General features: G+C 40.6%; 2 protein-coding genes and 1 long non-coding RNA gene across 3 annotated transcripts; 1 reads left to right on the top strand and 2 right to left on the bottom strand.

Annotated features, from left to right (window-relative positions):
• The first annotated feature begins 5,724 nt into the window (after positions 1-5,724).
• On the top strand, positions 5,725-7,507 carry nr0b1 (nuclear receptor subfamily 0, group B, member 1). Its single transcript, XM_032529257.1, has 2 exons — positions 5,725-6,539; positions 6,916-7,507. Exons 1-2 carry the CDS (start codon positions 5,900-5,902, stop codon positions 7,155-7,157), a joined length of 882 nt encoding a protein of 293 aa, XP_032385148.1. The 5' UTR covers positions 5,725-5,899; the 3' UTR covers positions 7,158-7,507.
• A 5,373-nt stretch (positions 7,508-12,880) lies between these two features.
• On the bottom strand, positions 12,881-103,156 carry il1rapl1a (interleukin 1 receptor accessory protein-like 1a). The gene is made up of 11 exons (XM_032530302.1): positions 103,087-103,156; positions 97,922-98,207; positions 91,019-91,205; positions 89,422-89,575; positions 59,576-59,650; positions 26,889-27,021; positions 22,498-22,643; positions 20,160-20,306; positions 18,146-18,316; positions 15,684-15,728; positions 12,881-15,085 (listed from the first exon to the last, which is right to left on the bottom strand). The coding sequence occupies exons 1-11, from the start codon at positions 103,154-103,156 to the stop codon at positions 14,364-14,366; spliced, it is 2,136 nt and encodes a 711-aa protein (XP_032386193.1). The 3' UTR covers positions 12,881-14,363.
• Positions 66,956-87,424, bottom strand: LOC116697817 (uncharacterized). The gene is made up of 3 exons (XR_004334050.1): positions 87,414-87,424; positions 84,327-84,332; positions 66,956-67,037 (listed from the first exon to the last, which is right to left on the bottom strand). It is a non-coding gene; the product is annotated as an uncharacterized LOC116697817 (long non-coding RNA).
• Positions 103,157-133,959: the final 30,803 nt, after the last annotated feature.

Raw genomic sequence — 133,959 nt, 5'->3', positions numbered from 1 at the left:
GGAATTGTTATTTGAGCTAGTGTAGCTTCTTTATTTAAAACACATAACTTTGTTGTAGTGTTTGCATTACGTTTTTGCAAAAGATTGGAACACAAATAATCTTTTTAATTTTTAAGACTGGGATTTCTAATACGACCAGATTTTAATAACCCCACTGTATTATAAATCCAGTTACTATGGTGATAAAATTAATGCATTACACTGGAATGCATACACCATACTTAAACCACTAAAACTAGTAAAAATAGTCATTTTTCTAAAACCTCCATCTGGTGGGCTTAAAAACACAAATGAATAGCATCACCATGCACAATAACAAAACAATGCCATGCAATATGACACAATGCAACATATTTTATTATTATTTTAACGTGTTAAAATACAACCCAGCAGTTTGCTGCAAGAGTAAAATCATTTGTGGCTGGCCTAAAAGCTATGCATATTTGCTGCTTTTGTTTGTTGTAAGCAGGGTGACCTTGTGTTTATATACCAACCTTGAACACTGTTACAAAAGGAGAGGCAAACAGACTATGAACCGTCGTATCACAAGTGTGTGTTACGTGTGTGTGCCGTTTACCCACACTCAGTGAGAGGTTTGTAGCGGAGGTAAACAATGAGCCAAGCTCTGTTTGTTCAAAGAGGTTCTGTGTATATCTGAGTTGTTCTTATTAATTGATAGGGTTACTAAACACAACTAAATACATAACTGTAAATTGGATGCCAAAGACCATTTCTGATCAGAGACAAGGGTTTTGGTTCCCACACGCCCCACCATGTACAACCCCATAGCATCACTGAAGATTAGGGCTGCACGATATCAGGAAAATATGTCATAACGTTGCTGAACATAGCAATAACAATATTACTTGCGATAAATGAACGGTTACTAAAGTGTACTCAGTTCTGCATTTCTGTTGCGTTCAGTATTCTGCTTTAGCACACCAATTTGTTGATTTTAAAACAAATGAAAGGAAATCATTTCCAACCTATTTTCAAAAGCCAACACTCAAAAAAAAAAGAACAGTTCCATTTTAAAGTGCAGTTTTCTGTTGATAATTTCTTTCAATTGACACATCAAATATCTGACTTGACTTTTGCAATATGTTGCAGCCTTTTGCGATATGTATACTGCGACAGATAACGCAATGACAATAAAAAAACGTTGTGCAGCCCTGCTGAAGATCCATAACGACCATGTGAAGACCACCAAGCTAGCTCTGTTTAACTCTGTCGCCTCAAAGCATGAATACAACTAATTTGCAAAAACAAATATGTTTTGAAGGAAATGTGATGCCAACTGGATTACATTTTCTATTAAAAATAGGAATGTCTGAACGCATTTTTTTAGGTGTGGTCTTTTCTCTGGGATTTGGTGTCAATATGAAAAGATATGATGTGATGTTAAAGTCACGTATGATTTACAAGACAAGTGAACACTACACTGGTGTTGCAGCAGTTGAAAGCTTATATGAAGAAAATAAGGACCACCATTCCAAACACTCTTCTCATTCTCCCTATCCTCTAAAAGCTATGATGACTCAATATTTCCAGTTGAAATATGAATGGGTGGTGGACTGACTGGGCAGCCTCGGTGTGATTCATAAGTGATAAGAGTATTCCAGATTATTTGTCTGTTTCTCTTCATCTTTGTTGTGCTTGTCAGCATTTAGTATTTCACATTTATTTGTTTGTGCTGTTTTTATAATTGCATTATTATCATATGTATTGTCTGATTTACCATATAAATCAAGACACTGTACATTTTACCTTGCATTCATCACATCTAAAGCAAACTTGTCTTCTTTGTTTCTCTCTAACACCACACACACACACCACACACACACCACACACACACACACACACACACACACACACACACACACACACACACACACACACACACACACACACACACCACACACACACACACACACACACACACACACACACACACACACACACACACACACACACACGTAGGTGACATGATCCTTGGAAAGTGCAGTATTCAATTTGTAACTATTATGGAGACAAGGACACAGCCCTTTATGTGAGCCGCCACAGAGAGAAAATGGAGGCAGTCACTATAGCAACCGCCAAAAGAGCGCCCAACAAATCAACAAACAATGCAGTACAAGACTTTTTCAGGGGAGCCATTTAATCCAAAGCCTTGAATCATACAAAGTTGTCCTCTTAAGTTTCTGAGACCTGTCTTGGAGTTTCTAAGCCCCAAGTGTAAAAAAACCTTGTGTTTTTCTCCACATTTGTGTTTCAAGGCCGGTTCTACCGAACGTGCCAAGGAGCTGTCTTCTTGGGTCACGGCAAACTCAGAATTTCATTTGTGTGATCAGCCTTCAGGAAATGCTTACTGATGCAAAAGCACGTAACATAACAGTGCTCACTTATTGAGAACATGTTTGTGTATTTTCTTGAGCAATCTGCACATGTTGAGAAAGAGTTTCAAAGTATTTGCTGTAGAAGTAATTATAAAGAGTTGCAAAAGAAGTTCCTTTAATTAGTCAATCCAGCTGAGAGGTTTTAAAAAACCCTAGTGGATGGTCAGACTATTATCGTGACAATTGTCTCTTTAAAAGGGGAATTGGTAATTAAGCAACGTTTTTACGAATCCTACATATGAACATCGTCACAATGAAAACCCTAAGGAATTTACTTTCCATGGTTCTTTACCGTCTCTCCTTTCCACCGCGATCCCTGAGTGTCCTCTGCTCTCACTTTCCCATGCCCTATGTCTGAGCAGATAGCTTCTTTGGTCCTGACCTTGCTCTAAATTTCAGCACTAGATACAAAGCTGCAGCATGGCTGATGCCGTCTGACTGCGACTGTCGGGGTGTCACAGCACAGCAGAAGTCCAGACCACAGATAGACAAATGTATATGGCTACTGTACTTTATTTGGTAATACAGCTTCTACAAAGTTAAATGTTTTTGCAGATCAGTCCAGTATACAATACATGTTTTTGATGTTAAAGGTGGGCCTACTTTTCATATTGTCACAAACAAATTGTCATCCACTACAGCACTTACTATTAGAATTCAAAACCTTGGTAATCTTGACAACACAGATTTGAACGCACATGAAGTCGTAACTTAATCCATAAAATTCACCAAATCTCTTGTAAAGTTATTGTCGCCGATGCTTTTTCAGCTGTAATTGCTTCTTTACACGTGACCTGTCTGAACTGACCACGGCCCTGTGACTCGTTTAGCCCGCAACGCTCTCGGGCTCATGGGAAATGGTGTTGTTTAAAAGGCCTGTTAAAGAAAACAAAAAAATATTCAATAATTTATGTTAGGCTAGTTTTATAAAAAAATACCAGATTGTTTCAAAGTAAGAAATTGTTTACGCTGTAAACGGACACACCAGTTGCCCTTCTGTTTCTGACTAAGTAGCTGCTCAGTGAGTATGTAGCCGTTTGCTGTAGTATTAAACTGGAATTGATGTTGCCACGGTAACCATAGGTGATGCCAAATCAACCAGGAATAATAACAACCATAAATAGCTTTCAGTTTGAAAAAAAATCCTCTTTGTAACTTTGATTTGAACGTTGGTGCATGAAAACAAGTTTATGACTGTAATTATAATATACCCAGTATGTTCTGTATCAAGGGAATATTCAAAGCCAAGAGTCCAATCTTAAAATGTAAATATTCGTAAAGTCATCATTTTAAAACACTTTCCCCCAAAATGGTATTTGTTATCTTTGGACACTTTTGGATCTGCACTTAATTCAAAATAAAGTTCAGTTGGTCTGAAAAATATGTGCTGCACATTTGAGTTGAGGGGTGGTGTGGTTAAATATAAAAAAAAAAATGTTTAGAACATATTTTTCTTGTTCTGTCTGAAGGAGGATGGCGAAGCTACTTAGGTACATCTTACACAAATTTGATAAATAAATGAAGGAAGAAAAAAGTGGACCTGAGAGCACGACAAAGAGCGACAAAGCACTGTAGCTGCATTTTCAAATCTGTGCTTTTGCAACACAACATAAATGTAATCTCTCCTTGAGACAGAACGATTTTTCTAACCTGCGCTGGCTGGGCCTTGAGCTGAAGAGACAGGCTGGGTGAAGGCTGTTTATCCCACTGTGTCCTTGATATAAACATGTGAAAAATCTCTGTTTTCTCTCTCAGCTAAATCAATAAAGGCATTCGGCCTCTGAGCAATGTTCTTGCACTACTTCAAAAGTTTTTCATCCTGCCTCCATTCATGAGCGTGTCCTTCGACGCAAAAGAACAAGGGACGCTGAGGCCCTACTGACTGATTTCCTGAATGTGGCCATGCACTCAATGTCATTCTTGCTCTCCAGTCCACACCAAGACAACCTTCTTGAAGACCCTTGTCCTTTGTGTGCCACTGAGTGGTTCTCACCTTTGTTGGACCAGCGCCTCCTATCCATTATCCAGGTCCCTTACCGCTCTCCCATCTAATAAGATATATAGGCTTATTGCCCTGAATATTAGGCCCTATTATTGTTATGATAACTATTATTGTTGTTAGACCCATTATTATTGTTACTATTGTTATAAAAATTATCAAAAAACCATTTCATTGAATGAAAAATGTTTGACAGCTATGCTCATAGACTCCTTAATGATAAATGATGACCAATAACGCTGCAGTACGGAGTTTATATAACTTGATAGTCTGAGGTCCCGTTACCATAAAGGCAGCATGCAAGCACAAAGGCACCCCCACTCAGAACTTTTCCATTATTCCCACAGAGTTCCCACTTCTTTGCTTATTATTTTTCTGGTCAAACTCCTCTGTAATCACCTCTGAGTGGAGCCCACCCCCCCCTCTCTATCAGGTAGCAGCCAACCCTAACCTACAACCCTCCTAGGAGCAATTAAGATAAACCTCTAATTCATCTGCTTTATCCAAACCTGTCTTTCTCAGTCTCTTATTCACTTGACCTCCACTACTCCCTTCCTACAAACCACCTCCACCCCACCCCTCCTCCCCCCATCCTCCTTCAGTGACAAGGCAAGGAGAGCATTGAGTCATGACATCATAATTCACCAGCTCCTGTTTTCACGGTTAAATCAATATCAGTGTGTCCGAGTCAAGGCTGGAGGCTGGCCTTCACAGCTCAGTTCTTCCTACTTCTTTCTCATAGAAAATCATATAAATTGTCCCTAAAATAATTAAGCCTTCAGATCCGTCGGCCTATATTTTTTACCGGCTGCTGCCTGATAAACAGCACTGCCAGAGAGTCAAGGTAATGCTGAGAATAGAACTGGGCTTGGATTCCTTATCTGTCTCTCTGTGCCTTTTCCCTCCTTTTCTCACAGTTAATAACACAATCTGTTTAATTTACCAGGCCTACTGACTACTGCTTTGTATTTGCAACCTTTTATGTTCTGTGACACATTGTGCCATCAGTCTCCTTTTGTGATTTTATCATTGACCTTTTCTTAACCTTTTATATATGAGAAAAAAAAAAAGAGATGAAAAGTGCTTTTGATTATTGTCTGGTGGTTTCTTGCAAAAATATCATTTTTATATCGCTCGGTCTCGAATATGCATAGCCCTGAAAAGCAAGTGTATGTTTGTGTGTGTGTGTGTGTGAGAGAGAGAGAGAGAGAGAGAGAGAGAAGAGAGAGAGAGAGAGAAGAGAGAGAGAGAGGAGAGAGAGGAAGAGAGAGAGAGAAGAGAGGAGAGAGAGAGAGAGGAGAGAGAGAGAGAGGAGAGGAGTTGCCTGAGTCTGGGAGGCGGAGAATGCAGACTGACTGAACGAGCGCGGGGACAGACAGGAGCTAATATAAACGAGCTGCCCTTCCCTCGAGGCTATCAGAGGCTAAGAAAACAGCGCTACCTCTGCCACTGACCTCCGGCGCTTCAAAAGAGACAAGGGGACTCTGGCCCATGTAGAGCGGCCATGGCCACGCTGGAGGGCTGCCGCTGTCGGGGTGTAACTGGTCGAAACAACAACAGCATCCTCTATAGCATTTTGAAGAGTGACAGCCTTGCGACCGCCGAGGAGCAGCAACACCAACACCAACATCCCCAACAACAAACATTGCAACACTTGCTCCACAAGACCTCGTCCACCGGCGCCCCAGCCTCGCTGCAGGAGCTCCGGCAGCAGGCTTGTTCCTGCGGCTCGACGCGGCGCCGAGGCATCCTCCGCTCTCCGCAGGTGACGTGCAAAGCCGCTTCGGCGGTTCTGGTGAAGACGCTGCGGTTCGTGAAAAACGTCCCCTGTTTTAGTGAGCTTCCGGAGGACGACCAGCTGATGTTGATCCGGAGCGGCTGGGCGCAACTGCTCGTGCTGGGACTCGCGCAAGACCGGGTGGACTTTGAGACCACGGAGACCGTGGAGCCCAGCATGCTGCAGCGCATCCTCACGGGTTTACCGGACAGGCAGAGCGAAGTGTTGGCCGGCCAGAGCCGGGCGCTAGCCGGGGTCTCTGTCGTGGATATCGAAGCTATCAAAGCCTTCCTGAAGAAGTGCTGGAGTGTAGATATCAGTACAAAGGAGTATGCGTATCTGAAAGGAGCTGTGCTGTTCAACCCAGGTGCGCATCAAAGTTATTTAACTCAGACTGTCAGAGCTCCTCTCATGCTGGGTTTATTATAGCCTACGCTTAAAGATAGTCTTTTAGTTGGTCTATTTTTTTTTTATATAGCCTAGGCCTATTCGTTTAATTGTAAATAAAATATACTATTGAAAAGAAGCATTTATCTTAGTGGATATACACCCAGGTTTTCTAACAGCAATGTGTATAATTGAAATTAATTATTGGAGGTGCCATTTCTTAAATAATCAAGGCAAGCCATTTTGAGAAATGTGGGTAACACGTGTTACTCTATACTTAACTTTGCTTTCCACTCATCTCACTCGCATCTTCTTTTACATGTCATACTTTCCCACTCCTATCATTCTTTCCCCAGATGTGGAGGGTTTGCGATGTCTCCACTACATCCAGTCTCTGCGTCGGGAGGCGCACCAGGCCCTGAACGAGCACGTCAGGCTGATCCATCGGGAGGAAACGACGCGGTTCGCCAAACTGCTCATAGCTCTGTCCATGCTGAGGGCCATCAGCCCGCCGGTGGTCGCGCAACTCTTCTTCAGACCCGTTATAGGGACCGTTAGCATTGAGGAGGTACTTATGGAGATGTTCTACGGGAAGTAGGTCACAGTCCACAGTGGACTGGGGTGAATTCAGCACATTCCGCTGCCAGATGGACTGAATGGCTCCAAAGCTCTTACTGGGTAGGAGGTCAGGGCAGATGAAGAGAGGATAGTAGGGATGGAATGTACAACTACTGTTCAAGGACTGTGAATTGACCAACACAGTCAAAGAGTGTGTGTGTGTGTGTGTGTGTGTGTGTGTGTGTGTGTGTGTGTGTGTGTGTGTGTTGTGTGTGTGTGTGTGTGTGTGTGTGTGTGGTGCGCGCGCATGAGAGAAATGTTGAAGCAAGAGATGTTAGGAAAAATACAAAGCAGCTGCTGGAATTAATAACTTTTTGTTTTTATACAAACTATTTTTCTATAATAAAAAAAAATACTCTGAACTTTTTTTCTGTCCTTGTGTGATATCAGTTATGTCATCACTGAAACACTTTTCACTGGGGCAAGTGTGAAATCAGTCCTGTATAGTTCAATTACTCACACCGGCTGTATACTGTCAGCAGGTGAGGTGGAGAGTTTAATAGTGGCACTGTGACTTCAAAATACTGGTGAAATGCCATGTTAGACCACCAGAGCGCAACAGCATACCACACGGAGCATATGCAGATGCATTAACCTCCCATCCACCAACACACAGAGGTAAATGTGCCTCGGGTAATGTTTTAACTCTCTCTCCAACTCTGGCCATTGCAATGTCACATTTTTCTGGATGCAGACAAATGCCCCCGGCAGAGAGTACAGATGCAGGATGGAAGACTGATTTGCCAGAAAAAAAAGCATCTGGAGACTGCACACAAATGTAAAGACAGCTATATGGCTATTGGCATCACATTCTATAAACTTCAAAGTAATGAAACACTGTACAAAATTGAGGCAACGATTTCATGTATTGGCCCATTCAAAATAACCCCAAAATAATCTGGCCTGAAGGTTACCATTTTACATTTAGACGTGGCCTGCTATGCTAATTTATATTATTATACCCTAACCCAAATAAAAGGAAAGGAAGTGAAAATGAGTAAGAAAGAGATGGACAAAGATAGCTACATCTTGTATAAATTAGATAGCCACAAGACCATCGAATGACCTCCTGTTCCTGAGTAGACTTTAAAACAGGGAGCATTGCCGTCAGTAGATGTGCAACAAACTGACTGGGGGTGTGTGTAGAGGTGAGGGGCGGTAGAGAGTGAAGGGCGGTAGGTATAATAATCAAAAGTCACAAAGCAGAAGTTTCAGCAAGCAACAACCTTATGGAACGCACTGTGATGCAGAGTGAAACGGACTAATGAGATCAAAAGCGTCACCAGCCGCATTCATGTGTCTGATGGAGGTGTTCTATAGATTTTATTGCGTGAAGCTTGTCAGGGATCTTCTATTAACATGTGTTACGAACTCAAAAGGCAGCCTCATCTGCTAGAGCATCGGCTGTTTGTTAGTTACAAAAAATATGTATATAGACAAATTTTCCATTTCTAGGGTTCAAACCGCGAAGCGGTATAGGAATGAGTTAGAAACATGAAACTTGGGGGAATAACTGGACAGGGTGTGCATGTGCTTCTATAGAAATATGGACCCAATCGGCCACGGGTGGCGCTGGAATTAAGGCTTCAAAATGCAAATTCTGAAAAGCCTCAAGGATCATTAAGGTCCGCCTAGAAAATCTTCCTATCATTTTGAATATTTGGCTCTGATTGCCAACAAATTTTCAGTGAATGACCAATTGTTCAGGTTTATTACAAGTTGTATAAAACATGTCCATATCTCAACTACAAAATGTCCTCATAAGTACCTGAACCTCACTCTGAAAAGTTTCATTCAAATTGAACACCAGCGGGTGCCAGAAATACAAACAAACTGCAGGTGATTTAGCGCAAATCCTGCTATTAATGACTAAATGTTTGTCCAATCAACACAAAACCTCCAGGAAATGTCTACATAATGACTTCACACATACAATGCAAGTCACGTTCAAATTGACCACTAGGGGGTGATTTAAATGCACAATAACTGGACATGGAATGACACAAATCTAGGTTTGACCTTGGAATCGCAGTTTGTGGCTTTATTAGGGTCCGAGCAATTCAGCACAGAACAACCTGTCCACATGCATTCAAGATTAAATGACACTGGAAGGAAGAAGTCCAAGACAATAACTAGGCACGCATGATTGCTTTTAGCTTAGAACTGATATCACAATTCTCTGCCACGATTTATTTCTCACAAAGTGTAATGTTTATTGCGCACATTAACCATGACAAAAAACAACAACAAATTGGCAGTACCAAACAAATTTTTTTTGGTACATTGCGCATCACCACAAGCCTGTAAAAATAGAGGATTCAATGAAGAGAAGGGAGAGTACTGCAGCGCTTGGGAGCATTTTAAAACGTTTAAATCACAGAAGAAAGTAGTGTTTGTGATGCAGTTGGCTCATAAAATGAAATGAGAATCAAAGAAATTCATTTTTTTTTTTCTTCTTTTTTTAACTAAAAATTCTCAAGATTGCGATTTTATAATTAATCGTGCGGACCTAATAATAACCCGAGAACACGAGATACCACCTGGATGTTCATGTAAGACCACCACTTATAACTCTCATACACACCTCCCGGTGGTCTGATACGGCTTTGCAGGAAAAGACAACACTGACACAGAAGCACAAACAAACACACGCCACCCTGGCACATACAACTGTGGACTTTGCTCTGAAGATCTGCTTATTTACAGAAATGGAAAGGGTACTATAGACTATTTGATTCAAGTAAAAGTAGGCTACTTTTACTTTAAAGTCTTACTTAAGTACTTAGATAGTACGTTAAGTCAGTTAAAACGTACTTTTGAGTTCACTGGCAATAAAAAAAAATGAACATGATGATAAGGATACATGATAAAAATTTTAAATACCACAATTAGACTATAAAATAAAGTGCAGTAAGACGTCAACGTACACATGTCCACACATGCACAAACCTCCAAAACAATGATTAGGCTATAAATTATCAATTAGACAACTGCCTTCCTCAGTGTACTCTTACAGAATTAATAAGCCTTATATTAAAATAGGTCAAAACTCAGACAATAACAAAGAAACACACACACCCACCCAGACACACCCCCACCCACACACCCACACAAAAAGGTAGCTTCAGATTAAACTCACACACACTTTGTTGTACACAAGTTGTACTTACCTGTCTGAGCAGCATTCTGCGTGTCTTGGGCACCAAATCCACAATCTGCTCCAGGTTCGACTTCTCTGCTGTTTATTCTCAGTGATAGCAAGTCCACTCAGCTTCACTGTCCCAACATTTATTTTTTTGGCTGAAAAAGTCTCTGCAACCGCAGCTGAAGTTAAAAGTCCCTCATCCACACTACTACGTTTTCTAAAAGGAAAAACACACGTCTGTCCTCATTAGCGTACAGGTACAGATCTCCGTCCATACTACGAGACTGAAGAAAGGTTTTCACACTTTATTAACGTAGGCCTACACTGGGATTGCGCATGGTGTAAGGATATAATGTCGCACAGGAATTTTCGCTTGCTCCAAAATAACTTGCATGTAGGCAGTGGTAGCATACTAAAATTCAGATTTTAACTGCACAACCGCCGATAGCATCGACTACTAGGTCGAAACGCTTGGATTTGACTAATTAGGCGGCAGCTAGGCCTCGCCTTGGAACGTTACAACTCCACTACTCGTTTGTCTGCAAAACCTCACCTCGGGGACTTTTCGCAAGTCGGTTTATACGTTGCCATTGCAACGGTATCCGCTCTGACCATAAGTTGGTTTGAATGCGAAGGACCTTTCCATCCGTTTTATTTCGATTGATAAGACCCAATCAGAAAGTGAGTATGTCATCATCGCTTCCAAAGGCGCAACCCCTGAGTAAGCTACTGAAGAGGAGTAAGGCCACGTGTTAAAAAAAAAATGCATTGAGTTCTGAGATTTAAGTCAGAATTCTGACGCACTTGTCCCAAATCCTCTTCTGTACCCGAGTTTTCAAACTGAAACTGGATTTTAATGGCTCTGAAACGCCAGAGCAGCGTGTGGACGCCAGAGACACCGCCAGCTTTTTCTCTGCTGCAGCTGCTGATTTGCTCCTTTCTCATATCCTAAGTAGTACAACCACTGAGATAAAAAATACTTATGTAAAGTTAAAATGACTGATTTCTAAAAATACCTTGTGCAAGTACAACTACCCAAATAAACACTTTGTCAGATGTCATTTGTTTTTCCATCCCTGCTTTCTTCTGTCTATCTCTTCTATGTTCCCTCTTGTTGGGGCCGATTTTCTCTCCAATTAAGTCTTTGATAGCTCTGGGTTGTAAAAAGTCGATTAATCCTGTGTCTGCTAATAAAAACTCCAGCTGTCTGGCAGGAGGCTGCCAACACGCAACACCAGCTCTACTTGTGGTGGACAACATGTTGTGTGTGCTTGCATGTGCGCATGCCTCATACTGTTGGCATCTTCATTAGGCCTAAGGGAATTCCAGTGGTTGTGGTTCAATTGTGTTTTTATTGATACAGTTACACCTGCTTTTTTTATTTGTGTTCATAGTCCGTAACCATCTGAGCTTTACAGCTGCTTTTCTGCACCCTGACACCAACAACAAAATCCATAGCCTGTATTTTATGGTGAAAAACTCTTCACTCTTCACTTCAGTCTTTCACTCACTTTCTCCCTTCCACTCCTTTTAACTTTATCTCTGTCTTTTTTTCGTTGCCCCAGTTTCTTCTTTTCTCTGTTCTCTTTTGGGATTGACAGATAATCAGTAAATCTGATTACTGTTTGTATGTTTACCAGTGTTCAATCACAAACACCCCCTGCAGGAAGTACGAAACCCCAGAAGATGGCACTATTTGGCAGCACTGCACCACCATTGTGTTTAGGTTGCCAAGAAAAAGACAAGCATCATATAAGACTCCTTGGCTTTAAGCCAACATATTTCTTTTATCAGTACTCCTTTAAAAGCTTCATCTTTGGCATTTCTGCCTCATTTGACAGGAGAGATGGACAGTAAACATGACGAGAGAGCAAGGTTGAATACCATGCAACAAAAGTTCCAGCCAGTGTCAAACCAGGCAAAGTCCCACTCTCCCTATACAATTCCAACACTCATAAAAAATCATATAGTGAGTGTTATGACAATCAGGCTTCAGAGAACCCCATATCAGCCAATTTCAAACTGTGAGATCTTCATCATGACCTCTGTCATTGCATGCTGTCTAATTGTTGACCTTTCTTCTTTGCAGTCTGCATTAGCATTCTTCTGTAAATAATAGTTTGTTAATTTTATATTATGTAATGTGAAAATCACTGGAAGACAGGACCACAAACATACAACTGGACACTAGCTCTTTCTTTTTTGGTACAGTAAATCTCTCATGATTCAGTGTTTGCAAAGCACGTTTCACAACTCCCCTGTAGAGGTTTGTTCATGGGTTTTGAAGTAAACTTAAAAGGACAGATTCATTTTTTTTCTCCAAATCTGTCTTAAAACAATAGTCAGGTGCTCATATAAACATCAAAGCCCTATTTGCTTGTTGTAATCATTCCTCTGTTCATATTTGTCATTATAGTATCCTTCCTAATGACTATTAATGTGGATTTTTAGGAGTGTAATCAGTACATAAGGCAGTCCTGACTTACTGTCAACGAATGGTCAAAGTTAGACAAAAAAGGAAAACATCAAAAGGAAATCAATGTTTTTAATGTGCAGTGAGAAAGTAACGGCAACTGATAATGATTGTGTTTCTATAAAGATAGACATTTCTTTCCAAGTGAAAATCGTGTTTATATATTTATATAAATATCTATATTATATATAGAATACATATCTATTTGCTATGCATACTCAAAAAATCACACCTTCAAATATATTTAAAAAGTCTTTCAAAACACAAATGTTTTCTTTCCTTAAACATGAACTATCCAAATGAACCAAAGTAATTATCAGGATGGGAATAATAATATGTTTTATAAACCAAAACATTGAAAATGCTTAATTTTGAATCAAGAACAGTAGAGGACATATTTTTTTCATGTGGAATTCAGAAGCCACCGTAACCTCTTAACAAACCAGGAACCACATTGCAAGTGTACAAAACCAGCATAACACTTATACACAAATCCCCTTTCTATGGTAGATGAAATGCAAATAAGTAAGACTTCTCAAGCAAACTCTTTTCTGTTATAAAAATAGAATTCTTTTTAAAATAATCTACAGATTTCCTTTTAAGGTGAGGCATTTCACTATCACTCTAAAACAGCAAGGCTGTTTGTTTCAATAGAAAATATGAAGCTTAAGAGAGAGACCTGCCAGTCCATCGGTCTATCTGATTGGAGAGGACTAGCACTGCCCCCCAATTGCTCCTCCTTTTCAGTCCCACAGAAAGGTATATTTTTTGCCAGTTCGTCCTTCTTTTTGCATATTCTATGATTTTTTAAGAGAGAGTTTCCGTTTAAACTAGATACACCTTTTACAGGTAAACAAAAAGAAGTTTCAGCTCCTTGAAGCTCCTGAAATGTCCAGGCAATTTTAAAAGTGTTAAAAAATGTTCTCTTAAACTACACAAAGATTTAATAACAAACAAAACAAAACACAAGAGTGCAGGTACGTGACATACTGGCTTTCCAAACAAGCACATTAAAATAAGAATAAAAACAATCATACTAAAAAGTGAAAATAAAAAATATACAACTCTGTATAACAAGTTAAAGCAAAGTCCTGTAGTAGAGAAGGCAACAAACATGATTGAATAAAACAAACAAAAGAACAAAACAGGAAAACACTGATGCTACAAATAAATTGAAATATATGTACAAGACCCTGTTTTCCTTTTGTTTGTATGTATGCACATTTGTGTGTGAGTGTAAGTGTGGGCGCGATTGCCACAGAGTGTTGGTTCTGTAATGTGTACTTCTTGCAAGTCTGTATCGCACTAGTAGATGAAACAGTGTTTTTATTATATCTCCTGCAGTTCCACATAGAAAACATCCTCTGCTGTCCACTTGAAAAAACTGTGTCCAAAATCCTGCTGTATCTCCATCACTTGGTGCCAGTTAACAACAGTTGGAATGAAATAGATCTAAAACACTTTTTGCTGTACTCACAACCATGGACTGTATTCCTAAGAGCCACCAGTCTGAGCCCAGCCATGTCGGGCTCTGATCTTCCTGCAGCCGATGCTGAGCCTGTTCATCATTACCAGATGACGCTGGAGATGCTGGTTTCTCTTGGTAGCAGAGGGAGCATGGCATTGTTAGCGTGTGCTTCCTCCAGGCTGTGCTCTCGGCTCTTCCCAGGAGGCCTCTGTCCGTTCAGCAGTGTCAGTGGGATGTTGCAGTAGGTGTGCTGGTTCCCCAGAGAGGAGAGAGGTGGCAGGGTCCCTCCTGGGGGTAAGTCATACTCGTAGCTGCGGTAGTAGTGTTTCTGCCTCATGGTGGTGTGGTAGGTGTTGTGGAAAGAGGAGCGGAGCTCGGGGTGGGCGGTTGCCATGGCGGTGGAGGTGGCTGCTGCCATGGAGATGGCAGAAACGGTCTGCAGCTCTCCGAAGGGGCCCTGCTCGCTGACGTCCAGCGCCGGCTCGTGGGTGAGCATGGGCTCTGTGCGCCTGAATGGCATCTCGTACTGCAGCTGCTTCCAGAACTTGGAGTTGAGCTTGTTGCTTTTGGGGCCGCGCCACTTGATGACAGTAAGGGTTTTAATGGTATGCTTGAGGGCCTCCACCTCCTGGTAGTTCATGATGCCGCGCAACTCGGCACACTCAATCAGGATGACTTTGATCTCACCAGTTACCAGCATGTTGCGCAGCCGTGTCTCCAGCTCAAAGATGCTCCAGCCTCGCCGCACCACATAGTTGGGTGTCATGACTATAATGAGGCGCTTGCTCTGGTCCACACAACGTGCCACGTCCTCTATGTAGGCTGTAGGAAACAAGAGGTACAAAAGGAAAGAACACACATGCATGAAAGCAGAAAAATAGTTGAGTAATGCACGTTCAGTATGTTTTGATCCAAATATATGATTTAATATGGACAAGGGCACAACACTTAACAATGATGGATGAACATACAGCATCAGACACATAACTCAAGACAGTGACAAGTGGTTGTTTTCCAGTCCACTTCCAGTATTTTGTCCAAAAACATTTACTTTAGTCTGCAATTTTTAGTGTGAAGTGAAAGACATATGGACTGTATGTTTGTAAATAACATATATAAAAATTGTGGTCTTTATTCAGTTGAACTCGCGCCTTTTGTTCTGGTGCAGTGTAAAAATGTAAATTAATTATTATATGCACTGTTAACAATACTTTGAAGGGCAGACCCACAGACAACTAAATGGCTCTAGATGGGGGCAATGATTGATAAAGCAGCACAGTCTACAGGCTGAGTTACTGCTGCTGAACTGGGCCTCATGTTTCAGATCACAACAGTGCCACTCTAAGCGTCTCTTTGAAACTTCCTAGGAGCAGGTAAATGACAGCAGCTGATACAAGAGGAAAAGACTGAGGGCGAGTACCTCCAAAGAGTCGTGTTTCATCCTGGTAATGCTCATTGGTGAGACCTAAACATAAACATTTTAACATTTAGGTCACAGGCAGAACACAGTACAGACACAGAAACATGCTCAACATAGTTGTAAAAGTGGCCGCATCTTCCCTCACTCATCTTTCTTTTTCACATATGATTATTCACACATCATGTTTCCCTGATTGGACATTCATCTACAATGAGTTTGCTTGGCACTGATGCTGGCGGCAATTTTCTTTTGATTAAAGGAAAGAGGCGGCAGGGCTCAGAGCCTTCACACATTTTCCACTGATGTTTAATTCTGTCTGGACCAACTAGGACGTGTTTGCGTTTTATCTGTTCCACATGAAACCTACATTACAAACACACAGAAATACTACTAACTAGAGCACACTGTGTACCACTGGCACGGACGAACTACTAAGCAGTTAGTACGCATGAGAATTTGTTCAGACAGAATCTTTGGAAATGTATTAATGCATGGGTGAAAACCAGGGAGAATGCTAAATTTGTTCAATATAGCCGCTCCTGGTATACACTAAACCGTATTTCCATGTCTGTACATAATATTAGAATAGCCATTGTGAAATAATATGGTCTTCTTTTAGACAATAAAAAACAATGGGTTCTTGGCGATTGTATTTGACTAAATGTTGCGTTTTCCTTCTTCTATTGTTAGGAAATTTGGAATAATCATCCTCTCATGTGTGAGTGTGATTGTACTCTGCTTGAATCTGCTCAAAAAGCACACAACATTGAAACAAGAGACAGTGACAGTGAAAAACAAAACTGAAGACAAACTACACACAACAAACACATGTTTAAAATGAGTGAAGTTAACTAGTTAACTTGGGCGCAGGAGCAGGGCCATGCTTCAACCACACCACTAATCACCTGTCAAGCCTACTTACTGCATAACTGGTTAACCCGTCCTGTCCCGTTTCTCACCGTGCTTCACCGTGCTTCGGCTTATTCAAATCTAAAAAGTTAGACTAATGCTATCTTTGATTACACCAAAGAATCAACTCAGCATGGATCTCAAACTGCAGAGCAATCTGTCAGATTCAGGCAATGATGTGTTTGAAAGCAATTCTCCTCCAGCCATTTTATTCCTGTCACTTCCTGTATCTGCCACAACCTTCAGTCCACTCTCCAGCTCTACCCCATTATTATAGATGCCATCTTTGGGGACACTGATGGTCTGAGGGAGTCCATACTCTATTGTTCCCATAACACAGTAGTTGTGGAAAGATCTCATTATCCAACCATCATGCAGTTCATGTGAAGATTTACATTAATATCTGCCAAACACCATTTAATTCTCAATGCAGCTCCCACAAAAGCTCCTCTAATTTATTGTCCTGCTTCTCGTTACAGAAATGCAGACTCTTGTCCCCAGAATTCAACATTCAGCCCATACCAGTCCCACTGTTTTCAGGCTCACTATTCAACTAGCTCCACACTTTCAACTACCTCCAAAACATTTTGAATATGCTGAAAGAAGCCATCCTTAACAGCATTGCCCCATGTACTCTCTTTGACCGACTTGAATTGTTTCCAGGCATATCATACCATATACCAGCTGCCCTTTCCCTCTCTTGACTTCATGGCTATCTGTAATTTTATCACCCACGCTTATTCCATTCTCATTCCCACGTTTACATGCAAATCAAAAGCTTGCGAAAACAAGAACCCTCTCTCACCTCCAACCTTCTCAGCCTCTGCTTTCATTCTCTACGTCCAGGCTACTTATCCACCATGGTCGACTCCATGTTCTTGCTTGCATTTTTTGGCTTCCTGCAATGCTCCAATTCTACCTATAATCCTTTCTCTCAACTCTATCCGACTCGCCATTCATACTCTGGAGAAGTAAAACCAACCAGCTCGGAGCTTCATTTCCCATCGACATTTTCTGTCTGGACTCCTATCTCAGCCCATCCAAGGCACCGACCCAAAACATCAGTTTCAGATGGGCAACCAAAGCCTTCCCTCAAGGCCCATTGTTTCTCACCAAAACAGGGACAATGGCCACTAGATTCTGTTTTCACATGCATTTTCACAGAGTCCTCCCCATTTCTGGCATATTTAAAGATACTATTCCAGCCATTCTTTGGGCAGTGACACAGCTTCCACAGCAGCCCGACTGGGCATCTCAGCTTAAACCAATAACGTTCTCAGTTGCTCATCATTTCAGGCATATTGCTTCAACATTCGCATTTATCCTCTTCCTCTCATCCATCCTCAACATCCAAAACTTCCTCATTTTATTAAACTTTTATACTAACATTCTTTTGGTATGGTCCTTGCTAGTAAATGAGAAAGTGTAAACAATGTTTCACACACTGCAGCAACTACAGGGTACAAGCAACTAAAAATGCCCTCACGTTCCAATACAATACAATACATGAACATGTGTGCAAGCATGTATACATAGACAGTCCCTGTGCTTACTTCCTGTTGGAATGAGGTCTCGATCTGGGATGAAGAGTTTGTAGCCGTAATGTTTCTCCAGGACATCAGGAAGGATCTCTAGGGCAAAGCGTTCCTCCTCCCTGGTCTCCTGACTCCACTGGTCAGGATCCACTTTGGTGTAGGACAGGTATGCATCATAATCTTTGTTTTCTGAAACACAGTGATAAACAGCAGGGAGCGGTACATGAAAAAGGTGCACTAAATGCATGGATATCCAGCTCAAAAGACACAATGTCCTAAGAGTCCTCATGGCACAATACAAATTGCACATACACCTACACTAGATGGGCAAAAATATGTAGACACCTAAACATTACACCCATATTTGATAAAGCCAAATTGATGCAGAAGTCAGTATTTATAATAATGTAGAATAAGAATGACTTTTGAAAATGGTCATTGTTTTCACTGATATGCTGCATTACTGTTAATATAATGTAGTTAGAGTCTGACTTTACACCATTTTATGTAAAACTTACATTCACACAAGACAGCCTGATTATAGTGTTTGTTCTGCATCAACCACAAAGTTCATTTTTATTCAAAACACCAAAACATTCAGCCCCAAGAGTATGAGGAAAGTTGGTCACTGATGTTGGGTGATAAGGCTTGGCTCGTAGTGGATATTTCAGTTCACCATTTCTTTCTGAATCTCTCTTTGCTCATGTTGAAACAGGAAAAATAATTATCTAAACCATGCTTAAGCATCCTTAATTGGAACAAAGTAGTCTGGATAAAAAACAACAACAGCCACACATCATACGTAAACAAAAGCATTTGGACAAGGGTGTCAATAACCTTTGGCAATATAGTGTACATGAGAAATAAATTGGGGTAGGTACAAAAATACCCAAATCAAGACCTAGGCAATACCTTGTTCCCCAACTTGAAATTTCCCAGAAGACAGAGGGAAGAACTGAAAAGGCAGAAAATAGATGACAGGAAAAAAGCACTACTGGTGACATGTTCAGTGAGTCCTAGTCATTATGCACTGTAGAAACAGGATTGTGGGCCAGTCAAATAGGGAAGAGGGGCTTTTTCACAAACTCTTTGAGGAGCGTACTTAGCTTTGAATCTCACTGGAAAGACCAGGGCTGCACTTGATAGGATCCAAATATCAAACAACGCTTTCAAATTAGCAAACAAACCTCAAATTAACCACCTAGCAAACTTGGAAAATCAAAAACAGCTAGTATCCGTGGGTCCCTGACGGTATGACTGGAAGTTTTGAGTCAACAAAATATTGTGTGATAGATAATTCATGCCTCTGTAGAAACAATCCAATGATTCAAAAATGAGTTCAGTCTTTCCAGAATTTTTGATAAGAAAGCAGAAAGAGTCAAAATACAAAGCAAAAAGGGAATATACTGGGACACAAACAGAAGAATTGTTAACTTAAGCAAAAGTTAACTGTAGAGAAAAGTTTGACTTGAATTTCAGGCAGTTTGAGACCTCCCTATAGGCCTCCCTTTATGTCGCTCAGGGAAGGAGCTTTGAGCCTGCCCGGCCCTCATGTCCTGCTATGTGGCCTTCGACAGCAGAGGGTGGGCATCACTCCACGACATATTGAGACTGATCTCTTTTTAAATGGGCAACAAATTGAAAAACTGTCTCCTCTCTTCCCTATGCACTGCAGCCATTGCAGCAATGCACACACCCAATAACGTGCACCTCTACACCAAAAGTTGAGAGACAGAGAGAGAGAGAGAGAGAGATAGGAAATGGGCTGCTGTCAATGAGATAGGAGAGGACGTTTGAATCTACCAGGGAGTCTGTTATTGATAGAGGGTCAGAACAACCGCATGCACTTGGGTATACAAACAGAACATTTTCACATTCATAAAAACAAACCAATACAGGCACATACACAGTCATCTATGCTCGCTTGACATTTTATTTTGGATGAGAAAGGCCTTGTGAAAAAAAGTGAGAACAAGTTGGAGTTCTTCAGACAGCAACAGAGAGTGTTTGTGATGGTTTGTGCTGTCTTTACCTCCATCCACGTCCTCACTGCCAAATTGCCTCCTATAGAAAAGCATCAGCTCGATCTTGTAGCATTTGTAGAGAGAGATGAGGAAGATGAGTAGCAGCAAGATTGCCCCCAGCCCTCCTGCCAGCTCTACCGTGTACATGAGCTCTGCTGAGGATGACACACAGACCAGAAAATATATTTATTATAAATATATATTATTATTATATCTTATGAATACACAAAAACAGCTATTGACTTATTTCTCCAGCAGGTTATCTTTCTTCATCTTCATGTTCCTGGTAAAGTTAAAACATGACGCACTTAATTGGACACATTTACATTTGCTGGATACTGGACAATTATAAGCATTTTCAGAGAGAAGCAGCATCAATCTTCAGGGGGAAGAGACACAAGGCTCATAATAACTTTGGGAAAACTGAGAGGGCACAGTGCAGGGAGACACAGAAAATAAAGAGAGTGATGAGAAATTGGGCTCATTTGTTTGGAGGAGCATAGCAATGACACAGCTCTGCACTGTGGCTGTCGTATAAAGCTGGATGGAGGCATTTTCAATGAGGCTTTAGTCTACTCATCTCTCCTCTCCATCATACATCTTCTCTCACTCTCGCTTCTCCTACCCCCTCTTTTCTTTCCCTTTGTCTCTCCATTCATTTTTCTTCTCTATTATCTCCTCTACATCTCCCCAGAGATCTAGCTTAGGGATGGATGAGTTATGTTGTGTATGAAAGCAGCATTTACCTGGTTGGCTTAGCCAGAACAGGTTTCACCTTATACCTCTTCCACTGTGGACTGGAGCACTGAATGGCTGCCATAGCAAACACATTGCCCCACACATATGTACACTGCAAATACCTTTACATTTTATTTATTTCAGTGGCATGAGATATTTCTACTTTAAATGCAAGCTTTTTTTCAGTAATTGTCTTTCCCACAAGTAAGTGATAGTTAACTAGTTAACTAAATTAGCCAAATAACAAATAACAAATAGGTTTAATTTAGGGCTTAATATTAGACTAAATAATACTGTAAAAAAAAACAAAGTGTAATAATGACCCAATGTGGTTTTATGTGGGGTTATGTGCCGGAATATTTCTTGACGACCGGTCGCAATGAGAACTGGAGTCTTAGCTTGGACCCGAGATTAAAAAAAGTTACTGTTTCAGTCTTTATGCTAAGCTAGGCTAACCATCTGCTGTTGGTGGCTTGATTTTTACAGTACAGACATGAGAGTGGTATTGATCTTCTTACCTAACTCTTGGCAAGAAAGCAAATAAGGGTCTTTCTCCAAATGAAAAAGTAGTCCTTTAACTTGTAAAGAAAGATTTTCTGTATAAGTAGGCACATTACCTTTAATTTTTTTGAACATAACTAATACTCAGAAAGACAGTAGTGGTAAAAACTTTGGAACTGTCTCTTTTAACTTCTCTCCTTCTTCTAAGGGAATAAAAGACAGCCAGAACAGATACATTAACATATGTGCTGCAGGGTTTATAAGTGATGCATTCTGGGAGGGAAAACATTAACTAAACATCAGAAAAATGTGTCAGACAGAGAGAGAGAGAGAGAGAGAGAGAGAGAGAGAGAGAGAGAGAGAGAGAGAGAAAGAAAGAAAGAAAGAAAGAGTTAAATGAAGCTGTCTTGAGTCTAAAAAGACCACTCAAAAGGAATTGGACCATCTACAAAAGACAGTCACAGAGACAGAGATTAAAGCAGGGAGACAGATAAAGACTTGCAATTGTATGCTGAACTCATTGGCCTGTTGGGAAAAGCTAAGGACCAATTTGCTGTTTAAACAGCCATCAAATTACCTCTTCTTACAGGGTGACAACCAGTGCATGAAAAGAGTTTCAGACAAGTCATGCTACAGAGCCAAAACAGTTACACAGCTGCTGGAGCACATTTAGAGAAGAATGGCACAACCACATGGAGCTCAAGCACAGATTGTTAACACACGCGTGAATGGAAGAAGAAATAAAAAAATGGAACAGAAAGGGTGAACAAAAGGATGTTGTTTTAAAAGAGTGAGTCTAAGTGATCACAATACACTGAATTTTATTTTGAAGTCCTAGTTTAGATCCTAGATACCAAATATGTCTGACCGACATTTGGGAAAATGTTTATAAAATGACATGTACAAAACATCTAGAATATTTCCATTGATATAGCTTTAATGATAGTTGGAATAAGATGATACAGAATATGTATGATTGTATCAGAAAGTGTGGAATAAGATGCATTTTCCAACCTTAAAACCACTTACAGGGAAATACAAAAACTGCATGTTAAGGGGTTTTAACAATCCTCACGGTTTCAGGGAGAAACTTCAAAAAGCCCTTACCCTGCCTAAAGAGCTGGATGGTAGCATGGCGACGGCCGTTACCATTTTCCACATAACAGGAATAATTTCCCAGGTCCTCCTCCTCCAAGGAGTCAATAGTCAGGGAAATGGCCACTTCCTGCTCCCCAAGATGCTCCTTGACAATCCTGCAAGACAAACAAACAAAAACATACTCAGCGATGCTTCTCTGCAGCACTAGTTTGGGAAATAGTATTTGAGACGTGGCTTTTCCTGGTTGAAGCAAGTACCTCTGATCCCTGCTAATGTACAAGAACATGTGATAAGTGCAAATGAATGTGATGGCAAGCAGCATTTATGTGATAGGGCTTTAAGAGTTGTGGTCCAGAGTACAGCACACACAGAACACATTACGTTACAATTCCCAATGGTTTAGCCATAAAATGCCTGTGAGCAGCTTGTTTCACTGTATCTCGATGACGTCCCTCTTGTATTACTGTAAGTACTTCAAGGTATGTTCATTTCTTTTCTCTGCACTCAAAACATCTGAGAAATGAGAAAATCAATAAGGGTTCTTCCTCGGAGTGTGCGGGGGGTGAAATCAAATAATGGCGATCAGAAGAAAATCTTTTTATAGCGGCTGCCATGGTAACGGAGAGAAGGAGAGAAAGTAATATTCCATAAAGTAAATGAGTGTCCCCCGCTGGGCTGGTTGAGCCTGATGAAGGAGAGAATAGGGAGATAATGCTCCCTCATACCTCAGACACACTACTTAGCCCACTTTGCAGCACCCTCAGCAAAAATTACACTTTGGAGGAAACGAGTGCAAATGAGAAAGAGATCTGTTTGGGTGTGTGTGTGTGTGTGGTGGATGTGTGTTTGTAAGTATGTATCATCTACTGTATGTGTTAACGGCTGTATTGAGAAGCAAGGAGTGGGATGAGGAAAGTGTGTGTGTATGTGTGTGTGTGCGTGAGAGAGAGAGCGAGCGTGAGAGAGAGAGAGAGAGAGAGTGTGTGTACTTGAGTGTGTAAGGGGATAATGACTCTCAAGCTTCTCTCTTCTCTCTCGCCTACTAGCCAATAAACTGCACATAAGGACAGCTTGTTGGGGAGATTTGGCATCAGTAATTGAAAGTGTATCATGGGCTTTGCGTAAAGAGGCTGAGGAAGTGCTGATGATATTTGTAGTTTGAGCTGAGTTTTTTTGTGCAATTGGGTTGGGGGGTTTTGGGCACGGGAGAATATAGGCACGGGAATAATTCATGTCTCTCCAGGGAGTGGCGGCTACTTTGAAGCCTCCAGTTTCACATGATCACACTATATGAGGCAACACAGCTCAAAACCATACAGCCTGATGGATAATGACCACTGCTGTTCAAGCCAAGCCTAAAACGGAGATAATAAGCAAATTAAGTTACAGTAGGTGGACAAGAAGGTCCAGGTGAAGCACAGAAATACGGATGGCAGCCATATGAGCTGGGCTAAAGAGTGAATTTGAACTATACCAGACTTTGTAGAGCTGCGTCTACTCCAAGATGCTCCTACATTGTTGTCAGATTTGCAGAATTCCATGTAAATCTTTTAAAAATACTTTTCTTTTGGGTATTTATGTTTATCAATACAGAGTTAGCCGAATGAGTAAATCGTAAACACATTTCTAAACTATTGCTGCTCTAGGCACTTTTTCTTTCCTATATTCTCTGCCTCCCTCATGTTTGCAATTTATTCATTCCTTTTACACATTCAAATCAATGTACACCTGCAAAAACACCAATTGAATTGGGTCAATAACACATTGATCCCCTTTTTTAATATGCTGAGCCAGATTTGTTAAGCTAATTTATTAATCTCTGCTATGCTAATGTCCAGTCATCCGTGCTATGATAACAACAATTGCCCTGTCCCGGTTTCGCAAATGAGAATTTACGGGGTTGGGTTACCTTAGAAATGAACTGATAGTCCAAATCAATAGGCTCAGAATTAGGTAAAAAAGGGCCTGCAGAAGCTCTGAGCCCAAAGGTTTGAGTGCTCGTCTCTTAGCTCAAGTTTGGCTGCTGATGCATTGGTAATAACGTGTGGGTGCCAGCCTGGAGAAGAGAGGTAACCCTTAGAAACATGCCCACTGTATCATCTAAAAGGGAGACAGCTGGGCTGCAGGGTAAAAAGAGATTTGCTCATATCTAGTTTCTCCTATCCTTTCTCTCCATTGCTCCCCGTCTTTGCCTGATCCATATGTCTGTCTGACTGCGTGGAAGTAAAACCAAGGCACCGGCTGGATGTGAAAAAGCTTAAGGTGGCAGCATCAGCAACAGAGAGGGGATGATAAAATACATTATTGATCCACTGCATAAAATATCGTTATTAATTATTGAAAAGATAACCCCTCAGCCATAGAGTGGGAGCATCCTGGTGTCAGGGAGTAACGGACAAAGAAAGAGACTCACAGAAGAGCAGCGTTAGTGGTTAAAATCAGATTTGTTTCTGCGACATATTCATGTCAGTGCACAAGCAAACCCACACATATTTCCTCTTTACTTTCTTCCAATGTGGCTTCTACAATATTTCTTACTCTTCCCACTTCTTCCCTATCTGCTCCCTCTCTTTTTCTACCTCTCCTTCTCTTCCCTTCTAACCCCTCCTCCTCAGCTTCCCATGGCCCATCTGCATCCCGCCATAGGTGGGTGCAGAGAGGGAGATAGCGATAGTGGCGGCGGTGTGAAAAATGGTGGTTGTTAACCATCTGACAGGGCTGTCTCCCCAGAGCTGCAGCCTCTCCAAACAGCCCTAATGGGAAACATGCACATGGACCAGGGAACAGACTTGTTTAAATGTGTAACACCACTAGGAGGGAGAAACATGGAAATGGGCTTGTGTTTATGTCTCAGAGCCCTGAAATTTTACAATGTTACACTGAAAGGAGACGGAAAGAAAGGGCAAGTTAGAATTTGATTTTGAAAGACGTGTTCAACATTTAGCACATTCATCCTTGGTGCAAAATGTTGGAAAACACAACATGTATGGGGACAGAAAGCAGGACATGGACTTGCTTTTGGAAAACTGTGGTTTCACAATGTAGTGGTGGAGTACAAAACAACATTTCTGCATCCTGTTCTCCAGCTGATGAACAGAAATTTAAAGGAAAAATGCTTGTTATGGGAAGAAATGGTTAGATAGAGAAAAAACTAATTGTTTTGTATGTAAGGACTTAAATGGCAACAGAGACATACTTTCTAATACTGTTGATAAAATTGCCATGAATTCTTTCCAGATTTATCGATAACACTCCATACTTTTAACTCACTCTGTTACGTAACTTACACAACAGTTACATAACAAATATACAAAGTACATGCTTTTCCTAAAACCTAACAAAGTACTTTTGTTGCCTGAAGGGGTTCTGCACTGCAGGGGCTGGCACGGGCACACTGGTCCCCCGTGTTGCTGGACATTACGTTTTCATCAGCCATCACAGATAACGGAGAATAAAACTTACTGTACTTTACATAACAACTGTAACAGCTACCGGCTAATTTCAGTATGAAAACATTTTGCAGAGACTTGAAACTTGCTTGCATTAGAAAATCCATCAAAACTAAATTCAGCACCTGTACTTATTTTCGTATATTTGACAGATTGTGTAATGTAGCTGCACACAAGGACTGGTTTGAAAACCCTCTTGGTTGTAACACTCAAGACACTCTAACATCCCTGAGTTGAATCAGCTGCAGAACAACAAAGATGGTAATGCAAGAAACAAGAAAACCTCACAGTTTGCTTTCCTCACTGTTCAGGTTTGCAGTTTTTTTATCTTGTGGCTTGACTTTTCGACAGCATGGCTGGTAAATGCAATGAGGCATGGGACAAATAATCAAGATGAAACTGTGGTATAATACAATAGCCTGGCACCAATATTGTAGTAGGTTGAGTTGATACAGTATATACCCATAATGAAGCAACAATGTTCATAATTCTGAGCTTATACTGTTTGCCTAATGTCTCAAAAATATGTGAAGACAAAACCCTTCATAATGCAGTTAATGAATAGTATTAATCCCGTAGTGATTTTTGGGCGTGTGTTTTCCATCTTCACTCATGCAGATATTGTGATACATAATAGATGATTATCTTGCTATGTATGTTTCCACCTGCTTGCTATTTCCACAGGACAGTAACATAATTTAAACAAAGGAAAAGTGACAGAATAAATGAATGAATGAATGAATGAACTGATTTAAAACAAGCTTTAAGTCTATGCATGATGTTCATACCAAAGAAAAATAAATGTAAGGCAGCAAGTGAATCAAATTAAAATGGCTTGTTTAGAGTATGCAATTTGGAGTTAATGGGCTAAAACATGCAAAGCTATTGGTAGCATCCTTTAATATTTTACAGTGCATTTAGTTACATCTGCTATTCATTCGTGTCTCTTACTTGATGTCACTTTCCTGGATTCTCTCTTCGTCCAAGTCCTCTATGAACTTCTCCCCCTTCATCCAGTAGATGAGTGGGCTGACGTCACCACTGTAGCCGAAGAATGCCCGGCAAGTCAGATTCAAAGCACTTCCTGCAAAGACAGGAGATGACATGTGGTCATGCTTGATTGTCCAGATGACTTGTTAAAGGCTTTCGTTTTAATGGGCATGGCCCAACAAATATCGTACCATATCATATCATATCTGTGCCTTCAAAGTCAGTGAAATCAACAGAAAACGTTTTTTTTTTTGCTGGTGACATGTGCATTCACAAGTCTTTGTAATGTGTGCATCATACACACATTTACACACTCGAGCCTGCACTCACATACGCACACGCAAATATCCTACAAAATTCTATTTAAAAGTGGTTGTATGAGAGAAGATGTAAGCTAGACAATCAACAAACCTCGAGTGATGTACAGCTGTGATTAAAACAGACAGTCTTTCATTTAACACAGAAAAAAATCTCAGGACATGTTTTGGTTTTCTTATTCCAAAAGCACACACATTCAGTGTACTGATCTGCAAGTAAACAGTGGGGCACATGAGGGCACTCAAGAGCTTCATACAACCCCCCTTGAGACTATGTGTCCAAGAAAGGGAAGTAGAAGGGGGCTAGCATTACATTGTTTTATTGAGATATTATTATTTTTATTTATTTATATATATATTATAGCTGCTGCTGGGTATGAAGGAAGGTCAGGAGTCAACAACTGCAGTTTGCTGAGAGTTGATGTATGAAAGAAGTTGTGATTGTTACAGAGGAGCCAACAGGGTCTTATTTCCGTGAATTGATGGATTATTTCTCTGGTTCAACAGAGAGTGCAAGTATCTAGCCGGAAGAAAAAGGTGATACTTCATGCACCAATTACAGAAAAGTTTCCCTTGGTATTATTGTGCTATTTCAGAAAGATGGAGATTGAAAATAATTGATGAGCTAGTGGTAAAAAGGGAAAAATGCACATGTTACATGTACCACTAGTGTGAGCTGATTAAAGTTGGCTTAAAGAGGCTTCTTTTCCCCCCACTCAGTGTCCATCAACTATGCATGTTTAGGCTTATCTCCTAACACATCTTTATTTTGCATTCCTCTGAAGTGGCATTCAGAAAAAGCCTGGGGTGCAGCAACCCCACACTGCTGCCTCTCAGGAAATCACACATCAACATGTAAAGAACACACAGATGAGGGAGGCTTATCATGCAGCACATACCATATACTACGGTGGACGATACTCTCCTTTTGGAAGAAGCCAATGCTGGCTCCAATGCTGGCTCCAAGGCATGTGATTTGAAAAGCAATGGAAGAAAGGCATGGCAGGGATGGGGGTAAAGGAGACGCTTTTCCCTGTTTCACAGCAGGAGGTATGAGCAGGAAAGCAATGTAAACTGTACTGGTATGAGGTTTGTAACAGTCTAGAGCAGGGAATAGGAGGCAAGCATTAGTGTTACTATATGTGTGTAACCAGAGCCTAAAAAATAACTATATTTGAGTCAAATCTTCTCTGATACAGTCAAATCAAAATACTTGAGTTCTATTACAATGCATTACATTTTACGTTTTTGAGGATGATCTGTTCCACTGCCTGACCTGTTCCACTGCCTGAGCTGTGACGAGTGGAACATGTTTTCAGGGAAGAACTAGCAACTTTCTTTTTGAAACACACTCTTTTTGTGTTTGAACTAAGGGCATGTATACTCTGTCCTTTCTCCTGTTCACAATCCAGGTACAGCTTCAAAAGATTTCAGTAGGTCACTCTCAGCACAAGGCAAATTTTAAGGGGTGCAGGGACGGAGGATGGGACAACACCTAGGAACGATCCAATGGTGTTGTCTGTGTGGAGCAGGAGCTGACATTTCCGTAGTTCAACAGTCACTCTCAGCTTGGTATTTGTGCACAGCAAGCCTCTACAAAGGCTACATGCTGTACGTGCAAAATAGGAACCTCCTGCGTGTGATTGCACACATACATGTAGACATACACAGGTGCAGCAATACTTAACTGTATGGTCATACTTGATTATTTGTGTAGCAAACATGCAAAGTAACCACACCATTCAAAGTACATATTATACAACTATTAGCATTTCTATTTCCTTTGTTTTATAAACCTCTCACATGCTGTTAGTTTATCCCACAGATCAATTGCAAACTAGGAATGTCATGCAGCCGGCAGCCTCTGCCTGGAGAGGAAGTCTCCACTGAGCTCCCTAGGAATCACAGGAAATTGTTGAAGGCCTCATGCTGTTTTATTCTAATCCTTGTGCAGCACTACCCAAAACTCCTTCACAGACACTTTTGTTACTTCTGTTACCACTACAAACACCAGTGGGCAACACTACACCTACAACATCACCATCATTTTCATGGATGCAATACGATGGATGGGGTGTTGCAAAATGGTGAGCATTTACTTTTTCATTTCAAGTGTCTCATTCTTTTGCCCTGCCTGCTCGCCCCTTAGACTTTTAAACTAAACTAAGCTAAAAATAGCTTATCTAGGCTGTAAACAAGATTTAAAAGAAGTTATATTATGTATAAAGTATATATTATTAGCTGTCTTGAAGCTTTCTATTGTATCACACAATCCTCATCAGAAGATGGAGTTCGCCCAGTTGTAGATTTGTAGATGTTCAAATATCCATTTCTCTGAGCAATTTTGAGGACTTTCTTTGTTGGCTTGAACATTGAGATTGAAAGTTTAATCTTGAAATGAATGAAAAAAGAATGAAGAGGAACAAATTTCAATCTCACCTCTTGAGCGTATACAAGAAGTTCTTTAAAGAGGAAGATAGGAGCAGTGCTAATGGACCTTGTGTTGAGATAGAATCTGCTGTTCCCAAGGACAACATGTTTTACTTCTTATAACATATACTGTAGTTCCATTGTCCATTTACAAAACAAAGATCATGTGAGGCATTCAAGCAGCAAGGCTGACTATTTACGGCATTATTGTGCTGTGTCCTCCACCTACAGTAAATGTACCTTCACCTCGCTCTTGAGGAATTTCTTTACTGCCAGAAAATGTCAGTGTACAGTTCAAATGAAACCATTTGACATAACGCGTATGTACACACAGCATGTGATTTACTAGTTTGGTGCCCTAAATCAAAAAAGAAACATACACGTTTAAAAAATGGGTAATTAAAGCGCTTACCGGTGCATTTTAAAGAAGAGTACAGTAAGTTTTAGATAAAAGCCTCACAGAGGGCAGGGAAGCCAACAAAAGTTAAATTATGACTGCCATTGACTGCTATTTTATGCTGCCAGCAGTATTGGTCTACATTTCTATGCAATAGGTACTTCCTTGGCCTTTGGTGATTACTGTGCTTCAATTACAAAAACTCAAAAATTCAAGTCTATCAATGCAATTGTTTTGAAATTCCACATACAGTAAATGTGCCATTACAAGACTTGACAAGATTTGGTGTGAAAAATATCAACCCCGCTGACTGACTGTGTACCTTGTGCTTGTGAGTGTTTGTTATGAGTCGTTTTTTCTTTATATGTGCATGTCTTTGTGTGTTGTTTCTGCCCTCACGCATGCGTGGGTATGGAACACATCCACGTAATCAGAGTGATTGACATCCTCCCCCCTTCTGATAATTGGTCACAGCACTGATGGAAATGAGATTTAAGATCCACTTTCTCTTTTATTTCTGTCTCTTTTACCGACTTCCACACAGACTGATTATGAGCACAAGCTACATGATGAATACTTAGAAGGACTGGAAGACAATATAATTTAAAAGGATACCTCTTGAACCTAATTATAGCTGGATGTGCAGTGAAGGTTAAGTGGTACAGAGTAAGTCCCATCCTTATTGTAATCTAGACTCTGAACCCCTGTCTTTCTCTCACTGGTCTTTCTAAAAAGCTGATATTGGAGTTTCCATATTCCAAAACAATTAGGTATGTAATCGTACTGTAAAACTGTACTTGCTAGTAAACCTCAGGATTTCAACAAATGATTATTTTGTAAGCATTTAGTAACAATAACTTCATGAGTCACACAAGTGCGGTCAAAGCTAAGTCTAGGTCACATCGTATATCTCGTTTGTTTGGGGCGTAGTGACTTCCTGGAGTCTTGTCATCACTGTGAGTTTGCCAGAAATTAAATAATTAGCATAACCTCCGGTAAAACCATTTCCGCTGTTCCACGCGTTAAACAAATTATTTTATAATGTGTTACTATGTGAGCAATACAGGTGCAGATTTTGTTGCCTTTGGACAGAGCCAGGCTATTAAATTTTTATGCTAAGCTAAGCTACCCGGCTGCTGGCTGTAGCTTCTTATTTTGTGTATAAGAATGTGAGCAGTATCGATCTTCTAACCTAACTCTTGTGAGATACTTTTATTCACTTTTTGCCTTTAAAGGGCAACTAACTGCAGGTGCAAATATATGAGTGCTTTAAATACTCACCTTGTTGCAGTGATGTCAGTCTACTGCACAATGTGTCAGTACACTGACATTGCAGTCAGGTGTGGTCAAAAAAGTTTTTTAAATAATTATCTGTTCAGATTTTACAAGCAAGCACAGCTTTTAATACCATTTATACACCAATGCATTCATTTGACGCTTACGGGTAAAGTGACTTATTGTTGAATGAATGTGCTTATAGAATGCTCTTACAATAAGTGCATTAATGCCAAATATTGATAAAAACAGAAACCACATCATGCCTTTCAAAGGAACCATAGAAATAAGCCCTCTATTAGAAAATACATGAATACAAAATACATACATTGGCTTTCTTTATTATGTTGCCAGATAAATGATTAAATGAGAGAGACTGCGTGAGAGATCTAGAATGGTGATCACATTTAAAGAGACTATAAAATGACTTGTGCTACAGAAGGTCATGAATTTGATTTGCATCAGCCCTTGGTGCGTGTTTAGCTGATTTCACAGTATTTGGGATAATTAGGCTTCACAGAGCTGGCACTCAGATTCAGACAGAGGAATACTTTCCAAGCCAGAGGAGAGGAAAACAAACCTTGCACAGAAAACGCTCTGCAGATGCTGTCCAAATTCAGCACAGATGCACAGCGCACACAGTGAGATTGACAGCTACGTAGACAGAAGGGCAAATGAATGAACAGACAGGCAGAAAAAAAGAAAATATAAAACAATGCACACACAAACTTGATTATAAATGAGCAAACACAGATGCACGTCAATGTCATTTCTGTCTTTTCTGTCTCATCTCCTTCTCCTAGAATCGACTGAATAGGCCCGTTGTCTTTCACATGTCACTGCTTGGAGCAGAGTTGGATTTTGTGTTTCTTTGTGTGACAACCACCACCATATTTTATTTGTCGAATAAGCAACAATCCGGACTGCTTGTTGAATAAGTCATAGTCAGATTGTGTTTGATGTTTCATAACACACTCATCTTCATCACAACCCAATGTTCTCTTAGTGCTCTATTTTCAAGGCAGGGCAAAGTCTGGCACAATAAGCGATGCCACATGTTGGTGTTTTCTTCACTCTGAAGTGCACTTTGCACATTTGTTTGATTTTCTTGCCCTGTGCAGGTGGGAGGAAAGGCACAGTGAGTTTGAAGTGCCACGTAAACCAAGCAAGTTGAGGTGTTGGTATTTTGTAAAACAAAAGAAAGAAAGGTGTCTATTCAGCTTTCACTCATTTTGGAAATTTTCATCACGCATATTATATGCGCCTCCTAATTCCATATAAGCTAATAAGCCTATATAGTATAATTTGAAAGTGTGGCACCAACACACAGTGCCATTAAGTAAAATGATAAGCTGGAGTTGCTGTGACAAAATCATGCACAAGGGGGATCCTGCTAAATAACCACATCATCCCAGCTAAACTTAATACTTTTTACCAACCACAAAATGTAGGAGAGTCTGGGGGTACACAGAATATAAAAAGTTTGCCCAGTAGACAGTGAAAACATTTGACTGGAAAAACCCAGCTAATCTGCTCCCTATTTGTTTTAACTACTGCATCACGATCACTTTGTGCTGGTTATTGCAATTGAGACAAAATAAATAAAGCTCAAGTTATAAATTTCAGACATTCTTGACATTACAATGGCCTCATTCTTTCGTTGAGGCTTGGTTGGGAAACCAAGACGGTGCAACGATTAGCAATTTATGACATTTTGCTGGCAGTAACGAACTGATGTAATTCAAAATAAAACCCCATATTCCTTAAATGTCAACATTAAATGACAAGTTAAAGCAGCCATGTTTTTAGCTTTGAGTTTATCAAATTAAATTTTAAATAAGTCTAGAAACTCATGAAGTAGACAACATTAAAAATAAATATTATTGCCATCGCAAAAGATCCTGATCCTACAGCCATGCTTTTGACAGAGACTGTAATTTAAGAGTTTTTTTATTTTAAGCATTATTTAAAATAGTCAAGCAGAAAGCACTGTACTGCATATGTACTGTATACAGGAGCGGACAGGGACAAAAATACGGCCCAGGCAATTCCGGCCTGAACCGGCCCAATTTCAGACAGGGACATTATGGCACCAGCAGCATGAGGCACACTTACAGGCTTTCATAATTAAATAATACACACACTGGAGCAATTCCTTAAATCTTCTTCTTCATGGCACCATCTTAGAAAAGAATGGAAATGCTTGCACATTGAAAACATATTCTTACATATTTAAACACCCAAAACACCAAAGTTAGAAGACATAGCGGACCAGACGCAAGCTTTTATTTTGAAAAGTAGAAGCCCAACGGCAACAGAAGGGAGGCTCCAGGCTGCAGCCGTACAGCCTTGCATAATTTCTTTGTCAAACTAGTGTGAAAATGCCAGTGCTGTTGCATTTTCTTTTTGCAGGTTTCCAAATCGGCCCAAGAGTGCATCACCCCTTCTGGCATTTGCCAGAACTGCCAGAGAACCATTTCGCCTATGAATGTATATGTGTGTCTGAGAGAGAGAGTGGAGAGAGAGAGAGAGAGAGAGTGAGAGAGAAGAGAGAGAGAGAGAGAGAGAGAGAGAGTGAGAGAGAGAGGAGAGAGAGAGAGAGAGAGAGAGAGAGAGAGAGAGGAGAGAGAGAGAGAGAAGATTTCCTGTGGATATCTCTGCAGGAGAATCTGATACAGTCAGTCTGTCAGTCATGATTCTTCCCCCACAAGGTGTGAAACAAGCATGAAAAAGTGCACATAGTACTGTGTAATCCTTTTTCTGCACAGGAAGGATAAGAGAGCAAACAAGACAAGCAATAAATAGGCACATGTGGCTTTGAACAACAAAAATCAGATGCATTTGAAACTAATGTGGTACTTTGTGGTGTATTTGAGCTTTTAAAAAAAAAGATTACTGCTATTTGTGTATTTGCATGTGTGTATGTAACACAGGATGGTGCATCCATCTGGACAGTTCAAAATGGATGGATCACTATGGAAAGTGAAAAAAATGTGATAATACATACATTTTCTGTATGCTCTCGAATATAAACTACATGCAGCCTCAGATTCACCCCATAATCATACAGTAGCACACTTTTATAATATCCACATGACCTATTCAAGGGCAAGAGTATGAGAGAAGTTGGGGGATGGGGGAGAGAGAGAGCATGATTAAAAAAATTGCATTGACAAAAACAGTGAACGACAAAGCTGGTCAGCATCCACTACATCCCCTTCATCTTATTCCCCTAAATAAGATGAAGATACCTCATTCTGCTTTTTCGTCTATACTCATCTCTCAGTGGGGGGATCTGTGTTTTGTGTGTGTGTTTTCGGGTTGTATGAGGAGTGGGGTGTTGAGCTCAGAAAAGTCCAAATCTGTCTGTCAACGCTCCTTCTCCATAGCCGCCTGCAGGTTACCATGACAACACCTACTGTGCTGGGTTGGAGCAGCTCTGCGGGCTCCGTCAGGAGCAGAAAATACAGTAAAAACATGTACTGTGCCACATTAGGACCTCCGTGGCTTTGCGCCGATGGCAAGCAGCAATCAAAGTCGACTCTAATTGGAGCAGGACCAATGCAAACATTTTGGGTGCACACAACCAGAAAACACTTGTTCTATCAAACACCTTTTAAAACATGTTTAGCCCTACTGCATGTAAAGATGGGGCCCTTTTGTTCATGGCATAGCAGTGAGCTGTGAGCCGATGTGGAACAATGACGATATGCTGAACTGGTTACTTTTTACTCTGCATTGCGGAGAAGATGCAGGTCGGTGCAAGGTGTGGGAATTTGAGGGGTGAGAAGTACAGTGGGAGAGCAGATTGGAGGATTTGGAAAGAATAAGTGAGGAATGAGTAAGGGCAATGAGAACATAAAAGAGTTGGGGGCACACCACCTCAGCCTCACTTCTGTTCTAATATTGTCCCTTCTCCAGAGACAAGTCCTTAATTACCATTACAAGCCTGAGAGCTTTTTACAGAGGAGAATCCTGCTTCTGTTCTTCTCTGTTGCTCCTTCTCCCTGTTTATTCCGTGGCTCCTGATGATCCATCAGGGAAATGTCAGCCTTTAATTACCGGTAAAAATTAAAGCCTTTGAGAACAGGTAGTTGGTGCCCTCGCTTTCATCTCCCCTTCCCTCTGCTAATCGTCCCTTTTTGTTGACTGTCCGAGGCAGCTGAAGACAGAGGCCCATTATACCATAAGAGGCACTATGGGGAAATTATGCGATGACATGATGATCAACTGAATAAACGTTTCTTTGTTTTCAACAATTTCATTCTGGCATGACCGTTTGACACCGTGTACCATGGCAGCAGAGATAAAACTCCTCAATACATCGCAGCTGGCCCACCACCTCAGCCTCTCTTCTGTTCTAATATTGTCCCCTACCCAGAGACAAGTCCTTACTTACCTCCAGAGACACATCCTTAATTACCTCCAGAGACAAGTCCTTAAAGCTTTCTTACCTAACCTGTACCCTGGCATACTGTAATCCAGACATTTAAAAAAAAACTGTTCTCTGACGTTTGTCGCACACACTTATTTATCTGAGAACAAATTCTGAGATTGAGAAAAAATTCTCATTTGCAAAGGCAACCTGTCACATTCACACAGTTACACCGGGAAGCTGCCCAGTACATACACCCAGTATATCAACAGTTTGATCTGCTCTTTCACTTTCCCAGCCCATTCTACCCTGTTGGTTTGGGGATGGAACCGGCAACTTCCCGGTTCATGTGAAATGTTCTTTTATGGTCAAAATGAGACCAAAGAGAATGTTATTATGACGCTGGGAGTAATCCTAAAAATGGCCTTTCAAGTGACTTACGAAAGCCGTGGAAAAATTGCCACTGACCAAGAAAATATATTGAAAATGAAAATAGCTTTTTCTTTCATTCACTGAACTTTGGCAGAAATATGGAGTTCCTTCAGCCCCTTTGTTTAGATATTTTCAAATAAGGCACGTAGTCAATTCTAAGGATGGCTCTCTTTGAAAAATGTTTGTCATAATTACCAATTGAGAGAAGAACAAGGATTAACTTATCTCAAAGATGTATAGTGCCCCTGTTGCAAGCTCAATGGCACCTTAAATACAGACTATTTAAGAAGGAAGTGGTAACAAGTAGCCTGACAAGCCAGACCCACTTCAAAGTGTTGGGTCTGGGAACTCACCATTGGCAGGGCTTAATCCAAGGGGCGGGATAAACGGTTGTCTTTCAAAGTCCCTCTGCATGCAATAGGATGGCACTACAACCAACCAGAGCAACGCTAGTTGATAGGTTAAACTATCCGGTCGGCAAAACTCCGAACCCATCTTCCTTTTTTAAGAATGACTTCAGTGCTTAACTCAACGTCCTCCAGAGTCGCGGCCAAAGCTGATTGGGAAGACCGCTGTTTGCTAGCAGCAGTAGCCATCTACTTTGTTTTCAAGCAGCACGGAATTTACGCAGACGTCTCTGTCGTCCTTATGTTAAGCCCACCCAGAATTTGTTTTTTTTTCAGCTCACAAGCCAACAAACACTTGCTAGACTGACCCTAGCTGCAAATTACATTTACTGGCGCTGGGGTGCGTCTAGATTTTTAGGCTAGGGAACAAGATCTTCATGTGGAAATACGATGATTGGTCTTTTATTTGCAGGAAATTACATAAATGCTCTTATAATTTAAGGCATAAATTAGCACTATTTAAGTAATGAAATAAAATAATGCACAGGCGTTATTATACTCCAGAGAAAATAAATAAAATGAACAGTGAGATATCATTCATCTGTTGGCGTTGTAGGAAATATATAGGTACTTTCTTCATAAGTTTTGGTCATGTGAACAACTTTTGTTATTTTGGAAAGGTGTTACCCAGTTAATATCTCAGTGTTTAAACTTTAAATGTATCTTTTCCACTTTCACCTCGTTTATGTCTTTTGAGAATTGTTATGTCTGACAAGTGGAATACATTTGAAAGTATGTATATAGATCTTGATTTGATGGCAGCCGGGTATGGCGTAGCTTTAAAATGGAAGGCCTCAAAACCCCCATCAATAATCCACTGGTGGAATTAACTCTTAAGTTATTTTGTTATGCACAGCGTTTATTAAAAAAGTAAAGCCAGAACCTCTGACTTTTTAAAGATATGGCAATCTCATACGGGATTTGATTTTTATAAATTTGAATATATTATTATCTGAGTGCACTTATTATGTTGTTTGATTTGTTTGTTGGGGCTGTTTTTTGTGATATGTTTGTTTTGTTTGTTTTGTCCTATTGTGAAGGACAGGAAGATATATGAGGAATTAGATTTATGTATGAAATATCGTCAAACAGGTTTTGCAAGATAAAATAAAAATCCACAAAAAATCCACAATTGTGAGAGTTGATATTGTAGCAGAATTTCAGAGGTGTATTTTGGTTCTGAGTCCTTCAGTAATTTACAATATAAATGAACAGTCAGGAGTGCAACAACAGAGGATGGTGGCTGCTGTGGAAAGCTCAGGACTGAATTTAGTGGAAAAACATGTTCTAAAAGCTCATTCATGCATGTTCGGTCTATGATTAGTATAGCTTAATTAAAGCATACACACTAATAAGTGGGAGAATGAAATGATTAAAAATCACCCCTATGAAGCAATGTCACAGGTAAGTCTTCTGGTACTGATGGCACTCAGGCAATTCATAACAATACAAAGACACTTGGAGAGAAACGTGGTGCAGTCAAACCAATTTAGACTACGAGATATTCATGTATATTTTAAAATCATGAAAGTACATCATACTAATTTGAAGTTTAATAGCGGCAGGACTTTCTCGTGCCATTCAATGTTTTTTTTGTTGCACACCCTCTGGAGCTTTACACACACCCCTGGCTTTACGCTCATGCCATGTTTTGAGAATATCAGATCTAAGGAATTCATTTACTGTTTCTCTATCATCTCCTTTCTCCATGTATGAGATCACATACCTTCACTTCCGAAGACAGAGACCCTCTATAACTATTTTTTATCCTCAAGATATGTCACCACTCCACTTTACAGCTAACTTTTTTCAGGGTAGCTATCTACCTATTTCCTCCAACCAAAGCTTTGGCTTATCTTCCAAACATCACTCCAAACCACCGCCCCCCCCCCCCACAAACTGTCCCCCTGGCCTATTTTTTTCTTTTCCGTTACAGCACATCCCTCCCACACAACCACACACACAACACACACAACACACACACACACACACACACAACCACACACCCACACACACAAAACCACACACACACACACAGAGCCCTCCTCGTTACTATAACACAAAAGGGGTGTCTACCACTCTTCACCTGCCTCTTATCGCACTTCAGCACTCTGTCCTTACTCTCACCCTTTGGTTTTGGAGCCTGACCCTAAATCTCAACACACCACTTCAGCCACCTTAACTGACGCCTAGACAGACACATAAGCCTTGATACCATTTCTCCCCGTCTTTCTTATTCTCGGTTTGTCTCAAACTTCTTTTTTAGGCTCCCTCCTTGTCGTCTAGTTCTCGCCCCTGTTTAAATTTTTGGTTCCCACCCGTCACGCCACTATCGCATCCCCTGCTTACCCAATCCACCAAGAGCATGTCCGTTAAATTCAGGACTTTTGAGTGGGAGTGCAGAATGAGCTCTAGCCGCAGGAGGCCCATGTGTTGATTAATCTAAATCAAGGCTGACAAATGACTTGTGCCGAGTGGGCTGGAGACACTGGGACAGGGGCACTGGGGAAAACAGAACTGTTTACACACTAACACTGGCTGATGACGTCTCCTGGTACTTGCAAAGCGCTGGGATAATTTCACTCAGGCAAAAATACCAGCGGGAACCGTGCAGAGCTGCTTCTCAAGATGACTTCCAGCCAATCAGAGTGGCAACGAGGGAGCACGCTAGGACGTTAATTACAATTATTTCCTGTGAGAAGCAGGGGGGTATATAATTTGTGTGTGTATCTGCATGTGTGTGTGTGTGTGTGTCTGCGTACAGAATGTATATGCTCCAACATGCCAGGAGCAGAGCTCAGCATCAATCAGTGCCCCCTTGTCACGATGAGAGATTAAATAAGATGCACCGCACAAATCCTTACCGTGACAACTCATCATTCTTTTTTTTGTTGTCACTTTGACCATGTCCTTAGGTTCTGCTGCACCGTTAGTGTTGGGATATCACATGTTCTCTGGCATAAATCTTACAGAGCCTCCTCTTGATGATTCAAACATCCCAGGACCCTATTTTGATCACATCAAAATGCATCATATCCTATTTTCACTTCTTTCCTTTTCTCCCCGAGGATCATTCTTTTAAAAGAAAGTAACTAGGATCTGGTTTCTATAGTAACAGAAAAGTTCACTTTGCTTTCCTAGCTTATCCATGAGCAGAGACAACAAGGCTTTAAATTAAAGAGTGTGTGTTCATGTGTGAGATTACACAAATGCAAACAGACAATTGACTGAAAGGTTAAATCAACTGGTGAAGTCAAATGAGCAGTTTATTGTGTCCATACAACTGTGTATTTTACACTGGGTAACATTTATATTGTGTAAAGTACACAGTGTGACATAAGCATATTCACATTTATTTTTGTACAAGGAAGCTTGATGTTTTATCTCCTGTACTAAATCAGACTTCAATTAGATTAAATACGAGCCATGTATTGTTTAGCTAAGTTTATACATTAAGTGCATGTAACAGTATATGATGACACAACAGCCATCCTTCTTCTTCTACAAACTCTTTGTTTTATCATGCAGTTTCTTTTCCATTAACCTAAAACGGTGTTTAATTGTTTCCCTTGAGAGTAATTACCATAATGTTTATTTATGACTTGGTTGCCATGCATTATTAGCTTTATTTCAAAGAGGGCTGCTCGATTATGGAAAAAATAATAATTACCATTATTTTGGTCAATATTGAAATCACGATTATTTAACACTATTACTCATTAACCTTTGGATATAATGGATAGTGTACAGGGTATAATCTTGTAGTGTTCTTTATCTCACAGAAAAAGTCTTTGGATCAGATTGAAATCTGTTTACTACTGTGAGTAGGTTCAGCTTTTACAGATATCACACATAACTTAAGCGAATGAACAATTCCAGATGCATAAGACAATATTGCATCACACTTCACATTTACACTCATTATGACCACTACTTGTCTACTGTCATTACTAAACCTTCTAAAATATGAACAATATGTTGTCCTCAGTGGGCTTATTTATTAGCTAGCCTACCTAAGGAAAAATCCAGCACATAGACGGTAACGTAACGGAATAACGTTACGTGACTCACGTTGACTCATTTTACATACAGTTTACAAAACTGCAGAGGGACCACAGGGTTAGCTAACGTTAACTTTTCCCAGACAACAGAGTTGTTTTGGCCTTTTTTGCTCTGCATACATTGCTGTGGGTGCCCTCCTTCTGCCAACTTTACTCACGCTGAGTTTTCTAGTGGATGCTGTCACTCCCCGATGTAAGTCAAGTGTAGATTTGAGTCACGCATGCTCAGATTTAAACGGTGTATGACATAATGTGTCATACCCAATGAGAGTCGAGTCAGACCGGCTCTGGTCGAGTGCAGATGAGTGAGTTGCGCATACTCAGATTTAAACGGTTTACAGCATAGCATGTCATACTAAAATTTGTGAAATCAAATTTCAAATAATAAACTTTTCTCATTACAAACAACAACAGAAGATGGGAATCATTTCAAAAAGGTTGTAGCTATCTATGATTGTTTGATTGCTAACGTTAGCTCAAAAGCCATTCAAGTGACAGCCTTTGATGTGTTTGATTGCTAGCTTGTAGCTAAGCTACAAGAGTGTTCTTGCAAAACAGAACTTGGCAAAATAATCATTTTTTTCTCGATTATACTACTTTGGTGATCGTTGGAAGCAAAAATCAAAGTTGAAATTCAATTAATTGCAAAGCCCTAATTTCAAAGACAAATTTTTAACCCTTGGAAAACTCATTGTCTTTATGCATTTTGTTGGCAGATGGCTAGCTAGGAATGCCATATATTGTGCCATATAAGTTGTAACTATTATTTAACCCTTGTGTTGTCTTCCCGTCTTCCCGTTTCAACACTATTATTGTGTTTTTTTTACATTTTTTTGTCACTTTTTCAATGTTGTGGATGTTTTTTGGATGTCAAAAAGTTTTGATTTTCAAAATTATTTGATATTTCTAATGCTGACATTTTTAGTGCTTATTTTGAAAGCCCATTTTCTGGGATAAAAAAACTGAAAACGGGTCAAATGTGACCCGAGGACAACATGAGGGTTAAAGAAAGCTTCTGCCTGTACCTTCATAGCTTTTTAACAGATAACAACTATCTCTGCATGAATAGAGATCTGGACAGTCTCATCCTTAATTCTGGGATAAAATAAAAAAAAATGTAATGTTTAAGTTTCACTTCTGTTTTTGAATTCCTGTATTTACATTTGATTTCAAAATAATTTTGAACGATTCCACCCGGGTTCCCATCTTGCTTTGTATAAACTTGCCATAGAGTCAGGAGGTTGCAGGTCAGTGGGTTACATTTGAGCCCTGTTTTTATAGCTTGAATATTTCTATATTTTGGGGAATCAGAACAATGGAAAGTCATGCTACATAGAATACTAGCAATTTTTTAGCTTGTGCGGTAACCATGTATTGTACAGACAGCATTTACCTGGATTGGTTTAATGCTGAGGAAAATGTCTACAATTGATGATTTTAATGTTAAGTTTTGGTTTCAAGGTGGATTTAAGTAACTTAATGGACATTGCCTCCATGGACGTTGGAGGAACTGGAGTTTGTCCTCTAATTTCAGCATGTTTATGATATGTGTTTGTGTGTACATATTAGACTGAATGGTTTCTACATTATTATGAATTTAAAAAAAAGGGTGCAATCTTTTTTAGACATTGTGTCAAAAGGTTGCATTCAAAGGGTTAAATAAGTGCACCAACTGGCTCAAATTTAATCCACTCCATTTAAATAATACAATCCTGAATCTGTGCCCTCTACGTGTATCTTCAGAGAACAGAAATATACAGTGCTGCAAGCACACAAACACCCTTAATTATCACAATGCTCAATCTTTAAATTATCACAAAACTATACAGTAGCCTGGATTTATCAATGGTCCGCTGGGTTCAGAGAAAGTGTGAGTGATTATTCTCTGTGTGACAACAGAAGCTGTGCCTTGTGGTGGACTCTTAATTGATCCCATAAAGAGACAGGTATTACCAGTGAGGCAGCGTGCTAATTCATTTCAGAGACAAGTGGCTCTGAGATGCACTCATATATGTACACAGCCAGCAATCATGGCTGCGTGTGTTTGTGTGCCTAAATCTGTATAATACAATACATGCATGGATCACAATTATTTTGTTTACGTATTTGTGTGGAATTGAGGCAGGTTCAGTTGTGAGATCGCACACACACCACACACCACACCACACAACACACACACACACACACACACACACACACCACACACACACACACACACACACACACACACACATCTTTGGATTTATAAAAGATATGAAATGCAATTTAAGTGTGTGTGAGTGCAGGCTTGTTTTGCTGTGTGGGTGTACTGTTTGTATGAGCGTTTGTAGGTTGAGATGATAAAGATTTGCCTACTCTGAAATGACCCTGAAGCAGGGATAAATTAGCTTTTAAAGCAAAACTGATAGGAAACTCTCTTCAAATCTGGCCTTCTAACTGCTTGTTAAATTCCCTGTCAAGCTAACACTGAGTATACTACTCTTCCAACCTTTGTTTTTCCAAGATAAACACATGTAACAGCAATAAACTATATTTTAAATCACACAGGTCTGTTACAGATTCAGAACTCGATGAGCAGGTTTACATTTACTGAGGCCTTGCACAGTTAAGCACAGGTGAATTCTTTTCTCCATAAAGCATATGATTAAAGAAAATAATGTGAAATGTATTTTTATTGTAAGTAAATATCTCCATCAATGTCCAACTGTGAGAGCAAACAGCTGTGATTACAAAGTAGATGTACACCCTATTTCCAGCAGCAGGTTCATGTGTTCATTGTGGCTTGTATTAATAGTCAGGACCAAAGCTCATTGAAAACTTTCTAATCAAAAGAAATAGAGAACAACACATGATTAAAGTTGTTTTTTCTTAAGGCTAGAAAGTGAGTAATAACTCTCACAATGACCCAATTGGTTTAAGAGGAGAAAGACAACATTTATCATTCAAATTAAAATCCCTGTACACTGACAAAAATAAAAACAGACTAAGTAACCACTGACTGGATACTGAAAAAAGATCGCCATAAAAAGCTGTTTTAGACTCAAGCAGAAACAGAGTGAGTGTTACTAACTGGCTGCACTGTGGTATCTATCTACCTTTTATATGAATTTGTTTTTTTTTTACATTTGCAAAAAGAAATGAAACACTGCTACTATAACCAAACACTGCAATTATTACTTTTCTACATTGACAAGGCAGAGAGAGTAAATTATATGGCTTATCTTGTGTCTCTCCTGAACAAACATGACAATGACATGATTTTAAAGCAAGCACCTCGACCAGCATTTGCAGACAATCTGGCCAAAACTGCTTCACCAAGACCAAGCAAAAATATTAAACAGATTCCTTTTGGATGGCCTACAGTAACAGTATTCATGAGCACACACAGTTTTGTTTACAGTGGTGTGGAAACAAAATAAAAAAAATGAATTAAAAATGAAGGCAGATCAATGCAAAATTAAAAATACTATGGTCTGCAATATATTTCCCTAACATGCTGAAGGCACATGGTGATTAACCCAGTGGGTGCTATTGTGAAGTTGTTTTTGAGCTGCAAGTCCCATTTCTGAAACTTTAGCATAACAGCTAGTTAGTAATATGTCCTCATAACTAACATAAAGGATGGCCAAAGCTATTAAACCCTGGGTGAAAAAATATTCCCTTAATAGCTTTGAGTGGGACAGTAGTTCAGTGTTTTCATTATTTCTAACAAACCATCTGCTGCTCGCTCACACCCACCGCAAATGCAAATCTGAGAGAAAGATTCAAGGCAGAGGCCCACTAAAAAGCTATTTGCTAAACTTTGTAATTGCTACAAGATGTGCTATCAAATCTTCTATTACACAAATGACAACTGGAGGCGTTCTAGTCTAAGAAACCTGGGACTGAATTAAAGATCAAAGGGTGTAAGTTTGAACAGGTGAAAAGTGCCATGAACCAGGATCTTGTTTAGATAAAAATGGCTTGAGGCAGCACTGTTCTGCGATGTTGAGAAAATACAGTAAACACTCTGCTTGTTTGTCTGTATTTGTATTCTGTGATAGCCCTCCTTTTTGCTAGAAACCCCCCTGTGGTCCTCAAACTGGCGGCAAGGCAAGTCACACTTAAATGCAGATGGCTTTAGGCCCCCTCCCCTTAAATTCAAATAAAGTTCCTATGAAGTTTCACATCAGCTATCCAGTGCGACTGTGGAGCAGGAAATTTCCGAGATACCTCTCTCATTCAATGCAGTTAAGATGCAAATTAATCCAACGTCGTGCAGCTCCAAATGCAAGCTGGCAGGAGGGCTCATCTTAAAAAGGTTGCCAGAAACAAACATACAACAAACATGATAGTCCTGAAACATACTAAAAGCGGACTTTCTTCCCAACAGTATTCTATCTTTCTTTGCTTCTCCCACTCCCATTCTCTTTCCCATCCTATTAAAAGCAGGCATTTAGTCTGTGTGGAATCTTACCGCAGTACTCTCTCAGAATGCTAATACGCTGGGCTGATGTGGGTCAGGACTTAATCCTGTAGAAATGATTATTGCTGCACGGCTGGAACTTCTCCTGTAGGATATCATTACCATGCTGTACTTTTCCACTGCACTGCACTATTATTCCCACCAAGACAACCCACATCACTCCAGAGAAACTGAAACAATCAAAATGAAAATTGTGTACTGTAGCACCCAACTGGGACATAGTCAATCTCTTTGTGTATTCATTGGCACATTGTGTGTATGTAGTTATGTGGCCATGTATGTGTAACATGTACAGTACATAGTATATGCAGTATGTAGCAAAATCAAGCACACTTGATTGCCTCCTCTCTGATACAAATTGAAATAATAAAGGTAAATGGGCATGTGTGACTGTGACATGTGAAACTGTCAAGTAGCATGATCAGCAGGCGAAAGTGAAAGAAAAATATTGGATTTACAACCCAACTTGAATAAATGCCAGTAATCTACAAACATATCTCTATTAATATTTGCTTTTTAAGAGCTTTCAGTGCCTATAATGTACATGTTTAAAAATATTTGTGATGTTTCGATCACATTTATCTACAAGTTGTTGAATGTGTGTGCACAGATCCCTGGACTCCACAAATGTATGTTGCGTTGAAGTTCTGGTGGAAAACTTCAAAGTCTTCCTTTTAATGCATTCAGTGGAATTGTGGGAAAGGGTGTTTCCTCAAAACATACAATAGCTTGTCAGCATTTTATTTGATATTCCTGTGTCATGGCTTTACCCTCTCAACATGCTTATTGACTTTAAAAAGTGTTTTAACATTATGGTGTAACTAATTTGTGCGGGACATAAATATCAATCAGAACATGCATGATTTGGCATATAAAGGGGCAGTGGTTGCTTAAAGGTTAGAGAAGTGTGTCTCGTGACTGGAAGGTTGCTGCATGGTTCTATGGAGCGGCAGGAAAATCTGGGTGGGGAAAGTGAAATAGCAGTGCATTCCCCTTCCTCATTACCAGTACTGAGGTGCCATTCAGCAAGGCCCTCAACCCAAGATCCTGCTCCGGGCGTACCGCAAAAGAGAGTTGGACTCACAGTGAAAGTTCTCTGAATAAATAAAGGTTAAAAAAAAGAAATGTGTCAGAGAACATTGACTAGGTCCACTAGTCTAGCAGCCCTGGCTTTTGCCTCTCACTTTGGTAGGCGATATACAGTATATTGGCTGGCATGGGAGTGTCTCACAATCTGACAGGATGATTTGAAGGATGCAGCTGTGGAAAAAGATGTGAGGGTGGAAAATGCGTAAATGGACAATCCATCATGCAACAACAACAATTGTTTTGTCAGTCATGGCAATGTGTCTGTTTGCATGCATGTGTGTTTGTTTCCTTTTGTGTATGTTCACCAGTGCATGTGCATGCTGTGAATTTACATAGGTGAAAAGCCAAGCTACCTGCAGAGTGTGGGGAATCTGGCTAATGGAAAATTATTTGTTTCACAAATAGAGTTAAAGCCAACAGGGGATACTGTTGTTCTGGATGGAGCTGGAGAGAGAAAATAGAGGCAGGAGTCAAAAACCAATAATCGGCAAAGAGTGTAATAAGAAGGAACACCACGAAAGAGTTAAAGAGACAGATTACTTGTGAAACAAGACGTGATCTGGAGGGCTTGTTCTACTCAAGAGAACAAGGAATGAGGTCAGACGAGTCCTTGTAAGCTTGGCTACACTTGCACATATGTAAAGGTGACTAATTTTCTCATTTTCCAGTTGAGGACAAAAAGTTGTAATGGCCCTCTCTGGCTGAAGTCTGTGATCAAGTCCACTTTTGCCCCACATTATTCTCCACTCTATCTGTTCAGCTGTTCTCAGTCAGCCTCTCTCTCTTAAAGGTCACACAGGAAACTGCTAACACACTAAAGGTCATGTTATCTCTAATAGGGGAGTGCATGTGATTAAGAAAAGTCAGAGTAGGGTGGAAATAAAGTAAGAAAAAGGAGAAAGGAGATTAACGTAGCTTGTAGTAAATTCTTTTAGGAATAACTAACTCTTAATCAATGCTCTCTTCCTAAATCAAATCAGCTGTTGGAGGGGTTTACCTTCCTGCTAAACCAATCAGAATCGTACATGAATTTCTCCCTTTGGTATCAGCTGCCATTTCAGGCAAAGCATGCAACCCTCCACCTCCCCATCCACCTCCAGTCATCGTCCACTCCAGGTGAACGTTTCAGAGCCTTCTTCGGTCTGGTTTTCTGGCTCCCTGTCGCCACCACCAGTGTCCAGGTTCCAATGGGGGTTATGAAGGTTCTCTACCCCAATATACAAACTATGAGTATAACGAGGGAGTCTAATCTCCAAAGACTTTGTACATTTTATTATGTTGTACATTAAATCTTTTTACATATCTGTAAACATGTCTCTCCTGACTGAAATATTCTAGCAAGATACGAGAGTGAAGTTGTGTGTAGGTATTGTCTGCCTGGCTACACCTCTTATGGAAAAGGCCATGCTTATATCATGATACTTTATAATTAAATGCAAAGAACAGTACAGAAGTAGTTGAAATAGATTACAGAAAATAAAATACAAATACCCAGACAATAATGTTCTTATCTAAACACAAGGGTCATTGCTTTTGGTTTCACAGATTTTCTTTGTTTTTTTTATTTGCAAGAAGACGCTGCTTACTGGAGTTACAATTACAGAAAGTAAAGAGAAAAATGTGACAAAATAAAAATGATTTGCAAACTATGTGTGTTAAAATTAATAAATTAAACTAAAAAGTACCAGCATAGCAAGTAGCATTTTAAAATCCAATTTCCCCCCTTTTTTTCACACAAACAAAAACAAAACCTGTCCATATAGCCAATACACCACCAACTGACAAATTAAGGGGATTAAAGTGAGGAGTCAAATTCTAACAAACTTTGCAAGCTGTTGGAGAAACAGACCATCGAGTTCTCACAACAGCATGGCTCGGATGCCAGCAGGCAGCACTGGACAGATGGTGAAAGCTCTACAGGAATTTAAAGAAAACCCTCTGAGTGTTAAGATATACAGCGAGAGCACCCTAAGGTGTGCCTAAGCGAGAGGAGAGGTGTGTGACAATGTCTCATGGTCACCATCAGACCTGGAGGAAAACCCTAAAATCCAGTCCTTAAAAATTAAATAAAAAAATAAATTAATTACAAAACATGTAATTAATGGGACCTTCCATGACCCATGTAGCTGTTCCAAAGATTTTTCTCATAGGTGCTTGATGCGATCTGCCACCACCAAGCTTAATATTTGTTTACATTTGGGCAACTAAGCTATTTGGTTGACGTTCTGGAAATGTTGGCTTCATTTTTAAAAGCTGACCATTGGTAAGATATGGGATACAAATCTTCTGCTTTTGCTTCCAATGACCAATGCTTTCAGGACGGTTTTATGGGCAGGGTTTGAGGAAACAACCAATGCTAGGCCTTTTTTCGTAACTTAAATGCTGTAACAAACAAAAAAAATTTCACACCTATAGTTCAGTATAGGCAGGTTTGGTGCAGCTGCTAAATTTTGTTTTTCATTTGGTTTGGTTAGTGTTCACACTGCAGTCTGTCAAGCACACCAAACATTGCATAAAAAAGTTTGAAACTTCTATTTAAATCCTGCTGACAGATTATCTTGGTGAAACTCGCAGACACTTCGTGGTCTCAGAAATAATGGAGCAACATGAAATGTATCTGGTCCTGTTTTTTTTTTTTCTAGTTTTGCTTTGGTGTTGTTATCACTCACATTTTTTAAAAGAAAGCGAAAAATATGAGCAACTGAAAAGACAGCGAGTTGTTCAGTATTTCATTCTTCGAATGAGACTAGTGAGACATTATCAAAGCAGAAAGCAGGCCCTGATGAGAGAGATTTAATGTGTTGTCCTTGTTACACAGATAACGAGCACAGTTTTTTGGTTTAATTCCTATTTTTGGGTTGGATTGCGTTCTCACCTAAAGTGAAATGAACTCTAGTGCTCTTTAAGGCATAAAAAGATCCTGGTTTTGAGGCAGACCAGAGTTTGGTCGTTTGGCCTGCAACAGAGTTTGAATGATCACTCCAAACCAACCGGACTATCCAACGAAACGCACCAGGGTTCAGTTAAACCGACCAAACAGCTCCGGTGAGCAGGCACCCTAAAAGACACTGCCATTTCACACTCTCCCTGACAATAAGAGCTTATCACAAGAAAGCTTTGTGACGGTTGGGGCTGGCCGGCTGTGAGTATTTGTTTTGTTATTTCGTTTTTTGGTTTGTTCTGCCCTGTTTGGTTTTCTGATGGCTCCGCCTCTGCCTGTCTCTAGTGGTCCCCGCTCTCCCCCGCCTACCTTCACCAGCCAGCTGACTGCGAACACCTACTATTCATCTGCTCATCACCTCTTCTGCCGTTCGCCCGACATCATCTACAACCAAGCTCTGTATATAAACCCCGTATCTACTCATCATCTTCACTTGATTGTTGTTTCAGCCACGTTGGTGACTCCTGCTCCACGCCCTCAGTGACAAATCTAGTTTACTTACCTGTATACGCTTTTCATTATTTTGTTGTTGTGTCTTACCCTCTTTGTGTTTGCTTCCCCTCAGTTCACCTTCCACCTTCCCGTCGTCTCCAGTCAGCTGGATCCTCCATTCGGTTCCCTCCTCACGGCTCCTCACTTCACCCTGTCTCCGCTTTAGTCTCCCTCTCATCGGCTCCTTGTATCCCTGTGCCCCAGTGTCTCCTCCTCAGCTCCCTTCATCTTCCCGCGTCTCCCAGTGCTTCCCTTGCCTGCCTATCCCGCCTTTCCTGCCCTAGCCACTCTGCCATTCCCCACGAGTATTATCCCTGTGCTAACTGCCCTGCATTTGGGTACGTTATGTCTCCACAATTCTTTTATATAACACTATGGTGATGATGATGATGATGATGATGATGATGATGCAGTTGAGTTAAGGGTCTACTCAGGATTTTAAATAGAGCACTTTCCGTTGTGGTTTGAATCAGACAGCATAATTGCAAACCATACTGCACTAGCATTGCACTACTGTGCTCCTGAAACATACATGCTCTGAGAACGAATTCAGATGAGACATAATAAAGGATTTCCTGGTAGCATTATTAACATATGTGATGCACATGTTATGTACAAGTCTGGCCTAATATTCAGACTAAATGCCAAATTTCACTTTTAAAATGTCATTGTGCCATTGCCATTGGTGCCGTCAAATACATTGACATCAGGTACTGCCATATCCCATGACTAAAATTACAAGACAATATTATTTTCCTTGATAGTGTTAACAAGTAACAATGACGGATTTTAGCTTACCAGCTGCCTAATTATCTGCAAAACAACATTATGAGAACAGGCTAGTCTTTGATTTGTTAACAATGGTATATAAAGCATAACAACATGATGTAGGAAGTTTGCACTGCGATTTGAATCTCACATGCTTGAGGGAAGACAGGTAAAAGAACGAGAAGACTTTAGTCAAAGCGGTGGACATTGATAATGGTAGAGCCAGAATTTATCCAGAATGTGACTGGTTTGGTAAGATGTACCTAATCTTTGTGAAAAGAGGCAATAACAATTGAAAGGATAGTTAGAGATAGTCAGGGAGCTTACCCCCTTTGACACAGTCTGTAGCCCGAAACATAAAAACTGAGATAGAGCACGTCGATGAAGCAGTGAGGATGCTGGCTTTTATCAAAACCAATCCATATTCTCAATCTTGCATACTCACTGAGTTTCTGAGAACAATGTTGGCTCAACACCAGTCAGTTAAGTGATTATTAGTGATGACAGCATGGGTGTGTTAGTGTTATTCAAACATGTGGCCAATGTCATTAGCCCACAGGAATGGCAGCGTAAAAGGATAGATTGTGATTTGAATTCAGTATTTGCATATGTTGATTGTTCGCTGATGTTGACCTTATAAATATCGGCCAGATGATATACCAATCCAGTTTATTTAGTGTATATAACTGCAATGTTCATAGTTAGATGCCCCCTTTCTCTACAATGTAACTCTCTACAGTTTCAGCTAGTGAAGGCAAAATGCAAAAAGAAAATAAATCTTAAAAGAAATCTTTCTTCATCAATGTCATTCCAAAATTTTAGGAGGTAAGTCAGGACACCCAATCTTTTTTACTAAGTCAGACTGCGGAAGCCTCAATTAACCTTTAGAATCCACTTTTGCCCAGAAACAGGACTGTGGATTTTATCAGTAAAAGTGAAGTCGTGTTTGGAGGGGACTGTTTCACAGCAAGTATGGAATGGAATGATTCCAGCAACCAATTACTGCCTAAACAAACCACAAAAAAATGAAAATTGTGTTATGTTTTGGTCATTGATAAAACAAGTAAGGCTGCATAAGTGAAGTGGAAACCATTAAGCAAGCCTCAAATGAAAAGAAAAGGTCTGCAATCTGCAATTACATTTGCCAACTATTTATAAATGCAAGGGTAAGTGTGCACACATAAACACACAACACACACACACACACACCACACACACACACACACACACACACACACACACACACACACACACACACACACACACAATTCCAGCTGCACGCTCATTGCCTAGTAACCCAAGAAGGTCTTTTTCTTTTGTTTCCAAGGGGGTAATTATTACCATGGAGGGTAGTTTTTAAGGAAAGTAAAGCTAGTACTTAAAATGCCTATTCTTCCATTGTTTAATACTAATAACACATTTCAGGGGTTGAAGAGAGCAGTTAAGGGAGGAAGGAAAGACACAGGAAGGAGGAAGGAGCAGAACAGAGGGGACAAATTGCGAGGAGAGGCTAAAATAGCTAAAGGAAATGAGTTTTTTTATCCTTTTATCCTTTCACTGGGCAAATTACAGTTAAAAAAGGATTATCTGCATTTTATTTCAGTACCACACTTTCTCTTTCATCCTGAGCAGTTTCCTGAGCATTAGTAAGAATAACATTTTAAAAACCAATTTCAGCTGGCTTTACTCCGTGAGAATCTCCACAGGTTAGCACAGGGTCTGTTAACTTCTGCGTTTTAAAATAAAGTCAGCAGCAGCCAATCTTATAACCATGTTTTTTTATTTTTTTTTATTTAACCTTTATTTAACCATGTAGGCCTTTGAGAACAGTTTCTCATTTGCAACAGCACCCTGGCCAAGAAAAGCATAAGCGGGCAGTACATTGTTAATGGTAATGACAAAACTGAAGATAACTTTCAATCTAAAACAGTGTGTATATTCATAAAATTATGCAAATTATGCACAAACCACTTCTATACTGCTTGCGTTACTGTTCTCTGCAGTATGTTATGAAATCTTTAATGTGTGACTGCTATGTGGAGGAAGAGAGAGAGAGAGAGAGAGAGAGAAGAGAGAGAGAGATGGGATAGAGAAGGACTGGCAGAAGAGAGTGGGGAAAGGGAAACAAAAAAAGACAAAGCTAGAGAAAGTCCATTAACACACTTGTAAATGAGTCTCAGCTATTTACCCCACGCTGGGCTTCTCGAATTACTGACTGTGTTCAGGATGCAGATTGCAGATGGCAATTAAAGATGAACCGTGTGCACAGACACACAGAGAAAGACGCACACACATGCACGTGCACCAACGTTATGCTGGCATACACTCTCCCTAAGGCAGCAGTTCGGTGCAGATCTACTGATCTCCATAGCAACATTCACTGCTGTGGGCGATGGTGACATCATGAAGATTGAATGTCATGAAAAAGGAACAGTACTGTAAAAAAAGGGGAACGGTAATAGAGGTGTTAGCGAAAGTGCTCCTAACAGTGCTCCTCGCTGCTGGATGGAGCCGTGGCCTCCAGCTGAGGGTCTTCTTTGGTTAATGAAGGAGAGACATATGTGCAGGGCCTCCGCTGGTCTCCAAATAGAAGAGGATGGATAGATCGGCTTATGTAACACGTTGAAAGATATAGAGCTACTGTAGATAGCTCTCTGGGGTTCAAATACTCAGAGTTGTCCCTCTCATCTCCTTTCTGTTTATCCTCCCTCATCCTCTATTTCTCTCCTCTGTCTCCTTATCTTTTTCTGTCTGTCAGCCTCCTCTCAACCATCCCTTCTTGTCTCTCTTCACACCACTGACTGATCTCCCTCTCTTTCTGCTAACTCTTTTACCCCTCACTCAACACCAAAGCTCTGTGTGGCGTGGTGACTAACTCCATTGTCCAAATACAGCTACTCGCTTGCCGGAAAAAACAGAGATGAAAGTTCTGTCTTTTTTTCCTCTCTCTCCAACCTGCCTCTGTTTTTTTTGTTAGCACTTGTTTTTCTTCATTTTTCTGTTACGTAAGACAGACAGAAGTGGAGCAAGCTTCAAAGTGAATGGCAAAGCCGCCTTTTCCCCTGCTCGCTTTGCTGTTCATGCATGTCATTCCAGTGCCAGCTCTCTCCCCCCTTTTCCCTCCATCTCTCTATCCTCCTCTTTCTTACCTTACTTCTCCACCATTCCTCCATCTTTTCTTACTACTGTACTATCTATCTTGTTCTGCCTATTGGGGTCAATTACTGACTGCATATATGTGGTCTCTACAGTATGTTAAGTTTCTCTTTTAGGTGATATCCCCTGACCTTGTAACGGCCACTTTGACCAAACAGAGGTGGCAGCGACCGGAGGAAGATACACCGGCAGTTTCCGAAAAGCAGAGTCCCTCTGAAAAGGAAGCGGTTCTCCTTATGTCTGCCTCTTCCTCCTGTCTGCCCTTGTTGTATTAAATATCGAGTGAGGCAGGGATGAGTAGGGTGTTCCTTTTCTTTGATTACCTGTCAGTGAGCCTGAGCATAAGAGTCAGACGAGGTAACCGCTACCATTTCCCAAATTATATCTCTTTAAAAACATCCTTGGGCTTAAAAGGTGGAGAAACTCTTACCGGTGACTGATTGAACACAACTGCTGGGGATGGCCTGGATAATGGTTGTGTTATAAATACGCATGCACGCACACGCACACGCACACGCACACCACACACACACACACACACACACACACACACACACACACACACACACAACACACATAAACAAACACATGATTGACTAAACTGAATATGCACTCTGACAGTAGGCATAAAGTTGAGTTCAGGCCAGAGTGAGACAGAGCAGATATGTTGCCCTTGTTGTGGGTGGACCTGACACACCAACCAGAAAAAAAAAGGTGCTGACAAAAAACCCAGTCATGCGTAACCTCACATCACCTCAAGTCTTCTCGGTAGCACTTACACACAGCAAAGACTACAGCAGACAATCTTGCCAACATGCATGTGCATTCTGCATGTGTGTGACAGGAAATAACAAGTCAGTAGTTTGTTTTCTACTTAAAAAAATATCACAGAAACACAAAACAATGTATCCACTTTCACGGCATTGAACCAAGTCTTGTAAGAGCCATTTGTTCTTATGTTATTGAATTTTACACAACATTATATTCTGAATAGTATACTTGCACTACAATTAGATTATTTTTATATTTGCTGTTATTCTGTCTTTAAGTGCTAGAATACAGGTACAGATATTATCAATATTTATGACAGATTATGATGGTGCCATGAGGCAGTTTTTAGTGCGCATAAGTAAAACATTTTAGGAACTACATAGTGCTAGATATAGACAAGTCTGCTGTAGACTAAACCTTCAAATAAAAACCTCATTATGTTTCCTTGCCTTCTGGACTTATGAGTGCATTGGTTTAGTACACAGGAAAGTTGGATTTTATTAAGTAAAAGACAAGTCAAATCTTTGCACTGCTGTTGTGTGCTGCCAGTGGAAGAAATAAAGGCAACAAAACTAAGGAGAAACCACACAATTAAAGGAAATCACTGATTCACTGGGCTGAGCAGCCAGTCAGACAGCTCTCTCTCAGCGACTGCCTCTGCCACCGATTCAACATGCTGAATTGGCTTAACGGCTGCTGATAAGGTCTATAAAAACCAACAGTGCTGGACACGCCGCTAAAAGTGCAGCTGCTCAAAGAAAGCGGCTCACATCCGACGTCAGCCTGGTGCCTCACAAGAAAAATAACCAGGAGCCTGGTATTATTCAAGAATGGGTTCACACCTCCTCTTGCATTCCGGCCTCACTGGCTGTGGTGAGTAATGTCAAGGTGGCAATAAACAATCCGCTGTATGTGATGCACAGCTGTGTGTTTTGTCTATCTTTATTGTCTGCTATAAGGTACTGTTTCTGTCTCTGCCTTTGTGTATTTTCTCATTCCCCCTGCCTTGCTCCGTCTCCCGTCCTGTTAGGCATGTGTAGAGGCGCTGTTAGTTCATTTATCATACAGCAGGCTCCAGCTCTCAGGCCAAGACTCAATGATTAATGACGACCGTTCACACACTTAAACATTTAGCTTTGTTTCGCTGACACACTAGTTACCATACCGGCCAACAAGACTTACTTAACGCAGGGTCACTGTGTGGCTCAAACCAAATTGAATGACGACATTTCTTTTATCTCTGTATCTGCAGTGTGACCTTTAAGAGCTGGATTTCTTTTTCGGTGTTAGAATGTAAATATGTAATTTATCACAAGAAATTAACATATTATCCACACAGACATATACATTTGGTAAAGTGCCTTGTAGCCTCTTTGTCCTGCCCTTAAAGATATACAGTAAATACATGTACTTGGTTAATTGAAAATCTTTCGCTTATAGATTTCATCTCATTAAATGAGCGATGTTTTAAACCCTTACGGGTGCAGCTGGAACAATATTCTTGGTTTTCATGGATTCTCTGTAAGATTACCATCCTTTCCATAACCAATCTCAACAACGATATTATCGTCAACATCTCGCATTCTTATACAAAGTCAAACACCGACACGCACATTCATGCATGTCTGAGCTGAAAAAAGAAACATGACAGGAACTGTAAGAGATATGGCATTAGTGACAAAATAAAAAAGTGTGAGCGAATGTGTGTATGTGTGCATGAGTGTAACATAGAGACAGAGAGAGAGCAAGAGAGAGACAAAGAGTAATTTAATGAAGTGACTCTGTGTTGACCTTTAGCAACTCTCCGGAGCAATGTCAGTTTCAATTTCCCCCTTTTCCAGGCCCCCCACCCCACGGGCTCCAGTGTAACCACACCGCGTGTACTGTCTATACAGTATTTACGCCCCTGTGCTTTGTAACATACAGTAGTCATAGCAACTTATCACAAAAATAGGAAAAAGAAAACCTTTTCATGTAAATGAAAAGCAGCAGCATTTCAACTGCTTCTAAGTGTCTCTAGCCAGACCAGAAATAGGCATAATAATAGTCATTCCCTTTAAAATAGGTGGTGCTGGAAGCTTCGTGACATACTGGTTGAAAAGTTAACATGTTATGTTTGTTGCTAGCCAATTTTATTAAAAGAGACGGTCAGTATTTGTACTATGAATATCATGGCAGCATTTTTTTGGAGCAGTTTTTACTCTGGTATATTAAAGTAGTAGATATGAGAGTCATCTCCTTCCTGCCACCAATACTGTGCTATTGGGTCCTGCTCTCTGAAATTATTTATTCTAATTCCTTTCCACTAGAGTGCACCCATCTTCTGGCTTTGGGGGACAGTAAAATCCTCTATCAGTTACAATTATCCTACAGCTACCGAGAACTGTGCCACAAGCGTGTGTGACCTACCCACCCCAAGTGGTGCAAGGGCATGTGCAAGTACCTGTGTGTGTGTACATGACGAAGAGGGAGAGCTATCGAGACAAAAAGATTTTCAAAGTGGACTGCTACGTCAGCATTGAGTTGTATGTCTCACCTCTTCCTCTTGGACGATGAATTCATGACACATCATCCTAAGGGAATACTGTAAACATTATGTCAGTGAGTCTGTGAGTAAGCCTGTGTGTTTTAAAGTTGGAGCTTTGTGTAATATGTCACATATTGTAAGTGTGTGTGTGTTTCTGTGTGTTTGTATTCTCCCTCTGACAAAGCCCAACACACACAAAGAGACACCAATTCAAACCCCCTAGTATGAATCACCCTCCTATTTTGTGGACTGCACCAACTCACCACTGGGGGACAGCACTAAATCTGGCAATAGAAAAACTGGTTGGCTACTAAAAAATTCAAACCATCCTACACAACCTTGATTTTGTCTCCTTTGAAAACTACAAATGTCAAATTGTCTGAACGTAACATTTGTGATGGAAAACAAGCCTGTTTTCAGTATTCGCACAGTCACACATCCCTGAGGACTCCTGAGGCCCTGAAGCCTTGTAGATCTGTGATGATAGCAGCACACACACACACACACACACACACACACACACACACACACACACACCACACACACACACACACACACACACCAAGCTATTTGGTGGGAGTTTGTGTGGTCCTCCTGAGTGATAGAATATGTGGCTGTGGAATTTTGGCCCTTCAGCTGAAAGAGACACAGTGGGCAGAGATATTGAAATATCTCAACACCACCAAAGTCAAACCAGATTGTGAATTGAATTCTTTCATGTAACAAATCTTTAAATAATCAAGAAACTGTGTCAAGCGGATTCCTGTCAACACATCATCCAGCATGGCTCAGACACCACAATATGCAAGGAGACCTTTGCAGAGCAGGGGAAGGGACACTCTGACAAGACCCCACTCATGCCTCTGTCTCCATTTTCCCATCATCCTTTTCCCTCAACACACCCAGTCCTCATGCTTTTAAAACCCCACTTGTTTCTCGCATTCCTTTTGTGTTCTCCTTTCTGCATCATCCACTTTGACTTTCAACTACATCCCTGCTGTGAGTTTATGTAACATATGTGTTTTATTTATGTATGTGTTTGTGTATGTTGTTGTGTAAAGCTGGCTGAGATGGCTGCTGTGTGAGACCTGCACTGGTTGCAGCAGCAGAGGAGATAAAGTGGGGCTGTGTTTCCCGGCAGTGTTGCAGATTTATCTCTGTGCTTACGGCTCTGATTTTACTGCCCATCCACAAGCATCCACTGGATCCCATCTCTCTCTCTCTCTCTCTCTCTCTCTCTCTCTCTCTCTCTCTCTCTCTCTGTATATCTCCCACTTGCCATAAGGGACCAGCCCCTCTCTGTGCACGCTCCGGCTACCATAAATCTGCCACGTTGCTCCATAAAGCTGCTTAGGGCATGACTCAACAAATATTAAGGAAGAGGAGAATAAATAAATAAAGCAGAATAGAAACTCTGGTCTGGAGGGAGAGACAACTTTTCTGCACACAAAATGGAGCCCGGCTGTAAAATATTTACCTTGGTGTCTCTGTGCTTTAGACACTCTTCTGGGAGCGTGGAAGCTCGCTGCAAAACATCACACATGCGTTTTCTTTCTCTCCTCCTCTGCCTTGCTTGTTATCTGTTCTGAAGGGCTATGGTAGTGTCATGCCCTCTTGTACCATACCATTAGAGGGAACTGTACTGGTTTTACACATGAAGGCCAGTTTAAACAAAGAGACACTACTTGGTTGCATTATGGGAAATGTAAGACCAAGAGTGTTGACTGGAGCAAAAAGTCAGGATATCTCAACTTCTGCTGCACCAATTTAGACCAATTTCTTTTTTAAACTGTATTACTGTAACTGCACTAAACCTTTAATACACAAAAAACGTACGCACAAAGCATACATAAGAAAGAACTGACAGAGATGCTTTAAAAACTTGCAAGAATAATTCAAAGGATGATAACAAGCTTTCCTCCAAATCCTAGTGATATCAAGACAAACAACACAAATAGCTGAAGGGTGCATTGTGCAACCTGTTCATGCATGGGTGTGAGTGTGCTGACATGTGAGGCCGTGCTTGTCAGTTTATCAACAGAAGCAATTTTTCACTTCTGATCAGCCAAGCATGGAAGCATTTTAAGTCATCTACCTGGATTCCAACAGCATCAGATAGAAGACAAAAGGTAACCTCTCAGTGAATCATTAGACCTTCTTTTATCTCTGTCTCCACCCTCCTCTCTTTCTGTCACACGCTCATCCAATCCTTCTTTGGTTTTCCAGACTTTGCAGTCTTGTCCGATCGGCTTCACCATAACAGACACACAGAGCCATTCATAGAGCGGCAGGCACCATGTGGACAGCGGACTGTGCCCAGAAATCAAGCAATATGCTGTCACAGAAAACAAACAAACACAACCACACGCATATATTTACTCATGCACGCATGCACACATGGTAAGCCCATCCTGACCCCACGTCAAAGAAGACAAACAACGGCGACTGAAAGCAGCCGCCTTTCCATGTGGTAAGCCAGCGTATGGAACCGTGGCACCATATGGGCTTTTCATTGTTGACAAAACAGCCGTAGGGACATTGGCACCCACATTTGCATATGGAAAACAAGTTTACAATAGTTTTTTCTTTTGCTGTTTCACAAGCAAATAAAAGTGCCATCATCAATCTGTGTTCGGCGCCTGGAGGCTCGTTGAAGAGGCTTTGTAAAGTCATCCATTTTCTGTCATTTGGAAATAACACAGATAGTACTGACTGCAGCTGGAGGAAATCCCATGATGCTCTTACCTAGCTGCAGCTCCATGTTGCTAATCTTGTTTTCCGAGGGAAACAGGATCTTTGGCGGCTTGTCGGTCAAAGGAGCTGAAAAGGAGGGAAAGACAATCTCAATATAGCATGACACAAGATAAACAAACAATATAGGCAAACTAATTGAGCATTTTTAAATTGGTTCCCATATTTTTCTTTGCATCCCCCTCTGCCTTAGATATTTGTTAGCATTTAAACACAGAGCTCATTTCTTTATAACTCCTCTGCAAAATAAATAAATGCTCATCCCCTGTCTGTCTGTTCTCATTCTTGTCTCTCCATCCCAACTGCCTCCAAGTGTCTTTGCAGACAAATTGCTCTCTAGTGTCTATACACCTTGGGTTCCATTTAGCTGACCTCCTTCTAATCATAAATTAATCACTGCTTTGCCAAGAACATGCCACCATTTAATCTGCATGAGTGTTAGGTATTTGAAGAGCCATCATGAAGTGTGTGTATGTCTGTGTGAGAGGGAGCAGCTGATGCTCTAATGATGCTAATCATCCATACGGTGGATGTCAGACCTGCTGCTGAAGTCCTTCCTCTAGGGGAATGCCAGAACATGCAGTAGCTTTGTAGTTGTTAAAAGCATTTGTGTGTTCTGTGCTTTTAGGGGTTAAGGGGTAGGAGAACAGAAAGAGGGTCCTGTATGTACTGTCCATGACTAAACAGGAACACCATAGGAGACATGGAGGGGCTGAGTCACACATGTTAGATCTCCCACTCAGAAAGACATAAACATCATTAGTATTTGTATTTTTTAAAGGCTTTAATTTCCGGCAATGTCTTTTCTTACAACTACTTTAACACACATATTCAAAGTTTGATACTACTGGCCACTGAGCTGCTGCACTGGAGAAGATGGAAGTAGTAACTAATTGCTTATACGCAGTTCAACAGTGCTATGAGGTCCGCATGAACTATGTCACTATACAGAGTAGTATGAAGCATAGAGCATTACACTCAACACACAGGGTGAAAAGAGGAGCTGCAGCAATGTACAGCACCACAAAAACATGTTTTTTATTTTCTTTCAACCAAATTCAACCATGTAAACCTATGCTGATATAACCTCTAAATACAAATATGAACCTGAAAATGAGCATAATGTGAGCACTTTAAAGGTCCCATGGCATGAAAAGTTCACTTTATGAGCTGAAAGCTCAGATGGGCCAATCTAGAATTTTGCCCTCACCTCCCCTTTCTCTGCTACAAACATAGAAATGGCACATATTAAGGAAATTTCATTGTAGGACTGGCTCTAGTGGCTGTAATTCTGCACCAAGGCTAAATTTCGGGAAAAGAGACTTAAGATATGATGTTAGCAGAGTACTAAGGTCTATATAAAAGCATCCAAAGTGCACAATGTCATGGGACCTTTAAGTAAAGTGCACAATCGTGTAAAGTGCTCTGTTTAAGGGATCCCGAGGCGTTCCTTGGCCAAGTTGGAGATATAATCTCTCCACCTAGTCCTGGGTCTTCCCCAAGACCTCCTCCCGGCTGGACGTGCCGGAAACACCTCCTTAGGGAGGCGTCCTTTGAGGCATACTTACCAGATGCCCAAACCACCTCAACTGGCTCCTTTCGATTCAAAGGCTCTACTCTGACCTCCCCACGGATCTCTAAGGGAGACGCCAACCACCCTCCTAAGGAAAACCATTTTAGCTGCTTGTACATTGGATCTCGTTCTTTCGGTCAGGATAACATACTTAACAATACTTCAAGCTGTCAGAAGGAAGTGTTCATGTGAGGAGATGCAGACAAAAGTGTTTAGGTGTTGATCTTAGTTTTTTTTGCTTTAGATGTAGAACCTGTCAGTTTGTAAATACTGACGGAGAAGCACAGTGGCGTCTCTGAGAAGGGCGGTCATGGTCTTTTAGGCACAACTGTTTGCACTGTTAATAGGTAATCACACAGCACAAATTACACTGGATAGTGATACAATTTTAATTACATATCAAACTGCTATACATAATTACACAATGGGTGATCCTATAGCCAATTATGCACTGGGCAAACAAATGAGAACAAGCTGTGGATGAGAGATGAGAGGGGAAGCACATATTGGTAAGGAGAACACAGATAGGAAGCAGACATCAGTATAGAAGAAAGGTAGAGCTGGTGAAATGAAGAGTATAAAACCGGAACATTTAAAAAAACTAAAGTGAAGCAGTCAAGAAACATGCCCCCCTTCATTTTGTGCATGCTACACTTGCTTCTGAAAATCTCATTATCTTAATTACCACTAATTTATGGGAAATACATCAATTATCACGGTTCATGGGGGGGACACCATTTAAAACAGAGAGAATTGGGAGCACCTTCTGACAAAAGGAAAGAGTCTCCGATTGCACTTAGCAGGCAACGTCTGGAATTAAGCAACCGTAGACATAAACAGGTAATTAAACATGCAAATATATCTGGTGAGCTGTTAACTTAATAAAGGTTGTGACATCATCATGAGAACAGAAATGGATGTTTTATGTCTCTTTTGGTTAAAAGACCTTCTGTGATTATATGCTATATGTTCAAGGTTTTTATTTCCATCCATGTATAGCTGCTTCTTTATAAGACATGGTAAAGACATTTGTTTGAATTTTAATGAAAAAGAAATCTTGGCCCAGCCAAAATTATTTCTTTAGTGAAATTTGTGTTGTAACACTATTATGATGTAATCATGTGATGGTTGCAAATCTGGACTAACCCCATGTTGGGCACTAAACAGTATTCACCTATAACGTTCTTGGAATACCATTTTTTGCGAAACAGACAAAATGCTTTACAATTTATCTCTCATTCACACATTAACATATGCCCATGCAAGATGCTGTCCCAAACATCCTAAGCTTCAATCATTTGAAGTTCAACGTCAATGATTCACTTTAAAACATTGACATCTGAGTATCATCTGGGTAGAAGCTCTGTCTATCTCTGCAGCAAATCAGGCTGAATTAATTTCAGAAGGTGACACTTGTGACGATCCCTTTCACTCTGCCTGTCCCTCTGCTTCTTTATTCTGTAACTACTGGGAGTGCGGTCGTAGGTAGAGCTGGGGGGAATATCTGCTTTTCCATACCCATCTGGGCGTGGCTTCCAGAAAGCTGGGAGTTGCTCTCTCTCGCTTTTTCTCAGCTGGGCCTACTGCATCCACCTCAAGAATATTCCTTTATTTGGTTTGCACCATCCAACACTCATTACACCATACTTACACTCATCCACACACTTCAGACATGACTGATGTCTCTACTTATAGTTAGTTTAGTTAGTGCCTCCCTTTTTTTCCATCCTGGTGGTAACACACCAAGTATCTCTGTAAACTCTTACAGTTGGCCTGTATTCTTTTAACTTGGTATGTATGCTTTATACACATATAAAGTTAAGAGACTTGTACGATATGGAGTAGAAAATGACAAAGTCTCAGCTTATGTCTAATTGTGTGAAAGATGTAGCATGCAGTAGCTTATTTGCAAAGTAAATGCGAGCATGGCTGGGTTTGGGTTCTCAACGTTTCCAAAGCTTTAGATGTCACACTTCAATTGTGAGTAGGTTTTAAGGGCTATTGAGGAGAGACTAAATGTATGTGTGTGTATATAAATATATATATATATATATGTGTGTGTGCGTGTGTGCATGTGCAGGCCTACATGAGGATACATTAACACACAGTGGGACTGTGTGGATATAAGCTTTGTGATAAGTCATCCACAATCCCATTTCTGCATGGTAGCGGAAAAGCTCACTGGACTTTCCAGATGGATTATTCTGGGTGACTGACTGTAGGGAAACAGCAAATTAATGAATTAAGGATGGATCTGAGATACTTGGATCACTGGGCTTTTTCTGCTAGTCATCCAAATTGTGGGTGTGGGTGTGAGGGATTTGCAAAAGAGAAAAATGCTGATGGCAAATTGATGACAAACGTTAAAATAAGAAACAATTTAAATGTATAAATGACTGGCACATGCAGTGTATGGGTGAACAGGTACCTATACAGGCATACAAATGGACATGGACAAACAGACACGTACATCCACACACACATACACACACACACACACACACACACACACACACACACACACACACACACACACACACACACACACACACACCACACACGGCTGGGAACAGAGGCCTGCTTGTCCTTTAGTCTCAGGAAATTGGCTCCCAAAGGTTTTCAGTATTTTTACTAACAAAAGCAGTCAAGCTAGAGAAGAAAGGCAAAAATAAGAGCATGGAGACTTGAGCAAACACAAAGTCCTAGTGAGTCTCCCAAGACTTCTAAGCTTGGCTAGAGAAGTCTTGGTTCTCCTCTACGGATGGCAGACTCCTATATTGTACTGTGGGAGATCACCATATATTAACAGTGACCTTCCTCTGTACAGTTGTCACCTTTGAGCCAGTTTCATTACATTCCTGATGGTGCAATAACTATCCTGTATGATTCCCTTATAAAGTCACCCCAGAGTATACGAAATTCAATTCCAGGGCCGACCGTTTCCCACATGAAAGAAGCTGTTCAGAAAGCTGGATGGTGTCATCCAGAGGAAGCTAATAAAAGCAGTTATATTCATCCTAAACCACATCACGGTCCCCCACTGTCCACCACAGTTGTGCTCTCTAAAAGCCCTGCCTCTGGCAAAGCTGAAATAGTTCAACATCAAAAGCATCAATATGACTAGACAGGTTCCTGTGTCGTAGTCACCGGCACCGTCAAATGGCTATCATCACCAAGCGCCAAAAAAGGGACCAAGACTAAACAGCTCTCTAAAAGACGATCTGATGATGAAACACAGCAGTGATCAAGCTGTTCAAAGTGGGATTCCAGCTGAGAGGTCTCAATAATCCATATCTTTGTGAATTAAAAAGACAGAGGAAATTAAAAGTAAGGGCATTCGTGTCAGTTCCTTGTTCATCTACAGAGCATGTTAACTAATCAATGGGAACCACATTTAACAATAATTACCTAATATGTGCTGCATGGAGACCAATTAAAGATGTATTTGACTAAAAGAGGAGTAGACTGTAAGAGACAGTGAAAGTTAAAGGGAGAGAGTAATACAGTAATAGGGACAGAGACACAGAGTGAAGGGAACAGACTGAGAAAATGTGTTATTGATTGCTGGAAGTTTACCATGATTCTGCACTCTCAGCAGGTGTGTGCATGTGTGTGTAAGTGTGTGTGTGACATTGGATCTTTGCCCCTCATAAATGCCGTTGCTCCATCCAATAATCTCATAGTTGTCTCCTCCTACAGGAGAGCTGTCTGCAGGCTTTCAATTCTCACAAACCTTAACAGGACTTTTATCTATAACTCAACATCAATTAGCCAAAGAATTACGTGTATTATTCTCTACTTAAAAAGCAACTTCATTAAGCTTTGCGTAATTTAGTTTTTCAGACTCTCAACAAGGATTAAATTTTACGCAGGTTGATGGAATAACTTGTATTCACAGTAAGAGGTTCAATTAAGCAGACAGGGAATGTGAAGTGTGCTTGAAATGAAAAAGGAGCATTTTTATGGGTCTATTGTTTACAGTATAGTGAGCAGAAAGCAGGGATGCAGAGAAGAGAGACAGAGAGGTGTCCTCAAGATTTTATGGTCTCCCTTGTGTGTAATAGTGGAGCAGAAAAATGAGAACCCTGTGAAACACGTTCACAGATGCATGCAAATGTAATAATCCTATTATACCGAGATTTATACAAGTAAAATAGTGAGACTCTGATGACCAATACTTAGGGAAATTTTGCTTTATTTTTTAAATGACAAAAAGGACTTTGTCTCTAGATTTAATTAATTGAAATAAAAGTAATTACACTGCCTGCCACACAAAACCTGCCCAGTCATCTTTCCATGCAGTCTGTAGGGATCCATGAAGTGTATTATAACTGTCGACAACGTGTGCAAAGCAGTAACGCCTGCTATATCGGTTCATGTATCTGCAGCAGCGCAAAGTGTGAAAGGGCTGGCTAAAGGGGAATTTAGATCAAAAGGTGTGATGATTAATAAAAACACTCCCACCACATCACTGGTCACATCATTCTGAGCCAATCAAAGTGACGCATGAAATTGTACTGTTATCTGCATGGTGCAGAGCTGCACAACCTGAACACATAACACCTTAAGTCAGCATGCAGCCAGAGGCAGATGGTGTGGGGGTTTTCAACTGTTAATTAGTACAATGTTTATAGTAATGAATTAAAAAAAAGCATTGCTTAGTAAGGCTGTTTATATTATGGCATCAGTCTGATGCTTTTTCCGTCATAATTCTAATGTATTTGACATTGTAAATGGTTACATTATGTATTTAAACAGCATTTGCTTAACAACACAAATCGCTGATTATTCCTTTTTTTTATTAGAAAAAAGACTTGAGGAGCTCCTAAAATCTATTATCCCGGGCATAAAACAGCAGAATGCAGAGTTATTACAGACCTGTCTTATGTGTGTGTCATTTGCACGTGATTTAATGAAGATAAAACACAGTGGACGGCTAATGACACTGCACTCTGTGGAGGCGCTTCTCAAATTATTTTTGAATGTACTATACAGTCTTACAACACAGAAACTGTATATATGTGAACTCGGCAAGTGAGAATGTATTCGCTGCATGTTTGAAACCTCTGCAAGTGTGTGTTTGAGTGTGTGCACTCATGCATGTTCATGCTCTGGGAGAGTAGACAGGCTACTACAAACAGCCAAACAGAGAGAAAAAGAAACAAAGGAGGAAGGTGTAAGAGAGAAAGCACACACTGCATGTTTCTGAACTTCACAGGGTTATGTGTCTGTGAGGATCCATAAAGAATGTAGCATGTGAAGATGCGTGCACTTGTGATGTAATTCAAAGTTCAAATGAGTATGAATGAATGGTAAGGCATACAACACATAATGTGTGTATGTCTGTGTTTGTTTCACGATCAAGCGCTGAACATTACTGCTACGGGGACCTTGGACAGATGTCAAGTGGAAAGGAACAAAAATGAAGAGGGCAGTTGATGGAGGAGGTAAAGAGGACGGAAAGGAGAAGAACTTGATGGCAAGAAGATCCTTGTGTTTACTGTCAAAGTCTGCTAGACTCCAGCCTCAACCATACCGGTGATGAAGTATCGACATATCAACAATCTGTGTGGGAGTAGCTTAGCACAGTCGCTTTGTGCCCTTTTCATCTGTCTCTGCTTGGTTCTTAACTTCTTTCATTGTAGCACAGAGCAATATGTTCTTTCATTCTATCTCATTAAGATGCATCACCCTTTCTCCCGCATAGTCATTCTTTCATCATTTTGACACTGTCCCAGAATTGGCACCACCACACTCTTTTTTACCTTTCAGTAAACCTTGCAGTCCTTTTCTTGGCTTCTTAAAGGTACTTTATTGTCACATCCACATACATGTAGCTAAATTCATTCTCTGCATTTTACCCATCCCTCAAAGGAGCAGTGCCTCGATCAATGGCACTGACTGAAGAACCTAGTACATGTTTTTTGATGGTGGGGGAGCACCCCTGGAGAAAACCAATGTAAACAAGGGGAAAACATACAAACTCCATACCGAAAAGCCCAGAACAACCTGGATTCAAACCCAGAACCTTCTTGCTGTGAGACCGCAGTGTTAACCATTGGGACATCTTTTCCAACACACTCGTCACAGTTTATGTCCCTCTCTCTGGCAGCATGTATAGTGTGTGTGTTTCTGTACAGTGTATCTTGGATACTATCATTGTGAACTTTTATGTTCCCCAATGGGTAGAGTGTACACTATACTTTTCTTCCATTAGGGCTCAGCTCACAGACAATGTGTTGTGCTGTCTGCTAGTGTGCAACACCAGCACACATTCTGGCTACCTGGTGTAGCATACACACACACATTTGCGCGTGGTCTTGTGGCATACGCAGGCTCCTGATTGTTGCAAATGCACAGTCTAACAGGCATACACAACACACTCATACAGTACAAACACCTTCCTGTCAGCCTCAGATAACAGAACCCAGCGGTGGGGTAGCGATAAAGAAGCCATTCCTGCTAAATAAAAGAGTAAAATGTCCAATAAATACACCTGTGTGGAGCTTATGCAGATAGCCACAGGGGGGAATTGACAGGGTAACGCTCCACAAAGTCAAGGCAGATTCTGACCATCAAAAACATCCTCTAGCAAGTCTGACTGTAGGCAATGAAAGAGGATTAACTCTCTAATCAGTGCCAATCTCCGTGGGTAATTCAGAGGGAAGCCCTGGTAGTCTGGTGTCCATTCTGTTACTCGGTCGGAGCAAGAGGACAAGGCTAGCCCAGTCAATTGCAGGAAAGAGCGAAAGCAGGTGGACACACACCTGAGCCACAGGATTAACACAGTCCTGGCATATTACAACCAGCATATACAGTGTACAATCCTACTGGAAGGGTGTCTGTATGTGTTTCCTTTTTTATACCAGGTGTGTAAACACACTGGTAGCACCAGTAGGCTATACCTGAGGTGACACATATAGGGCTGAGATTTACATGAAGAAACAGAGGAACAGACAGGCGGTCTGCAGGGTCACCTCACTGCCATCTGCTCCATCAGCTCCCTTTGACCCGTCTCCACGGCAACCTCAGCAGTTCACATAATCCACTGTTAATTCTCATCTGTGTATAATAACCCTGTGACAAATGTACACATACAAAATTAACTTAAAAGCGTAAGGAGTCTTGAAATGTATATTAGATTACCTTGTGCATTTTGCCTTTATTGAACAGTTTGACAACACAAAGGGACAGAAGGCGTGTGTGACACATTTCATAATATGCATGGTGTGCATTACACCACTGAAATAACACTTTGTATTTTTCAAATGAAACACTGAATTATTTTGCTTAAAATGGTATGTCAGCCTTCAGTTAAAATGCAGTACCTAAATAAATGCAAAGAGCTCTACCTGATGGAGTCATTGCAATGCAGCTCCATGCTTATAATCTAAAATGGATTCAAATAACATGCTTAAGTTCTGCGTAGAATCGGACAGACTATGTACTACATCTTGAGTTTATATTCCTAAAGTTTGTGTTTCTGGACAGGTGTGTATACAGTAGACAGTGTGCAAGACGCATTTGAGTAATCTTCATTTCTAGACACTCACGCTTGCAGGGAGTAGGATTGCTGAGGGTGGCTTTACTTTATATTTGTGTTGTTGCAAGACACCACATCTTTCCTGCAACCTGTTATTCCGTATATAATATTTCTCTATATGTTGTGTGTGCGCGCGCGAGCGCAACTGTTTCAGGTTCATTGGCATGTGTCCAGTAATAAAAGGAACACAATACACAAGCATAAATTAAGATAGATACTGTACACACATCTGAAAAGCTACATACCAAAATAGCTCTCTTATGGAAGAGCAGCAATTAAGAGCATGACACAAGTCATGGTCTAAACGGTCTCTTAGCTACTTTTTACCAGCTGACTCAAATTAAGCCAGTCACATAACACAGTGCCAGGGTGTAATCAGAAAATCCTGTTTGTTTGTTTCCCCTTATTCCAAAATCCAAACTATGCTCTTCTCTCCCAGCCTTCTTAGACAGATGGAGATCATTAGCCTCTCTCTCTCTCTCTCTCTTTGATCTGTCACTCTTTGTCTTGCCTTCTCATTCATCCCCTCCTGTGTTTGCCCCTCACTCACTGTCTCTGTCCATCTCCTTCTACACAGATTTATATCTAAAGGTCTCAAACTACAGCAAAATCTAACAACTTTAACAAGTACTTCATCACTCTTGTCAGAAGTAGTTACAGGAGTCATGACACACACTTCCCCAGACAGGAGGAATTGATGAGAAGCCATTAGACTCTGCTGATCCTGGAGTGAATGGGAAGGCCTCCATCATGGCATTCCTCTACTCCTTGACGTAGAAGCATGGACACAGCCGTTCTTCGGACATGTGTCAGACGCACCATTTCTTTGCATTGTAACTGCACATGTGTACAGAAAGTTTCTTGCATCGTTTAATTATTAAGGGGAATTACAAATGTAATTTTAATACTGACCTTTTTGGCTATGATTGCTACCGCATTTGCTAAAAGGTTCAGATTGCAATTCCCCAGTAAACCACAAATCTGCCATAGGCATGTAGAGTCTATTATTTGTTAATGATTCTGTCATACCCTGATGACATTGTTAGGAGACAAATGTGGCTAAACACAATAAACACCATATAGTGAAGAGAGATGGGGTTTATTGTTAGTATTGTAACAGTTTTCATAGTGCTTAAAAAGTGTTAACAGAGCTCCTGCTGTCCTGCCTGCCATGGTGACCATCTGGACCGAATCCATCACTTCCTCCTGCACTTCCTTTATGGAACTGACTCCTAATTTCTCATTATGACAGTGGGATTTTGGACCAGGCAGCTATAGGAGAGGCCATTTAGCAGCAAGCTGACGAGCTGACAGTCAATGCCATGTTCTCTTAGTGTTGTGTTTTTCATATTAAAAGGATAGTAGTACCAATTGACTATGTAAATGTGGTCTTAGTCTGTAGTAAAAGATATATACTGATTTTTTAAAACACTTTTAGGCTATAAAGTGATGCAGTGGGCACACTATCTTTGATGAAACAATGTGTTTTTTTCAACCTCCAATGTTTTCCACATCATCTTTTAGTGCTGACCTTAGGCTATTACAGGGAAGGAACATCTGTCACGTGAAGCCATTTTTTTGATGGATTGAGGCACAAGATCATTGATTAGTTGTTATGTTAGGGCTATTTTCTGTGCTCCATGCTCCACCTAATGCACGCTGCTCTAACACTGTGATCTTGGTTACAGATTAGGCCTCTTGTTAGGCTGCAAGTACACTTTGCATCTACTGATTTGTGTGCTTTTATAAAAAATATGTTGCTGCACAGCTGAAAGGTAAGCTGCCATTTTAGCAAGAAAACTGGATTGAACCATAGCAGCTATAAACTGTTACAACAGGCAAGGTCAGACTTCAGTATTTGGCTACAACAGTGGCGTGTAGAGGTTTGGGCGTTATCTCATATGACAGTCTTCAGTAAACACACATGTTTAAAGCCAGGGTTTTACAAAACAGTTTCTTCCTAGCTAGCTCCTCATCTCCTTGAAATATTTTAACATTCCCTGGATCAGGGGACCTTGCCCCTAACACTCACAGAGGCTACTAATTTGCTTTTTTTTTTTTTATAAGATGAAATATTCCATTAGACAAATTTCATAAGAGATGGGATGCTTTGGTGTTTTATTTTGAAAGGCTTAAAACTCTTCTCAAAAATTAAGTAGGAACCGCATCCTCCATAACTAACCCTGCTCCACTGTTTGAGCTCTCAGCATACTGGACTATAATGATAAGAGCTATAATAATTAGCCTATATTTATACATCAAATCAATCAAAATCAAAATGTATTTATATAGCACTTTACAGCAACCAGCAGGTATCCAAAGTGCTTAACATCAGAACCAGAAAAATTATATCATACAATAAAATGAGTGACCATAGAAAACAGTAAAATCAAAAAAAGGTTACAAAGAAACAAAAGAATGAAATTGTCACACCTCTGCCACGTATTGAAAGCCAGACTAAACAGATATGTTTTGAGTTTGGACCTAAAAAAAGCCACATCTGTAATAGTACAAATATCAGGGGGTAACTTGTTCCAGAGTCTCGGGGCAGCAAGTGCAAAAAATACATTTACAGACTTCCTTTATTCGCACCTCTAAGTATGTAGTTTTTTTTAGAATTGATACTTTATTTTAATTTTATTTTATGTGTATTAATTTACTTTATCGCCTACTTTGTTCAGTACCCTGTATATATGTTGTACATGGGTACTTCTTTTTTCCTGTATAACTCTTATTTGCATAGGCAGTATGTGCTTTGTTGCAAATATATAGATGCATAAAAAAGCCCGGGTACCCTGCAGAAATTCCTGGGAAAATAGAGAAGATTTTGGCGAGATTTCCAATTAAAGCTTCAGTAGGTAACTTTGTAAAAATGTATTTTTTACATATTTGTTAAAACTGTCACTATGTCCTGACAGTAGAATATGAGACAGATAATCTGTGAAAAAAATCAAGTCCTGGGCTCCTCTCTGTCCTCTTACTGCCACTAGCAGAAATACACCGCTCCCGGTCAGAAACAGCCAATCAGAGCAAGGAGGACTGTCTTAGCAGTGTCAATCACTCTCGTGTACGCGCCGCTCATACCCCTCCCCCGCACAGCGCGTGCCGTGTTCAAGCTCAAGATTGCCAGTGTGCTGCAGTTGTGCTAATCGCGGAGAAATAACTTTTCAGGAAAACTGCCAATTTCTCGAGTGACACCTGCTCAGAAAACAAAGACGGGCAAACAGAAGAAGACCGATGACAAAAAGCGAGCTTAAGAATTAAACCGAGCCCGAAATAAAGCGAGGGTCAACATCGAAGCGGCTTTTCAGAGGTGGAGGAAGCTATGCCTCCTAGAAGGATTCAACACGGATTCAGAGCTAGCGTTAGCCACATTTCTGCTTGACATGTAAGTATCCCTGCTTGATTTATTTCATTTTTTAAGAACTACACAACTAAGATATCGATGGTTACAGTACACTTTCAGTACACTGGTGATAGCGCAAATCTCAGTTTACTCTGTAGCTTGTTGCTAAGTCTAACAGTTAGCTTGTTAGCTTGTGGCACAGCAGGAATGTTGTAGCAGGTGAAGATTAACTTTACTTGCTAACTCCTTCACCCTCCGTATAAGCAATATTGTTTCGATACCTACAATTAGTAAGCCAAAATGTTTTTTTGTCAATCACAACAAATGTAGCTATGGTTAAACAACTTTAATTGTGCGCTGTCCCTGTCGAAGTTTGGCAATGCAGAATTCTACTTTTGATTATTTTTAAACACGTTTTCTTCCCCCTCAGGATGTAATTTGTAAATCAAATGTCTGACACAAATTCTTTGTGCTCCTTCAACAGGTCAGACATGGCCCCGGACACAGAGGCACGTGAAGGAATCGTCTTCAGTCCAAATCAAAATGTTCAGTATTTCCTTGTGCAGGAGTACTTTTCTGAAAAAGCTGATTTATTTTACCCATATGCAAAATAAAACCAAAGACATATTTCTAAGATGTTATTCCTTGGCTTATTGAGCTTCCTCACTGATTCATCATTCCTACTGAAAGTTTAGATCCAAAAGGTAATTCGTAATGTATTGTGTAAAGTGCTACTTTTGTTGTCACAAATGAGCGATTACATAAAAAATCATTTTAAACCCTTCATTGAAAAAATTTACAAAACTTTTAATAGAAATATTTTAAATAAGCAATTTTTTTATATAAGCTATACCCTACTCAGAGTAAATCCCCTGTATTGTCCATGAGGATGTGGAAAGCATCGGTGGCCTGCTTACTAGCCTGCGCGTTCACGGCAGGCCCGCTGTGGGGGAGGAGCTGTGGAGGGGGGGCTGTAGCGCAGCAGAGAGCAAGGGGGAGGGACCTGTAGTTGTGCTCGTTCAAATTTTAGGCTAAGTCCACGTTTCTCAGAACTCCCTACTGCAGCTTTAAATCCCAGGATCACAATTTGTGGCATTCTGCCCTACATTCCTTTTCTGCTCTTCTTCATTTAACATAATAACTTAAGTATGTACAGTAATAGATTTTACGCAAAAATCAGACTCCACATTTATTTGTGGGTGCATCAAAGCAACACAAGTGCATCCATGCACAAGACTAGACCATCCGCCACTCTTGCCAGTATTTAACATTGGATCCTAAGCTAATAAAAGTATATGAGCTGATTGATTGCTAAAGAAAGCCTCTCCCTCCCTCTCTCTCTCTCTCTCTCTCTCTCTACACACACACACACACACACACACACACACACACTATATCACAGTACTTCCTGACCAGAAACAAAAAAAACAGGCAATGTACGTATTTGTGAAAGAGGCAAAGTGTAATATCAGGAAAAGTAGTGCGGAAAGGCAAGTAGAAAGAAGAAACCAAGAGGGACAAACAAGAGGGAAAAATAGCATAAGATGTGAACAGAGAAACAAGTAGTATGTATCACCTTGCAATGAGCTTTACTTTAATGGTAACATCTTATTTGGCCCTATCATTGTCATTCTGAAAACCCCAAAATGTAGTGATTACATGTGTCAATCATCTAATATTTTATTCAGCTCACTTAACTACAATCTGTCTGGCTCAGTGTTGTAGTTGAATCACCAACAATAGAGTCTGTATCTTGAATCCCCAGTGTTTGAGTCCAAGTCCGAGTCACCAAAGTATAGTCTGAGTCAAATCTGTGTCATTACCTGGGTTTGAGTCCAAGTTGAGTCACAAGTGTGGAGAATAGCAACTTGAGTCAGAGTCCAGGACTCAAGTATTCCATCACTGCCTATTACACTTACAAGTAGTCAGAAACTTCATCCCACTTCCGAGTCCTGTTTAATAAATCCTCTAGTCCAACTCCAAGTCACAGTCATCTGTGTTCGAGTCGAGTCACAAGTCAGAGTCTAGGACTCTATTGCTGTCTTGGACTATTGTATTTGGAAAAAACACACAAATGGACTAAAAGTGATATACTATATGGACATAGCCCTGGCACTGGGGAAAAAAGCACTAGAGACATGAGGTCTGAGAGGCAGTCATGTTTGGCTGTTTTGTTCCATGGCAGTGTGTCTCATAAATAAGGCAAGTCCCAGAGGGCCAAAAAGTCCTCCTAAGCCACCACTTCAAAACAAAGCCTCTTTTCATTCCACGTGGAATAACTTGTCACAACACAACTGAACCCAAGTTGCCACCCTATCAATTTCCATGGCAACAGGGTAGGTGGCATTGTTAAATCTGGGCAGTTCTTTAAGGCAGTCTCTGTGGAGGTGGCTAAGGTTACATCATTGCTTCATTAATTTTTTGATCAGAATTTTTTTAAAGGATCACTCAACATTCAGTATGGACCAGAGGAGTGAGTGCATTAACCGACTGTAATAAGATAAATTCTGAACCTGCACTAACAAACAAACAAATCAACTAATTGCAACATTTGATCCAATAAAGCATCAGCCCCACAGCAAACATGCTGGACTTAGCCATTAATGATGACATATGAAGACTCAGGACTTTCTCCTAAACTTATACACCTTATGCAGTAGACAAATAGTAATAGCCATCTTAACATCCTTTTGTGCATGTTTAATTCACACAGAACCCGATGTGAAATTTGTGTCACAGTCAGCTCGGATAAAAGGGAATAAAAAAGTGAATAGTAGGCGGCCACTCCATACAGTTATGTTTCACAAAGAAGCACCATCAGCGTTGTACTACCACATTATCTAAGAGCCAGGAGAAATGAGAGGATGTTACGATATCTGTGTTTTTTGCATTTTGGATACAACCACCTGTTAGCTTCAAAGCATAGCAGAAGAGGGAAACACAGAGAGTTTGACAGTAATGACTAATCATGGACCAGCGATACAAAGCGGGCATCTTCACAGGGAGCCTTTGATGCAGGTGAATCACATCCTAAACATACTTATTAGCAGGAGTGGGGGAGGAGAGAGAGGGAGTAAGGGTGAAGAGAGGGGGAAAAAAATTTGTTCCGCACGTTAGCTGGCATGCTTGGGTGCACAAGAACAGAAGGTTGGCATAATGAATTTTAGCGTGCAAGCGGCTGTTAATGAAATAAAGAGCCCCATCCCACCAGAGGTGTGGATGTGTGTGTCCTGTAGTGTAGGGGCAAAACAGAGAGGTAGGGGACAAAACCGAGGAAGTCAGAGTGAGGAGAGAGAAGGAGATGATTGACGGCTGAGAGAAGAAGATGCAGAGAAAGGCTGTAAAAGTTATGAGAAAAACAAGTTTGTAAAGACATTGAGACACAAATGAAATGTAAAGACATGACTGCATGATTCAGAAATAAACTGGGACAACAAGAATTTCTAGCCATGTTGATCGGATGTTAATTCAGTTTCTTTGTAATATTTTGCTTGAGGGAGTCCGGGGAGAAAATTGACATGAATATAAAACATGCCTGACTAACCAAACTAAAGTCTTAGTTTGGCCTAATAACACAGAACAATCTTGCTGATGGATCTGCAAAATAACACTTTAAAGTTAAACTTTATCAAAATGTTCTCACTTTTTCTTCATCATTTATTCTCAAAAGAAGCACAATTATCACAAAATACCCAGCTTTGTAGAGGCTCAATTTATAAATCAAAACTTTTTGCTGAAACAACATAAAGCACATCTTATTGGAACACTTCAACCCATATCCTTCTTTCCGCCGGGGATTCCTAAACATTGTAGCCAAGCTACAACATTCTCCTTTAATCATTGTAACAGGATATTGTATACATGGACCAAAAAGGCATTAGATATAAGTTTATCTGCAACTGACATACAGGTGGTGTTTGAGGCTCTTATTTGATTTTTAAAGCCTCAGAAGACAGCCTGTCCCCACCCTCTCAACACTGGTTGTCTAATTGAGTGTTGATTTGGTGCTAATTATGTAACATGTTATCCCAGTGAGACGCGCCAGATGCCATGAGACAAAGGGGTGTGGAAGAGTGTGCAGAATTGCACAGCAAAGCATTTAGGAAGACACTCTGTGAGGTCCTGTCTGTATCTGCTTCCTGAATTCGATGGGTCACGGTGCCGAAAAACACACACATCCCACATAAAGAAGCATTCAATCAAGTGAAGAAAATCTTTGGAAATTGTGCATAAATAAGGCCATCCTTACATGAACCACAGCTGATTGTTGAACAAATATTCCTCTCCACAAGCAAGATGAATAAATCATTCAACAAACATTTCCCAGTGAAAATGTCGGCCCCTGTATTAAATATTTAACGGGTTGTCTTAACCATGAAAATAATAAACACTGAGACTGGGTAGTGAGTGGTTGGGTCAGAAGCAATGCTGTGGCACTGAAGCTCTCTTCTCCAGTCGTTCAGTTTGTTCCTCAAACATAAATACAAGATGATTATGAAGAAGACCTCACTGCTCTGTTATTTATGAAAGTCATAGAGCCTTACACATCATACAGTGTAGAATACTCTACATGGGAACCAGAGACGGGTATTAGGATTTAAGAATGTGTGTGTAGTGCTTACTTATTACATGACAGAGTGTAGGTATTTGTGTGCATACACTTGACTGTTTATGTGTGTGCAATAGGAACAACACATGCCACCATCAAAGGATAAGGCTGTTGTTTTCATGATTGTCAACAAATCCCTTGAAAAGCCTAAAACCAACAATGTCTTTCAATAATTTCTGACTTTCCTAACTTGTCATTGGCTCTCAGCCCTAAGCCTATTTGTTCCTTGTTAAGACAAAGGAAATCTTTGAAAAACTTTATTAAAGAGGCTATATGTCTGATAGAAAAGCTAGTGACTAAAGGTTTTGGCAAACATTCAAAACATTCAAAAACGAAAATGCATTTGTTGGGGGACTATTTTCTGCCACGGATGACTACGCACTTGGTATGCTAGTGAGTATTTACAATACCAGTACACTGTATGTGGAATTTACTCAATGGCAATGTTAAATGTTCATTAAATGGAGTGCAACTTTATGGCCAATTTATGTTTTTTTCATAAATTCAAATTCATTTTTTAATGAGATTTTTTAACACAGAAAAAATATAGAAAATTGCTATCCTTTTAGAGGGTCTCTTTTGTAAACTCTAAGAAAACATGTCTGTAACTAGCCCTGTTCCACGACTGTTAAACTACAAAACTGTGGTTTTGTAGTGCAATCTGAGTGAACCTGCCATTTCAGGCATTCAATGTTCATAAAGTTTGTGAAAGTTGAAAACACAAATGCACAGCAGTGGCACTGTCCAATTACAAAAACACAACTTTCTCAGGTGAAGAGCAGTGACATTTCCAGGGTCCTATGAGGTGGCAGTAGCTCAGTCCGTAGGGAGTTTGGTCTGGAACCGGAGGGTTGTCTGTACCATACCCCCCCCCAACCGCTCAGCTCGCTGGTCCAGCTGGCAGCCCACTCACTCTGGCATTTCTCCGTTTGAGCATGTATAGGTCTTGGGCATGTGTGTATATTTAAGACCCGTGTGTAGGGATTACTGACAAACTGAATGTAAATTGTAATTTCCCCACTTGGGATCAATAAACAGTATTTATTCAGTATATTATATCAGTAATTATTATTAAATAATTATTTAATAAATAACGGTCAACGGTTATTTATTTTTAGAATTAATTTTATTTATTAGGGACCATGTACAATTTTAAACATAAATGTTACTATTTGATGCATTGTACTAGAGTTAGGCTTAATTACATCTGGCTAACCCCACAATATAACCCCCCCCCCACACAAACACACACACACACACACACACCCAAACACAACACACACACACACACACACACACACACACACACACACACACACACACACACACACACACAAACACACACACACACACACACACACACACACACTTTTACATCCATCCATAACCTTGCCCCTCCATATCTATCAGAACTCCTACACATTGCCGTCCCCTCCCGCTCCCTCAGATCTTCCTCCTCTATCCACCTCACTGTCCCCCATGCTCGACTCATCACCGTGGGGAGCAGAGCCTTCAGCCGCTCTGCTCCCCAGCTCTGGAACTCACTTCCACCCGACCTCCGCAACATCAACTCTCTCCTCTGTTCAAACTAGACTAAAAACCCATCTGTTCCAGCTCGCTTATCTGTAAATACACTGTTCCTGTTTTGTGTTTGTTTGTTTGTTTGTTGTTTTGTTTTTTGTTTATTTGTTTTGTTATTACTACTTACACTTTTATGTTCCCTATATCTGTCTTTTATTCTCTGTAAAGCGTCCTTGAGTGTTAGAAAGGCGCTGTTAAATAAAATGTATTATTATTATTATTATTATTATTCCAGTAAACGCATTGGTTATCTAGGTTTTTTTCTTTTGATACGTAAGAGAGACAGATTACCAGTTGTTTACTTGTGAAGACAGTAATGGCAGTGAAGATGACTGTAGTTAGTTCAACACCAACTGAACTCAGCATTCTCTGCCTTCACTAATAGATTTCCTATTCTTGACTAATTAAAAAGGGAATCCTTTTTTCCCTGAAAGGCTCCCAGAGCTATATTGAGGGTTGGAAAGGTCGCTGGGAATCCATCAGATGTGATGCAGTTAATCAGCATAAAGCCTGCTTCAGTGCACTGCTAAACAACAACTGGAGGAATGGACCCAACCCTCACACTGCGCCACACTGGTATAGAAGCAAGATAAAACTCAAACTATTATACAGTGTTGTGTGGACATGTTTGAGAAACTACAATGCATGGTAGTGTCTCTATTCTCTCTAAAATGGGTAATTAAAGGGAATTTAAAAATAACTACAGATACAGCTGGAGAGAGAGCAATATGGTGAAAGAAAGAAAGGTAAGAGGTTTGTGGTAGAGAATATAAAGAAAATGAGAGAACAGAGCCCTCGCCCACGGTAATTACCTGTCTCTCCTTTTTATCTTTTTGAGCGACAACAAAAGAAGTTAGAAGAGAGGAGGGGAGACAGGTGGAGGAGAGTAAAATTAAAAAGACCAGAGAGGGAAGGAGAGGAGAAATAGGTGATATAGGAGTAAATGGGAGGAGAAAAATCGGCATGGTGCTCCTGAAACACATCATTCTGCAGCAAACCGACAAGTCAGAAATACAGGCTGACTCAACCTTTTCCAGCAATGTACAATTTACCTTTTTCTGCGTTCCACACAGCTATGATTAAGTTAAGCAGGTATTGTATATTGAGTTAGACACAGCAAGGAGCAGAGGTGGTCATGGAGACAACAGAGTCACAAGAGACATTTCCTATTGTTGAGCATCTCAGTAGCTCGGCAGAAAAGTGAGTGTAATTTCAGTAAGTTAAATGTTGCAACACTCATCAACATGATCTCGCCCACACCATCGGCCACTCGTCTTGTAGTCACTGCTATAGCAAAGAAAACTGCTATATGGGTGCTGCTGGCACCTCTCAACATCAGCTCATACATTTTTTGGTGCAACTTCTGCTTTAGAGAAACTATTTTTTCCTTTGGCTGAGGACAAACCTCCGTGTCCAAAGTGGCAATTGGCTTTATGGAGGAACAGGTGGAACAGAAACAGTGACATTAATTTGCAGTTATCACAACTGGCCGGCATGCATGGATGGAAGTGTATATACAGTGCACACACAGGTTTGCACATACAGCAGATATAAAGACCTGGACTAAAACAAACACATACTCACACAAACATATATGTGGGCATGGGCACAAGCAGAGGTCCAGACAAAAGACTATATTCACACACACACACACACACACACACACACAACACACACACACACACACACACACACACACACACACACACACACACACACACACACACACACACACACACACACACAGCCAGACAAACAGACAAATTTGAGATGCTGACACTGGCTTTATGGACAGCCTTTCTAACTGTGCATGGATGCCAGATGAGGAGAGAAAGAGCAAGCAAGAGAAGCAGCAATTCTGCTGTAAAGACATCATTTCTATTGTGTACCAGAGAAAGTGGTGGCAACACAAAATGGTAATGACAGTTAAGGCGTTTAGTCACGGACTCACTGGGAGGAACTGAAAAAAAGCCCTCATTTTGACATAACCGACATTCTCTAAGGCATCGCTGTTGGGTACAAAATAACTATGATATAGAAGGACATAAACACTGTATATTCAAGAGAGTGGGCTGAATAACACAAATACACAGACATGCATTTACAGCACAGCAGTGCTTATACACACACATAGGGACATGTTAATGTTAGTTGGGAGGGCTCTTCAACACAGTCTTACAGATATCTCTTTGTCTCCACTTCAAGGCTGAGAGGCTTTGACTGCACATTATATGTATGATTTAGAGTATTGAGTGACAAGGTGCGAGGGTTGCATCAACCTTATGAAGAACCATAACTCCAGCGGGGAAAAGAGCTATGGAGGTGAGGGCATACAGAGAAACAAACACACACAGAGTGAGAGTAAGATGGTGGATGTCCTTTATCATAATTGAACCCTTATGTATAGTTGCATGCTTTATTTTCTGTAGTTTATATTGTGTTAACAGAAAGAAAAAAAAAATCACAAGCATATCCAGACTTCTCCACATACTCTGTGTATGCTAAAATGCATGCAGACGCTCACACACTCTCACACTGCTCACACACTCTTATTGTAACCCTTCATTAATTTGGACTCTTCCGGGCTTGCTGTGTCCATTGTTGCTCTGTGGCTGAGATCAAATGTGTGACAATCTCTATGTTCTGTCACTATCCCCTGTGGTTGTTAATGGTCACCTTCTTATCTTTTAATTGGACGGAGAGAGTTTTCTGGAGCGCTCTTTTCTTAAGGACACTTTATAATGAGAGGGTTATTTAGGTCCCCCTAATTGACCTTCAGCCTTTTCATATCCTGTCATGAGAAACATACTGCAGATGTTCTGAATATAACAGAGCAAACTTTATTCTGTTGAGGCAGCAACTACAGACCCAAAGTTAGGTGGTCGCTGCATGTTGGAGCAGAGAAAAGGAGAAGCCAATGTCTGCAGGGAGAAGTGATTCAGGATGTAAGGGTCCAATTACCAGTGGACTGCCAGCAAGGAACACAGGGATCAGAGGAACAAAGGCCATAACATGATCTGTGTCAACATGGCCAACAAGTATTGTAACTTCTTTATGAGCGAACAAATGAAAGAAAGAAAGAGAAGCAGAGAATGAGGGGGAAAACCCCCAATGTTAGGTACAAGGTGTTATCCTGTAAGCAGCAACCTCACTTTCGAAACATCAGTGCTAGTCATTCAAATTAAACCACATACTGAGGCAATTAATGCAACACAAGCTACTGTTGTGATTAATTGAAACTATAGGAGCAGCGCTAATGTTTCTTTTAGGGTAAATACACTGCAAAACATGTGCAGTTCTAAAGAATTTGGTCTCAAGAAATGGATCCAAAACAGAAGCAAATGTATATAATAGAGAGGGAGAGAGAGAAATACACACACACACACACACACACACACCACACACACACACACACACCACACACACCACCACACCACCACACCACACACACCAAAGCCTAGATGTGTCTTCTCCAGTGACAGAGGATTGAAAGCAAAATGCTGCACTTACACAGCTGATTTACACCAGGAGGAGAATACATGACAAAAATGCTTTGTATATCTATTCACCACTGTGGATGTACTGCTGACCCAGTGAGCAGCGGGCTTACACCTGCAGTGTTTTAACAGGTTGATAAGGGCAGCACTTATGAAATTGTTTGACTGGCCGACTTAAAAAAAAACAGCCTAGTAATATTCAATACTGTAAATTTTAAGCAGCAAAAGGCAGGAATTCAAAGTGCTATAGCCTTTGAATAAATTCTATGAATTTGCAGGAGACTTGTGGAATCTGGTAAAACATCTATTTATTTCCTCCTTCCTTTAAATGTTATACAGATGATGGAAGGCTACTTTTGAGTGCCAGTGTGTGAATAGACTTTCAGACTTTCTGCAACGACAGGGCTCCAGACTAATTTTCTTTGCTAGGAGCACTGTAACTACCTAAAAAAAAAATCAGAAATTATTTTGAATTTTTTTTTTTTTTAATAAATTATTCTCAATGAAAACAATATTATTACCTCAGTCCCAAACAAGGTCTCTCTTGCTCCTCTGCCTGAAATAAAAATCATATCCAGGGGCTTGCATTTCCATGGAAAACCTAACTATCTAACAACCAGTGTGGGAAATTTTGAGCGATGAGGGAGCCAGAGACAAAAAGCACCCGATGTCAAGGATATAGACTAGGCTAAGGCTAACTCCTTATCGGCTATTACTACCCAGCATTTTTCCTCCCCAATATACAGTCTTTAGCGAGCAAAATGGATGATCTTCGCCTGAGGATTACCACTTACTGTGCAACATCACATGCAGTCGGAAAATGAATGTGACGCTGTGAGCGGCGTGTGTAGATGACGTTAGTCCCGTTACACACGCACGGTACCCTCTCTGCTTAAAAAAATGGTCTCAGTCTGGAGCCCTGAACAATAATCGTTTTTAGGTTTTTGAATTGGTCAGTGAGGTACAGCCTTTGTAACCAACACTAGAACTTCAAATTCTCTGTGTAATTACAGGGCGTTTACTGTAGATTGCAAAGCAGCCTATCAATCTAAAGTGCTCTTGACATCAGGAGATGGTAAAATGAATGAGGTGAAGTTGGGCGTATTGATTGATCTGATAAGTAATGTCACTTACTTATTAAGCCATTAAATATTCCATCCCAACGGTATATTATAAGAAATTCTTTAAAGGTCACTAAAATTCACTGGTAAATGCAATACAGGTATGTTTTTTTTCCAGATATGCATTGCCAGCCACTGGAAAACACTGTTTAATTATTGACCTACACTTCAAAAGGCTTTAAAAGACAGAATGATAACTTGTACCAGCCCTACACGCTTAGATAGTGATGATAACCGGAGACTGAGGGGGTGTATGCAAGGGTGGAGTAGGGTAGGTCAGGCAAGATTAATTGTGGGGGATGTAAATTTCATTCGTCACATGCAGATTGATGTCAATTTTAATTGAATTAAAACAATGTGATCCCTGGCCTGCTTAGAATCTAGGACAGCTGGTGACTAGTGATGAAGTGAGTTAGAGAACACTTGAGAGAAGGGGGGAGGGGAGAGGTTAGGGGTGAGGAAGACAGACAGAGAGGGAGAGAGAGATTAGTGACAAGAGTGATAGTTGACCTTAAACTAATGAGCCATTCTGCTCCAGCTCCACCCTGCACTGGTAATACTGTGAGTAACTTAGCTGCTCAGTAAAGGCATTAAAAGTGTGTGGACTTAAAAGTATAATAAATAACATTCATACCAGGCTTTGTGTTGCAATAATATGACAGACAGTAGGTTTTACTACACATTTCACACATAGAAAGTGCTTTTGCAGTGTGTACACCAGCCCCTCATGGGTGTGATTGATGTACATGTGTGTACACAGGTACATACATGTGTATAGGTGGAGTCAACTGCTGGAGTAACACTCATCTCAGGTGTGATTTTCATCTTCTCCCCAAGGACATGTAGCCTAGGCTGAGCGTGACCACGACATGCAGGCACTCAGGTGCAATGTATTCATTCATGACTCAAGCATACGGACTGAGAGATGGAGAAGGTTTCAGTCGAGAGCAAACCGATCTTATTTTGTCACCCCACACCTCTTATCTCGCCCCACTCGTTCCTCTTCTACCCTCTCTCTAGGATAATATCAGCGCTAAACGCTGCCTCTCCATCTATCTATTCACCTTCAGCCTGATAGATGGGGAAGGCAAACAGACGGGGGATGTGTGGATGCCACACTCATCTTTGTCTTGTGTCTCTACTGACTGCCTCTGCCTCCATCCTTTCCTGCTGGTTCCAACATCCGCTGCAGTAAGATTACGCCCAGCTGGCTGGGAAAAATTCAAGCTATTGCCTTAATAAATAAAGAAATAATTCATGAAAGAGACACGCACCAAGTCCTGCTCACAAGCGGGCACACAGGCAGTAACATTTTATAAGGTTGTGAAGTGTTCATGCTTCTGAAGGTGACCCTACAGGAACTGTAAGAAACCTTTTACTGCAATGAGACAATGTCCTGGATCACCTCCCCACACCTCAGCTCCTCATTACACCCCCCCCCCCCCACCACCACACACACACACACACACACCCACACAGCCCTAGATGCGTCTCAAATGTAACAACGCCTGCTGAAGCTATAAAATCCACCCACAGTACATTCAGATACAGTGAGAAGGGACACCACATGCAAGCAAACGAAACAGTTGCAACAGTCACATATTTTATTTCCACACATATATATTTATTCACAGTACATTAAGTGCGTTTGCCAAACATCTTCCCTCTCAACGTGGATATGCTTTAAGACGCAATGTAAGGTAGATGATTCCACTCCTCCCCTTGATTTCCTCATGCCCTCTGCACCTCCAATTCACTGTGCCAAATGGTACATTTACATTGGTCATAACCTCAATCACCGTGCTCGCAGGCCATGCTGAATGTGCAGACAGACATTTCCACAGTGAGGGGATGCAGACAGAGGTATAACGGGAGCAAGAGATAGAATCCCACGCCCGAGGCATCCATCAAACCAAACGACTCCATTACAGTAAGTCTGACAGAGGCAAACGGTAATGTGTACTGTGATAAACACTAGGATAATAGTCTGTTTATAGTCCTGGACACACTGTTTCTGCTGGGAAACACTAGCAAAGAATACAGATAAGATATAGGAGCAGAAACCTCTCTCATCGTTTTCATTCTTTCTATCTCTTCTCCTCTCTCTGCTTTGCCGTTATCAGTCACTTTCACTCCCTTGTTCTCTTTATCCTTTTCTGCTCTCTCTGTATAATATTTTGCTTCCTACAGAACGCAAAGGGAGCTGCATACATCAGCTGAACGGGGCTTTTATCTGGTGTTATACTATTGTAGCATTACCATCACAGTGCAGGAATGAGGCATAGGAGAACCATACAAACTGAAGAGAAATGATTCAGATGAAGTATTAAAAAACAGACAAATCGCACAAGCAGTCATACATGGAGTTGCCCATACTGTATCCATGTATCAATTAATCATAGCTGGGTCGTTTCAGCGGAGGCGTTGCTTCTTGTGTTTCTGATAATAGAAAGGGGTAAACACAGGAGTAGACTAATCTGACCATGCTCGGTATTCCTCAGAGGAACCGGGGAAAAAGCAAACCTGTTGCAGCTGTGAATCAATTATAAGAGTACAAAAAAATGCACTCTCTTTACAGATGGGAGGTTGAGGTTAAAGGCGGTCTATGGAGGGGAGAGAGTGAAAACAAAATCATTCCATCTGTTGATAACAGCGTTTTTATTCTCAATACACACTCCAACGCTGCACAGGCTGGGCCTGTGCCATGTCCACAAGCTCAGAATGAGATAAGAACATTTAAATTCACCCTGACATAAAGTGGAGAGAACATAAAATGAAGCAAGGGGTCACTGTTTTTTACATTTCTATTAACCTGAGCAGCATCAGGGCTTGATTAAAGGGTCTCCTGGATCAGTCTCAACTGGGTGAGCCTATGTTTATGCCCATAGTTAACCTCTATTACAAGACTAACCTCAGTTCAGATAGCAGCTCCTCTACTGCTTGTAATGGAGGCCGTTGCATAGTGCAGCGGGGTCAGAACAGCAGACACATGCACACACACAATTGGCAGTGAGGAGGGGTCAAAGCAAAGGCCAGTGTCTATGGTGTTATATTTAAGATCAGTTAAACTTAATGACCTCCTTCATCCTCTTGGCCTATCAAATAAACTATAACATTAGTGCTTAGAGCTCAAACACAGTTTGGCATTTTATGTTGGCCGTCTAGGCAATTTCGGTTTTAACAGGATGTGATAAAATGTGGATAATCTCACGCCCACTTGAGGGGATGATGGTGTAGGTTTATTAAAGGATATGAGCCAGTTGGTTAGAGTGTGCTAATCCAATTCTTCCTGGATACTACATCCTTAAAGAGGAAGTACCCCACTGGTATGGTAATACGGCAAAATGCTGCATCTAGAGCAGAAGTACTTGTTGTAATGGGGATTAAACAGAATTGGTGACTGAGACAGGCACCTATTATGATGCTTGTGAAACTTTTTTCTACATAGCCATTGAGGGTTTTCTGCTGGTAACATGTTTTTCTCATACAAAGGGAATTTGGGGTCAGCAACACTTGCAAGGGAACATTTAGCATTGTCTTAATTATGGAAATGTGCTTCATGTGAATTATTTAATGTACTGCAGCAAGTGAAACAATTGTGGCATTGCCACATCAACCTGTTGCAGAGCATCACATCCTGGGTGTCAATTAAAATAACTTCTTCTATGTTGATGCCTTGTTGACTTTCATTATGGGAAATATGCATACTATACGGGTGTGCAAACACATGCTGAATATGTGTGGATCATTGCACAAAGACATACAGTACATGAAACTATGGTAGATTTAATAAGAACAGTAAGAACATACAACAATCGAAAAAAGTTTGATTAAGAAACAAGTTAGAGTTTGATCAGATACAATTATTATTTCTTACTTTTTTGCTCTCCCTGACTCACTCTTGTTCACAGGGATGATTGAACCAGATATTTTTTTTTTCTTGTTCTGGCTTCCATTGTTCAGTAGTCTCGCATTGCTGGCCAAGACATGAATTGTCTGGCCAATCCAGAATTCTGAGATGGGAGAAAAACGTGCTCTGGTTTTTTGGCATTTCTTCACAACAATCTTATTTGTAATGGGCAGCGCCAAGCGCCAGACATAGCCATGATTTTGCTGCAAAATATACTTGGGAAGGAACTTGTTTTGGTAAAACGTGTACGTTCAAAAGTTGTTTTAGCCAGACAACTCAGATTGGACAGATAGTCTAGCTAGTTGCCTGGATTTACCCAGCAACCATCTGAGGAGCATGAATTGAACAGATTTTAAAATTCCAACATAAAGAAAGTGAAAGGTAATGGACATCCGGCCAAAAAGAGGGACATCCGGCAAAATTTCCGGTGGCACTGGAGCAATCCCGGAAATGGAACGTTGTGGATATGGACCAATTGTTCAGCCAGGTTTATTGGATTTTCATAGCTCACATTGCATACAGGCAACATGGAGGGATCATACATGGAAATAAAATGTCTTTCACTTTACCACTGTTTCTCTTTCTTTCTGCCTCTTCGCTTTTCACTCTCTCCTTACTCCTCCTCTCTCTATCATTAATGTAAGCTGTGTACATTTACAGCATAACCCAATAAAGTTTTTATGACCACTGTCAGTATAGAACTTTGAGGTCATGCTTGCAGGCAACTAACATACAAGGATAAAGCCAAAGTACATAGAGCATAGAGCCAACATTCGCCAGACATAAAAATTGTGGAGTACACAAAACTGTGTAGTACACAACTGTACATATCAAATACAATGATATTGTTACTCTAATATGTTAGATGTCCCCTCAGCATATAGCTCAAAACATGGCAAATAAAAAACTACATGGATAGGAAGAAAAATTTGTTTTGTTTTTGAACAAATCAACCCTTTGAACTGGATCCAAAACTGGTTAAGGACCTAATGGAAATCCTGCTAGTGGCCCCTCACACTAAATATAGTATTATGTTGCCCATGCATGTCCTCAGGAATTTCTAATTTAGATACTTTACAGGAAATCATGGACACAAGAGTACTTTATGTGATAGTAATGGTGATAAAATGAAATCCAGTGTACTTTCCTCATATCTGCCTTATATTTATTGAGCCTAACTGGACATGAAATGCTGGCCCATCAATCATAAAAGCAGACAATCTGGAAGCCACACCTCAAGGAACACTTTTCAGCCTCATCCAATAGCCAAAAGTGCTGATGTTGAGGAGGTATGTATCTTCCTTTTTGCTAAATAGCAAAAAACGTGTTTATCTACCACTGCTATCGCCCTCATATCACACAAGAGCAATGCCCAGCCACAGAAATAAACACTGCACAAGATACAAGTCAAATGTTAACGCTACTTCTTTGTGAACTAACATCACACACACACCCACACACACACACACACACACGCAGCTTTACTACATTACACTTAAACACACATACGCAATAAACACAGAGTTTTCTGAAAATGTAGACTTTTATAACCTTTTCATAATGTTGATAACCATATAATTACAACAATTTGGAGGTCAAGCAAAACTCTTTTTCGTTGCTACAGCGTCACTGAGCACAACCACGATTTAAGGCTTTCAATTGTATGCTGTGATGCTACTGGGCACAATCATAAATAGCATAAAATGTATACGAACTAGAATACAATGGGTGGGACTAGTTTGAGAGTAAGAAAAGGAAGGGGAAAAAATCAACCCTAATCAGAGCGGTTGACCTGTCAGTGCTCTGAGCACCCGATCCCCCGTTCACCCTGGAGTACAATCACACTAAAAAGAGTGAATAATGCATTTATTTGTGCAAGGCAACAGGTAACAAGAGAGAGAAAGACAGACAGAGAGAGAGAGAGAGAGAGAGAGAGAGAGAGGAGAGAGGAGAGAGAGAAGAGGAGGAAAGACATTGAGAGAGAGAGAGATAGGGAGAGAGAGTGATAGGGAGAGAGAGAGATAGGGAGAGAGAGAGAAAGACAGAGAAAGAGATAGAGAGATGGATAGAAACAGAGAGGGTGTAAATCTCCTGACCTTGCTTCTTGCTCTTTAGCTCTCAGTGTGAAGGAGTTTAGCCTGTAGCCTTAAATATTTCAACACCGCTTCGTTGTCTGGAAAGTGCTGAGTTAGAAGAAGGGATAGAGGCCAGACCACAGCATTCAACCTCCCCCAGCAATTAACACAACAGCAGGACATCACAGCAGTTCTCAGGTGTGTGTGTGTTGTGTGGTGTGTGTGTGTGTGGTGTGTGTGTGTGTGTGTGGTGTTGTGTGTGTGTGTGGTGTGTGCATTTGATCCATCCTTCCTTTTCCCTTTCACGCTCCTGTGACTTTTAGAACTGCTACTCTGTTTATTCCCCCAACATTTTTTTTGGGCTTTTCCCTTTATTTTAGTGATAGTGGATAGACATGAAAGTGGGATAACACACAGCGAAGGGCCGCTGCAGGACTTAGCAAACGCTCTTACTGGGTGAGCTAGAGGCCACCCCTATTTCCCCAACATTAACAGTGGAGTTTGTACAATAGACACCCCTAGCTCTTACACAGATGAAAAACACACTTCCATCTTAATGTTTTGGTGGTTCTCCTAAAGACTTACCAGTGACTGTGAGTTCCGTTGTCCTCCTAACCACAAAGCCACCAAACTGGACTTCACAGGTGTAATTCCCAATGTCATCTTCCTTTACCTCCTGGATAGACAGAATGTCTCTCTTCTGGATGATACTGGCACGCCATTGCTTTGGACCACACTCCTGTATATTAGAGAATGGGATGCAGGTCAAATTTCAAAATCTACCCAAAGGTTACTATTGATAAATCACCTGAGAAGTAGAATAAAAATGACTGGCAGTAGACAGATGGGAAGATACGGTGTAATGCATATGGTCAGAAATAAAATATTCTGGCCAAGCCTGACATTATGAAATTTAAGACGTACCCTCTGCTTCATAATGAATTAGAAACACAAGATTCAAGTGGTCTGAGCTGGACACAAAAGCTTTCAACCGTCACTGAGCGTTAGGAAAGTAGATGAATGTGGTGGGGTTTCATAACTTGGCACTCTGACACAAAAACTCCCTATAGTAAAACAATAAGGCTTAGCCATTATCCTACTTAACTGATCAAGATTTATTGCACTGAACTAAATATTCTCCATTTAATACTCCAGTAGACCCACAGAGGACATAGATGGTTATTTACACTCGTCTCTGCTGGCAAAATAAGTGTGATTGTGTTGTGTCTGTGAGCATGTGTGAATATATATGTGTATGCAGGCACAATAAGTGTCTCGGTGACACGATCCTCTCTGCAGCCCCTCGGGGCTCTGGTAGGGACAACAATGGCTCGGCGGATTCTATTCCACCATTACTCCCGGCAACATTTGAATTCAATCACTGTGGCTCTGCAGTGGTCCAAATAACTCTGGGTTCCAGCACTGCCAGTCATTACCCAGACTGTAATTGAAATTTGGAAAAACCTAGAGGTCGAGTACGGCCAGCTAATCTACTTCTGATCTGCCTGTGATTAGTCTGGCCAGAGCCCTTCACCGGGATGTACTTTGTTGTCCGTAGGCTGTGCCTGACCCGGGAAAAGCAAGAACCCAGGTGAGAGAAGGGAAGGTACATGCTGAATAAAGATCACGGGCCAGGAGCATTTGGAGGGCACCCAATCATTCCGCAGGGCAGAAAGTTACACCACACAATTTTCTCCTCAAACAGTTTTTAAGTTCATTATGAAAGCCATGTCTGTGGCTGCCCTCTACTCAGTCCTTTCCCTTCAGATGACTCTCTTATGTAGTTCATTGCGGCCGTTTGCATCCTTACATAATCTGCCAAAGTCATATGGAACCACGTTTCTAACAAGGCTTTTAAACATAAACAGCCAAGAGATTGAAGAAGATTTTCTCAGATGCAAAATCACAAACACATATGCCCTCCTTATTACTTTCCCTAACACATAACAAATAGCAGTATTCAAGACACACACACACACACACACACACACACACACACACACACACCACACACACACACACACACACACACACACACACACCACACACACACACACACACACACACACACACAGATAAATGGACCTTGAGGCAAGTATACAAATAATACACAAATCACACAGCAGTCAAGATGAATATAACCACAGAATCACACACATGCTCAGTCCGAGAGCTAGCCCACCTTAAACCAAGTGATGTCCGGCTCTTTGCCAGGTTCAACATAGTCATCTATGTCAGCACACAGGATGTCTTTGCTCTTGCTGAGCTCAGCCTTCTCAGTTCGTCTCATGTTGGAGTTGTAGCACAGGTTTGTGTCATTCTCTGCCACAGTCAGAGACATGGACACCTTCATGCAGTACGTGGAGTTCCTGTGGGACAGATAACAACACAAGGAGATTCACCTTTACTTGTCTGATACTAGGGATTTCAGTGAGAACATATTTATCATATGTCACTTAGTAGAGTCACGATTCTCCAAATCCACAACCCTTTTTAAATTCCAGATTTTAACCTTTTATTTTCCGAGCACTGAAGGCTACACAATTTTTAGACAATGGAGTCTTGATAATAAAGATCAAAAGATCATTGGTTTTATGCCCTGTCAACATTTTCAAATTCTTCTTCAAAAAGATTGGCTACTACTATAAATAACCGCCATGTTTGTTAGAATAGACCACACAGGCCATTTGGTCACATTTAAAAATGTATTTAAAATGTAATAAAATAACTTATTTCACAAGTCACTTGGTAACAAACTGAACAGAAGAGCTACTTTAAGTTATTTTTGTCCTTCAATATCCCTTCTCTGGGTCCCTTCCCCTCCCCTATTGTGGGGTTAGCAACAACGACATGTTCAGCTTTACCGAGTCAATGACTCACACTCACGAACACTATTGGATTTATGGGGGGAGTCAGCCGGGGCCTCGGAATGCTAATCAGAAAAGAGACAAACACTGGGAGGGCCTCACGACATGAAGGAAGGCAAAAGCTGCTTGGTCATCACAAGGAGTTAGCCCCTGCTGAACGTCCCCCCTCTCTCATTCCTACCGTGTTGTTATTGTCGTCCTAATCATCATGTCAAAGCCATCCGTCATTGTCAACCCCCATCCCACTGACACAATGCCATCCCACTGCACCCGCCTCTCTACATGACCAAAGAGGTTGGATGACTGCTCATTTCTGCTATGGCGCTTTGTTCCATTTATCCTGCTACACCCAATAGGTGGGCATTATTTATACTTAGTTTTATAATTTAGTTGTACAGCCTTATTAAATAGTAGCTCTATTATAGCTACGTTTATATGACAGATATGCACAATAACTGTTGCATAGTGCCAAATCCCCCAAATTTGGAAATACTGTCTCTGTTTCAATTGCATATTATTGTGTGTCTATGTTACCTTTTGTATAATTGTGTATTTGTGTATTTTTGTATTTTTGTATATTCGTATAAGTAAAATTGAGGCTATAAAAGCCTCACTTTTTATAGTGTTTTTCTAGAAACTCAACTGACATGTTTGATAATATAGAGAGACTAGATAACTAAAACACTGTACAGGCACAAGGTAGCACATGGCAAAAAGGCAAATTTTGAGTAAGTTCTTGAACACACCAGGTCCATGGCCTGGTCCTGAATGAAGGGTTGAAGTCAGAGGAACAGAAGCTGTGGGCAAATGTACTGGAGTTTATAATAATTTATACTGTTTATTGATCCCAAGTGGGGAAATTACAATTTACACTCTGTTTTGTTAGCAATCACTACACAGGCCTGAAATACACACACAACAGGACCTATTCATGCACAAATGGAGAAAGAGTGAGTGGGCTGCCAGTGCTGGACCAGCACAATGAGGAGTTGATGGGGTACAGTGCGTTGCTCAAGAGCACCTGGCAGTGCCCAGGAAGTGAAGTGGCATCTCTCAATCCACACTCCGTACTTTGGTCCATACAGGGACTTGAACCAGCAACCTTCCGGGTCCCAACCCAAACCCCTTTACAGACTGAGCTTCTTTAGACTATATGTCATGACGATTGCTATTGCAGTAGTCCAAGTCTGGAGGTAATGCAGTAATGAAAGCATGTATCAGAGTTTCAGCAACAGAAAAGGAGTGGGGAAGGGCAGAGACATTCCCTTGGCTCTGGGCACTAGGGCATTGTCATGTTGAAATAAGAAAGGGCCATCTCCAAACTGTTGTTACAAAACTGTAAGCACACTGTAATCTAAAATAGCTGTAACATTAATGTTTATTTTTCCTGATTTGAAGTAGGCAGCCTGTTCTAAACCATAACAGCCTCAGGTAAAAGTCCACATATTTACGTCTGTGTTTCTAGCTTCTGCCGCCTGGCATGGCCTGGCTGTGATCTGACACGGTCAGTCACTCGGTCGGTCGAACGGGAGTCAGCGCATAGAGCCATATGGGCTTTCATTTCATTTCATTACATTACATTTACAGCTTGCCAGATGCTCCCATTCACTGTAAATGAAAGGGTTTCATATGATACACTCAGGTTATGGAAGCAATATAGGAGTCACCTCTCTCATATAAACACCTCTGACCCCTGGGACCATAAAACACAGATTTCGACACACACACATGCACAAATGTAGCTGTTGAAGACTAAGTAGAGATGGCGATGAGAGGAGCAGAAGGAGAACAGGTACTTGGAATGAGAAAAATAAATACTGTGTACTTCTACAACATAGAAGATGACTAAAAGGCCATCTAGAAAATGTTGTAGGAAGCAACAGTAAGATATACAGAGCAATGCCCTCTTGGTGCTATTGACTCAATGCCTCCTGTCTAGAGGGAGTAGAGTGGGAAGGTGCGTTGCTGTAGGCTTACAGAGTAAGTACAGAGTTTACTTGGACAATATACGGTTCTACAGAACAATATGATCGTGCAAACACACATATGGACACATGCATGCAGGTGTAGGCAAATTGACACAGCTACAAAGTCAACCACCGCTGCTTGTTGATTTAACAGGAAGATGATCAAAAATAACCTCTCATAGTCGGTGCACCTGAGCCATTAAAGTCCTCAGGGAGCCAATAGGAGACACCTCTACATGTTAAATATTCACAGCAGGCACCCTTTGGCATTGTGGGAAGGTGTCAGTGGTGGTGCTTGATTGATGGACAGCTGGGGGTCAATGCACAGCCCTGTGGTGTCTTTCACGTCTGTCACATTATATTTGAATCTAGCTGCTTTGGACATTAGTCTGCGGCTCACGTTATTTGTAATTCTTCACACATTATTATCTCACATGTTGGATAATGTATCATTGAAAAGAAATACACATGGTTTCACCTTTTCCAGAACATTACTAGAACGATTATAACATAATTTATCCGGTGAAACACAGAGGGACTGTGACTGTGTGAGAGGCAGAGTGAGGAAGAGAGGGAGACAGATTGATAGATCTGAATCGATGTTACTGGCCTTATGTGAGATGGCATGCAGAGTAAAGAGAGGCAGAGAAAGAGCAAAGGGGTGAAAGAGAGGGAGAGCAGAAGAAAGCACAAATAGATATGTAAATAAAGTCACCTTCACATGAAAATAGGCGATTAGACTTACATTTCCAGACAGAGAAGGACAAAGATAACTACCCACACACATACACATCATGCAGCACCGAGAAAAACACACAGTTCGGTGTGCCTTCATATCTCTGTTTGAGTAAAACATCTGGAGGGCTTTACTGAAAAGTTGAACTTAACACGGGGGGATTTACCTACATTTATAGACAGTACACAACACGCCCTGAGCTATTGGAAACTCTCCTGCAATACATACAGTGCAGTCAGAAGGTATTAGGGCAGTGACACATCTTTTGTTGGGTTGGCTTTTGTACTCCAGCATACTGGGTTAGAAATGAAAACATGACTATGGCTTTAAAGTACCGACCATCAGCTTTAATATGAGGTTGCTTACATCAAGATCAGATTGAATTATGAAACAATAAAATCATTGTAGCATAGTGTGCGGTCGTCATCGCTTCTAAATAGCTCATTGCCATCACTACCACAACTGGTTTGCCTTTTTTATGTATCTCATACTGACCAAAACCATAGATAACCACATGTTTCTTATCGTATTAAAGATATTGATCAACTGTGTTGAGGAGGGCCAATTCCAAAGTTAAAGATTATAGAGTGACAGCAAGCTGCAACCTCTGGTGCTGAAAAATGAAGCTGAAAGGCCAAAAACTGTATTTCATTGAGTGGCCACTTGAGGCTTGCTTCAAAAGGAAGTCAATCCTCATGGACCCCCATGTTAAAAAGCCCAACTCTACAGCAGAAAAAAACATGTTTGCAGCCTGGTACAAAAAATGATTATGGTCTCTATAGCTAAGTTCCCCCTTCATGAATTTGTTATAACTCAATTATATTCAGGCTTAAAGTTCTGCATAATTAAGGTTTCTGCTCTGAGTGACACATGGGTGCCGACATAGGAGGAGAGCATAGACTGTCGGCTTCATTCAGCTCGCCTCAGCTCCATCAACGCTCTCTTTTTTGCCCATTTTGGATTAGCCAGATGGCAATGGCCGCAGCCAACCAGGAGCCGCCTACTTCGAGCTTCATTTTGGCTCCCCAAAAAGTTATGGGTGACATCTATACAGTCTATGAGTGAGATGTGACAGGAATCATTCAGTTAACATGTTTCGATGTTTCAGACATTATCCTCTCAATTATCAAATTCACATATCACATGAATTTTAAAATGTCCACATGATGATGATTTTGCATGTGGTTGTTTATTAAAAATGCATGCCAATGCGGCAGCAAGCTGTCTTGTGTTAGACTTGTTATTTTATTTGGTTTTGCTGTTGAGTCTTGGTGATTTTGAATGTAACATTTGCATGTGATAACTAATATACTCTACTGGTTTGTTTCATTATATTGTAATTGCAATTTAATGACTGAAATTACATTTAGCTATTATTCAAACATCTATGACAAAATGAAACATACATTGGGAGCCGGAGGTCATTGAAGACATTGAATTAGGTCTCAGGACTCATTTACATTGACATAACTTATGTGAAATACGACACATACTGTGCATGCTCATTCTGACATACTATACAGGACCAGTTTCACGTAATGTGATTTTAACTGCATGTGTTAATGATGAGATTTTTACAACCCAGTAACTTATTAAGGTTTTGGATTATTACACACTGAGCTGCCTGTTGATTAGGTCCATATTACTGTAAGAATGCCAAATTAATCAGTTCTGCAATAAAGCCTACCTTTACAAAGGTTACCAAGGCAGGCTGCGTTAGTGGCTTCTTTCCAATCTAAGCTCAAAACAAACTTTAATCACACTGCCTTCCCTGATTTCACCTGATTCTAGTTTTTATTCTGTTTATGGGTTTTACTATTTTACTTTTATTTTGTTGTAGCTGTTTTTTATTCAGTTTTTATGTGAAGCAATTTGTGACTTTATTTTCACAAGTGATAATGTATATATAAATAAAGATATTATTATTATTACTGTGTATATTTTTTAATTTTTGATAATAATGTGTCAGAGAGGCCTTGATTCAACTCTATAGTCGCATGGTTGTGTGAAATTTGTCCCTTCCTAGTAATGTCAATGAGGGTTGTTATGATATCAGGTGTTATTCAGATGTCTGAGGTTTGGGTAAATGAAGGTCTTCTATTACATGCACTGTATGAACAACGAAGAATAGACTAAGGCATATTTTTCTTCTCTTTGCCCGGAGGGGGCTTTAGTAAAGAATGTTTAGGTCATATGTGCTAAAATGTGTGACTCAAGAGCTTACTTCCTAAGCAAAAGACAATTGATTTCAGCTCAGAGGCAAATCTCACACAGTGTTCTGATTAGGGCATCTGAGAAGTCTGAAATCCCCCCCCAGCTCAACAAGAACACCAAGAAACACAGAGCTCGGGGCACTTTTTACAAATGTAGTGCTCTACAGAGTTGAAATATATGTTCTGAATTTCAAACAGCATTTGAATGGGAACCAAACTTTGTTATCAAAAACAACATTAATGTACAATGAGACACTGGTCGTGCCAGATTAGTCCTACAGAGTGTAGCAAAGAATTGCTGATTGACTTGACCATGCAACTGCTCTGACCAACCTGAAAGCTTGCAATGGTCGTTTATTGAGGGACCTTTCACTGTTAGTTAAAAACGTTCTGCAATAAGATGCATGCTGTTTATTAGCAGGAATTCTCCTGCAATGGCCTATACAGTTGCCACTATATATAGTGCTTTTTTCACAAGGATTCCTCTGACAAGGCTACTAAAGTGGATCGACAATTGCATTGGTTTCATGAATTCACGTTCAGAACATAGGAATCTTATACATAATGGGATCGACAATTGCATTATTAGTGAAGTAAGTTACTTGGAAGAACATTCTTGTGATTCTTGGCATTCTTGTGTTATTCAGAAATAACATTCTCTATTTTACAGATTATCTTTTCCTGATTAAGAGGAATAGTTAAAGGTTTTGGGAAATGTGCTTATTTGCTTTATTTCTGAGAATTAGATGAAAACCCTAAGTGTGTCTTTTGTCCTTTTATGTCTTTTTTTACATTCCTGTTGCTGGTAGGCATATTTTTGAATTTTGGAGATAGCCAGACTTGCTGTCTCTCCCAGCTTCCAGTTTCTAAGCTAAGCAGTGCTGAATACCTTCAGGTTCCAGCTTTATACTTAATGCACAGACATGTGAGTGGTATGAAAGTGCTCATATTATGCTCATTTTCAGGTTCATAATTGTATTTAGAGGTTGCACCAGAATATGTTTAGACGGTTTAATAAAAAAAATAAAAAAACACTATTTTTGCTGTTCTGCACATTCCTGCAGCTGGAGATGGTAAGCCCGGGACTTTGTAAACCTATAACATGCACAAAATGATATATACCATAAACAAAAAGCACACTTGCAATATTTGTATCTAAATCTTAGCAACCCAGCAAATGAACATGTCCCCAAAAATGCTAAACTATGACTTTGAGTCTACTTGAAACTAAAGCAAAGCAAAATGAAGATAACTTGTTAAACTTGACATTTAAATGCATCATCTCTTTTCCCTCCATCCTACCGTAACACGCAGGAGTACAGGCCCACGTCCTGGAGGTCTGCAGGTCTGAACCAGATAGCATCCTCCTCCTTGCTCATATGCACGCCGTCGAAAGAGATGGGCTCCTCGAAGTCGCTGTGGCCCAGGCCAGAGCTGCGGTACCACATGAGGCTGAGGCCCACACTCTGTGCCTGACTGTAGTTAGCCCGGATGTAACCATAGAACAGAGCACACTTCAGCCGCACCGGCTCACCCTGCAGCACCCGGTACTTCAGGTAGTCCACTGACCAATCTGTACAGCCGTCCACTACAGAGACACAGAAAGAGACAGAGAGAGAAAGAGACATTTAACAACAGATTACTACGGTGTGCGTAAAATAATGATTAAGAAATAAGAAAATGTTGTATGAGCACATACAGAATTGGTTGCAGTGTGATTACAGCACATGGAAATATTATTTTTACAGCAGAGCAATATAGTACCAATATTAAGCATCTTCACTCTGCTATACAAGACCATATGAGTGAGGATTACCAGGTCATAAACCACCCAAAATTATCTTCTTCCTATTTATTAGAAAACACTCACTAGCTTTATTAGTAATGAGACACTAAACTGTGTACGGTACAATATGCAAGTATACATTTTTCATGGTCTATACTGCATAGATATTAATGTCTATTGCTTTTGGGGGATTTCAATTTTTACTGCACAATGCCTCCTCTACTCACCTCCCATGCTATTTTGACGCTACTCACACATTCAGGGCATGTGTGCCACCTTGGCCTCAGCAGAGACAGCTGAGACACTATCCTGCAACATCCAAACACGCAATGTGCACTGTGAAATTTGGGAATGACCTGTAAAATATTTCCATAAATGATGTCAGGCTCCTCCAAATGCTAAGGCTGGACCACAGCTCAAATTTCAAAGATTGCAAGGCTACTTTTTGAACTGGGAATATGCCTAAAGCTCTTGAAGCAAGGCATGTTCCTGGTCTAACGGTTCTATGGACGGATATTTTTCCTTAGGCTCTTTGTCTCACAGCTTTGTCCTGAGCTAACAGGCTAGTTCAGCTGTAATCCATTCTCGAAAGATACTCTATCCTGATTGCATTGAGGGTTTGGCCTACATGTCCACCTAGGTTAGTGTGCATATTACGGTGAAAGCAGAGTAGCTGATTTTACAGATAAGATCACATGCACTACTACGATGGAAACTGTAACTACCAGCCTAATTTATGACTTATATACTTCAGCTGCTGCAGTATAACAAAGTGCAAAATAGAAAAAAAAGTGAGGGAGAGAGCGTAGCAGCTGAAAGAACATTTGACAAAAAATCAAGATACTGGCACTGCCCCTCAGGCATTATGGTCTGTTTAAGTCCTAGCCAGCAGATCTCTCTAAATTCCCAAGCTACCAGAGGTTAACCTATGGCCAGCTGTCATTCTCTGACTAATTACTTACTGCTTGTTTAACAAACAGGTCTGTATTAGAGAGTACCAGTGTGTGCATGTGTAACCAGAGAGAGAGAAAGAGAGAGAAAGACCTATTTTCAAAAATGGTGACAGATTGGAACTTAACAATTACAGAGGCATTTGTGTGAACAATAGTCTGGGGAAGGTTTCCTGCAGGATTATTAATACCAGAATAGTGTCCTTCCTTACCAAGCACAATGTCCTAAGTAAAAATCAAATTGGCCTTTTACCAAAATATTGTACGTCACACAACATTTACACTCTGCACACCCTTTTCAAAAACTACACCAAAAATAAATCACTGTACACAGAAAATAAATGTGCAGTAAAAATTGGCTCCAAAAGAACAGAATTCTTTAAGCAAGGACGTGGAGTGAGACAGGGATGCAGTTTGAGACCAACACTATTTAATATTTACGTCCATTAACTAGCAGCGATGATGGAACAATCTGCAGCCCCAGGTCTTACACTTCATGGTACCAACATCAAGTTCCTACTCTATGCTGATGATCTAGTTCTGTTGTCCCCAACAGAAGAGGGTTTACAACAGAGTCTGTCCATCCTAGAGCAGTACTGTCAGAAATGGGCACTGACAGTAAATCTGAAAAAGAACAATTTTATGGTATTTCAGAGGAGAGACAGATCTCAGGGAAAGAGAGTTACAATTTCACTCTGGGTAACACCAGACTAGAACAAAAGGGTTCATATAATTACTTGAAATTAGGTTGAAATTAGTGCACCAGAGAGTTTCAACCTGGCCATAAACACGCTGTGTAATAAAGCTCGGAGAGCTTTGTATGCAATCAAATGCACCTTTGGAAAAATAAGTATCCCTGTAAGAATTTGGCTAAAAATCTACAATTCTCTGATAACACCAATAATGCTGTACGGAAGCAAAGTTTGGGGCCCGATTTTGAAACCAGAATTTAAAAACTGGGATAAAACTCCCACTGAAAAATTACAATTGGAATTCTGTAAAACTATTCTAAAAGTTTGCCCAAACACTGGCTGAATATCTCAAAACAAAAAATCCAAAAGAAATACAAATTTTAACAAAGTACAGAGTCAGTGAGCATGAGCTGGAAATCGAAAGAGGTCGACATTTAAAAGTGGGGAGACCAAGAGAGGAACGTGCCTGTACACATTGCCACCAGGATATTGAAACAGAATTACATTTCCTATGTACATGTCCTAAATATGAAGACTTAAGAACCAAATATTTCCAAAAATTTGAAAAACATTACCAGGCTTAACTACCTACACTGAGGACAAAAAGACTCTTTTTTTATTAGAGAAAGATAAAAGCATGGCTTGGCTAGCAGCTAAATATGTTTCTCCTGCCACAATACAAGGCAAAATAAAGAGAGAATTTTATATATTATCATTTATATTTTTCTATTCTTTTTTATTGTTTCAAAGTACCTTGTGAAGGACATACTCATAATTTGTTTAGTATCTACAATTATATCATAAGTATCCTTTTTTATTTTAGATGTATTTATTCCTGGTTGTTGTTATATGTTTGTTTGTTCTTATGCTTTGGCAACACAGATATATTTTTTGTCGTGCAAATAAAGCTACATGAAATTGAAAATTGACACAGAGAGAGAGAGAGAGAAAGGGAGAGAGAGAGAGAGAGAGAGAGAGAGAGAGAGAGAGAGGAGAGAGAGAGAGAGAGGTGATGGTGTGGTGAGATAAAGTAATAAGAACCCTGCTGTGTGCCAGTCTGTGAGTGATACAGAGCCTCACTGGGACAGCTATGCTTGTAATTAATACTCTTAATTATCAGGGAAGTAATGTGTGTCTTTGTGTGTGTGTGTGTGTGTGTTCATGTTTGCATGAGCGTGCATTCCCTATACGAATGGTTGTCTGCCTAATTATGTCTGTTAATTACCAGTAGGCTAAGCCACAAATGTGTGTGTGCTTACATATGAACATGAGAGAAACAAAAAGTGTGCGAGCGTGCGTGCGTGCGTGGTGTGAGTGTGTGTGCGTGTGTGTGAAACCCTGTCTAATTATCATTGCTAATGATGAGAGCAGGGCCCCTATAGATGCAAACAGGCACACGTGCACTCTCATATGTGCTCACATGCACTCCTCACAACTTTAAACAAGATTATACAACTGTTAAGCACCTTGCTGATAAACTATTAACAATTTATGCACAGAAGAAAAGCTGTGTTTTAGCAATTGAGTTATGTGGCTAAATTATTTTAAAAAAAAACAGAGGTAAGAATCTCCATTTTCCATTATTTTGTCAAATACAAAAAGCACAATTCACTTCCATTTTGTGCATGTATTTTCTTTGAACATTTATGCATTAAATAGGAGATAATCATACAAGAAGCACTAAACCACAAACAACTATTCCTCCCCTGACATTAGACTGAGTTTCCATTGAAGGCAGAAGGTAAGTCCTCTGCCCTCTCTGCATATCAATCCGCTAATCAGCAGGGACAGCGGAGGCTTCATTCAGTCTTTTCTTTATTCAGCCTCTACACCTCTAATGGATATGACCTCTGCCTCTCTCTCACACTCTCCATTTCTGCCCTCCCTGCCACAACAAAACAGTTTAGTCTAACGAGCTTGTATCCTGATTCACAATGAAAGAAAACATTTTATTCAGTGGCGGCGCGCCTGTCAGTTTCTTTTCACAATGCACATTTGCAGACATGTACTGTCCGAGAAACAAACTCCACATACATAAGGGTATGTGCGCACACACACACACACACACACACACACACATACACACACACACACACACACACACACACACACACACACACACACACACACACACACACACACACACACACACACACACACACACACACAAAACAAGGAGGTCTTTCATTCCATTCAGGCCTCCAAATGGGAGTTGTTTAAAGCGGTGGCCTTTTGTAAGGGAAACCATATTTATTTCTGAAACTCAAAACGGTTTTATCAACTCAATTAGAGGCTGACATTTCCCACATCCCCACGCTGGGCAGGAAAATCAATGCATCCTGCTGGAGGAATACTGCAGTCCTCACCTCTCACTCTCCCTCTGCTGACAGCACACACATCTACAGACACAAATACAGGATCTCTCCTTGTTCCTCCCTGCTCCACAGGGACATCACACCTTTAGAAGCTATTCTGTTCAGCCAGTCCTCAGACAAGCCCATAGCGTAAAGGGTGTTTCCATATGGACACATTCCCACATAGCTGTCAGATTGAGGAAAATTGGCCTGCACACCAATGCATTTCACTGCAGAACTATAAGCTGCAGCACTCCTTCACCGGCGTGCGCTGCTCTTCTGCTGCTGCTTCTGCTGACCTGAACACTGCAACATCACGTGATGTGTAGGGCATAGGTAGGGCTGTAACGATATGCAATATGAATCCGAAATCGCGACACTCTGATCCACAACCCTGTGTTCCGACGTGAGAAGGCAGAATTGCGACACACCCCTTTCAACTCCCAGAGTTATCCTTCCCGTCCAGAACCAATGCTACCACATCTTTAAATTACTATTAGTATTAGTCCTGTTGGTGCCTTATCCCCATTTTGTCTGGTAAATTTAGCTTACTGTAAAGATGGCTAACGCTGACCGAGGTTTAACGTTATGAATGGCCGCTGTTGTGACTCGGGTGCCTGGGTCTGTTTCTCAACGGTTTAGTAAACTGCCGTTTGCATTCTTAGCACCAGCGTAAAGTGCTGACCGGGCTTGTTGTTAGCTGGCGGGGGGCTGACTGCATCGGTTGTGTCCTTAGTGCTGTTGTCAGCTCTCATCCCGACTGAAGCCTTACAGCGCCAGGAGAGTGAGGCAGAAAGGGGTGTGCTAGCTGGCTAAATTACCATTAGATTAGTCGTCTATACAGTTAACGTTACTGATGAATTTGTGGGTTAGCTAGCCCAGAGTTGTGAACCGTGGTCAAAACAATCATACTAAAAATAACTAAGCGTATTGAACGATGTCGTAATCTTATGTTTCCCACCAAGAATTAGGTTAATGTTATAGACCTAACATTAGCAATAGCTACTTCCTCGTCAACCACCTTTACAGTAAGCAGCAAAGCACTTTTCCTCTTTGGTCCCCCTACAGGTACAAAGCAGAATTGTCCATTACTGTTAACCATTACCATTACTCTTATGTCTCATTCGAACAGTGGTTAATGAACCAATGAAACAATTTTGGAAACATAACAAAAGAATCTTTGGTGTTGGATCGATCGACATTGAAATCAGTCAACATCAATAAATAAGGTCACTGTTGTTGTGTTGCAAAGAGGGATGTAATCAATGACAAAACGATGCCATGTGGCGGAAAAAGAGTTGTATTACGTTTACTTAGTATAACTTTCCTTCAGGTTTGTATCAAATTGTGGGTCAAAAATTGTGAATCAAACAGAATCCTTGATTTGGTGTGTCGTTACAGCCCTATGCATAGGTGTGGCTGGTGTGAGGAAATAGCAAGGGGGGAATATCAAGCTACAGGATGTGTGTGTGTGTGTGTGTGTGTCACAGCATCCTTATTACATTCTGCATTGAGGCACACCTGTCCATCTTCCTGTGACATTAAACCAAGGCAATAAATATAGACCCCTGAGCTACAATAAATTGACCCACATTCATGCATAAACACACAAAAGCCAATGCACACTCATAACAACCAAATCCACAAACATCCACGATCACAGAGCGGGCTATGTGTCATCTAAGCCAACTCACGCTTTACTCCCACCCCAATAATCAAACTCCTATTATCCTTCAGTTTATCATTGTGTGAGTGTGCCTTACTTTCCTTCTTACATATTTCTCACTTGCTTTTATGTCGCCCTCAGTAGTTGACGTATCTTTTCTCATCAGTACCTGCTCTCCTAATGAAGTGTAATTTTCAGATGTTGGGTGGGTGGCAGGGATCTCACAGGCCAAGAAGACATTCAATGATCTATATGTGGATAAGGACTCCTAATAAATTTCTCTCTCATTCTCCTTCTCACCCACTCAGCTTACATGACTCCATCTCTACCTCCCTATTCAGCCGACTCATTCCCTCCAGCTTGGCATTTATCTTTTTCCTCCTCCATTGGCTATTTAGTGCTTTCTAACCAGTATTTAGAACAATTATGACTGATTCCCTGTTTGTTTAGTACACTGTGGAATTTGCATTTATATCACAACCATCTTGTGTGAGAAATAACCCTAGAAACAAAGAAATGAGCAACATGATCCAATATGGAAATTTAACAATGTATTGTTGGTAAAGGCCAGTTATGTACTATCGCCATGGTTGTCTGGCTTCACAAGTGAAAGCACTGTGTCTGACCCCTACAGGTATTTGTGCAGAATCTATGGTTCACTGCACTAGTAAGCCCTGGAATAAGACATCAACACCACCCATATCTTTTTGGCAAATTACATATGATTTTCCTGTGCTGCATACATGTATAAGTCCGTTTGATCAACAAAGTAGTAAATGTACAACAAACGTGTCTTCGAAATAGGCTTGTTACCTGTCCATTATTCTCTCTCTGTCAATCTCACTCCTTTAGCCTCGAGATAAGTTAATAAATGATCAGCACAGTTGACCACAGCCTGATTCTTAACCTGCAGTGGTAGAATCGCTGTAGTCTCTGTAAACCGATGGCTTTTTATTTGTTGTCAATACAAGTTCTACTGTGTTTCCCTGTCTGTGCCCTGACTGACCGAGTCTTTCTTCCAGGCTAAGCATAGATGGCCTCAAAATAGTGGGGGTTGTTAAAGGCATTCAACCTGGGTGAACTCTGCATGACTTTACACTGAATCAGTTAAGAAAGAACACAAAATGTAATTGTCTAAGCTTAGTTTCAGAGTCATGTAGCTCAGCGCAAATTCTTTCAGGAAGACCTAACTTTTAATCAGTGCACTCCTAAATCAATTTAGCTGTTATCCTAATGTACTTTTTTTGCTGTATATAACTGTCACAATATGCAAATAGTCTCTCCTGATTTAAATATAGCTCACCGTAAATGCTCTCAAGAAGTCCTAATGTAATCAATGCTCTCTGTCTAAATGGAATCAGCTTGTGGAGGCGTTCACCTTCCTGCTTAACCAATAAGAATCATACACAAATGGCAAGGGTCAATCACAGAGTCACAACTGTGCTTTTAAAAATCTGTTTCTCCCTATTCAGCATCGTTGCAGGCAAAGAGTGCAACCCTCCACCTCCAGTCATCTACTTCAGCTGACCGATCCGGAGCCTCATTTGGTTGGGTCTTCGGGCTCCTTCATTCTAGATTCCATGTGGGGGTCTGATGGTTCTCTACCCCTATATAAATATAGGAAATATTAATATAGCGATGGAGTTTAATTGCCAAAGACATAGTACATTTTATTTAGCTGTACAATAAACCTCATTTGCATATCTGCAAACATGTTTCTACCGATTGAAATGTCTTTGAAAGCTGAAATGACATTTGATGCAAGATTTATCAAACAACCTGATAAGGAAAAAAAGCTTCTGTCTCATCCATCTTTTATGTCCGGGATCCACAACACTACAACAAACACAGTTTATGTGGCTTGGCTTTGTTTTAATCTACTCTGGTCCAGTGAGGCCAAGTTCTGGTTTAACTGGAACTGAAATGACCTCTATTAAAAATGTTACCCAAGCTTTTCTGCATGTGAGTTGAATAATCACAAATCTATAATTTATTCATTTTCCAAGACAGGACCTACATAAACTGAAAGGTCATCTTTGCAATATTTTATGAATATACATCATGTGTACATGTTTTACACTTGTTTCACTGAAGCTGTTGTTAATGTTCTCTCCTTGTCTTTGTACTCTCAGTAGCTATATATCTGACTTTTTAATCTCTCCCTCTGTGCTGTCCATATTTCTCAGTCTCGAAATCATTCATTAACTATTGTTGATTTATATTCAAATGTGGAACAATACAAATAATTTCTCTCTTAAGACGTTGGCAAACTACCTATCCATCTATTGTCTATACCCAAAAACTGGCAAGGTAACAGCACTTTGTATAAATCTACATTTCTCTGTTTTCCTTATTGTCAGGACTGGATAACAAATTTAGTAATACTTAAGGTATAGATTCAACTTGGAAACAATATTTTGTGCCCATTTCTTTTATTTTAATTTATGTTAAAAAAAACATCAACAGCAATCATCTTATTCCTTGTATTCAGCTTCCTGTTTGTTTCATGTTATATTAGTTTGTTAGTTGGGGCTGTTTGAAGGAATACTTCACACCAGAATAGGTTTACATGTTTTCATTTTGGAAAAACACCATATTTTTGTTGTACCACACGTTGCTACAGATCCTGTTTTCCCCCTGTGGGTTTGGGTCTCTGGTTTAGCTACAAAGTGAGAAATCTCACTTGTTTTAGCTACAGAGTGAGACATCCTACTTCTATACTATCTTTGTTGGGTGTATCACATACACAGTAGGTAGAAGGTAAGGCTCACATCAGCTAGATAACTTTTTACAACTTTGATCAGTACAAGGCAGGATTAGCTGGGAGACTTCTTCTAAACGAGGGGCACTGGTTGAATAAGTAGTAGATTTGTAGATTATGGTGAACTCGTGTGTGTTGTGGCAGTGTTTTGCCATTGAGCACGAGCTAGCATGCTAGCACAAGCATGTGCTACAGTTAGCCACCTCATCTCGGCTAGTGACATAGAAAGCCGTGCAGATTTTGAACAACTCACCCAGAGACTGAAGGCAGAGGACATTCAAAAACCTGTATCTCACTCAAAACAGCATGGATAGTTTTTTCCCAAGTTTGTAGGTATGTGGAAGCACCAGAGACACAAAATAACGCCCCAAATTCCAGAAAACATTTTTTTTTCATAATATGGGCACTTTAAATTTTTTTTGTAATTTTTTATGTGAAACAAATATATTAAGATACTTTAAAATCATCTACACTTGAGCAATACAAGTATTTGGTGGGGGAAGTATAAATATCAGTACCTAATTTCATTTCCATTTCCATCTGGCCAGTAGTTGTCAAGATATCTTGTCTTAGACAAAATGTTGGATGGCTCAGCCAAACACCTGTTGCAGAAATGTTACACACTATTAACAATTGCCACGGCTTGCATTTCACCTTAGTTTTAACTCTACCAAGATAATTGAAAATACACACATAATACATATTCGTAATTAAGGATTGGAAGCAGAAACAAACAAGCATAGACAGAGGCAAGTGAAATTGTAATGGGATGTGATGTGAATGCTGTATATGCAAAGCAAACAAGCAGCATGTCAGCCAGACCTGCTGCTACACAGCTACCCACCGACACAAACCTCCACCTGAGCAGCCCAGTGCCAGACTTGGAATTTGTCCCCACTGCCATGGCCATTGTAGACCAAATCTGGCTGCTTTAGATGATTGTTCAAAGAAGTATTCCAGCTCATTTTCCTCTGTAGCTTCATCATAACTCAGAGAAAATGCAAAATTATTCCCAGAGCTTCAACCATTTTACACCAGAGGTTTTCAAATGGTGAAGCACATCCTTCAGGGAGGGAAAGACATGAGGCAAAGATACTGAGAAAGGTGAAAGGGACAGGTGTGTGCTGGTGTTCTAAAACAATGGAAAGTTATTTGCTATAGTTTGAACTGCTCATCAAAATGGTCAGCTGCTGGCCACAGCTCATTCAGGCAATCACTGTATTTTAAATAGTTTGGCAATGGATTTCTGCACTTTGAGTCAAAATCCTACTCCTTCTCGAATCACAGATTATGCACATATTTTCAGATTCAGTGTGATTTACACTTCCCGAGGATTATCTCGTCTCTTGCGAATACATGAATGAATCTAATTTGCTTAGAAATCATAAACAAAACTCATCTTGTGACTCCAGCACCTTCCTTCAAGGTCCCATGACATGGTGCTCTTTGGATGCTATTATATATACCTTATTAGTTTCCTAATACCATATCTTAAGTCTCTTTCCCAAAATTCAGCCATGGTGCAGAATTACAGCCACTAGAGCCAGTCCCACAATGAACTTTACCTAGTATGTGCCATTTCTGAGTCTGTAGCTTTTGAGGCTTTGCTCATTTGAATGCCATGATGTCTCTCTCTCTCTCATGGGTGGGCCAAATTCTCTGGGCAAGGAAGGCAGAGAAAGGGGAGGTAACCTCACCCCTTATGACCTCATAAGGAGCAAGATTCCAGATTGGCCCATCTGAGCTTTCATTTTCTCGAAGGCAGAGCAGGATACCCAGGGCTCGGTTTACAACTATCGCCACTCCTATTCACTGGGGGACCATAAGCAGGCTGGGGGAATGCATTTTAATGTTAAAAAAACTCATAAAGGGAAATTGTCATAACATGGGACCTTTAAAATTGTGGACATGTATATAGCAATGTAATCCAGTGACAGTTGTAGTATTTTTAGTACTCTGTACATTGCCTGCCAAAATATAAACAAATGCAGCCAAAAAACATTATACTTCCTGTTCACATCCCATCAAAGCCCTAAAATTATCACAGCTGTAGTTAATTAATCTCGAAATAGGCTTAATCTCGAAATAGAATCAAGACAAAGAATATTAATAGAAGTTAATAAATCCATTAACACATTATCTTAAAACGTAATGTTAACATCTTTGGGGAGGGAGCTCCAAAATCGGTTTGACGTCTGACTATACCCACCTGTTCTTGCTCTGATAATGTCCCGGTAACATTCTTGTTTTGTCCCATTACTGCTAGCTTTTGGATATGTTTATGTCACTCTGGCTAATTTACTACAATTTACTCTGCCTTGTGTCTGTAACAACAAATCTTTCACACTTAAGCACGCTCTTCTTTTCTTCTGTCTGGGTTTACAGTACTGGAACTAAAACAATCTACTGTATGAAATGATCTTGGTCTCATTTTAACATTTAGAATCAGTGAAGACTGTGAACACTGACTGCCTCACTGGCACGTTAAACGTGGCCCGTCCTAAGACTGTAGAGGCATGCACTAAAATGGCCACTGCCATAAGTAAAAACTCATTATTTTTGTCTTCTTCCCATCATCTTATATTTATATACATTTATTGTTGTTCTATATTGTTGTTGTGTTAGGCAATCATGAGGAAAATGCAACAAAAGGTATCAGAGATATAACTAAAAGACAAAGAATAGCTGATCACTCCCTATACGTTCCCTTTAAATTGAGTCCATTATCCCCATTAAGTTCTGCTCAGAAAATACACCCTGGCCACTCCTGTGTGTGTATCATATCCTACTGTATGTAAATTAAATCAGAGACTCCATTTCTCTGCATATTGCTTTAATAATGTTTGTTCCTGACATTATTTGTAGGGCACACACATCATTTGTGCTGTAATACACAGAAGTGTTGCATTAAACTACTGAACCTGCACCTGAGGAACACAGAAAGGATATAGAAGCAATAGGGATATTAAATAAATCTAATTTGTGGCAGTAGATGTTGACATTTGCATACATATTGGCAGAGTAATTTCAAAGGCAACATGAAGCTTTCAGAGATAAACCAAAAACAATACCTAAAAATGACGCCAATCTTCCACAATGATATTCTCCCCACAGAATCTAAGCAAGTGTTCAAAAGTAAACTACAGGCAAATGTATTCAAGGCTAAAATAGTTACAAAAAGTAACACATGATGGAATTAGTAAATCTACATATATGGTGCAGTATGAAAGTAGTTTATGTGCAAATCATAGAAACTTTCAAGTTTGCCTGAAGGTGACGGTCCTGTTTCTATTGTTTCATATAGAAACCAGGGTGAGTTTGTTGCCCTTGACCAAGTTCAGCACAGCTCACTCAGATCCTTTTAATAACTCTCCAATTGACTTCAAATTAACCAGCACCCGTTATAGAATAGAAATTTCCCCTGTTGTGTGAGAAAGGGTGTCACTAAGACATTAGCTTTTTGACTTCTCTTCTCTCTCTCTCTCCTCTCTCTCTCTCTCTCTCTCTCTCCTCTCTCTCTCTCTCTCTCGCTCTCTCTCTCTATGATAAAGGGCTCTTTTTAAAGGAGAACAGAAAGCTTGTCAGGTTTTGGCCAGCTGGAGAAAGTCATTTGAGGCCCAAATTGATTGGACTCAATAGTTTCTCTGCAGTAGTGGTGGTATCGCATAGAGGGAAATGTGATGGCCGGGACATTGTTCCTTGTAAATGGCTCTTTATTTCATAGGCGAAGTTGGGAAATGAACAGCACCGTTCATGGCTACTGGTGCGCTGGGGAGGACGGCCATGCGTAAAATAGAACACAAAGAAACAGGAGCCTCTAATATCTTAACAACTAAAAGGTGCTACAGCTCTCCTACATCATGTACAGTTTTACTGGCTATGGAAACACATGCAAATAAAGTCCCTATGTGTTATAAAGTCAAGGCAGGCTGTGTGCGAACACCATCCATCAAGCGGACAGGGGTGTGGGCAGGCTACATAGACATGAATCCATAGACAGCATTACTGGCTGAGCCAAGCCTCTTGGACCATGACTGGGAAGAAAGGCCTGCAAGAGGGAATACATTTCAAATCACAATATAGCCAAATGCAAATTGTGTGTGCACATGTGAGGGAATTTCTGTTTGTCTATGCAGGTGTCAATCAGCTATAGTATTAAAATGGCAGTAATTTCTCTCTCTCTCTCTCTGTCTTTATGTGTGTGTGTGTGTGTATGTGTGTGTGTGTGTGTGTGGTGTTTGCGTGTTGGTGCTCTCCAATGTGCAGCTGTGATCCGTGAGATTCAGGCTGAGCTGTCACTCAGCTAATCTCCCCCAGTAGAAATACAGCTTGGAAAATGTCATCTGAACATTCCAAATTGTGTTTACACTCGCTGCAGGTTCCATCGCTTCTAATTTGACAAGTCATTATCACCCATGCTCCTCTCCCTCTCGCGGCCTGATACACAAAAATAAAGAGGAAGAATGAAGTAGACAAAACAAGGGCATTAAATTCCACTCACAGACATGCAATTGTGCTGTCAATAAGCAGGTAATCCAAACACCTAGGCTGGAATAGGGAGGATTATTGTTACTTTCATCAATTTTCATTAGGCTATTCTGCTTTAGATGTCTCTGTAAACTTCACATCAATCACAAAAAGTCATCCCCTAAGGCCTGCTTTCATTTATATAATATAAAAACACAGACAGAGAATCCTCATGGTGAAGCTGTTGACTGTCTGGTAAAGAGCAGCAGCTGGTGGCTATATGTTTATTGAGAAAAGCAAATGGCTCTCCAACCCTCTGGCCTAAGAGGGTAAGCGAGCATCCGGAAAGCGTACCGCCTATGGGGGGATTCTGAGGCTAACAAGCATCACCTTCCACTAGCATTCCATTGACTCCCATTCCTTTTGTTATTTATTCTGATTGAAAAACTTTAAATCTGAAGCTTTTAAAGACTCTATTTGTCCATTGTTTATTTTTAAAGAAACACAACAATGTATTAAAGGCTCCATTACTTGCAGCTCATGTTATGGCCCCGTAGCAGCCGTTTTTGTAGAAGTAGGGGATTTTTACTAACGATTGTGTCATAACCATGCGATTTGTCGCACAGTAGAGAAATTACCGTATAGTCAAGAGAAGCTCGCAGACAATCAGGGGGATGGAGAGCAATACAGTCAAGGGAGAATCCCATAGAGAGTCCATTAAAGCATCGGAACAAAATATTTCAGCAATGTTATGATGGATAGAAAATATGTGGCAAGTAAATTCATATGAAGTAACATTTATCCACGGACAGTGGAAAAATCTGAATTGGACAAAAAATTGTTGACCACCTCATATAACACATTCTTGCCAATTATTAGACGAAATAAGTTGTTGGTGTTTTCCCTGAAGTACGACAGCTTTTTCTAATCTGACGACACATAACGCGTGTATCGTCCGGATGACTTTACGGTTTCAAAAAACGTTTTCTGCTTTTACACCAAAGTTAATGGTTCGGTTTAAAACACATACTTAGCTAGGGTAAGGGGACCCTTGTCATCATGTGACCAAAACCACTTAATTAAGGTTTAGGAACGGCCTCTGTGACAGTAAAAAGAAATCACCATCTGATTGATCACGTACTATGTGATGTTGCACAATATCTTGATGTCTGAGCTTGATAAAATCTGCTCTGTTAAAGAACCAAACAGATACACACACTCAGCAAACAGTTTGCATTGATAAATCCAGACAGAAAGTATTACTGAAACTGAGCTGTCTCTTCAAAAGTTAAGAGGGCCAAGGGGTTTGTATCCTCAGGATTTGTGAACGAGCATTTCTCTTGACCTGCATTACCAGGCATACAACTTACATACTTACAAAATCTAACTGCAGACAGGGACACACAGAGGAAATAGGGGTTTTAAGTAGAAGCTGCCACCACCAATGGTTAAGACTAGAGTTCTGGTACACTGGGCCGATCCCTTCAGATCAGCCCTTAACGTCATATGTACTCCATTGTGACGCTAATCATGGAGCTATATATGGTGCTTTTTATTTATTAATATATTAAACCTTGAACCCCCTAACTGTGGCAAATATGTTCATAAATTTTTAACCCCACCTTTATCCCCAAAGAGGGGATATTACACATATACAGTGATAAATAAAATGTACATTAACACCAGATAAGTATTATTTGGGTTAATTTTTATATGTATCATTTTCTTTTCTAGAACTAAATCTATGGAGGGTTAGTGGTTTGTCACACTTGTGTTTAATATAATTGGTACTCCTAAAATCACATGTGGCCCCTAGCCTGGCCCCTCCATTTGAAATGGGATAGAACCGCCACTGTTGGCGGGTGACGGAGCTCACACAATGCGGGGACACAAAGCGGGTTAACTGATTGGGTTAGTTGTTCATTTAAAGAGACCTTTTTTTTGTTTAATCACTCAATTTGTTTATTTGTCAAATGAAAAAATATAAAATACAATTCAAGTGCAATTTAATCCTGTCAGTTCCTTGAATTTGAATTTGTGCATTTAAAACAAAATAATAAATAAGTCTATACATGTGTATGATGAGTTTGGAGTTTTCTTTTACTCTAACCACAAAAATAAATCAAACCCAGTATAAGAGGAAATCTGTGTCTCAAAAACAAAAACAAAATAAATTAATAAAATCATGGCCATGGTTGAATAGAAAATGTGATGCTAAATCAAGGTGATAGCAGGATAATTTACAATGAGAGAGGGGGTGGGAGAGGGATGGAAGCAATGACCCGTCCATCTAAGCAGTCAGTAAAGAGACATCTCCAGTAAGGGCGACACTCGGGGCCAGAGCAGTTAATGACACTACTGCCATAGGCATAGACCCAGGTGCCATGGCCATGATCACACACACACACACACACACACACACACGCACACATGCATGTACATGCATACACACTATAACACACTACTTTAACTAGTATGTCCTCTACAAAAAGCAAACTGCCAGGAAGGACTGACTCTGACACAATGTGAGAACTAGGTCTATTCATCAGTCCACGCTCATCATCTGATGCAGATTATTGTCTGATATAATATGCAAGCTACAATATGATGCCCCCACCAAGTTTCACTCCCTTGGTTCCTAGCCATGACAGTTGCCGGCTTTTACCCATCATCGGTCTTCATTCAATCCTCGGTTTATCCCCTTGTGCACGACCCTCATTTAATCCCACCCTTTTAAGCTCAACCCCTCTCATCCCATTGTCCAGGACCTTCACCTTCATTCCAGCAAACTAATTTGCATGTATAAGTGATGTTGTCTTTAATAGTTAAAGAGCAGGTACTACACCAAAATAACAAAAAAATGTTTAATGTGTGCTATGTATATGTGAGCACGATAAGTATATACTGTATGTGATCTACAGTATATGTATTACACACTTGCATTGAGGGAGACAATAAATGAGCAAGTGCTGAAGATGAAAGAACATTCTCAATTAAGATGAGTATGAAGCCTGGTTCATTAATAATGCAAAAATCATTACCCCCATTACGATAGCGCCCTAGTTTAAAGGCACTGTATATGTGTATGCGTGTTTGCTTGCCAGCTTTTGCATGCAAGCACGTGTCTAGTGTGTAAGTAAAATGGATTCCTCGAGTGATTGGTGCCAATAATTCATCCCCCTTAATGGCCAATGGAAAAAGCTATACAGCTTCTCAGAAACCTGCACAGTTTGTGTGTGCAAGTGCATCCTGGAAGTACATGCTTTGGTGCACCTGCATGCATGCGCAAGGACAGGAGCGTGCAAGTAAAAGAGACAAAAGAGTTGGGAGGCGACAGAGGACTGTCAGATAGGCAGACTGTTTCAATGCGTTCTTCTTAAATATTTATGTAGCTAGAGATTTCTGATTCCCTGATTCGGAGTCCAATTAAAGCTCATCTCAAAATGAATGTGCTTGTGCAGGAGGCAGGAGGGGAAGTGGCAGCAGTCTGCAAAAGCAGAAGACACAACACTGCAACTCACTCTTAATGTCTGTATTTCATAACACCATACTGACGCACACCTACAGTCAGTACATGCTGAAATAACAATACACAGAGAATAAATACACTTACACACCACCTTCATCCATGAATGCAACACACTAAACACACAACATCATGTGCTTATTTGCTCTGCTTGTGCTGACATTATAAATTACTGCCTGCATTTAATGCAACAGCAAACTCCCCACATTAACCTGCTAGCCAGGAAATAAAGCAATCCCCTTTACATCTGAAACTACTGAATTATTCAGCGGCTCGCCAATAAGGAGTAGTGCTAGAGAGGACGGAGCCTCCGGGTGGGCACTCCTAAGACAAATGACACAGATGCTAACATGCTCTGCTCTCCAGTGGCGCTCTCAAAGGCCTGTGCGTCAGATTCAAATAGGAATTAGCAGCATTTCATTGTGATAGTGATTGTGTATGGGTCCCTAGGGTGGGTTTGCTCATTGTTACCAGGCCTTGTAAATCTACAGTAATCCTCCCAGTGTAGGACAGACAGACACACACACACACACACACACACACACACACACACACACACACACACACACACACACACACACACACACACACACTCACACAAATATGATTACAATAACTGTTATCTGGAATTTGGTTCCTTACAGTAACTATTTATACTGCTCATTGGGCCTCCACCCCCTGATCCACCCACACAAGCACACTAGCTTTCAATCTTCCTCAATAGTACTGTTCAAATTTCATTCCTGTTTTATATTCTAATTATATTCAAATATCTAAAGCTCAAATTCAGCCTATTACTAATTGCTACACTAGGGTTGTTCATTGCTTTTGTGTTTGTAAACAGGGATGGCGTGTTTGTGGGGGGAACCAAACTGGTTTGTTTATCGTTTTATCCAGCCCACTTTAGATGGAACCACACTGAAGCCTCGTTGGCTGCATTTGTTTAAAGAAATTACGGTTTATCAAATCAAAATGTAGACAAGAATTAGCTGCTAGTAGTGTTGGGTGATATGTTAGAAAAAATGTAACCTGCCACCATCAGCCCAGCAACGGCGATTGACGTTACCTCTCGCACATTCCATATTTCCAAATCTAGCGCCAGTTTGTGGACTTCACTCAGCCCCGCATAAAAGAGTACTGCAAAAGCCTGATCAGCCAAGGTTGGTACGTACTTTAGGCTACACTGGAGAGGTGAGAAGAGGCAGCCGCATGGTCTTTGTTGAGTACACAGCAGAGAGGAGAGAAGCTTCAGAGAGTAAAAGCCACACTCCAATAATCCCTGCTCCTTTGGTGACCATTTCAGGCCGACATACCAAATTCCTCATGTGGTTTCCAAGCTTAAGTGTCTAAGTATCCCAACAACCTCAACCTAAGCTTGTGTTAACAATAGAAAGACCAAGCTGGAGTTGATTGATGGCTGAATTTCGGAATTTAAATATTTTAGCATTGCAAATTTCCATTCAAAGCATTTCAGTAGCTAACACGAAGGACAAATAATGCCATGAAATGGACACATACACTACATGGACACAACAAGAATATATTATATAAACTACTGATTATTACAAATATAGTCAGTAGTAGAATAAGTACTCACAACCGTTTCTTAAATAAAAGTCTCAATACAACATTGTCAAATATATTCAATTACAAGTAAACATCCTGCATTTTAATTTGTATTTAAACCTGTAAATCCACAAATCCAGCTGTTACAGAGCAACATTATTGTTCTCTCGGAGTAGTGTTTCTGACCACCAATATTCACTCTCTTTTAGCTCTATATCTGGCATTTTAGCCGCTTATTGCTTATCAACTTTGTTCACAAGCTAGTTGTTAACTTTGTCTGCACGCTGTTTGGTGTTGAGCAGGTAGTTCACAGTGGGATTTTAGAGCTTTTTCAGTAAAAAAACAAACAATGCTATAACAGCTGTAAGGTTGTGCGCTGGATAGCTGCAGGTATAAAGCTCCGCAAAGACAAGGGGAGCTGCTGTCTTTCAGATTCATTAATGGGTGTAGCTTGTTAACCCAACTATTCTTTTGTTAGAATAGAGCACAACGATCATTTGAGAAGAAGTGAAATCAATTTCAAATATAGAAAAACATGTTTTGCAATACGTAGCCCTATGCAATTTGACCCCATTGGTTAAAAGTATAGCAATATAAAGTATTCAATTCAAATAAATAAAAAAGTATTGAAACCAGTAGTCTTCTATTAGCATGCCCTGCCCTCACAATTACATGCATGAACTCATTTGTGCCTACAGACACAGAACCAGCGCACAAGCCCACAGTGAGAAATTCTATCTGCTGCTCTCTCGGGCATGAACTATATATACTATTTTCATATTCAAGCACACAGTGGGTAAAAGATCCTCTCTGGTGCACAGTAGGTGTTGTGGAAATAAATATTTTATACTAGAATCTAATTGCATTTTTTGGCCCTGAGCGCCCTACCAGACAATCTGCAATACTGCTCTAATGGCTATGCTCCTCAGTGTATGTTAGAGGGTGCGCACAGACACACACAAAAATCTGGTTTGTGGACTGTATATTGGACTGAAGACGCTGTGTATGTATATGTTTGTATGCATGTATGTATGTATGTATGTGTGCGTGTGCATGTATGGATGTATGTTTTGCCCTAATCAAAAGAAGCAGAATCTATGACAGAGTCTGTGAAGCAGGCAGACGTGTCACAGAACATGGAGTGTGTGCCCTTCTTGCTTCTGCTTATTGACTGGAATGGCCTTGTATGTTCCATATTAGAGAGTTTTGAGGTAAAGCATATGCACATAATAACACATACACATATTCAGACATGCTATAATTAACATATATTCGATCTTAACACAATCAAAAAATAGAATTAGTGTCTTAGTACATCAACAGGGGATCTATGTATCCTACACATATTGATCATTCAAGACCTAGCACAAACAAACAGACAAACATAGAGATAACTAAATCTTGTTTGGGCTACAGGCAACAGAGATTATGTATTGTCCTTCAATGCTGACCTTATTGACAATCAACAGAGCCAGACTTGTATAATCTAAAGGAAAGGCCAGATCAATATCCACTACAGGATCCAGCACCTACCACTCAATTTAAACCCACTCAAATAGGAGCCTTGAAAAGCTCTATCAACCCTAGAGGCCAACTACCAGACAAATCCCAATCCCCTGGTTTTAATAAGGGAATCAAAATAATCGTCAGGGCACAGGCTGGCCTTGGCTTTGGTTTTGTGTCTTTCGATAAGGGCTGATGGATGTTGTAGAGAGATGGATGCTGGACCAGCCTCTCCCTTCATGCACACAGAAAGAGCAAACAAACAGATGGCTATGTAGTCAGACATAATTTTGCAAAGGTTGAGCTGTTAAAACAAAACAACTCACTAAAAAATGCAGCCCACAGTGAGTCCATAACTATTATAGTCTGCTGCATCCCTGGCTGTGTCCAAGCCTACTGCAGGGCTGCAAAGATCCACAGAAATCCCTTCAGGATTACCCAGTAGGGCTGGGAGTGTATCAGTGATGCACAGTCACAGGGTGGGCTCAGTGCAGCGCGGAACTCCGAAATGGTTTTCTGCTGGCACACAGCCAATATTTACATATGAATAAATATGAAAGGAAAATGGAAGGAAAAATCTAATAAATAAAAGGAAAGCAGGGAAATATAATCCTGTTAAAGATCAAACAGCAGGCTCCCTTTCCCCTCCTCCTGCCATTCTCTCCTTCCTCAATTTCTCTCCAATTTTATACATATATTCCTTAGCTCGTCTATCCTCCCACTTTTCTCTCTTTTTCCTCACTTTCCTCACTTGTCTTTTAGGCAACTGTACCTTCACTTTCAATACTCATTTCTGGTTCTGCCTCTTTCCTCCCTGTTCCATCTACTTTTCGATTTCATGGCAGCCATATCTTTAATCTGGCTCTTCCCCTTTTCCCCCTGTCCAACGGTCCCTTGACACCCTCCCTCCCTTCTCTCTAGTGCAGAACTAAATGGAAATTAATGAAGGGAGGAATATGGGTCTGTCATCCAGACAGTCTGATGCAGCCACCACAGCCAATGAAGTACTAGATCTATTCAAAACATACCAGGGAAAGCTAATGCACCAATACTGCTCCAGCTGAGAAGAACTACAGCATAGCCCTCCATTTCTATTTAAATGATTTGTAAATGCTAACCACGCATTACTTTTTACAGTGAAACACAGTTTTTTTCCCCCCATCTCTCTCGCTGTTATCCTGTCATTGTAGGATATTCAGAGCATACCCCAGTGTCTCATTTCCTCCCTAAGTTTAAATCCTGACAACTGAAGGCCACTCGCTGCTCACACGCCAGTCAAACTGCTCTGATAAGCCCCGCAGGAAATTGACTTGTATTTTAGAGCTTCATCTCCCACATCACATCCTTCCACCACCCATCTTGCCCTTGGTTAGAGGTCAAGCAGCTTTCACTAATCTCATATGCAAATGTGTGCATGGTACAATGTGAACACGAGGGTGATGTATGAACCATGTCCATTATTCATGAGCCATTACCAGTGACAAGTTACATTTGTGTTGGAACACAACATTATACTGATGTTGGCTTTCATAGTACAGTCAGCGCTGGGTAAAAGCACAAAATAAGTAAGAAGTAAGAAGCTGTTAATTGAGTATACAGTGTGTGTATGTGTGTGTGTGTGTGTGTATTCAGAAATAGAGGAAGGGGCTTGCTGCATGAAATATTTAACATGGATTGCAATAACATCCTCTGAACTTGCCTGGTCATCTTCTTATCACATCCTAACCTTTCTCCCTTTATATTTTTCCATGATATTACCAGGATTAGTGAGATGATAAATGATGTGTGTGTGTTGAGTGTACTTGCATGAGAGAAGAGAAGAGTGCGCTTATCACAACGCACCACACAAACAGCTCGATTAAAAACAAACATTCTGAGTATGCCACGTTTAACACTACAATCAGCAGTTTACACACACACACACACACACACACACACACACACACACACACACACACACACAGAGACTTACATAGCCTGTGTGGATTAGCAGCTTTTCATGTGTGCTATATATTCATTTCTCTATTGTGTTCCTTCTCTCAGCTTGGCTAGGTGGTGCTTTCATGACATAGACATCTCCTCTGGAGGTTCTCTGCAGCAGTGTGTGGAGAAGCCAGGGGAACACAGCAAGGGGACTGGGCTCATGTGACTCTACTACTGCTGAGAAAGAGGCAGTTAACTGACAGGCTGGCATACACAACTGGGACTCCAGTTAAGTCGACAGGAAGACTCCTGTGAGGCTACCGCAGAGATGCTTGAAGGAACTGGAGCTAAATTACGTAAAAGCATCTGCCCACTTAAAATGGATTCCAATTTTTGCATCTGTTTCCAAAACCAAACCAGAGCTTTATTGAGTGGACTGAAATGACCTCAAATTAAAGACCGAGATTTAATTACATGTAACCAACCGTGCTTGGATAGATAAGATACTGAGCTAAAAAGCTACAGGAGGAGTCAGTGCTTCAAGGCAGGACATGGCAGAAATTGTCCATCTAACCTTCCATCTGTAATTAAAAAGCAGTTCGGACATTCTTGTGCTTTTGAACAGCTGGGGCCAGATGTAGAGCAATGCGTACGCCTTTTCCCAAACAAACTGGTATTTATAAAGGAAGAATGTGCAGCGAGAATGTAAGCACCTTGTGCGTACTCCAAACCATGAACCTACACAGTTTCATGCATCTGGCCAGTGGTCTTTAAAGGTGCTCTAAGCGATGTTGGGTGATGTTTCTTCTTGTTGACATTCACAGTATTTTCAAACAAAACGACATTAGCTCGCCCCTCCCTCCTCCTCATTCTGTCCCCTCCCTTCTGTGCTTCCGCACACTAACTCCCCCAACCCCCACCCCCAAATCCTTCTTGTCGGTTATTGGTTGGAACGCTAGAACAGGGTTTGTGTATGCTTCGTGGTGCAGGTAAGCCCATTTTTTTTTTGTTACCGTTTGTAGACCCTGGGCTGTCTACAGAGACTGCGTTTTTGTACAGTGTGTTCAGGGGACAGGCAGCTCGCAGATAGTGAGGAGATGTTTGCTGTATGTGACAACAAATGTTGTAGCCTAAAACATGCGTGGCTTTGCTTAGGGCACCTTTAATCTCTAAAAATGTTCCACCCCTGCTGTATATCCTTGACCTTCCTCACATAAATAAATGAAGAAACACTGAATTTGTAAGCTTTAAAAGCAAAATTATGGAGGGACGCATGCATGAATGCACGCACGTACACACGCACAACTCTCCTCCTGATTCTTTTTTCTACAAAATGTCACAGCAAGAATTGACATCATTAATTGTCTTAGAGTAATCCCTTCACGCTACATCCCCCACCTCCTGTTCTTTTCCTCTCTACATGCCTTCATCCCTCATCCTAATCAGCCCGGGGGTAATGACTGTGTCAGATTTGCTCATCTATGTCTTATATGGCAACTCTTGGGACCCTGAGTCCAACTCATAGACTGCACGCCCACATAAATGCACACACAGCAAGTCTGAAAGGCTACAAGTCATACAGTCAACCCATACAACCATATTCACGTCACAGTCTGGTAATGGTTGTTGGTTATGGTAAGGCTTTACTGTAGGCTGGGAGGCTTTACATAGCATAAGCAGATTATCTAATGGCAAACCTTGCTCAACTGACAGTTCTTTTCACAATTTTGCCGGCTACTGTTAGGCTGAATCCCATTCCTTCCCCTTACCCCTACCCCTTGGCCCTTCCCCTACCTTTTGCGCGTTCACGCGGCACCTAGTGCCGGTCCAATACGTATTACGAGCTAGGGGTAGGGCATGGATCAAGGGCTGTATACCCCTACGGATCTAGTGTGGACGCGACCTCACTAGAAAACACACAGGCAGTGTGTGGCTGCTGCATCAACCAGAGAGACACATGAATGTAAGTACTTTCAGGTTTAAATAATTGATTAAAAAGTTACGACAGTCTTGTTTTGTGGTCTATGCAGTCCTGTACATGTGTACCCATGTTCCTAACTGAAACTTTTTAAAAATCGCTAGCTTGCAATGCTAACGCTAATCGCTAACGCTAATCGCTAACGCTAACGTTGAACAGTCCCACATATTTCTGCCTTGAATGGACTGTATAGATCGCATAGATTGTATAGCTATATATATATTAACGGTCTATGATACATCGCTACGTGCTACATATACCGCCCTGTCTCACACAGGAGGACACAGGAGGACACAGCAGCTGATCCAGGTTGGGGCTGCAAACGAGCAGACTTTCCTAATTCATATGTTCATGTTGTACCCATTCATTATTGCATTGGTAGCCTACTATTATTGTAATAATATTTAATTAATTCCTGTTCATTGTTCATGCACTTGTTATATTGTTGTTGGTTTTGATATGGGACACTGATGATATGTGAGGGGGGGTTACTGGCCAAAAGGCTCCAGACTGGTCTGGAATATCAGAGCAGCTGTAGCTACAACAGTGTAGTGTGTGTGTAGTTTGTTTGTGGTCTTGTGTGTATTTTTTTAGTTTTACACATGAGTGCCTTTTATTGTGTGCGACATGTTAGTTATGGTTCTAATAGTTGACAATGGTTCTGTAACATTATTTTATGTAACGTTTTTGCCTGTTATGTTCAATTTATCACCAATAAAGACAGATTTTTGTCAACAAAATGTTTTTGTGAACATCAATGACATTCAAAACGGTGATAACTGAAACAGATATACACACACCATGTATACAGGGTGTATATGTATGTATATGTACACATGATGCATGTGTATACACATTTGTATTGCAAACAGACCTAAGTACTACACAGATAAGTACTCTGCACTACCAAAGTGAACCTAAAATAACTATAAAATATATAACACTGTTGTCCAAACCCACACAATCAACAGACCTAGACGGCATCTTGGAGGTTTGTGATCAATACTGTATGGTGATGTCACCAAGTGGTGTCCCAATTCATAGGGGTATGTTTTCACCCCTTACCCCTACCCCTTGGTTTCAAGGGCCAAGGGGTAGGGGTAAGGGCCAAGGGGTAGGGGTAAGGGGAAGGAATGGGATTCAGCCTTAATCCCAGTAAGATAATAGGCGTTTCAACATCATTGCTGATAGCTGGAATGGGTTACATCACCAAGACATGCATCCCGGAATCCATCTTTTATTGGTCTGACTATGATTCAGCCTTTGTTGGCAACTGCCAATATTTCTGGGGTTCCGGTGTAGCCAGCTAATATCCAGGCAGAGATTTTGTCTTCCGTGTGCCTGCCATTGTAATCGGACTGTAAGATTAGCAATCAGGTCTAGCTCCACACGACATTTCGGCTAATCTCTATGCACAGATATCTGGATATGAATTCATATAAATAAATAAAGAAGCTAATAAAAAGGTAAATCATCGTCGACAATAGTTGGTGGCTTCCAAGATTGCATGTCAGCAGATGCATCCTGGCACTTTTGCTCTCTGCATACCTGCAAGCTACCAAAGCCCGCTCAAACGTGATTGGTCAATACCACTCAGACTAGAAATAGAAACCAAAACACTTACCAAAACCTTGTCCAGGTGCCTATAGATTCATCATTCATATGTAGCTATCTATATGTTTATAGATGTTATATGTACTGTACCTTTACAGAAGTCTAGTATCAAAAGCAACGTGAGTCAACAGATTGCCAGACATCTTAAAGTATCTTTACCAAATTATTTGGTAAGTACAAGTTAAAATATTTCCCCAAACAATCTGTGGTAAATAGATGGGCCGCGTTGCTAGATGACACTGCACTGAGTTTTTTTTGCCAGAACCTCTGCGCTGGCACTTTCATGGCATTAGCAGAGTAGTTCTATTAAAATTGTTGAGGGCGTTGTGTTGTTTTACACAGGGCTAAAGATTGTGTTAACCTGGCATTACTGTAGTTGTAGTTGAACACAGATGATTATATGAATACAGGTGCATTCCCTAATGGTTCAGATAAGGTGGCTAGACCATGGATTACTTCAAAACCAGCCAAAACATTTAATCACTCTTGTTGCTTGCCCCCAATGATTTCCCCATATTGCAACAATGAAATTGATAAGTACAGTGTTTCCATAACTCATAAGGATGGACAAAACTACAGAAGCAACACCAAAAAACTGTACACTAAAAGAATCATGCCACTTCTTTCTCGAAAAAAAAGCTGTTGGCAGATACATCGACAGACAAGGGAAGTTATCACCTCCTGAAGCCTCTGCAACACACTGTCTGTTCTCTAATTGAAGGATTAAGCCAAGCAGGGCCTGCTAGCTTCAGTCTTATGCATGGAATTACAGTACTGCTGGCTTTATATGCAGATAGAAGATGGCAACTAAGAATGCTGATAGGAAGACAGAAATGGCAGAAATGACGCTTGATATGTCATTACTTGTACTAAAGGTCTATCGAGGCTCTGGCGTAAACGGAGAGTCTGAATGCATTTCTAAACTAAATCATGAGATAGGAACAGTAAATTTCAACACAGTCAATAGGATGTTTTGTGATTACCAAAGATGAAAATGTGTCCTGACATAAAATACGTGAAACCTAGAAAACTGCTATCTCCTCTTTCATCTTCATTTTACGATTACTTCAGTCATTTTATCTCTATGCAATCATAGAGCTCCCTCTCTATCATTTTATGTATCATAATGTTATATTTTTCCTCTACTTTGTCCTTCACTCAGCATACATTTCCGTCTCATTCAGATGCTAATATTCTTATTTTAATTTCTTTTTGCCCTCCCTTTTACTTGCAGTGTTCACTTCCTCATCCACCGTGCTAACATCGGCATTTCGCTTATTTCCCTCCCCCCCATCCTCTTTCTCTCGTCTTCCCATCCTCTTTTGATCTGTGGGCTGAATAATTCCATCTTACCCGGGCTTTTAATTCCCTTGATTGAGCCAATTACCTTCTGGCTGGATCAATGTGGGAAAGGTAATGATTTAAATGGCTGCCGCATAAAGCCACATAACCACTTCAACTGGTGCAAAAGGGAAAGGGAGGGAGAGGGGGAAGAGGAGGAGGAAGAGAAAAAAAGAGCAAAGGAACGTGGTTTAACAGAGGGAGGGAAATGAATATCCACTCTTTAACACAACCGTGCATGATTCAGCATGTACGTTTAAGTGCTTTATTTTGTGTCCCTGCCTCTACCTGCTGTATGCTACAATGTAAAACCATGCAGGGGAGGCAGACTGTGCAAACCCAGTTTCCTCAAGGATTATATAAAATGTATGGGCTCTGTGGAAACTGGGTCAGTCTGATCCTAAATGGTGCCATCGTAGCAGAAACCCACTAAGTCAACATCCTTTAGTATCTCTCGGCCCCTTACTCACTTGTCATCCTACCCCTCTAGTTCGCGCAACATGTAAAACCCTAAACACACACACTTGCATACTGTACATGTGCACAGACAAATGCACACTTTCTCGTCATTGCGAATTGTCGTCTCCGTTTGAGTGAGCTGTCCCATCCTATTTGGCCTTCCTCCTTCATCCTCCTATCTATTATTGATGTAATGGAGCATTGTATCTAAATGCAGCTCTGCCTGTGACAAGCACTTCAGCCCGAAGGGATCCAGGGAAGCAGGCCAACTGGGTTTGCTCTAAGGGCGAGTCGGTGTAGAGATGGATGAATGATTGGGCAGGTGGTTATCTTGGGCTAGGACATGGCCTGACACAGATATCTGTGGCAAAGAATTTTCTCCTCATTTGTACCATCTCAAGCCATCTTCAGACATGAAATATGTAAAGTTGCTGACTTCATCAAGCTGTTGGAAATTATGGAATTTTATAATTCCACATAGGTGTCCATCATTTAAGTGTTCCACGTGGCTTTATTCAGAGAGGAAAGAAAATCTACGGAAAGAGCCACAACCTGAGAGGGAGCAGAGCCACTACAGAAAAACAGCAGTGAGTTAATTACACGAACAAAGAAGAGTCTTCTCAGTTCTCTTAATTGATGAACGCTGAGAGCATGAGAGACTCAACCTGCTTTCTCAGTGAATCCACTAAAACATTCAATCATATATTTTATCATAACATTCTGCCGACTATTTATGAGACGACAGTGCTCAACCATCAAATGATACAATCTCTATATAAGACCATGCTGTATGTAAAGCATGATTTCCATAATTTCAACCATGCAGTTGGCATGAATAAAAGTATAAAGTGGAAGAAAGCTGGTCTGATTATTACTGTGTGTTCTCTTTTTTTCTACACTGTGAGATATCAAAATTTTAATAATCTCCTCAGCTGAACGCCGTGTTTCGAGCACTGAACTGGTTTTGTTATCTTTGAGGAAAAGATAACTGAGTGACACATTTTATTTATTGTTAATTTTACCCCCCAAAGTGGAATTTGTCAACCTTAATTTGATCGTGATTCAGGTTTTTAAATTGTAATGTATTGCAGTCTGATAGTTGTACTAGATGAATGTGCTGGTATTTATTTGTTGAGGTGTGCTTGTAGATTATGGTACTAATGCTATTGTAAATGTAAATGTAAATGAATGTTTTTAACGTTGGGTAGATGCTCTGTGTGTACCTGCCCAGGGAATGCAGATGGAAATTAGCTAATAGCCAAATCTGGCATAAATCATCTCCTCTCATTTTGTGCATGAATCTTTTTTTGATAATAAAGACAAATACTAATGAGGAGAATGAGATGAGTTTAATTTCTCTCTGAGCATGTTTTTTCTTGCTCTGGGGTCGCATTTGTGTTGACTCTACTGATTTTACACATCAAAATCTGTCTACAGGTTTTGGGGATTACAACTGCACAGTGTGCATTTGCTAAAAAAAAGAAAAAAAAAAAAGTCATATAAACATACAAAAAGAGAGCTCTTGCAAATTATCAACCAGCACAGTGATTTAGGATATCAAAGTTTAAATATACAAAGATTGCATTGTTCTCTCCAAGAGGTTGTTCACAGGTTCAGTGCAGTAGTAGAGTTGCAAGTGTTTGAGACAATTACCAGTAAAAGACAGAGGACTAATGTCTGGCACCAAGATACACCAGGGCTAAAATAACCAATCCTTATTTAAGTAGCAATGGGGGTTTTTTAATTACGCAAAGCAAATATGCAAAGTGATTGACAGTAGTAATTAGTTTAGTGCTCAGTCTCTGCTGTGTCCCTGTTGTTCTTACTCCTTTCATTTCTTGTGTAGTGTGTTTCTCTCGCCGGTAAGTCAAGAGGGCCGGAGTAAATCATTAGTTAAATGCTTCAGAGCAGCTACTTAGTCAATTCAACAAGGTGATAGTCGGCACAGAGAAAGCGACCAAGACAATAAAGATTAAAAGATTTGAGCACTACTGTATATATCTTAATAAATGCCCCTCCACCCCCCTCCTATGTTAGGAACTCCAACTGGAATTCTGTCCCTGTTTTCTGATTACACAGCAGCCAAAGTGCAGCACCTTTGTGGGCTATTTGAAGTCCAAAGTCCATCTGAGCCACTTAACTGAGGACAAGAAGGCCAACGGCAGATTTGGTTGCCACAGCAACTAGAGACCGGTTCTGTCTGGGAGGTCAGTGGGCATCGGTTCCCTTCAGGGGAGATGATGTTGAAGAGGCAGTGGAGGCTCAGGATCAGCCAGAGTATAATGACCTCCCTAAACCCTTAAATCTCTATCTCTGCTGAACAGGACTCACCTTTTTTCTGCCCAGCTATATAACAGAACTAAGTTCCCCTCCAGAGGCGGACTTACCATTAGGCAAAGGTAGGCATTTGCCTTAGGCCCCAAGCTACCAAGGGCCCCATAAAACGCCTCATAAACTTATGGTTACGATTTGTTGTCTTACTTTTCACCAATTAATTATATCTCTAAACATTGATACGCTAAAGTGCTATCCGATTGTTTAATTCATGATGAGAAACTCCCCCCAGTCCTCACTACATTGGACTATTCCATTATCCTACTGCGGATCTGCATGTGTTTGTAAACAAACGGCTCAGCATGCTGTAAGGTGGAGGCTACAGACGGTTGAAAAATGAAGCAAAGTAAACCGAAGTAGTTCTGAAAAAAGGAAGAAGCGGGAAGAAAGCAGAAAGTTTTTAGCAAAACTTCGAAAGGTAACAATCTTTTTCACGACGGCTACTGACAACACTAACATTAACGTTACTAAAGAGCAGCAAGAAGCCGCGGTGCTTGCGCTAGCAATGCTAACACCGATGAAGAGGAGCTACCCACCGCAGCAACTAGACCCTGTGAGTTGCAGTCACCCTAATCAATGTGTTATGATTGAAGATGATGCAGCACTCTGGCCAAAACAGCTGTCAGACAGAGAGCGCTGCTCAATAGTGCAGAGGGGACCACAACAAGTCAGGGACAGAGTTTTTTTCCAAGAAATCAAGAGGGTCACAGATTTACAAGCAGTAACTATTACATGCAAATGAAAAATGGTGAAAAGATAAGAAGATTTCGACTCCTGTACAATGAAAGAAAAAAAAGGATTGAAAAGGGTGAGAACAAGGGTTGTGGAGGGCTCCATGCCTGTGTTTGCCTTAGGCCTCAAAATGACTAAATCCGCCCCTGTTCCCCTCAATACAATCTATCTAATTTTCCCTCTCATCTTCCAACTCTATGTCTCTATGTTAAAACTTCAGTTTTTTGTTGGTAATCTGAGAGCTTTCAAAAACAGCTAACAGTAATAGTATAGATCCAAATCCATTTCTTTCTCCTGCTATCATGGAAATTAATACATTGTAACCTTGATTTTTCATGTGCCTACTCAATATCTGCATAGCTATAACTCTCAGCATACCTTTAGTATATGTCTAACATGCATTGATAACTTCAGCATTTTGTCATCCCAGGACCAAGCAGCTATTAGTATGTGTTCTCCCTATATGGAACAGCAAGAACATATTTTTAGCATTTGCATACGTTTTTAAATCAGACCACGTTAAAGTAAAGTATGTATTTCCTTGGAAAGCAAATTGCTCTACATCGAATCATAAATAGCTCTCATGGTGCTTATGTACTTCACTGGTATTCGGTGATTAACATTTGAAATATTTTATAAGATTTCCATATCCAGACGTTAGACAGCAAAGGTGGTGTTTGAGAATGATCAAGTGCTTGCAAACAATGTGTAACAGGCAAAGATGGCAGTGGTGATAGAATATAAAAGGCCCTCCAAAAAGAATAAATATAATATTCTGAAAAATTATCACTAGTGCAAGGAGGAGCTAATGGCTCCCTTGGGGTCCAAGTAGAGGGAGAATCCTTTGGAGACTTAATTCTCTAGTTGGGAAAATTGCTCCAGGTCTTAGGAACATCATCAAAGCCCTCTGTCCATCCTCACTGTCCTACGGTCTTTAGATGCAGCATTGAACAGTGAGATCAGGCTACAATAAGTGAGTAAAGTAGGCTATTGATTTTAAATTTGTTGTTGTGAGATGACAGCACCAGGAGAGAGACAGACCTCCCAGAAAGCCCACTTATGGGACAATTTTACTTTACTTGTTACCAAACACAACATGAAAAGGTAAAATTCCCCTGACATGTTTATGCAAGAAAAGCGATAGAAAGCATTCTGACAGGTCACATCTCAAACTGATATGGCTCACAGGATTCAATCTAAGTGAAGCTGAACCTATGAAGCACAAGAGCATGGATGCTGTCAAGGTCTAAACACAACATTAGCTGGTCTTGAACCAAGATATGAGAGGCCAGGATGATGTGCAAAACTTTAATAAATGTTTTATACAAAAAGGATTTGAGGAAAATAATCTGGAGATAAATTGATTATGAAAAAAATTATTAGTTGCAGCTCTAATTTGAATGTTTGAATTTTTTTCACACTTGTTAATATCTCTATGGCCTAAATATGAAGTTAATAGTATTACCAGTAAATGTATGTTTAAATCTACTTCCTCTTTGTGGCAGTCTTTGGTAAAACATACAGGATGGATGTCTTGCCAAGAAGGTATTTAAAATTTCAGTCTACAGGAGTTTGTGAGTATACTACACAGCAATACCTTTTCTTCTTATATGTGCACATTTTCAATTGTTTTCTTTCATTCATTCAGGATTATTTTTTGTTGTGCATAATCCTGTTTCGTCTGCACCCATCCTCTCAATATTCTGTTCACTCTGCACCTTCAGGCTGATTTACGCTCTTTTAGCAAACCCTTTTCTATACTCAGCATCCAACATATCTGCAGTACATCTTCTCACCTGCCTGCTTACCAGTTTTGCATTTTACCACATTTCCCAGCTTGCCCCTCTCTCCTTGTCAGCTCCCCCCACTCGCCTTCAAATGGCATAATCCCTGTCATACTGTCACATTACAGAGTTCAGATGCTAATGTCTGCACTGCTCATCCAGCTGTCGGCAAACCTGGACCAGTGCCTATACCCGCTCTGCCTGGCTCCGTAACAGCTGCGCCTTGCTCAATCATGCCAATGATGCACCAGGGATCACGGACACAGAGCAGTCAGGCTGGTGGTGGAAGGACTAGATGCTAACGTGGACATTACAAGGGAGCAGGACAGGAGGATTGAGATATGGTTAGGACCGCAGGGAAAGATATGTGCTGGACAGACATGAGATGGAGGAGTGAGAATCTGTATGCTTATGTGCCAACAGAGCTGAGGGTACAAACTGCAGGTCAAAGAAACTAACTTGAAGTTCATTGTGCAAAGGCTTCTTCAGGGGCAAAAAGATGGAAGTGGTGGCTGTACACTAAACTAACAATTGAAAGTTTTCACAAATAAAACAGAGGAAGTCCGGATTCACTAGAGGGGAGCGTATATAAACAGTAGCTTATTGAGCTGTGGACGTGAATGAGCCTTGGTCGGCACTTATGGCCATTACTGTCATACAATCATTCTGAAATAGAAATTTCCCATTCTATGGGAGGCAGGGAATGTTCGTAAGCTCCAGAGCATTCACTATTTGTTGTGAAGTTGTTCCAACTGCTCTCTTGTCCATTTGAGGAAGGAAATCAGTTTGCCTATAATCTAAGTTAACACCACTTATCAAAAATTTAATGTGAATTAAAACCTCCTTTTCAATAAAACATCTGCGCAAAAGCACCATCCCATTAGCGAAAAGGTATTCAGCTACTTCAAAATAATTCAGCTAATTTGGCTGAGACCTCTGGACACAGAAGCGGACTGAATACGTGATCAGGGATATGAGGGTTCTTTTAGGAGGGGTGGTGAAAGCGTCTCCTGCTCTGGCACAAACAAATTAGTGTGTGCGTGTGTGTGTGTGTGTGTGTGTGTATGTATGTTCTGGGGAGGGGGGAGTCCTTCAGTCATATAATGGATGGCAACATCTGACAAATGTCCTGTTAATAGATGATTATAGTACATCAAGATCAACTCTAAATCACAGTGAGCCATGTTACAGGCTGAATTGCTCTGTTAATTTGATTGCTGTGTTTTGGGGCAAAATCAAACCTAAAACAGGGATGGGCAAATCAAATTCCATGTTAGAAACAGAATTATCAGATATCATTAGTTACAAAATCAGGAAACAGAGGCTTGCATTGTCTGATTTTAAAAGTTGCAGAGAGAAGAGACACAGACCGCAGACCTCGCATGAAAACACTAACTCTCATTTCAATTTTGCAGTGTGTAAACAGGGTAACCTTTGACCCCCATACTCAAACAGAGCAACGTTTGGAGAGTGGATGCAGTCTGTTTACTCAGCTCTTGTGCACACAGTAGTTTGCTTCCCATCTGTGTGTTCATGCTGTTTACCTTTCATTAGACTAGGTGATGTGTCTATTACAGTAGAAGCCCTTAAGTTGTTGTAGTATTCACTTTTCATCATAATTTACTCCCCACTTCCCAGATTTAACAGGACACAAAAAGTACAATGTCAGTCCTGTTTTGTACAGACAGATGATATACTTGTAGAGGTTAGAAATCTTGCTGTCATATTTCTTTTTATTTCTGACAAAGGTACATCATGTTACGAGTAAAATAATTGGTAATGTGTCACTCAAAAGCCTCTGTAAAACTGTATAAGCTGTCTTTATTTTAAAAGAATAGAAAAACGGAATCTTGTACCAAATGGTGGCTGAGTACATTCTATGCTCCTCTACATTTACCATTATAACAACAGCTTTTCATTTCATCACAATAAAGCACATGTTAAAAGGAAAAGATGTATGTAGCTGTGGTCTTAAATGAGCATTCTTTGAAGAAATGAGCTGTTTCTTATGTGCTAACTTTCTTTTGAACATTTTCCTCCCACTGCTGCTCTGGACTGAAGAGAGGGCCCTGAGCTCACGGGTGACAAGTTCAGCCAACAAGTGCACCAATAAGTGTGTTTGTGTGTGTGTGTGTGTGTGTGTGAGAGAGAGAAAGGAAAATGTAAATTAAAAGAATCTGAAGGAGTAAAAAAAGGGAAACTTAAATCCTTTCCTGTTACTGTTCAGTCTTTATTCCTGGTTTAAAAAGAGGGTCTGGAGGTCAGAGTGGTTGGGAATGTGCACCACGATGGTTGAAAGGAGGAAATGCCATCTGTGATTGCCTGAGATTCCCAGAAGAAAATCTGTGACGCTTGAGGAAGCCTCTGAGGCTAATCTATCATTAGCATTCTGAAGGAACAACTGGAACTTGGACAGAAATACACACACACGAACACACACACAAACACACACACACACACACACACACACACACACGCCTGATTGCCAAATTTATGAATATTTGCACAAAAGAAAACACACACATGTGAAAAAAAATTATGCTACGATGCTCCCAAAAAGAGACATCATCATCATTTAGTAAACTAAATGAAATTAATTTTTTCATAAACGGACATTTTAACCTCTCCGGTTTCAAAAATAACATTGTGCAAAGCTGTTAGTTTTCAGAAAGTGTTCATTTACAACAACAGCAACGAATCACTTACTCTCAGATGCTTAAACCTCCGTTTGTCTCAGTTTGTATACAAACGTGCAAACGAAAGTTTAATAAATCTCCACTCTGGCTGGAGTTTTAAAAGAAAACTTTTTTTTTCAGAAGTGAACTCTCCATTTGCATGTAAACAAAGGGCACAACTGAAGGGAAATGTCTTCGTTTGTCAAAATAACCATGTATGTGTAAACAGGGCCTTAGACTGGCGGCATAATAAAATACATTTGAAGACATCGCCTTGCACTGTGGGAAATTGGAAAAGACATTTTTCCCCCATTTAGGATGTTTTTTTAAGCAAACCATTAATCAAGAAAAACATAATCATCACTTGCAGCCTGAAGTCAATTAATGTAAAACACACCCAGAAAAAATATACTCAAACTAAAATAAGACTAAATTTATTAGAGTCTTTAACACTGTGAATGCAGCAAATCTAAGACATAAAACAGCAAATAGTCTGAACGGAGGATGTAGACAGAAAAAAAAAATCATGTAAGGGCAAAAGGAGGGGGCTCAAACTAAGATACCTTATAACGCACAAAAACACACACAAGCGGACAAACACACATGAACAGAGTTTGATCTCACTAGTCCACAGTATGGTCAAAACAATGAGGTCTGTCCCAATAATGAGGGAACCCAGGGCTGTATTGATCATCTGCAGTGGATCAGAAGGCATCTGTCAGTCCCTCAGAGCCCACTTTATACAGCCTGGAGAACCCAACACAACCCCCCTTCTCATTTACCACCTTACATCTCTCTCTCACCCCTCCTGCCTCTGTGTCGCGCCCCCCCCCCTCCTTCTCCTTACTTTTGTTGCCTCATCTCCTCTCTTCTTTGCCTTCTCTTTCTCTCTGCTTCCATGTATCAACCTCCTTATTTATGTAAATCCATTTGCTGTGAGAATGAAGCTTGTCTAATGTCCTGAACACTGCTGGATTTCATGCCATTTCTTCCCGGTAACGTTAGAATAATGAAAATGTAAATAGCGTTAAGCTGGGTAGCTTAAGACAACCTCTTAATGAAGGGAGGGAGACAGAGAGAGAGAGAGAGAGAGAAGGCATTTTTCAGCTTCAAACGAGTCCTGACGTCCCAGGCTACAACATCACATACGGCAAGCCACTGAAGCATGCGTATGGGAGCCAGCTAGAGAACGGACATTATAGGAATTCAAGATGTGTTGTAAGAGCTGC

This window comes from Etheostoma spectabile, chromosome 11, assembly GCF_008692095.1.
Source record: "Etheostoma spectabile isolate EspeVRDwgs_2016 chromosome 11, UIUC_Espe_1.0, whole genome shotgun sequence".
NCBI lineage: Eukaryota > Metazoa > Chordata > Actinopteri > Perciformes > Percidae > Etheostoma > Etheostoma spectabile.
The sequence above is the reverse complement of the archived record's forward strand: the minus strand, read 5'-3'. Positions and strand labels throughout refer to the sequence as shown.

Excerpts from the sequence above, each read along its gene's own strand:
- il1rapl1a (XM_032530302.1), bottom strand. The coding sequence starts at position 103,156 with ATGAGAGCTGACAACAGCACTAAGGACACAACCGATGCAGTCAGCCCC. Across the intron at positions 18,317-20,159 it reads CAGTGAGGACGTGGATGGAG|AAAACAAAGATTATGATGCA; the intron begins GTAAAGACAGCA and ends ACTGTGTTTCAG. Across the intron at positions 15,086-15,683 it reads TGAAACACGACTCTTTGGAG|CCTACATAGAGGACGTGGCA; the intron begins GTACTCGCCCTC and ends TGTTTCCTACAG.
- nr0b1 (XM_032529257.1), top strand. The coding sequence starts at position 5,900 with ATGGCCACGCTGGAGGGCTGCCGCTGTCGGGGTGTAACTGGTCGAAAC. Across the intron at positions 6,540-6,915 it reads AGCTGTGCTGTTCAACCCAG|ATGTGGAGGGTTTGCGATGT; the intron begins GTGCGCATCAAA and ends TTCTTTCCCCAG.